This window comes from Sphaerodactylus townsendi, linkage group LG05, assembly GCF_021028975.2.
Source record: "Sphaerodactylus townsendi isolate TG3544 linkage group LG05, MPM_Stown_v2.3, whole genome shotgun sequence".
Classification (NCBI taxonomy): domain Eukaryota; kingdom Metazoa; phylum Chordata; class Lepidosauria; order Squamata; family Sphaerodactylidae; genus Sphaerodactylus; species Sphaerodactylus townsendi.
The window spans coordinates 70,954,471-71,098,649 of NC_059429.1; the positions used below are offsets into that span (position 1 = coordinate 70,954,471).

Genomic DNA, 144,179 nt, shown 5'->3' on the forward strand with positions numbered 1-144,179 from the left:
GCATTCCCAGGGATGGAGCCAACTTCAGTCAGATTCTACTGGGCTTCCAGTCCTGAAATGCTTCCCTCCTGGGTGCAGACTTACACCACTGGAAAATGTGGTACAAATCTGTTTGGTCTATGGGACTTTTTGGGCAGCAGAAGGGTTTTTGAATTTCCCCCCTTCCTACAGTGCCCAAAGCCCCTTTGAAGGTGGTGCAGTGCCACCTTCACCACACCATCTCGAGATGCCACAAATCCCCTCTGTTAAACCAAGAGTTTACAATCTTGTAAGAAAGTCAGATAAAACATTCTAATAGATGAGGCATTGATACAGGGCAAGTATTTGGATGGGAGACCTACAAGGAATAAAAGGTCATGAAGTAGAAACAGACAATGGCACACACACACACACACACCCATATGTCTCTTGCCTTGAAAACCCTACAGGGTTGTCATAAGCTAGCTGTGACTTGATGGTAAAAACAACAACAAAACTTTCATCCAGAACTTCAGAATGTTAATAACAAAAAAGGAACATTCTTCTATATGTTCTTCTATATTCTTCTATATTCTTTTTGGATGGATATGAGTTAATTTTTTTGGGGGGGGAGTGGGTTATTCAGTTGGCTTGGCTGTAACACTGTGCTTTTTATTTGGGGGGGTATGACTAAGTTAGTTAAAAATTATCATATGGTTTCAATTTTTAAAATCTGTTAATTGCTTCCTGGACTGTTAAATACTGGAAACAAGAGATAATTCCAGAAATAGCTGAATACTTGCAAAGGGTATGGAATACAATGTTAATGAATTCGTGGACCTTGTACAAACATATGTGGTATGGCAAAATATGTACAAGAGATTTATTCAGACAATATTGGCAATCATTTACCAATTTTAGAATAAGATAACCCCACTGGAAAATGACATCAAGTCTTAACATTGATTAGAATATAATTATACACATTTTCATTTTATATGCAACTTGAATATAATGGAACAAAATTTGAGTCCAGGAGCACGTTAAAATCCAACAAAAAATGTCTAGGCTTTCATGAGTCAAAGCTAATTTTAGTCAAATATTGCACATGATGAAGAGAGCTTTAACTCATGAAAGTTTATACCATGGAATTTTATTTTATTTTTTGGTCTTTAAGGTGCTCCTGGACTTGAATTTTGTGTTTTCACAGACATCAGGGTCTCTCATCTGGAGAATTAGGTGTAATTCTCCTCTCCTCAACATGATGAATACCGGGTGACCTTGGGCCTGTCATAGTTCTCTCAGAACTCTCAGTCCACACAGAGGCAGGCAATGGCGAACCACTTCTGAAAGTCCCTTGCCTTGAAATCCCTACGGGATCAGCACAAGTCAGCTGCTCCTTGACAGCACACAGGCACACGCAGACTAAAATGGTTGCCCATTTGAATAAAATAGAAATTGCATCCTCTTGCAATTATTATTGCTTTTAAAAAGGAATGTAATTTTCAAAACTTTCTCTCGCTTTCATTTCTTCTCCTAACTCAGTCTTCCTTTGAATGCAGAACTGTTCCCTTAGCAGCATTCCAGAAATTTCCCAGTGTATGTGTGTTAAATATTCCAGCTGAACATCTTTGTGTTATTTTTTGTTTTAAAATAAAATATGCCTCAAAATTGGTCCCAAAGAGCACTAGGACTATGGTTACTTGCTTAAGAGAGTACTGAGTTTCCAAATAATAAGAAGAGATAATATGCATTCAGCATCTTTCTCCAGAGAATTTGGCCATCTATTATGGTGGGGGTTTATAATAAATTAGCACCATCTATTGGATTTTAGAGGAAGACTGGACAGTCTCTTTTTGACAATTTAATCAAATTACTTATAGACTTTAATGAAGAAAAAAATGGATATCAGGGGGGAAAATCCATTTACCAGAATGGGTATTTGCCTTTTTTGGCCTTCTTGAAAAATTTATTGACCAATAAACCTGAATCTGAAACATCCCAAAAATAATAATAATGCAGACCCAGCCTATGTCATAGGGTTGTAGTGAGGATAAAATTAAGGAAAGGAGAATGATGTCAGCCACTTTGGGGCCCCAGGACAAAGGCAGGGTACAAATAAATGTAACCTACCAGGGTTTCCAAACTCTCAAAAACTCAAGTTGGAAGGCTGACTACTTTTACAAAACATGAGGACCTGGGTATTTGATACCCTAAACCTCCTTCATAAATCCAGTATGTCCTCAGGAGAAGCTATATTTTTAAACAATTGTTTCCAGCACATAGGCTGAAGGCTTTAAGATACTTCAGATATTCCTTCAGTGGTAATATTTATTCATTGTTTTGCTGTAAGGGTAGAGAAACTGGCATAAAGCACTGGAACATTGGCATGTTTTAGAACTGCATTTTGTGTCCTTCCAATAGCCATGGCTGCTTTCATCTAAATACTAGCAGCAAAGTCTATTGCAGGGGAGATGCAAGGGCCTTAGCAAAGGGAGGGGGCAAGCAAGCATTTTCCCCTGCAGCAGGCTTTACCTGCAGCAGGCACCAACTCCCCCCCAAACACACACACACTCCTGGTGTGATGCTTCCCACTTACCTGGTCCTGAGTCTGTGGCTTGGAGTGGTCGTAGTGTGCAAAAGAGTGTATTTGGGTGAGGGTAGGGTGGGAAGGTGTGGCTTGGGGTGAGGGATTGAAAGGTGGGTCTTGGGTGGGGGAGGGTTGAAAGGTAAGTTTTGGAGTGGGGGAGGAATGTGGAGGCTTGGAGTGGGAAGAATGCTGGCCAGGAAGGGCTGTTAGGGTGGGGGGGGGGGGCAGAGGGTTTGGGGAAGCAGTGGAGCAGCATGCATCAAGGGGAATGTAAGAGGAATTTCAGCCCATGAAGCATTATACGTGGGGTGCACATTTAACTCTCTGGATGTTGCCTAGTAAAGCACAATTAGAACAGTTGTTTCTCTGTCTTTGCTTCCCCAGTTCTCACAAATCAACATGCCATGTTAAAACAGTGTTCACCCCATGTACAACTTTTCACTTCTTCAATGAGTTACCTTTTATTTCTCAGGACTGGAACAAATCCCAGTGGCATACCTAGGCAAACTGGAGCCCTGGACAAAACCTGAGTTTGATGCTCCCCCCCCCCCCACGGGCAGCCACCCTCTCCCACCGTGATCAAACAATGATTTTTTCCACCAGGTCGTTTCAAAGTCACCATCACATTATAGAACATGCCCCAACTCACAAATCTGAACACAGCAATGGGCCATGCCACACAGCAGAAATATTGTTTTAAACATTTTCAAAATGTTTTATTACTGCTATGAAAACATTTTATGGTGTTGTATCCAGTCCCCCTAATTGGGGGAAACAGCAGTGCTTTCAATGTTATTTAAAATGGGGACCCCAGATTCTCCCTTTAAGGTGGATTTGAAAGGAGAATCTGGGTTCCCTAGTTTAAACAAATGATGCTGGAATCCACCCCCAAACAGCATTATTTTCAATGGTGTTTAAACTAGGGAGCCCAGATTCTCCTTTCAAATCCACCTTAAAGGGAGAATCTGGGGTCCACAGTTTAAACAACATTGAAAGTGATGCTGTTTTGGGGTGGATTATCCCCCACCATGAAACAGCATCACTTTCAATGTTTAAACTGGGGACCTCAGATTCTCCCTTTAAATCCATGCCGAATGGGGGTGGATTTTTAATAATAATAATAATAATAATAATAATAATAATAATAATAACAATAACAATAACAACAACAACAACAACAATAACAATAATAACAATAATAACAATAATAATAATAATAACAACAACAACAATAACAACAACAACAACAACAACAACAACAACAACCACCACCACAACCTTTATTAGGCATTGAGAGAATAAAAGAAAGAAAGAAAACAAGCATTGGCAGGAAGGGGGTGGATTTAAAAGGAAAATCTGGGGAAATTTAGGGGGTGCCTGCTGTCAGGGGTGCAATTATTAAGATAGCAGCACCAAAATTTCAGAGTATCTTCATGAGCCCCTACTGATGATTTCACCCAGGTTTGGTGAAGTTTGGGTCAGGGGGTCCAAAGTTATGGACCCTCAAAGGTGTAGCCCCCATCTCCTATTAGTTCCCATTGGAAACAATGGGGGATGGGGGCACTTTGGGGGATGGGGTCACAAAGTCCATAACTTTGGACTCCCTAAACCAAACCTCACCAAACCTGGGTGATATCATCAGGAGAGTCTCTCGAAAAATCCCTGAAATTTTGGTGCTGCTAGCCTAAAAACTGTGCCCTCTGCAGGCCAAAAATGGAAAAACACTGAAAATGCAAAAAAACCCACAAACGAACCTGCAGTTTTTGCGCCCCCCATTAGGGGGCGCCCTGCGCAACTGCCACTTTGCCCAATGGGAGGAACGCCAAATCCCACTGTGTACTGCACCAGCAGTATACTAGAGCAGACTCAATGCATTAATATAAATAAGTGGGGGGTACAAAGGTGTAATTTCCCAAATCCCTGATACAGTTTCATTGTAAACAATGGGACAATATTCAAAATAAGGGGAATAATGAGGGTGATGGTACTGAACATGTAACTGGCTCCCGTGACGTACACTGTAGAGTAGGAGCCAGTGTAGTACAGTGGTTAAGAGTGTCTGACTAGTATCTGGAAGACCCAGGTTCAAATCCCCATTTGTGACATGGAAGCTAATTGGGTGACTTTGGGAGAGTCACACTTACTCAGCCTAACTATCTCACAAGGTTGTAGTGAGGATAAAATTAAGGAAGGAGAATGATGAAAGCCACTTTGGGGCCCCAGGACAAAAGCAGGGGACAAATAATTTAAATTGAATTGGTGGTGGAAAGTACCATCAAGTTCACAGCTGACTTACTGCAGCCCCTTGGGGGTTTCAAGGCAAGAGGCATTCAGACGGGGTTTCCCACTACCTGCCTCCACTTTGCAACTCTGGACTTCCTTGGTGGTCTCTCTTCCAAACACTAACCAAATCTGACCCTGCGTAATCTAATGAGATCAGTTAGCTTGAGCCATCCAGATCAGGGCAAAATAAATTCAATAAACAAATATTTGGCAATCCTTTGCACCTTAATCATTATGTGGGAGGGGCAAAATAGCAGGCTGTGAATACCTTCAGCTTTGCATGCAGACCTTAAACACAGAAACAAACATTGATGATTTTTTAAAGCAACTCTTTTCTTCTCATGTGTGCAAAGGATCATCAGTTTACGTTTTAGATACCTACATTAAACAGCTCTGTTGAATTGTCTTGACACAACCACATCATTAGGGAGCAGGATTTGGCACCAACTTTGAATCATCAGATGTTCTACCTTTTAAGAGACATAACCAGGTGAAGACATTCCACTGACAAGACAAAACTCTCACATGGAGTAGTTGCAAGTCTCTAGTTTCAATGCTTCTTAGCTCTCTGCATTTGAATGTGTTCAGCCACTGGTCAGATATTAATTTACATATACAAGTGTCATCATGTCACAGCTGATTTAGGGCGATGCCAACAAAGGATTTGCAAGGCAAGCAAGAAGCAGAGGTGGCTGGCCACTGGTTTCCCCTGCAAAGACTTCATTGGAGGTCTCCCTTTCAAACAACAACCCTGAGTGGTTTCTGAAATCTGGTGAGATTGGGCTGTACCATGTCATCTTCCCTCACAGAAATAAATTTAACAAATTACACATCAGTTAAAATAATTCACAGAGGTGCTTTTTAGGAGCAGAGACTAAGCTAATTAAAGCTGCAGTTTTAAGTTTAATTAAGAAGTCTTATAAATATGTTTCAATTGCAATGCAAATGTGCAAAAAGAAGCACAATCCACAACATAGTTTTGTATATATCAAAAAGGATGTGAACAGAATGCAGTGGATACTATAGGGAGCAATGAAGATGATCAAGCTCTGTGAGGAAAAACTGTGGGACTTGGGAAAGTTCACTCTTGAAAAGGGGAGGTTGAGAGAGGACATGATTGCTCTCTTTAAGTATTTGAAAGGTTGTTACTTAGAGGAGGGCAGGGAGCTGTTCCCAGTGGAAGCAGAGGATATTAATTATGGAGATAAAGGTACCAGCTGGGTATTAGGATTTTAAAAAAACTGTAAGAGTTGTGCAACTGTGGAATCCGCTGCCTAGGGAGCTCCCCCTCACTGGCAGCCTTCAAGCACTGGCTGGACAGGCACTTGTCAGGGATGTAAACTAATCCTGCACTGAGCAGGGGATGGGACTAAATGGCCTGTATGGCCCTTCCAACTCTATGATTCTAGTGGAACTTACTCCCAAGTAAGCATCCATAGAATTACATCCTTACAACCACCAAGTAAGAACTAGGACTAATGGATATAAACTCAAGTTTTTCATCTTCAATCATATGTGACTCAAAGTGAGAATAATGTTCAAGGGAGAAATTCCCAAAACAGATTTCTATTTACCCCACCTTGAGTGGGAACAGTGTTCAAATATTAAAAATTAAATTACAGTAAAGTTATTTAGGCACAGCATTTTGAAATCATAATGGCATCTATAGACTTTGCCCATACCCCAAATTCATTAAGTAATCTGGGGTTCCCTTTTAATTTTTGAAAATAGAAACACTATCAGCAGTTTCATAAAAGCTGCTATTCCTCTATGCAACACCAGAGGGTAATCTGGAGTTGAGCTATCTCAACAAACATAGAAGGTAGACTGTTAACATCACTTTTCATAGTATTACAGCATTTTGGCAAAGGAAAGGGCAGGACTGAATGAGAGGCAGAGAGTTAATACTACAATTAATTACTGATCTTGTGCGCTAGAAATGCCAAAGCAATTCTACCAAATCAATGCCAAGAAATAAATTTATGTTAATATGTACATTAGGAGTGCATGAGCAAAACCACACTAAGAAATCACTTTTCTGTACTTTATCATTGATATAACTGCAAATGAAGCTTAGCTTGTATTTATCAATGTGCCCCAAGAACAAATGCCCCCCTCCACTATACTTACAACCTCTCTCCACAACCAGTTCACTAGTTTGTTAGTACTCAACCAGATCCCCTAATGATTAGTTTCAGACAAACAGTCATCAATTGCCTTTCCCTCCAGCTTTCCTTTGTAATTTGCTATTGCAAACACCTTTTCTAATTTGCTGTTGCAAACACCTTTTCTAAGTCCAATTGGCAGCAGAAGGAGCCTTCATAGAAAGCCTAGTGCCATAAACTCATTGTACTAAAATGGGCAAATTAACAGTGAATATGAATTCCAGAGGGCTAGCCATGTTGGTCTGCTACAGTCAAAATAACAACACTTCATGCATCCAATGAAGTGGGCTCTGGCTCTCAAAATCTTATACCATAATAAATGTGTCAGTCTTTAAGGCAATACAAGACCTTTTTTGTTATTTTACTGCCAAGAAAACTGTCTGGAAAACTGATAAGATATAATCCCTAAGTGAAACCAATCAAAACACACATTCCCACTTAAACTGAACTGATTTCTGCTCTCAATCCTGGAAAGAAGGGGAAAAAAATCCCAGCATAAAATTAAAACAGCTGAAGATTGTACCTCTATGAAATCTGGACTATGCAGACTAACCCTCATTGTTTTCAAAGCACACTTTCCATGTATTCATTCCACAGAGGATCAGTTCTCTTCATTGTGTATTTGCTTTAAGAGGTCCCTACTCCCAAACAGGATCTCCCAAACAGGTGGCTCAAGTCATGAGGGCTTACAAGGGAGGGGAGGGGAGGGGGAGGGGAGGGGGAGGGGGAGGGGGAGGGGTGGCATGCAAGGGAAGGGAAATGAGGGAGGGGAGGGAGTGAGGGGTGGCATGCAAGGGAGGGGAGGGAGGGGGCCGCATCTGGACATGGCCTACCCACCCTAAGGGAGGGAGGGGGAGGGGTGGCATGCAAGGGAGGGGAGGGAGGGTTTTTCATTACTTTTGGTAAGGCAAATCCCCTTGCAGCATTTAGAGTTTAGAAATAAGGTTGGGATCTCCAAGATTCTCAGGAGGAATTCCATCCTCCCCTCCCCCTAGTCATCAGACCCAGTGTAGCTCCATGCCTCCTCAGCAGCTTTGGGCCTGACTGTGGCAGCAGTATCCAGTAGTCACTTTACGCCCAGAGTGCCAGTGGTTCTCCAAAGGTAAAGTACATCCCTTATTTGCATGGGGGGGGGGGGGTTGAAGCCTCCCAATGTATTTTTTACGGTTTCAGATTTTTCTGCAAACCTGGTGGAGTCCACAAACCTGGTGGATTCCCCAGGTTTGCAGAACTATGTGTTTACCGCCAGTGTGGCCCTGATGTGTGGATTTACATATTCACATATTGGACCACACTTTTAAAATATAAGATTGCAAAATGTCAGGGCCAGTGTCAATGTGAGGAAAAAACTTTGGTGTGCAATGTTGCACAGACTGTCTTTTAAACTAAGTTGCAACCAGTCCTTAGCTTGCATATTAGAGACCCATAGTCCTTGCAGATACTGTGCTGGCATTCTAACAAAGCATATGCAGGAACTTTGCATGGTAGCAACACAGTTTATACAAGACACTGAGCTTAAATTAGGCCTCAGTGATGGTCACAGCCCTCTTTACTCCTCCAAGCCACTTCTAATATTGATCACATAACAGGCACAAAATGCCTTTAGGAAATCTGCCATTGCCTGCAATGAAAACAAATTGAGTCAATGTACAATTGCTCAAAACAATCAGCACTGTGTAATAATAGCTAAACAGAGGACATACTATTAAGAATTTGCCTTTGCAATAATTACTTTTGCTCCTTGGAGTTTAACCTACCCAAAGCCACTCAGCCTTAGGGTGATATTGTGGCATTTTCCAGATACATGTAAACTTTGTTGCAATCCAAATCCACTCTGGTCCTGCCTGGTTTATGACCTTCATGACACCTTAATCCATCTCATTTGCTTGATTCACCCCAATTATAAACAAGCTTTAGACATGAAAGCTTAAAAGACTAGCTGTGATATGTTAAGTTAATCAAGAAGATGCTCCCTGTATGAGCTTTCTTGTCTTCTGGTTCACAGTTTAAAAATTATAGCTTTACCCACTTCAGATTTTACTCCAGGTCTTTTCTAAAGTTCATCTGAAATCAGCAATGTATTTCTCCATTTATTCCAACAAATATGGGCCACCTCAGTTCCTAGCCAGTATGACTGGATCTTTCTGAATATTGCCAGATTGTGAACAGAGCTAAGTATATATTAGGTACCATGTACATTAATTGCTTCACTGAGCCTGAAATCCTAAGAACACTTTCCTGTGACTGAACTCCACTGAATAAAATAGGTCTTACTTCAAAAGAGACCTGCTAATGCTCAGTTCCTAAATCTTGAATTATCTATAGCAGTTTCCAATTCTCAGTACTGCTGAGCAGAATGCCATAGATTGCAGTCTTCAAATGTATTTGCCCATAAACCAGATTAATTCCAATGAATTATATGACTAAATTAAGTAGAAATAACTATAATGATTTAATTACTTTATGACATACAATCAAAGCTATCTCCATATAAAGATATACATGACAAGTAAGAAAGCTGCTGGTTCAATATTTTAAAAAAGCATCCTGCCAAGAAAATGACATATATATGATATATACACAGATATAAATAGGACCCAAAAAACCACTGCAAAAAAACCCAACACAAAACACTGCAAAATTCCATATTGGGCTTAGCCACTACAGGCAAAGAGCTTTCAAAGACAACATCAAGTACACAAATGAGGAGCCAACTAGAAGACCAGAGAGCGATAAGGCAGCTCTTCAGACAACCTGAGCTCCTCTGGCTCCAGGCACACTTCAACTGAAACTAAAAACTGGGAAGATCTTCAAGAGCCATTTGAGAGGTTCTCTGACAGGCCCTGCATCCGAGCTTTTTTCCAACTAATAAAGAAGTGGAAAGGGATTAAGTAACCTAATCACCATTTTCCAAACAGAGAGGTATATGCCACTCAGGTTTGGGTATAAATAACTCACTGACAGAAACAGATACATCTATTAGTGTTTGGCACTAAAGAAGATATAATATATCATGACTGACATCTTTCATTTAAGCAACATCTATGGCAGGATCTTTCAGGTATTTCTCTTAGGGGGAAGTCCATCTCATCTACCATCAGCTAATGCCCTCCTCCCCAATGATTGCTAATTCTGCCATTTTCTCCTCTCATATCCTTTAACCAACACAGTACAAATGCATCTACTAGATCTAATGACTTTTTAAAAGAAAGGAATGACTGTTTACCACTTAAACCTTGATGAAAACATTTGCCAAAGAATGAGGGACAAGGGCTCTGCTAACCAAGGTTTACATCCAGTCTAGAGGAATGTCAAACAAAGCTTGCAGATTTGGTCCTTGTTTTCAAGAGAATGTCATGTTCCAAAACATCAGACCACCCCGCTCCCCCAGGACAGGGGCTACACTGTTTTTTCACAACATTGCAACTCCAAAGCAGTCCATAGGCCTGTTGCCAGATCTCCATATTTATGCTAGTTTCCTAACCATGTGTAATCTGTCTGAACATTTGACCATTTCCTTCAATATTATCCTTAAGACCGGGAAGGTGAAAGTGTCATGTCCTAATCCACCGTACCCACAACCTAGTGAAGAATGATGTACCAGGAACAAATTTTGTTCCACTGAAGAGCACTGGAAATGAAGAGAAAATGAATATTAGTCACAAAATTAGGTGAAGAACAAGCATGTGGTGTATTTTCTAAATTGGCCTGGTAAAGAAAAAAATTAAGTCTTGACCTGGGTGTTTATTCCCAGCTCCATTAAATTCTATGGAATTTAGGTGATAGAACTCACATTTGGTAGAACAGCCAATTTAAATATGGGGTCCAGTTTCTCTTGAATACATGAAAAACTCACCTCACATGAGAGACTAGAACACTGGAGAGAACAATAACAAAAAAGGCCATTCCTGGCTGTGATAGGTTTCTACTTAAAGAGAGATTTACAGACATGGGACTCCCTTGACCTATATTATTACAGCCTAACAATTACCTCAGAACTTTACCACTTAATTTCCACCTCATTCTGCTGTATGCATAGATCAACCAATATCTCAAATAAGTATACACAGGGTGAAGGCCAGAATGACCCATTTACTGAGGAAGGATCCAGGTCCTATCCACAGGTGTCAAACTCACGGGCCTCCAGATGTTCATGAACTACAATTCCCATCAGCCCTTGCCAGGATAGCCAATGCTCATGTTGGGAGGGCAGAAACCAAACCATTAAGATTTCTGAACTGTGAATACAGTGATATATTGCTTGACAGAGCTGCCTTTTTAGATTATATTTGGTTTAGTAAAAAAACAGAAAATTACAAGTTTTTTTCTCCCCAGTTACTTAAATGATCCTCTCTTTTGGAGTCAGAAAATACTGAACAGTACTACAAATCTAAGGCATGATCATAAAACACTTTTAAAGGTTTCTGATTTCCAAGGGAGGAAGTGAAGCACATCCTTAACCTTCCATTTATTTGATGCAAGTGCTTCATTTCATCTGGACTAGGCTGCACGATATTACAAACAACAATGGAATGAATTATGGACTTTTCTTCTAACTTTCCCCCCTTTTAATACTAAACCAGGAAGTAAAAATTGTATATTTGACATTTTAGAACAAAACAAGAAGAGTTAAGACTGTTCTAAGGCTATGACTGACAGAAAGAAAGGCTCTTTCTAGCCCCCACAATATGCTGTTTTTCTTTCTAGAGTGTGAGCGTGCATGCACACATGTGTGTGTCAAGGAGCTTGTGGTCTTGTGAAATCCATATCTGCAACCTGAAGGGATGCAGTCTGGACACAGCTTTACTGCTTCAGTGAGACCAGGTCTATAAGGCTACAATCCTAAGAATGTTTTCCTCTGAGTAAGCCCCACTGGTAAAAAAAAAAAGGGGGGGGGGAGACAGGCTTCTAAACAGACCATTTTAGGATTGTTCCCTTTGTGTATTAAGTTAACATCAAAATTCATATCACAATATATGTTGTCAATACCACAGCTCAATTCATAGTCCAATTAGAATTAAGACAGTGTGGGATATCATCCTAAAACTGTGGAACAACAACTACCATGAAAGCAATGGAATCAGTCAAATCCCAATAATTAATCTTCAAACCTACATCCAAGGACTTTGATGTAACTAAATATTTATTTGGTTACAGTTTATCAACTCAACAAAGAACCCCATATCCTTAATATCTCTTAAATCTATGAAATGTACTAGTCTGCATCATTTGAAAGGCACTATTGTGCATTATGCACTATAAATGGTATGAAAACTATATATGCAATATGCACTATATACAGTGTACAAGCCATATGCAACATATTGTGTTACATAGTAAGAATAAAACAGTGAGCAATGCTGCATAATACATGTATTGTGCATTACTTTTTACACATTATGAACATTTTCCTCAGTATAATGCAAATCACTATTATACATAAGGCAGGATACCAAAACGGAACACTGTGCTACATCTGAAGTGTGCTGTACATTTGCCTATTCAGTGAAGCATTTGCAGGACGGGAGATGCATTGCCAGTGAAAATGTGTGTCAGTCATTGCCCTTAACAATTTATTAAAAAGATGCCCATTTAAAAAACGTTGGAGTCTTTCTTTAATCATAAGTGTATCGTGCCAAAATAAGGCACCATGTAATTTTAAAGACTGTAATAAGGAAAAAACTAGAGGTATCACATAGCCAGGTGTTATCACTCACCATCCAGGGGTCTTCAAGGCAGCTGGAGCTCAGTAAAAGTCTACTTAACATACTACTTATCCCTTCGGGAACAAAAAGTATAATAAAAATGTAGGACCAGCATTTTTACCAGTTTTTTTTTCCAGGCTTTATTGGCCTCCTCCAACTCTTCCCACCCTGGCTGTGAGAGGCTTTAGTTAGGGATGGCAAGCCTGGTATTTCTAAATTGCACCTCAACTCTCCCGCCTATGGCTTGCTTCAGATCAATCTGCTTTGGCAAACAAATATGTACCCTGGAAAAAAAAAACCCTCATATGTTAATTCAATGCATTATTTTTAACTTGCTCTGCATCTCCCCTTCTTTTCGAGAATCCAAATGAAAACAACTGTAATCAAAGGCACTATGTCTGTGTTTATGTGGTAGCACACCAGTAGTACGTATAGGGCAAGCAAGTGTATCACACCTAAGAATTTATGCGCAGATGCTCGAAGCGTCATTAAAGGCACAAAGCCTCAGGTCACAAAAGGTGGCGCCCGTAGATCCCACATGTAGTTCTCCAGGATCAGAGATATTGGGGGTGGCGGGGTGGGGGTGGGGGTGGGGGTGCACAGTATCATCAAAAGCTGGCCATTCAAGTACTAGGTGCGAGCTTCCTATTTCAAAGTGTTCCAAGAGGGACATGTTTGGCTTCCTCCTCCGCTTCACAAGTACCTTTCCAGTCCGGAGGGAAAGTTGGGCTGCCTCATGTAAGAGTTATTGGCGGCTCCGAACTGCCCGAGCCCGTTGAGCTGGGACGCGGAGAGGCCCAGCAGCTGCTCGGCGTGGTCGGCGCAGGAGGAGGCCGGGCGGCCAGGCTGCAGGGCCAACCTGCCGGGCGCTGCGTAGAGCTGAGTGTTGGGCGAGGCGTAGGCGCCCTGGGGCACCCCGAGGTGGCCCGGGGGAGAGGCCGAGTACGGATAGGCCAGAGCAGGGGCCTGTCGGCCCAACAAGCCGGGGCTGACTTGCTGGCTCTGGAAGCAGCCCTCGGGGGCGCCCATCTCGCCGGCGCTGCTGAGGCCCAGGGCGTGATGCGCCATCTCTGCCCCGACCGGGGAGACCTGCAGGGCTGCGGCTTGTTGCTGCTGCTGCTGCTGCGAGCTGATCAGGCTGTCGATGCTGAACATGCGCGGCTGCAGCGCAGGGGGCGCCGCCGGGTACTGGGGCAGGCCGGCCAGTTGCGCTCCGTAGGCGCCGCCGGGCGAGTAGAGGGGGCCGCCGCCGCCGGCATAAGCGACCCCCGCCGCTGCGCCGTTGCAAGGGCCTGCGCGGGCGACCTGTCCCGGGCTGGGCGTGAAGGCGCTGGCGCTGTGCACGTAGCCGGGGTAGGTGGTGAGGTCGGTGCGCTTGAAGCGCTTCCTGCGCCGCAGGAAGGAGCCGTTGTCGAACATGTCCTCGGCGGCGGGGTCCAGGGTCCAGTAGTTGCCCTTGCCCGGGTGGCCCGGCTCGCGGGGGATCTTGACGAAGCAGTCGTTGAGCGTCAGGTTGTGGCGGATGGAGTTCTGCCACTTCTTGGGGTTCTCCCGATAGAAGGGGAAGCGCTCCGTGATGAACTTGTAGATGCCGCCCAGCGTCAGCCGCCGCTCCGGCGCGTTGGCGATGGCCATGGCGATCAGCGCGATGTACGAGTAAGGCGGCTTGCCGCGCTGCACGGGCCGCTTCCGCCGACGGCCGCCGCCTGCACCGGAGCAAGGTAGCTGCTCCTCGCCTGCCTCCGCCGGGCTGCCCCTGGGCTCGGATTTGATCGACGGCGGCTCCACCTTGCAGCCCGGCGGGGAAGCGCCGTGCAGGTGAGGGGAACCTGGGCTGGCCCCTTGGCTGGGCGAGTGGAGCGAATCGGCTGTCATCGTGCACATACCCGAGAAGAAGTAGAAGTCGGACAGATTCATATACAAGGCGAGCCCCGGGAGGGAAAAGCGGACGACACCAGACAGCTCCCCCGGGGACCAGGTCTCAAGCAGGCACTCGCCTTATATAGATCACGGCCTGGCCCACCCGGGCACGCACCCCTCCTAATTGGTGCAGCGCCTGCCCACCCACCTGTAATCGCCTCTCTCCTCTAGTCTCATGCGCTCGCCACACACACAAACACACACAAACACCACTGTCCCAAGGAGCACAACCCTCATACAGACGTTGCGTGCTGCTCATCTTAAGAAAAAGCCCGAACAGAGCCTTCTGGCTGGGGTTCAGGGGGACGGGAGGGATGCCTGGTTTTCGGGTTCTCTTTCAAACGAAGTCCAGACGGAGAAGCCTTTCTAAAAGTGTGCAGCCCGATCCCAAGTGTGTTTGCCAGGAAGATTCCCACTCACCTCTTGGGGATCTGCTAACACCAGTAGCTCAAAGAGGGACACGCCGCAACAGGTGACTTGTAGGGTACCCCTGCCTTACGGGTTCCTGGGTGATTCCCAGCCACGCCACGGGGAGAATAGTGCGGGTAGGGGTGGAATACTTCGGTTGGGAAAGTGGCACTGCGGCTACCACCCGAACCCGGAGGTCTCTGGATGCGCTCTGTGCACGCACATCCGTTGGCTCTCGTTTGGCTTCGGGCTTACACAGAGCTCTGCTGCAACTCCGGAAGCACACTGGCTTAGAAGCAGGATTTCTGAATTTCAAGAGACATTTCTTTCCGGGACAGATGATTTAGGAATGCGGGCCAGAGTGGTTTGGGGTTTGCTGTTTCTGTCTGGAAGTCCTTCTGCTCAGTCCTCAATGAAATTAATCGCGCTGTGAAGGAGCAACAGCATTTTGGCGCAGATCCCACGCATTTCAGCGGAGCTTGCGTATGACAGCACCTCAGCGTAGAGAGTCCAACATGTGTCAACAATACTTACTGTGTTTATGAAGAGGTCATCATGGAGCAAATTGGACCGGACTCCAAAGGTCTCTCAGCTCCGGTTCTAGAGGCATCACAGGAATCCTTTAACTAGTTGCTCTTCAGGTTTGCAAGATCAATCAGAAGCGACGGATTAAACGCTTTGTGGCAAGAAGGCTGGACAGAGGGCTGTTTACTACTTAGAATGCCTACAGCTCTCCGGGATGATCTGTCCATGCTTGTGTCTTTTCAAGCGTTTAAAACTAGTACTCGGTTTGTTGGACAGTAGAGACAACCACAGGTGTTCCAGTCGGAAAGGAGAATGGGAGGGAGGGGAGTTCTGCTTGTAAAGACGCGGGAAAGAAGAGAGGCCAGTTCCAGCGTTGTGTGGTGCTTAACAGCAGGTGGACTCTAATCTGGAGAACCAGATGTGTTTCCCCACTCCTGCACTCGAAGCCTGCCAAGTGACCTTGGGGCAGTCACAGTTCTCTCCGAACTCGCTCATCCCCACCTACCTCACACGGTGACTAGTTGTGGGGAGGGGAAAGGAAAGGGGGAAATCCAAACTCTTCTCTTTTCTGACTAACTCCATGGAGTGCAGTGGCCCTGCTTGGAGGGGCTCAGTCCTCGCCTTGTCGCCATTGAATCCCTCCATGCAGCATTCGACGAATCCCTGCCCAGCAGCCAAGCTGAGGTTTCATCTCTCCTGGCGACTGGGACATTTTCTTTCTCTCCTTTTCACGCACCTTGGAAGGCGTTCTGGTGCTTGTTCCCCGGCGCTCTCCCCTCCCTCCCTCCCCCATTCCCTTGGGCTGGGGCTGAGTTTCGTGGAATGGGGATTCCAAACGCTTGCAGAGGGATAACCCCCCTCCCCTTTTAGTTTGTCTAGCAAAAGAGAAGTCCACTTGAACCTTAAAGACTCTCATAATTTGTTTCAGTATAAACTATTCTGAGTCACAGTTCACTCACTGTGTCAGATGTGATCATAATGGGGTTTCTTTTTATGGGGAAGATTGTGGCGGAAGGAGAAACTCAGGCTCATTCCGCACACGCAAAATAATGCACTTTCAAGCTGCTTTCACAACTGTTTTTGCCATTCCGCACAGCTTCAAAGAGCCCTGAAAGCAGCTTGAAAGTGCATTATTCTGCGTGTGCGGAATGAGCCTCAGTAATGGGATTTCCCAGCGGGGTCTACGGTTTGCATTGCAGCTCCTTTTTTATTTGCAAGGGAGAGTTTCCAAGAAGACGCTTATATAGCTGATGCAAAATGAACAGGATTAATGGCCAAAATTATTCCCACGAAAATGAGGCCGGTTTAGAATTGCAGCACACGGCGATATGCCAAGTCAGAGTAAACAACGAAGGTCCACCAGCCGTCTGCAGTGCTTCACAGCGCGATCCTAAGCAGAATCGCAATTTTCCAAGGCCGCTGACTTTAATGGACTTAGAAGAACCTAAAAGTTTAGGACTGTTGTCTGATCTGCCACCCCACCCTAAACAACAATACCTTTAATTTAATGAAATTGCTTCCAAGGAACTGTCCTTTTCGGCATCACCAATACGAGATCGAGATCTATGTTGCTCCAAATGGACGAACTTGTGAGGGGGGGGGGGGGAGAACGGGTTTACTTTACCGATCTCGTCAGATCTCGGAAGCCAAACAGGGTCAAGGTCAGCCCTGGCGACTATTGGGGTGGGGAACCTGCAAAACAAATACCAGGGTCATGACGCAGAGGCAGGCAAGGGCAAACCACCTCTGAACGTCTCTTGTCATGAGTCAGCTTGACTTGAAGTTGGCGGGGGGGGGGGGCTGATTGCTTCATGTATGGGTTGGGATCATGGGGAGGGGGAGCAGAGTTACAAATTCGTCTCAAGCTGTTAGCATCTTCTACCTTCTCATGTGACTTGGCTCGCCTCCCAATTGGCCAGTGCGGTTGTGGAGCTGGCTGTTGGAAGTGAAGGACTTTGTTACGCTGTTTCCTGCCTCGACAGAGAATCCTAAATGGGGGGAGGGGGGGACAAGCTATAGTAGATTCGATTGTACATCCAAAGGTGCATGTTCCGGGTTTTGGTGCTGGTTTTTAAAGAAAACATTTCTGGAGGTGTTTGCAGAATTCGAAAATCTCTTAAACTACCCCCCTCTCCCCGGGATCGGAGGAAACTGGATTGGAATGAAAACAAGAGGGACTGGGCTTCAGGGGACAGTTTGTTCATTGCGTCAGGGAATTTGTATGCCGCGTTTCCAGATCTGCTCAAACTGGAGAATAATGTTTTCGCGCTCGAAATTCCCAGTCAAGTGATTTCTAGTTACTAGGAAAGGCGTCTTGCGCTGCAACCGGAAGGCGGAGTATTGAAGGGGACAGTTTCTTACCGTCTGGTGTGCAGGCTTGACTTTTTAACTGATTTTGTTTAGCTCATTTACAGCCTGCCTTTCCCCCACAATAGGGACAGAAAACGGCTTACATCATTTTCCTCTCCTCCACTTTATCCTCACAACAACCCTGTCAGGAAAATTAGACCAGCCCAAGGTTACCCAGCAAAGTGGGATTGCGAATTTGGGCCTCCCAGATCCCAGTCTGACGCTAGTCACTGCATTTGGGCGGGCTTCACCACTTCTACAAGTGTTGTTTGCCTCCATTTGTTCTGTGTAACACGGTCGGTAGTCTAATGGGAAACTTAAGCGTGCAGATTAAAGGGGCTCAGCGCGAGTCCCCCCATTCAGCTGAGGCAATAGAGGCCGAGGAATACTTCTCTCGTCAAGACGACCCCAATGTGTCCCCAGAGGTCTCACTCATCTCCCGGCCTCCCCTAAGACAGTCTGTGATAAGGGACCATTGAGGCCCGGATCACCATGCTGCGGAATGAATTGGCAGAGAGGGCTGAAACGTTGGACTGGATCGGCCCGTAGCTTGATTGCATTTGTAAAACTTCCTCGATAATTTTAATTCTTTGGAAACTGGAAAAACATGCAATGGGCTAAGTTACAAATCTTTCCACCTGTTGCGCTTTTATATATTTATTTTTAATTTGCTGGACGTTTTTGCATGGGTTAAGACTGCAAACGTGACTATCCCACCTGCTGGACGAATTTGTGCAGCCCATTCTGCTCCACTGAGATTCTGTTTTGGCAGCCAGTGAATATCTGCGGATTTGGGGGGTGGGGGGGGGTGGGTGATAGTTATTGTTATCCTTTCCCTTTCCTCAGAACACTTTTCAAAATGGTTTTCTGAATTAAGAACACATAGTGTAGTGCTTAGAGGGATATGGGAGACCCAGGTTTGAATTCCCACTTTGCCATAGAAGCTTGTTGAGTGACCTTGGGCCAGTCACAATGTCACTGAGAGGAGAAAGGAAATGGAGAAAGAAAGAGAGATGTTAGAAGCTGTTTTGAGTTCCACTAGATACATAAATACGTGCAGCATTAGGACACATCTGCTTCTTTCTTTCGACAGAGCTTTTGCCTTATTGTCTGATTTCCACAAATTTGAGATTGGATTCTACTAAAATTCGAAGTGAAAAACAAAATCCTGCCACGACCCCTAAAATCTCCCTCTCCAGATTCTCTAAAGCAGGGGTGTCCAATTCTGGTGCCCCAGATGTTCATGGACTACAATTCCCATCAATCCCTGCCAGCATGGCCAATTTGATCTGTAGCCAACATGGGTGTTGTGGTAGCCAAACACACACATACTTTGCACAGGTAGCAGACAAGTTCCAGGCAAGCTCTCAATGTATGCTGCTTCAGATGCAGAATGCAAAGGATTTGCCCAGAATATATGAGTTTTGGGATGGAGGGGGACAACCATGAGTGGAAACCTGTTTCTGTGCATGGACTGGGACCCATTTATGCCCATAGATGCATATTGCAACATTCTTTGCTGTATGACAGCTAATGAAAATGTCATCAACACAAACAATACAGATTATTTGTCATTAGAACAGCAACCTTGTGAAGTAGGTCACTCTCATTGATAGTTTACGGATGGGGAACTGAGGTCAAATGACATTTATTGTTGTCACCTAGTGAGCCTGTGGGAGAACTGGGCTCTCCCTAGTGGTGCCTTCTTCATACATTAGTAGAGCCTACAGATGCCAACACTGGAGGTTCTGAGCGGTTAGACTACTAATGAACATATACTCTATTGCAGTTTTGCTCCTGCTTGTTATCTTTGCATCTAATGTTTGTTGACAATAGCAATATAGTTCATTTGTAACAAGACAAGTTCTTCCTGCCCCCAAGGCTGTGAAAATCCATTTGTCACAGCACATTTCCTCCCCTGTCTCAAAACTTAAGTGTAGTAAGCCTGAAGCAAGTATTTGGAGTCTCTCATTGAGATTGCTCAATGATTTGAAAACCAGGATTCTAAGGCCCACCTATGTGGCTAGGTGTCTCTTTGGCTCTCATTCAAATTGTTCACAAACAAGATCTGCATGGGAAAGTTCAGCCGCACCAAGTCCCATAGGAAAGACTGAGGTTTGCTTCCCTTCGTGAAAGGTGGATGGAATTGTTAAAATAATGAAAAGAGAAGGAATGCCTTCAGATTTAGTCACTGCATCATAACACTGTGACAGGCAATTAGTATATCCTTCCAGACTTCCTTCCAGACTAGAAGCTCACAGTCTGGTGGCCAAATTTCAGATTTCAAATCTGTTTCTTTTGACTGGTTAAATAAAATAAATATTAAATTAATTTGTTTGCTACATTAATATGCTTTTTCTCATCATGGAACTCAAGGTGGAATATGTATAATTCCCAGGACATCTCCGATCTAAGCACTGATTAGACCCAGACTTGCTTAACATCTGCATGATGACTGTATTCATTAATATTTATTACCCATTCAAACTGAAAAATTAACAATAGTGATAACTTGGAAATCTTTGGACTTGTGTGTTATTATGGTGCCTGACTGTCTGGCCTGTAGTTCAAAAAACAGAATTATACAGCAGATTACTCTGACCTAGCCATGAACAAGGATTGCATGTCTTTGAATAGACTTTATATCGCTTACATGGCTAGATCACTGGCTTTGAAAGGGTTCTGATTCTGTAAACACTGCTGCTCCACTTTAGGTGTGATTCTTTCCTTTTTAAAATGCTGTACCTGCTAGGGACAGGGACAAATAATTTGTGTGCAAATTCTAAAAGAAAAAAAGTGGTGTAGTCTGTGGAAATGGAAATATACATGCTTTGCTCCCCACTCCCCAGCAATGTGGCACTTTTCCATCAGGACTGACAAGTAGTTGCAAACATTTTGCTTTCACCCCTGGGACCATAGGCAATGCTGCAGACTGAGGACAGGGGACTTGAGGGAAAATGTCCCTGTACTGGGCAGTATCTGCTATAGTCTTTTCAGAAATGTGCTCTCACTGCAACCAGTAGGAGAGAGGCTACAATAGAACATGCTGCACAGCTGTTTTACTGCAGACGTATTAATCTGCAAATGGATAGCTGGCAACTGTTCACTTCTATCATTTCTTTCTGTAAAGGATCTTTTTGTTCCCATACAAATTTTAGTCTACCATTCCCTTCACATACTAATTATTCTAGCATCCCACCTCCCCCTACTGGTCTTAACTTGAAAGATTGCATTTTCTTTTTAAGAGTCACTGATGCACGCTTGCCTCTGGAGCCGCAGGTCTCAGACTCCTAACACAGATATAAGGATGGTATCCATAATAATCTGGTTTCTCTACAAATCAAATAATCTTTCACCTTTTTACTTAACAGAGGTGGGGTGGGGGTTGCTATCAAGTTGCAACTGAGTTATGGTGACCCCTGGTGGGGTTTTCAAGGCAAGAGTCATTCAGAGGTGGTTTGCCATTGCCTGCCTCTGCATTGTGACTTTGGTACACCTTAGTGGTCTCCCATCCAAATACTGACCAGGGATGACACTGCTTAGTTTCTGAGATTGCATTTTCCTGGGTTATCCAGGTCAGAGATAAACCCACATCTTTACTACTTTATACCTCTCCAATGACATTTTTCACACTATATATTAATTATTTATCCCCATGCTGCCATGCTGCTTGTTATCTACTTGGTTTGCCAAAATGCAAACATCTGTTTTCCTCTGCCATGTTAGCTGCCAGTTGTCATATGTTATTTTCTGTGTCTGCTGTTCCACATGCCCTGATTTCTTGGGTTGCTTTTCTCCAAATCTTATGTGAAGCTCAACTGGCTTGCCCTCATCTTGCAAGTTGTTTTCAATAGGTCTCCCCAGTCCTCAGAATGGGGAGAACAGGATTGCACCTTATTCCTTCTCCTCTCTCAGGACCACAACGCTTGCTACATTGGCCTGCTGCATGGCTCCTACCCTCCAGCTGCCTTCCTTCCCCCCCCCTAATATCCAGTCAGAATGCAGGATCAGCCTAGAGCACCCTACACAAGTGTTTGTCCAACTGCTGCTGAAAGACTGCCACTGAGGGGGCAGCTCATCACCTCTCTAGGCAGCTGATTCCACTGTTCCACAACTCTTACTGTAAAATTCTCCCTAGTGTTCAGTTGGAACTTTCTGCCTGCAATATAAACCCATTATTGCGAGTCCTATCCCCTGCTGCCAACAAGAAGAGCTCCCTGCCCTCCTCTGAGTGACAGCTCTACGAATAATTAAAGAGAGCAACCATATCCCCCCATCTCCTCTTCTCCAGACTAAACATCCCCAAGCCCCTCCACCTTTCCTCATAGGGCTTGGTCTCCAGGCCCCTGTGAGGCCTCCGTAATTGTATATTCCAGGTGAGGTCTGACAAATGCAGTGTACAGTGGGACTGACATTTTGTGATTTGGATGTTATGCCTCTGTTGATACACCCCAAGATCACATTAGCCCTTTTTTTGCCACTGCATCCCACTGACTGCTCATATTTAACTTACTGCCACCAGTACCTCCAAGATCTTGTTCACATACATGCTACTCAGTAGTGTACCCCCCATTCAGTATGTGTGTTCCTCATTTTTGTGACCCAGATGTAGAACTCAGCACTTATCCTTGTTGAATTGCACCTTGTTCACCTCCACCCATTCTTCCAGTGTGCTTAGAGCTTGCTGAATTGTATCTCTATCTTCTGGTGTATTCACTGCTCCTCCCAATTGGGTATCATCTGTACGTTTAATGAGTAGTTCCTCCACACCCTCATCCAGATCATTTATAAAAATATTGAAAAGTACTGGCTTGGTTTTGGCCCTCCACTGGACACCTCCCTCCATTCAGTTGAATTGCCATTCACAACCATTCTTTGAGTGCGATTCTCCAGTCAGTTCCCTATCCATCTAATTATCCTGGAGTCCAGTCCACAGTTCTCTAGTTTATTCACCAGGAGTGGTGCTGGAGAGTCTGACTGAATCTCTGGGCATCTTCCTATTTGCTTGTAAAATGGAATACCTTCTTTGATTCACCTTATTATTTGGCAGAAAAGATCTCTTGGGTGACAGGTATAGTCCATGAAAATTTCACTCCAGTTGGAGAAGGGAAAGGAGCTACATACAGAAAGTTGTTTGCCTTTGAAACTGATGTCAAGTAAAATAATTTGCAAAATTAAGGGGACAATCATTAGGAAGATTACACCCTTCTAACCTCATTAAATTTAATGAACTCAGAAGGATTCATTCAGTTTAGGACTGCACTTTAATAGTGTCACCCAATGTAAAGTTACTAAAGTTGACGCACACTGATTTCCAGGGAGTAATTCTCCTTAGGACTACATTGTAAAACTAACAGTTTTAATAAAGTGTAGAGTGAAATATTTTTTTAAATATCCCAAATAAACCAATTACACACATTTCTAATTGATGGTTCCACTTTTGTCAAAATAATGGGGACTTATCCTACTGTATCAACATCAAGTGCTGCAATTGCTTATAAGGATGGAACACTGGCTTTATGTACAGAATACGAGGATTGATCTAAAATCTTATTGGTGTAGATTAGCACACTACTATTCCTGAGAGGACTAATCATCATCAATATGGCTAACTCTCAACATGGCCAAATCTGTGAATACTTAAATCTGGAATTTGGAGCCATGGACAGACAAGATGGATCTTTCTGCAAACCTGAGCAAAGCCCAGGTATGCAGAAAAATAGAGGTTTTCAGAAAAAAGGAAGTAGTAGGGGAGGAGGATATGAGATGTTCCCCTGTGTGTTTATGGGGGATTCCGCATGAGCCAAAAATAGTGGTGTGAAAACGGTGTAAAATGGTTTAAAAGGGTTTACACCATTTTCGCACACACTGTTTTTGGCCCATGCAGAATCCACCTAAATTTTATTCAGATATTTATATCATACTTTTCTCCATGGTTGAGGTTGCTTACAAACTCAAATTTAAAATGGGATAATACCCCCTCCCCCAATAACTAATCAGACTGCTATCTGCCTATCTTCCGCTCTACTAGTAGTAGATACTTTGATTTACAGTATGACAGTGACAGGAGTTAGACAAAGAGTAGTGAGCACCAGAGACACACAGGAATCCAGGAGACTTGTTCAGGAAGGCAGCAACAAGATGACAGACTTCAGCAAAGGATAGCTGAGATATGAATGTTTAAAAATTTGGGGAAGGACAAGGGAGGAGTTTTAAATATTTAGATGAGGATGCCAAATACATATGGCTAACCTGGCAACATCCATATTTTCAAGGTTGTCTGTATGCTCTTGAGGGCTAGAAACATAATCTTACTGTAAATGAAAAATCACATTCTTACGATGAGGTGTAAACATGTAGACTCATAGTTGTACAGTTCATCACGTTCATTTCTGTTCCTAGATTCTTAAATGAGGAAACTAAGAGAGAAAAATCAGGTAGCAGCAAGAAGAAACCTACAGATCAGCAGTAACAGAAGACCAGAAGAATATTGTCCACGTAGAGCAAGTCAGTCTCACCATCTTTTTCCTTGGACTTCATGCGTCACTGACTCAGTCATTCATTACACATGGATATTTCCATGTCTCTGGCAAAACAATGCTGTCTATGAAGCTGCCCCTGCCAGCTGGAAATTTATAAAGAGAGGGCACAGCATAAGACTGACTGACCTTCAAGTCAGATGTTAACAGTTTTGGACAAGTGTGGGATTTTTACACCCCTATCTGCTGGACAATCTGATGTTCGGTGCCCTAATCGTGAACAGGTCATCCTTAAACCCCTGAACATCCCAGGCAAAAAGAGGGGGGGGGGAGAGAGAGAGAAATGGGCCTGGGGGGAATTGTGCTGGTCATAATCCCTTCTGCCATTCTGCATATTCATGGAACATTGTCATAACACATCAGGCAGTTCAGTCGAACAAAAGACCTGTCGGCACCCCCCTCCTCATTCCTCTGATGAGCCATGAGACAAATGCTGAGTAAACACTTGGAAACCATTCATTGGGCCATTCTCATACTGATGAGAAAGGCATGGGCCTTTCTTGCAGACCCAGAGCTGCTCAACCTAATAAAGTACGGCCCATGGCCTGTGAAAAGAGCAGCCTGTGAATGTTGAAAACATGGATTATCTCGTTGCACTCTCCTTGGAGCCAACAGTGCTCGCGTTTAGAGTGCACTTGGTCTGACACGCAATTACAAAACATAAAAAGGAGGCGGGGAGAGACATTTGGGAAATGTAGCAATTGTGCCTGAGATTTCAAGTTTGTTTTTTGACATGAAGGCACCTCAAACTGTTCTAGCAAATATTTAGGAAGCATTGTTCTGACAGCTATTATTTGTGGTGAATACCTACTTAGTTATTCATTGAGCTATTTGTAGGCTGCTTTTCTCCCCAGTGGGGACCCAAAGCATCTTACAGCATTGTTCTTCCTTTATTTTGTTCTCAGACACCAACTGTGGGTGGTAGGTTAGGTTGAGAGAAAGTCATTGGTCCAAGGTTATTCAGCAAGCTTCCTTAGCAGAATTGGGTTTTGGACCTGGGTCTCCTGACCCTAGACTAACATCCTAGCCACTACACCCACTGAATAATGAGAAACACAACTAATACTAGGTTAAACTGACCATATGAAGGTGCAAATGAAAACTGCTTCATAACATATAAGCATATATTGTGATGTATTTTAACAGTGATGGCTTGAGACAGATATTATTTCCATTTGTTAAATAGGAAGCTGAAAGTAGCCATGGTCATACAATGAATACGTGAGTGTGGAATTGGAACTTGGGTCTCTCATTTCAAGTGTCTTTATACTTTTTCCTAGTATAAGAGCCCTACAACGCTGACTACCTGAAGCTTTGGTAATTTAATGTATTGCCATACTTTCCTACTAGCCATAGCAGTCCAACAGCACGTTCTACTGGAAAAAAGACTTTAGAAATTGCCTTTTTTGAAAGTTCAAGACAGGAGAATGTACAGCAGGGAAATGATGGGAAGTAAAAGGGTTAAGCAGCCGTCCTTTTCTGAATCCCCCCTCCCAAAGCTCCTTTAAAAAGGGGTGCCCAAGATATGTCATATATAATTGCACACTGCTTCTGAAAGCACAGACTTTACAGCTTCTGTTAGTGATTTAAGCTTATTTTGCATAGTTGTTCCTAATTCAGAGATTTTAGAAGTATTCAGATCTGTCTTACAGGCTGATTCCAAGCATATTTAATTGGAAATGAAATCTACTGAATGCAAAGAGATTTTCTTCCAAGTGAGTTGCACCTTAATTCCACACATCTGCAGGGAAAGCTGGGTTGACAGCTGGCTAATGTCAGCTCTACACCCAGTCATGCCTTCAGAACAACCAAACTACATCCCTGAGTAAGTGCCCCAGGTAGAGCAAATCCGCTGTCCAACTCTAGATGCCGCTTCCCCCCAGATCGGGCCATTAGTCCCCCCAGATGTCCCCAGACCCCTGATATGATTTTGTAACATTTTGTAGTCAAAATCATGTCACATTCTGAGATGTTACAAACATACTGTATCTTCAAATGCAGAGTTGCTGGTCCAGAGTCCTCTGGCTCATGCCACGCTGCTAGCATGGCTGAATGCCTGTATTTTACCACCTTGAAAACCAACTGTAGAGAAAAGAAGTGATTGCTGTAGTAGAACAATAAAATAGAATAGAAATTTGGCTTAAATCCTTTGTAATAAGAATATAAAATCTACACTGGCCTGGATGCTCATTCATATTTCTGCTGTCTATTGTTCATTAATAACAATAATTCATGAACACAATGGTTATTTAAACCTCATATTGTGTTGTAGTAAGTATCTTGGAAATAGTCCCTTTTTCAATTCAGCTTCAGTCCCACGGCTGGTAGCATGTAGAATTGAGTGCCTGTTCACAAAGATTCCCAATTCGCTCAGTTGTGAGACAAATGTAATTGTATATGGTCACATAGTCACCAAACCATCCCATCAACCTCTGTGCTACATTATTAAAGTTGCAGCTCCTAATGTAGAACCATCAGTAGCATTAGCAACCCTTATTGTTTGCTCAAGGGAACCAGAGTTTTCCTAAATTTAATTGCCTGGCTGAGAAGGAAAATAACAACCAAATGGAGGGTGGTGTATTAAACACACAGCTTACACAATGGTATATCCCCCAAGGCCATCAATGCCTGAAATAATATTTATTTTCCTAAATAAATAACCAAATGGTGGGCTTCTGCCTTCCTCAGAGCAGAGGTACTTTCAGCATCAGCAAGACAATATGGATGTTTAACCTGTTAAAGCCAGTGTGGTGTAATAGTTAAAAGCTGGTGGATTCTAATCAGGAGAACTGGGTTTGATTCCCCACCACTCCACATGAGCAATGGACTTTTATCCGGTGAGCTGGATTTGTTTTCCCACTCCTACACATCAAACATGCTGGGTGACCTTAGGCAAGTCACAGTTCTCTCAGAACTCTCTCAGCCCCATTTGCCTCACAAAAGGAGTTTGTAAGCAGCTTTGAGACTCCTTACAGGAGAAAAAGGCAGGGTATAAATCCACATTCTTCTTCTTTAACATCTTCCAACACGAAATATTTTATGCTTATAACCTAATACTTTTCAGTATTGCAAATAGTACTTTTGCACATTATGGAATCTATCAAATTGGAATCCAGTGGGACAATGTGTACAAACAGGGGAAGGGGAAGGTCTAAATGGTAGGAGATATCAATAGACCAAGACACATAAGTAAATGGGGTCATTTGTGAAACCATTGACAAGACAGCAAAGAGAGGCTGAGAGTGGGTTGAAGAAAAGGGCAGTGTGGAGTCTATTAAGGGAGGAGACTCTTTGTGACCACCAAAGGCTCCACTAAAAACATCTACATAAAATACCTTTTTTGATCTTTTGTCAAATGCAATGTAGTAGTATGGGACAATTTGTCTCAGAAGGGCTAACGTTTTGGAGGTATGCAAGGCCCACAGATGCATTGTCAGGCCTGTGCAAAAAAATGCCAAATGGGTAGACAACAAAATTACAAATAATCTAATGGAAGGAACAATATATATCAACAGGTTTCTATTACCATCAATATCAATAAATATACAGAAAAGCCAAGGACAGTATATGCTTATATATATATAAATTCATTCATTCATTCATTCATTCATTCATTCATTCATTCATTCATTTAGAGAGAGAGAGAGAGAGAGAGAGAGAGAGAGAGAGAGGTGGGATCCAACCAGTTCTCACCACTTCTCTAGAAGTGGTTACTAGTTTTTTCTGAGTGCTGAGAAGGGGTTACTAAAGCAACCTCCCTGCCCAATAGGGACTGGAGGTGCGTGTGTGCGGCGGCGCCACTGTTTGAATCCCACCACCATCAGAACCTGTTATTAAAATTTTTGGATCCCACCACTGACTGGATGGATGGATAAATGGATAGAAATCGGCCTTTTCCACTGCGACTCAAGGCAGATTACAGAGTGAGTCAATACAATCAACAGGATGGGATAGCCAATAAACAGTGAAATAGGATTTGGGTTGTAGAACCAACCACAAATCTTTTTTAAAAACCCTAATTGAAGCAAAGCACAAGTGTTAATGAAACCTGCAACGAGGGAAGATTATACAGTAGGAGCTAACTAACAGCAAACTTACACAGTAGTATAGACTACAGTCCCTAATAACGGATCAAAGTAACTTTGTGAATTATTTTGTAGTGCTATCCCACTGCTTGTGAAGAAAAGCCCTCTTCAATAATTCAGTTTTGTAGTTTGTAGAATGCCAGAAAGGCAGGTCAACCATTCCACCAGGTGAGGACCGCAACAGCGAATGGGCAGTTATGGGGGGTGGGGTGGGGGGTCTAAGACTATGCAGGGTTATGTATGTGACAGTCAATACCTTAAATTGAGCCTAGTAACTCATGGGCAGCCAGTGGACTAACAGTAGAATGGGAATAATCAGCGTGCTACCTTCCAAAAATAGCTGAGCTGCTGTATTCTGAACAAGCTGGAGTTTCCAAATTGGTTTTGAGGTGGAGACCAACGTACAGTGCATTATAGTAGTCTAGTCTCAATGTCACCACACCATGGATTCAGATTGCCAGATCAGATGTATTGAAGTAAGGGGCTATTTGTGATCTAGGCTGAATTGGAAGAAAACCTTTTTTGCAGCTAGTTTTACGAGCAATAATGTTGGGTCCAGTACAACCCTGAGTCTCTGAACTGACCCTAGGAAAACTATGTATTACATGTATCACAACGTTAGTATATTCTGTCCTTGTAATATATTAGAAAGAGTTGTTCTTCTACAGCTCTGCTGCACCTTTTCCATGAATATCACAACTATTATTAATATTTAAGGAACAGTTTCAAAGAGGCAACAAGTCTAGATCAGGGGTAGGGAACCTTTAACACTCAAAGAGCCATTTGGACCCGTTTTCCACGGGAAAAGAAAACACTTGGAGCCGCAAATAATTTTTGACATTTGAAATAAAGATAACACTGTATATATTGGGGGTTTTTACCTTTTACTCCACTCATTCTGAGAAGCGCATGGATGCGCCCGCCCTGCTGCCTGCAGGGCAGGCAAGGATGGGGCCAGTGGCTTGGCCTTGCCGGCCGCCGGTAAACCGCCCGCCCCGCTGGAACGGGGTGGGCGAGAGGGGAAGGCTGCGGCACTGCCCAGCCGGCCATGGGCTATTGGTGTGCCCGCCCTGCTGCCTGCAGGGCAGGCAAGGATGAAGCCGGCAGCTCAGCTCGTGGAGCCACAGTGCAAGGGCAGAAGAGCCACATGTGGCTCTTGAGCAGCAGGTTCCCTACCCCTGGTCTAGACTGTAGGTGGCATGGTTGAACATTCTTCCATATGAAAAAAAATCTCAGATACCTAGAAGACCCCTTCTTCTTGATATTTAGTTTCCTACGCAGAAGGAATTTTTGGTATACAGAAGCATTTGAGCCTGTGAACCTCCATCTGTAGTCTGTAATAGCAGATCCTAAATACAAGTGTAAACACTCAGTGAAAACTAGGTCAACAACATGTGACACTGCAGTTTCATGAATGGAACTCACAACATTTTTTTTTATATTTAACAAGCATCTGCAGAGGCCCCTTGAAGTGGATCAGAGCTGAATGCTGACAAGAATGGACCAAACTCCTCCCTCTATGCCAGTGATGTCAAAAAATGGCCTCCCAGGCTTAAACGCTGTTAGATAAAAAGAAAGGCACAATTTGGGGATCCCATCCCACTCACACTCTCTAGGGCTTAAAGTAGCCAGGGAGGGAAGTATTTTAATAGGTGGATTGTGTAGGGTGATGCTGTCCTTTTCACAACTGCTTATACAACCAAATTACACAGACTTCCAGAATCACAGTCTCACTAAGTTAGTAAATCTGACACAAATATGAATGTGCTTCAGAATCTTAGCTAATGTTTGAGGGCAAAAACATAATTGGAAATGTCTTTATGGTATCAATCGTATCATTAATTATTCCGTTGGCGCAAAACCAATGCTAGTTCACCTGAGTATTGTTCTTATGGATTGTGAGACCAAATGGATATTATTATCCTGCCACTTCAACTTGGTCCCTGTTATCTGAACAAACATCTACAGCATGAGACTTAATAGATGTGGGCATGTCTGCCGTCTCTCAGGTAGATCTTGGATAAACAAGGTCAGCTAATCTCTAATGCTGAAGTTAAAGGCTGTCAGTCAACCCAGGAGGTCTTGTTACAGGGTCAACTGTGTTCTAAAGGCTTTCAAGGCAGGGTTTGACATGCCAGTTTCTTGACATGTAACTAAACATTGTTTTCTCATGTCAGTGTCAGACAGCTAATATTGGGGGATTAGTTGTCTACACCATGATATTTTCATTAACATATTTTACATTTAACAATAAAGTAGGAAAGTAAACAAGGTTCCGGCTGTGAAAGCCTTCAACTAAACAAGGTTCATTATTTGTTTTAAGTAATATTCATTACACAATAAGCATGAGGATTCTTAAAAATGAGGAATGGTAGGTGATCATTTTGACTACCTCTTCACTTCCAATATTTTCAAAACAGAAACAAAGAATTCTTTCTGGATTCTTTTGTTCCAGAAAAAAACATTAGTGATTTTTATATCAATACTATTTTAAGTACGATGGGTTTCAAAATGTATAGGCCATCTACAGTTTTAGATAACTGAGCAATTTCCTTTAGTAACACGGTTTCTGTCTAATATTTTTAAAATGAAATTATTTAGAACTGTTCTATTCTACTGTGTGTGGCACAGTGTATCTAAGATGCCTCTGAGCAAAGTAGAAATGAAATAAACAAACCTTACTATGGAAGAACATTTCCAGTGCAATCCTGAACAGTTAGACTTTTCTAAGCCTATTGACTTCAATGGACTTGAAGTCAGCCACCCATTTTAGCTCCTGCCCAGTGGTCATATTTGTAAATTGATTCTATTCTTGAAAAGAATACAGTACATTACACAATTAGCTGTTGGTTTCACTAGCTCCTTTGGCTGTTAGTGAATTAATATAAACTAATATAGGTGCAAGGAGGGAACCTGCAACAATTTGCAAGGATCACTTCATTTTTCCCTGCATCCATTTCCTTACACATTTCCTCTTTCTTGCCTCCTGACAGGCCCCATCACCGCTTCCTTTTTTTTCTTCCCTCACACCTTCATACTCACCAACTAATCTTTTTATCTCTTCCCCTCACTTTTCATCTTTATTATTGACTCCCCAATGGAGATCCAAAGCAATTTACATCATTCTCCTCCTTTTTCCTTGCAACAACCCTGTGAGGTAGATTAGGTTAAGAGTGACTGGTCCAAGATCAAGCTTCCATGCCAGAGAGATTTGAACCAGACTGTAGTTTGACACTTTTACTTCTATACCACTCAGGCTGTCAGTTTCCCGCTCCACCAGCAGCCTCTTCCTGGGAAAAGTCTTACCTGGTTGCAAAAACCCATGCAAATGAGTCAGGCAAGTGCGGTGGCCACTACCATGCCAAGTTGTACAAGTGGTATAGAGCAGTGGTGGCGAACCTTTGGAACTCCAGATGTTATGGACTACAATTCCCATCAGCCCCGGCCAGCATGGCCAATTGGCCATGCTGGCAGGGGCTGATGGGAATTGTAGTCTATAACATCTGGAGTGCCAAAGGATTGCCACCACGGGTATAGAGGCTGCTGCTAGACCCAGGCAACTTGTGTAGCATTACATCAGCCAGTGCTGAGCTGCTACAGTCAGGTGCATAGTGGGAAATGATGTCATCTGGTAGCCAGTGTTGTGCCTAAAAAGCCATGCAAATTACATGGCAGCAAGTTCCATGTGGTAGTATTTTCCTTCCAGGACAAGAGGTAAGGGAGTCGGATAGATTAGGAAGCAAAAGCTGGGCGCCTTTGACTTTAAAATTTTGTATTAACTGCTGTTTTTAAAAGGGATTTAGTAATTTATTTGTATTGAAATTTAATTGTTTAGTTTGATTGTTGTTTAGTTGTTTTATGATTTAATTTTGTTGTACACCGCCCAGAGCCCTTCGGGGATAGGTCGGTATACAAAACCAAACAATAAATAAATAAATAAAAATAGCTCTGGAAAGAGTCCTCCCCAACTTTTACTGACAGAAAGCAAGATTTGAAGGCACGGCAATACTGTTGTGATTGGCTTGCAAAAAGAGTTCCCAAATTTTATACTCTTTCAATTGATTTTATATCCAGTATCATTTTTCTGAAAGCAAGAGAAGTCACTTTTAGACATCATAACATTATACTTATTATTAGAAACAGAAATATGCATCTATAACACACGTCAAGCATCACAGTCCATCCATACCAAATAAGGTAACACTTCAAACAGTATGATGAGACCAGGCGGCAAAGCTGTGGCTAATATCAGGTCTCCACTTGGAGTAATTTTCTGAGTCCTGACAACACACATTTTAAATAGTTTTCACAGCAAGAACCTGATATCATGTTTTGAACACAGGCTCTTAGACAAAACAGCATGAAAAAGGGATATATTTTTTATATTGCTTGGGATGGTTTTTTACAAATATAAAATATACAAATAAATGAGGATTTAGTTAAATGTATAATTTATCCTATCGGATAGAAATTGTTCTATCACATGTGTGTGTGTGTAAGACGGATCCCTGCTCCCAGTCAGCTTCCAAGTGAAAATTACATCTGACATTGAAATTCAGTAACTGGAACTCTTGGCATGGGGGAGTGGGGAGGGGAAGTAGCTGGGACATGGGAAGATGGGAATTATTGTGGAAGTGAATTATAGTTCTTTTTCATATGTGTGCCATGAACAAACATGGCTTCCTCAAATTACTTTTAGGGAAGAGAGACACCATACCTGGTGCCAATCTTCCCCCAGCCTTCCACCAGAAATAAAAGAAGCTCAAAAGAAGTTTTTAACTGAGGAATTATCACAGGAGGAGAGACTGACTACAATCCTAAACTGAGATATCTCACTCTCAGAGTCATGCAGATGTACATACCTTTCTCCTATAAAATTAAGAACTGTTCCCATTACAAGTAAAGCTGGCCTTAAATAAACAAATGCTCACTGCTTGTGTGCTGGCCTCAGTTATAAAAATGACATTTCATTTTATTTTATGATTTTACATTTTATGTTTTTATTACTATTGATTGTTTCCTGATTGCTTACTAGACCTATATGACAATCATTAAGTGCTGTACCTTATGATTCTTGACAAATGTATTTTCTTTTATGTACACTGAGAGCAGATGCACCGGAGACAAATTCCTTGTGTGTCCAATCACACTTGGCCAATAAAGATTCTATTCTATTCTAAAATAACCTTACATGGTCCAAATTTTAAGCATTAGTTTTTTTTCTTTAAGTTCCATTCCCAGACATTATAAGTAACAAGGGTATACAAATCCAGCTTTGCAGGAATGAATCCCTAATCAACGTATTTTTACATTTTAAATGTATATTTTGATTTTCCCCAAAGCTGATGTTCAAATTTTTTTAAAGTTCAGAATTCCTTGGACTAGGTCAGTGGTGGGATCCAAACATTTTAGTAACAGGTTCCCTCGCCAGTCCCCCCTCAGCAAAGGGGGCAGAGGCGTACCTAGGCAAACCTGAGCCCTGGGCAAAACCATGGGCAGCCACCCCACCACGACCCCCCAAAAATTTTTTTGGACCAGGTCATTTCTAAATCATCATCACATTATAGAAAATGCCCCAACTCACAAATCTGAACACAGCAATGGTGAAACACACAGGTTCTTTGATAGAGACTGGTGAGATAAAAGGTATGAAAGGCTGAGAATCAATGAATTGCAGTACCTGAAAGGGATTAACCCTGTTCAGGGAGTTACATTATTAGCTCCACTAGTGCTATAGAGAACTCCTTCACGTGCTCCAAAGGCGAGTATGCACTCTCGGGGAGGCTGGTGGAGATGGAAAAGCGGACCCAATTAGTAACCCCCTCTCGGCACACACAAATAATTAGTAACCCACTCTCGGGAACTGGTGAGAACCTGCTGGATCCCACCTCTGGACTAGGTATATACTAAAATTCAGTTTTCTAGGACATGTGGGAATGTCCTAATAATTTTTGTATCCCAGTTACTAAATTAAACTAATTTGCCTTTATCTGTTCAACATCTTTAACTTTATGTATCTATGTATTGTTGAAGGCTTTCACAGCCAGAATTAACTGGCTGTTGTCATTTTCCAGGCTGTGTGGCCATAATCTGGTAGTTTTAGTTCCTAATGTTTCACCCTCATCTATGGCGAGGATCTTCAGAAGCATGTGATGGTAAGATGTGTTTCTTTCCATGGCACAGTGTGAAGTGTTCTGTGGAGCTGGGTATCTATTTTGTTCATCTCCCAGGTGGGAGGGGAGAAGGCACATTTGCATGTATTCAGGTGGACTTCATTTGCAGTTGCATTTGTATGGCTCTGGTGGTCTGTGACTCATCTCAGAAACCAGAGTGAGGTGAGTTGAATCCCCTAGACTGGGCTCTGTAAGCAAATGGTTACTCCACAAATGGAAATCAAAAGAGCTGTAAAGCCAAGAGAAAAATGCATAACTGAGGAAAAATTATCCCCCGTGAGAAAGGAATTCCTGCTGTACATCAAGAAAATCACTGACCGAAAGGGAAAACTGATGGAAAAACATAACCTTCAAACAGTCTTCAGACTCAGCAGAAAAACACAACAAATGCTACAGTTAGCAAAGGACAAGAGAAAGCTGTGGACAGGTATACATAGGGACTACAAAATGCAACTTTCTGATAAGAATTAAAGAACATGAAAGGCACTGCAGACTAAACCAACTTGATAAATCAGCAGTAGTTGAACATTCTTTAACCCAAGCCAGACGTAGGATCTTATTTGATGACACAGGTACTTTGTCAGACTATTCAGGGAAGCTACTGAATTCCCCAAACGATGAGATACTGAAACACTGAGTCTGAAAATCAATAAAATCTGGCTACAGGGGACTTTTCAAACACCATTCACTAATCCATCAGATACTACAAACTCCTTCTCTTCCTTCCTGCAACACCTTGCCTCACTCTGATTTCTGGGATGAGCCACATCCATTCAAAGCACAATGGCATGTACAAATGCAAGTGTAAATAAATTCTATCCAACATGCAAATGCACCTTCTTCCCCTCCTACTTGGGAGGGGGACAAAACAGATACCCAGCTACATGGTACACTCCACATTGTACCACAAAGAGTAACACATCTTACCATGACATGCTTCTGGAAATGCCACCCATAGATGTCAGTGAAATGTTAGCAGCTAAAACTACCAGACCACAGCCACACAGTCCAGAAAACCCCAAAACAGTCAGTATTATGTATCTATTTATGTTACTATATTTAATATATGTGTAAATAAGTTCAGCCTTCTCCTTCACATATCCTTTCATATTATCCTTCCCATTGTCAAACAGCACATCATCTCCATTGATCTTTTACCTTCTTTGGTGAACCTGGTTCCAGTGAGTGAGGGGAGAAGTGTAAGCCATTTACAAATGAGTGCAGACAACAGAACTTTCATCTACTTCTCAGTTCTGTACCACACATTTATCAACATAAATAATTCTCACCATTGCCCTATCTGTGGGTAATTCAATCCACAAAGCTGGGCCCATGAACAGACAAAACACATCTTTCTTCAAAGCCTTTGCTTGCTTACTTACATTTAAAGACCCCTTTTAAATGTTTCTCATAGTGATTTATGTTATAAAACTATTAAAAACTCAAACTATTAACAATTCAAACTAAGCAACAATAAAATCAAATAAATAAGCAACTCGAACCACACACACAGGGGACTATTGAAGGCACTTACACTATTAGAAAGGAAGGCACCTATCAGATTTCTCAATTGCTGTATACATGAAACTGATTTTCTGTTTGTTCTACCAAGCTTTTCTTCAGAAATGTTGATTGACAAAATCTCAGTAAGAAAGAGGTGCAGGAAAACAGTGAAAAAAGGAGCCCACCAGAAAAGAAGAGTATGACCTCATGTAAAACGCCTGCTGCCTCATTTTTATTGAGCAAGAAAGACAAAAAGTATTGAGGCGAACTTAAAAGATTCAATAATGTGATGACAGCTCCTATTCTAGAGAAAAAAGAAGCGAGGTGATGGGATTTGGGCCCAGACTAAAGTCTTTACAGCAGGTAAGTCTTCATTATCTATTGAAAGGTCAGAAACACACAGGAGCTCATTTTAGAATAATAAAAAGCTTTTGACTTTATTAAGCTTTTATGGCATGTTTCTTTCCAGAGACACAACTGGAGAGCTTTGCTTGCTTGTTCAATGGAATTTGGCTTGCAGCAACATGTGGTTCCATATGCATTCTATATTGGTCAGTGAGGCACACTTGAGAATTCATATGGGTGGTTTTAAAAAAATCACACAAGACAGAAATGTGCGATTCTTAGAGATATGTGATATTCTTAGACAGACCCTCACAGCACATTAAACCTTGCTATTTTCCAACACGAACATCCACAGAGGAAAATACAAATTTATTTAAGATGTGAAGCATGATGAGGAGTTTCCCCCCTGTGCTACTATGTTCATCAGACAATAACAATATGCCAGGAAATAATAATGTACAACATGCTCCTCACAGACAGGAGACACAGAGCATCGGAGAAGTCTCTCACTCGTCTCAGGTTGGCCCAAATAACATGGAAGAAGCAGCTCAATGATCTCATCCTCAGTCCGATTCTAGGACTGGTAAGCTATGTCCCTATGTATTTCTATGGCCAGGCTGTATCTTTCCCTTCTGCCATTTTTATCTGCCTAAGAAATTGCCTGTTCAAGCCAAGTTTGACCTGCATCTCTTGGGTTGACTTGTTTAAAAGTCTGTGAAGGTTGTTTTATTTCAGCACAAGTTTTCATAAAGCCCACTTCTTCAGATGCAATCAATGGATCCTCACTTTGCAGACATTTTTGCAGGAGTTAGGAAAAACAAAAACAGGCAGCAGGATCAAGGGGCTGGAAACTGCAGGAAGTATAGGATGAAGTACATTAATGAAAAATTCTGTTCTAATCACAACAAATATAGAGACTATCCACTATTTATGCTAATTAGTATTCCTAGTGTGTGGGGAGGCTAACATTTGTTAAGATAACATATAACATTGTTGTAAAGATAAAATGCCCTGAGCTGGATAGGCCAGGCTTGCCTGATTTAATCAGATCTCAGAAGCTAAGCATGGTTGACCCTGGCAAGTATTTGGATAGGAGACCTCAGGAAATACGAAGGTCATGACACAGAGGCAGGCAATGGCAATGGCAAACCACCTCCGAACGTCTCTTGCTTTGAAAACCCTACAGGGTCGCTAGAAGTCAGCTGTGACTAGCTGGCAGAAAATGTAGAGTATAAATGAAGTACACGTGACATTGTATAGTGATTTGAAATAGGCATGTGAGTTAATTTTCAGGCTCTACCAATATAAAGTTGCATTAACATAGAAAGCCTGTCAAGACCATCTTCTATCCCTCCAGGCAAATCAGGCTCAATTCCAAGGCCAATGTACCTGTTTATGCAGATTTTGCAAAGTGTGTCATTAGCTTTTCTTGAAATTAAATTAGGATATTCATAGCTGAAAAATTACTGAACTTCTGGATTCAGTAGCAGTTGTATAATTACAAACAAGATAGCAAGCAACCATATTGTTCTTCAGAAAAAAATCTATAATAAAAGTTTTCTGATGCTTTTGATTAGGACTAAAACCCAACAAACAAGTAAGCGAATTTTCAAAAATTATCTGTCAGGCTTGATGTCCAATCCAGAAAAATAGGGGAGGCAGAGAAAAAAAAATAAGCTGATTCAGAACAAGCTTCCAAGCCTGTAGCTCGTATGGGATGTACTGTGTAGTGAATTGGATTCTATGTGTACAAACAGAGGTGTAAGCAACTTAGATTCAGAGGCGTACTGGGAGGAAATGGCACCCGGAGACATCCATTCTCCGGGCGGCCCCCCACTACACCTGGGGGGTCCACTCCTGGGCCCCGCCCACTCCCGGCTCCAAGCTGGCAGCCGGGAGGGGGAGCGAGGCCTGGGGGGTCCTCTGGCTTTCTTGGCCCTGCCCATGTCAATGACAACATGGGCGGGCCAAGGGCGCCAGAAGACAAGGTAGCAGGACTTCCTGCTGCGTTGCCGTCTTCCTGGTCACGTGAGAAGCCAATTTTGTGGCCCCCACGTCACCAGTTCAGTGGCACCTGGGGACAGAGGGTACCCCCTGTCCCGAGGCAAATACGCCACTGCTTAGATTTCTTACTGGTACTGTTTCTCTGAGAGCTTGAAGCAGAGGATAGGATGGCCCACTTTTCTCACTTTCTTACCAATACTTGGTATCAGTCCATGCTAGCTTACTTTCATCTTGGGAGCAGAACAGAGTTTCAAGTTGTACCAACAACTGCTGAGGCTTCATTCAACTTGGCCCAGGGTCAGGGGTGTTTCAGGGAAACAGTTCACCAGGAACCTTCTTTGTAAGTTAAAGGGCCAATGAGCCCCTGGAGGATGGGGCGGTATAAAAGTTTAATAAATAAATAAATAAATAAATAAATAAATAAATAAATAAATAAATAAATAAATAAATAAATAAATAAATAAATAAATAAATGACTGCTATTGTTTAGGAAGCCATAACCACCACAGACACTTCAGATATTAAATTCCTTTGCAGAAGAGTCTGAAACACATACCCATTCAAACTCTCTAAGAAGAATCTCAGATAGAAGGCCACATATATCCTTAAAAATGAATAATTTCACCGTAATATAGAAAGCACATTTGATGAAGGTCACTGGTACCTTACCACTTTAATTAAGGATGCCCTTTAATTTTTAACAAGTTTGTTGTCCAAATTGCAATAACTAAGCTATTCATTTTCATGCAAAGTTTAGAGAAGTACTATACAATGAAAGGTCTTTTATTGCGAGCCTCCTATCTATTATACCCAATAGGTTTTTCTAAGCAGACACAGAGAAACATGAGTTACTGTCCTTGGAATTACACAGTGGCACTTCAAATGAAAAGCATATCATTTCTGATGTACCCCCTACTAATAGTAAAGAATATTGGGCTTCTCACAATTTATGGAAATTAAAATGTTGAGCTTTTGTATTAGCTATTTTAATGCTCAAATAATTTTGGTACCCAAATCTAGGAGAAACAATTCCAATCTTTTACAATAGTTGCCATTGTCAATGTAAAACTATTTTAAGTCATTGCAACTAAAAATCGACAAATTAGAGGAAAAATAAACAAGCATTGTTGCTGTTGTTTTGCAAGCACCCCCCAAAAGATTACCTTGACAGAATAGCAGCATCCCAGGACCATCCTACTGTTTTCAGGCATGCCTACCTAGCTGGCATGTTGGAAGCCAGGGTCAGTCCTTTAGGGCCTATAAGAACTAACACTGTGGAGCAGTGGGTAGCATGTAGGCTTCAAGACCCCTGTTTTTTATCACCTAGCACATTTTCTGATCTCTGATCATCGTAATGAGAACACCCAACTTGAAACTGTAAGTTAAATGCTTTGAGTCCCACTAACCAAGGATGGCTTCATTCAATGGAGAAAGTCATTAATGGAGCAAGGCTTTTTCCTCTTGAGGAGTGCTCCTCACTTCGCATAAGAGTTCATACACACCAACCAACTATGACAAACTTCCCAGGCTGCGCTAAAAAGAATTTCAAAGCTACCCACCACTCTGAAGCACCAAATCCACTATTAAGGCCCAGCTGATCAATACGAATCTGATGCTAAATATATGTATTGAGTACAGCTTTTCAAGGAAAACCTGTTAAAATACTAGAACTGTGAAGAGGTTTCTTATTTTTCTGACTTTGAAAATCATGTGGGAATAGTGATTTCAAGAAACATTTTCATTACTGTAATGTACATAAATGAGCTTGTCAATTGCGAGCTCTTGCTTTAAAAAGCAAGCACTCCCCCTTGTGGCAAACACAGAATAAAAGTGGTCACCTTCAGAAATCTGCCACATGCCACTCTTCCGAAAAGTTCAGCGGAAAAAAAAATCAAGCATTAGTCACACATTTATACAGAAGAAAATTAACTAGAAGCTTGGAATGCAAGCACTTCACTTCTGAGGAAAACGTAATTAACCCTAGATTCAAGAACCTGTTTATATATAAATTGTTTACCTTGTTTCTGTCCCCCTGTCACCTATATAGTAGAAACTACTCTCTTCCTGTCCTGGATAGGGAGCAAAATGTGCTTCCCATACATGCGCCACCCCCACAGGAGAAGCAGGGGTGTTACTAATACCTGACGAAGCTCTGAGGCTTTATTCCAACCAATTCACCAAAGAAACTACAAGTGTAGCAGAAACAAACTAAAAAAACCCTGCAACGTAGTTTTGTAATTTCACAACTTTCACATCGATGTCATTTTTATCTCTCCTTTCCTCCTAGTTGCTCAAAATGGCATGCACACTTCCCCTTTACTCCAGTATCTTTCATCATATAATTTTATATGACACATCTTGATGGATAATGATTTACTAGTATGTTGTTTTCAAACAAAGGTTTATTTGTGAACATTTTGAAGCATTATACAATTGGCAGCTACACAGAATTATACATTGGTCTACTGACTGCTTAAAATGGGGGAGGAGACAAAGAACACAGGAGAAGACATAGCACTTAAGAAATCAATAAGTTATTAAAAATGAATCATTTCAAGTTGTTCAGAGCATGATTAACCCCCAGATTCAATACTGGCAACATTTTTATTAAGTTGTTTGCCTTGTTTCATTTTGCAGTACATAGTAAGAAAGTACAACAAAAAGGTAAAGGTAGTCCCTTATGCAAGCTCTGGATCTGACATATCACGTTTACTAGGCAGACTTTGTTTCACCAGACAGTTTGCCGTTGCCTTCCCCAGTCGTCTCCACTTTACCCCCAGCAAGCTGGGTACTCATTTTACTGACCTTGGAGGATGGAAGGTTGATTCACCCCTGAGCCAACTTCCATTGGGATTGAAGAAAGTAATATACATTTATTCCTACTAATAGCTTAAAAGCCAAACAATATTATGTTACTATCACTACAAGGAGAACTTTTTTCTAATGGCGAGTTTCATGAAAAAATATTCTAAGAAGTTTTACTGATAATGCCTCTGTTCCACTTGTTACAAGGTTAGACTATTTAGAACCATACAAGTGGGATCAGTGTCCATGATTCTGAGTTCCTCAGCACAGTGTAACCAATGCTTCCAACATCAGGAAGGTGGCTGCAGAATGGTGAAAGGTTGAAGCCAGGATCCAAACAAGTTCACACAAGGACTATAATGTTCACACAATGCGCTATAATGCTTTACAACCCTGCCACCCCACCCCACGCATGTATACAAGCCTCTTTAGATCCAGGCCTCAACATCATACCTTGGAATTCTTTTGCCTCTTGCTCGCATGGAAAAGATGCCCCTACAACTGGATTTCAAAAAGTTGGTCCCAGAAAAAATCCCAACTCAAAATCACGTAATACCTTTTAGAGAAGGTATATATATAAATATGCGATATAATAAAAGGCATTACATGGCTTTGAGTTTTACAGTTGGATTGTGTCTTCTGCATGGGAGAAGACACAGGATTTTATTTATGACCCCTAGGATCTAGTTAGTTATTTCACGCTGAGATGTGCAGGCTTTTACAAAAACAATTAAGAGCTGCTTCAGTAAGGGGTGAGTCAGAACAAAGAAATATCAGTGGGGAATGCTTAAGCTTTTTGCTGCAGCTGCTTCCCTTGTCCATCACTAACCCAGCAACATTTCTTCCAAACAAGAGTTTACTTTTACAAATAATGCATCTAGAATCCTGTTGGAATGGGTGGAGGCAACTTGAATGCAGATATAGAAGGTGACAAAAAAAATTTTTTTAATTTCTCCCACTGTACTCCAGCTCTGACTCACCCATGTTAAATTATTTTCCTGTTTAAAAGGAAAACACACCACTAGGGTTCCATGATATACATTGGCCCCTTCCGCACATGCAGAATAATGCACATTCAATTCACTTTTACAATTGTTTGCAAGTGGATTTTGCTGTTCCGCACAGTAAAATTCAGCTGCAAAGTGCATTGAAAGTGGATTGAAAGTGCATTATTCTGCATGTGCGAAAGGGGCCAGAGACATTCAACATTAGAATACCATCACTTTCTGTGCACGGGAGCAGATGAATAATAAAAAAATTCTAAGTTTCCCCACTGACTTTTTTTATCCAAGGCAAAAGGACTTTTTACCAATCAAAGTAAACATTGATTTTCTTGCCTTTCTTCCTCCGTGGTCTCCTAATACCTTTATTTCTCCTTTGTCTTATATCACTAGTTCTTCTCCCTCACCAGCAGCTTCTCTGTCAGCACTGTCGGAGAAACTAGCTCAGTTTCTCACTTGACTGAAGTTGATAGCCGCCTATCGGGAGGAAGAAAGAAGGTCTAGCCTCCTGAAACCTACTATGTCAACTCCCAATAGTCCTGAAATGCCCTACTTCTCAGTGCGTCTCTTGAGGCTGTAAGAAGAAATCTAAGGTATAACCAAATCATTCAGTCTGCCGGTCACACAGCAATAAGGGAGAAGGGTAGATTTCTCAAACTGTCAAATATAAATTGGCTGTACTAATAGCAAAGAGTGTTTTTTATTATTAATGTAGAACCAGAGGCGAATGTCAATTCATTGTCTAGAACAGCGGCTTTCAAACTGCACTCCTAGCTTAATAGGGGTTCCTCAACAAGAACGGCAACAGCGGATAACCATCCCCAAAAGACAGCTTGCCTGTCATCAGCAATCTGTCTTACAAGGCATGGACAAGGTTGTACCATGGTTACATGGAATTAGGTCCAGACAGACCTTCCTTATTGAAGGTGCCCTAGAATTCTGAACACTGGACAGAGATTCCATGGCAGACAAATGGATAGAAAACCAGAGATCTACTGCTCTAGAATCAAACTGTGTGATCATTTATTCACATCTTTAAAAATTTCTATGTTTTTATCAACTGTTAAAATTAAGCTGCAGCACCTTTCAACAATTTTCTGATATGTTTTGTACTAATTTTGTAATACTTTGCATTTTTAATCAAAGATTTTATTTCAGGAATTATGTTTTCATGTATACATTTCTGCTGCTGAGAAAACCACTAATCCAGTTATTCACCTGTGTAAAGTCAATCACAGAGCCTTGATTACATTTTAAAGACAAAAGAAATCACTAACAATGCAACTTTCATATGTGATATGCACATAAATAAGAAGAATCACTCATAACTGTAAACATAGTCAGTTCAAATGGCAGTTCACCCAACACCACTACCAAAAATATTAATGGGTAATAAGCACATATCAACTTTCCAGGTCCTCTCTGATAGATTTCTTAAGCATAAAAATAATGATCTTCAAACAAATCTATGTAGCAACCCCTTTTTCTGTAGAATGTTTTTTTTTGCTTCAAAAGTGTGATTAGAATGGTTGTGCAAACACACCTTAGAACATGTTCCACCCAATCATCTGTTTATTAAGTATTTATTGCTGCCACAGGCACCACAATGTATTTAAGCATCACAATATAGATCTAATACGGCTAATTAATTTTAACAAATGTGTTTTTACACTGATCAAACCATATCAAAAGTATAATTAAATTACTGTTATTCAAGTTACGCTATTTTCTTGGGGGAGGGGGCAAACATTAATAATTAATATATTCCTGTCCTTCCTATCCTTTAGATCACTGAATAAATAAGCAATTCGCTTAAAAACCATTACAAGAAAATCATGACAGATGATAAAAAGATGTCATAGTTGCTCTCAGACAAGCATAGCAGTATTTTGAAACTTAATTACCATTTGGTCTTTGAAAATATTGCAAGGGCCTTTATTACTTGAAAATATGGTGCCCTTGTAATCTGACACTTCAGTTCTGAACAAAATGGTCATAGCCCAAAATCCTCATGTGCAAGAGCTTCTCATCCCCTTTGAGAAAGGAGCCAGATTATACTGACACAGGTATTAACCATACTGAATGGCTCCATTTTCAGAGACCTCGTATATGTGAAAGACAATGTGTAAAATCAATGGGACACCTATTGTGTTTAATAGTCGAGAACGTCATAAGGTTTGTTGCTTAATTTAAGTAATTTTGTGTATATTTCAACCAATTTGCATTCTAATAACTAAAGAAGCAAAAAGTACTCAAGTAAAATGGCATACTTAAAGCTTTTTTTATTTTTCAAAAACTGCTGGTCATTCAAAATAATCTTTTTGTAAGTAAAAAAAAACCACACAATTTTCCTACATTTGGTCCAAAACTAGAGGAAACAAATAATAATGGGTCCTTTCTATTATATTTACAATTTCTGTGTTTGTGGGATTCTAAAAACAACATGGCTTCCAGCAATAGGAAAAGAACTGAAGTACTGCTACCAATGAAAGGATAACCAGATGCTTCTTGGAAATACCATTTGAGTATTAGCTTTGTTCTAGAATTTGGGTTCTTTGTTCGGTTCAGTTCAGATGTACATACCTTTAACAGCAGGCCATTTGCAAGTCAAAGTTTAAGCCATGTTTTCAAATAATTAACCATTTACACAAGTTATTTAAAAAGGCATATTTTATAGTCATTACAAAAATGGACTATAGTAGCAGCTCTTAAAGCAAGATTCAAGCATGCTTGAAAAAGGTTCAAGTAGAGAACTAGCCTTCTTTATCAAAGATGCTCACAACTTTAGCAAAAACCTGCAAGAGAAAGGACATTATAGAAAACCTTTGTACATTATACCAATAAGTATACATAATGTAAATTGTGCAGTGTTCACAAATGTAAATTTAAAGTAAACATGCAACTGCTGCTCCCATTCGGCCCATTCAGGGCACAAGTCTTTTACCAATTTGGAACCAATTTGGAAGTCCCCCCCCCCCCCCGCCACACTGCATTTAATTGGGAGTTCAAGTCATTTGTGGACAGCACTGACTGGTAAGATAGACCACTGAATTAGTGATCCACTTCGTTGAATGTACATCTGTCACTCAAGCCAGCTAGGCTCATATAACTAGTAAGGAATTTACTGAGAATTCTCTTCTTATATAACTATACTCAATCTACATAGTGTCTCTTCAGTATTATTGTACTGGCAATAGCGATATGAAAAAATGACTGCCACCTGCAACACAAAGCAATAATTGGAATCCAAGGACCCAAGAGAGATCTTAAGTCTTGCAATCAGATTCACAGCCAAATTCCTATCATGAGGTGAAGTTACTGGGGTATAAACAAAAGCTTCTGCCACATCAGCAGCAATGACATCCTTTGTTAGACAGTGCCCATCAGGGTTCCCAGTCCAACTCTCTTTCTATACACCCCTGGCCTGAAAATTTGTCCCTGTGTTTTACATCAGCATTAGCCAATGTTTTAACGCAGAAGGCAAGGTTGGCTCCCAGCTCCTCATCCCTAAAACTGTATTATGATTCTCAAGCATTACTCTTATGCAATGTACATTATGACTTAGTAGGTCGTACTATTCTGTAAACAGCTTTTTGATCAAGGCTCACAGCTGGGGTCCAGGAAGCAGCCAGCCCAGCAAATGAGAGCCTGCCAAGGATGTGGCTGATATGTTTGTTGTGTTATATGTTTGACTATATTACATGAATTTGGAAATTTCTGCGAGCCCTTTTGTAGAAAAAATCAGGACAGAAATGCCTAAATAAAATGTCAAATGGAAATGGAACAGCTTAACAAAGTGTTGATCTGCATAGCTGTAACCCCTACCTTCCCCCACGAGGCAAAATTGTATGAGTTTTAAGAAAATTCAAAACTACATCTTCAACCTTTGAAACTTACTTCATCAACAGATTTGGAGGCATCCACTTTCCTGACTTTGCCCATTTTCTCATATAAGTCTATTATGGGCTTTGTAGATTCTAGATATGTATGAATTCTGAGATGAAGAAAAAAACAGAAAATTACATAATTGAAAAGTATCAGAAAGCACAATTAAGGCAATTTGTTTGTACATAATACCTCTTCTCCAAACTTTCTCTGTTGTCATCACTTCTGCCACTGCTTTTCCCTCTTTCAAGGCAGCGATTAATACAGATCTACAAACAAAAAGAAAAGACTTACCAAAACATTTTGTTGTTTTTTACTCTGCAGTTAATCGTGTTACATACAAACGTTGTGCTTTCTACCTGGGGACAGATGAGCTCATTGGCTATTCAAGTACACAGCACATGAACTGTGGTAGCCAATTAGCCATCTGTCAAGGAAAAACTTTCACTGAAAGAAAAGCTGTTTACATTCTAAAAACTGCAAAATCAGAACAATACAAAAAACCAAGTTGAACCAGGAGACATTTTTAAAATGGATTTAACATAATGTCCCAGCATTCTAGTGACTCATTTAAAATATTTGTTATTTCATGGTATATTAAGTGATCAATGCGCGAGCACCTATATGCTAACAGTGACTTGTGGCCACCAGAGACACCAAACAGACTTTTCTGCAAATGTGCAGGTTTGTAGAAAAATCTAAAATGTTTAAATCTCCCCCACATTAAAATAAAAAATATAAAAAATTAAAAAGCGTTGTTTGTGCTTTGCTTCTGAGGTGACGACAGAAACTCTACCAGAAACTCTACCAGAATCCTGGAGTCCAGTCATGGCAGATGCCGGGAGCAACTTGAGGGTGAGTTATTGAGCCTGGGTCCATGCTGGTTTAGCAACAGGGGAGGAGAATGGGATTTTGCACCCTCTGTTTCATCTATTTTCTATATTAAGATCATATTTTTAAAATAGAACATTAACAAGATCTATAATCTCTCTGAGCAATTGCCAATCCAGTATGTTTATTTTTAATGAAATGATGAAAGACTCTCAGATGAGAGACGTGGAAAGAAAAGAAAAATTACATTAAAATTGCATGTCTTTTTCTGCTATGGGCAATCATTTTGCCTGAATATCTTTGTAGTACTTATGTTTACTGTGACTCCCTTAAAGAGCTAGCTCATTCATGAACAGATATCAAGATTCTACACTTCTACTACTGTTCTGGCTACCAGGACATTTCTTCCCTACTGAATAATTTCTGTAATTTCGTATCTGGACAAATGTCTCTTAATTCCAGGGTTTAGCTGCTCATGATGCAATAGAGCAGCAATCAAAACTTCACTTCTTATAAACTGAGAACCAGTGGGGAGGGGGGAAAAACACATGGCTCTAACTAGGGCCATGGCATGAAGGGGGGAGGTCTGCAATTGCTTCCTTCCCCATGGTCATCTCTCTTCAATTTAAATTGATTTTTCCAGGTGCTACTATTTGCCTCCCAGGAAAAAGCAGGCATAACTTAGGATAGGAAAGAGTTAAACCACACTTCCTTCCATAGCCCCAACTGCCTTCCCCATGTTGTTACCTTATTAAAAACAGCAAACCGCATGCAGTACCCAATTAAACTGATTATTACATAATCACAGCACATAGTGAGAGATAGAAGTCAATGTGTCCATTTACATACTACATGGGGAAGTTGAAAGTGCACTGATAATTAATTTACCTCATTATTGCAGTCAAAAAAAAGAACAAAAGATACATCTGCTTTTCCATTCATTGTTTTGTTCCAGCCCTGAAGGTTATCTTCATTCCTGGGAAATCCATCAATTAAGAATTTATTCTTCTGTGCATTTCCCGCCATAGTTTCATCCATAACCTGAACGGTTACAAAGTTCAAACAAAAACATTATTCCATACTGACAATATGGGGAATCATAGCAGTAATCTCTGAAATGTTGCCATGAATTAGAATTTTTTCATTTGATCTGTCACATTTGTATAGAACACACACAGGGTCAGATTAAGTTCAATTTATGCCCTAAGTACAGTCCAGCCTTGGTTCCCTGGCCCTTCCATTTGCAAGATTCATAATTTAGTTTACTTGCAGGCCAGTCTGATCAGATTTCACAATATATTCACAATATAGTGTGTTTTTTATTTTAATTTATTTTGTGGGACTATATGAATTATATTGCAATATGAAAAGGCCCTTACATAGCCTGGTGCCCTAGACTGTGACAATCCTACAGAGGAATCCTAAAGAGGAATATTATTATGATCATCATCAAGATTTACAACAGCGATTCACTTATATGACATCACCTTATTAGTTACTAACAAAAGGAATGCAAAATCTCATAAAATTTATTTCAGTTTATCATGAAAAACTGGAACGTCAACCTTAATTTTAACCTTACCCTCTTTAGCAAACTGATTGTTATTTCAACAGGTACAATTTTCCCCTCTTTAATATAGCTATCAATGAGCTCTCCATACTGAGAGCCTGGTCTCTTCCTCTCATCTCGAAGGAGGTCGCCTGCAGAAAGGTGGGTATAACCATATTTCTGAGGGAAAGAAACAAACAATAACACAACTATTTAACTGTTTATACAATGAAATTTATGTTCACCTTTTAGTTCACCATCAATAAAATCCAATTCAAACAAAGTGATGGTAAGTCACCAATAAAACCCAAAATATAAACTTCATATAACTCAGCATTTTCTTTTTAGACTCACATCTGGCTTGACAATCATGATTTTACAGCTTTCCTTGGAAGTTAGCAAAATCCCTTCAACTAGGATCTACTCTAAGTGAGTACAAATCAAATTACTGAGCCATTCATGTCCAGGTTCAATTGAAGGTGTTGATTTTCTCTTTAAAAGCCCTAAATAACCTGAAGTATCACAGTAAGCATCTTTGCATATACAGAGCCATGAACCCTTCCTCTGTGTTTCAAAATCTGCTAATGAGGCCTTCTTCAGCACACACACTTTAGTTGATACAAGACTGGAAAGACTCATAGCAGGGTTTCTTCAGTTATCACCTGTCTACCAGGAAATAAATTTCTGCCCTCAGATCACTGAGAAGTTTTTCTTATTAGTTATTTAAAATTTTATATTCCATTTTTCTGACCAATACTCAAAACAGATGAAATAATAATCATTAAAACATTATATCAGTGTACTAACTCTGTGACTCATGAACAGCCAATTCACCATTATCCAAAAGAGCTAAATTTATGTTCATCCCTGCTCTGGATACCCCAGGCTAGCATGATCTCAACAGATCTCAGAAGCTAAGCAGGGTCAAGGAATACTAGGGTTGTGCCATGGAAGTAAACAACCTTTGAATGTCTCTTACCTTGAAAACCCCACCAGAGGTTGCCATAAGCCAAATGTGACTTGACAACAAAAAATGGCACGAGGCCTGTATTTCAAGGCGGATGGCAGCTTAACTGTTCCTCTGACAGTGGCTGTATCAAAGTAAAAACCACTTGCCAACCACAAGCTCCACCAGGGGCAACGGTTTTGCCCACTTCCCTGAAAATTAAGAACTTGAATTGTGGAACAGTGTTTTAAAGAGCCACATATGGCATTTCAGAGCCTCATGTGACTCCAAAGCCACTGAATGAGTATCACTGCATTAAGCCAACAGTAGATTCAAACAATCAGCTCAGCTGGTAGATAACTTTCCATAACAGGTAAATAAAGTCCCCTGTGCAAGCACCAGGTCATTACTGACCCATGGGGTTATGTCACATCACAATGTTTACCAGGCAGACTATTTTTATTGCATGGTTTGCCATTGCCTTCCCCAGTCGTCTAAACTTTACCCAAGGCCCTTTTAAATAACACAGCCTTGCACTTTCCCCTGAAGAGAACTGGAGAATACACTCAGTGAAATTCTCCCATCCACCCATTCCAAAGCAATGGTAATAGGGCTATACGATAATGGAATGGTTCAGAAAAATGCTTTAAAAGGGATTATGGACTAGTCTACTATGTGGAGTGCCTACTATCTGTTGCTGTATGTATTATCCTACCATTTGATCTCTATCGTCTTAACACATCATGCTTTGTCTTGGGAGTTCCACTTGGGTTTCAGATTTCTGCAATCCTAATCTTACTACATGGATCATTGGATGTCCCATCCTGCTGACTGGATTGATTTACACTGCGTAGTCCACCTCAGTAAGAAACGTGGCCCATAAATAACTTAAATAAATTCTGAGTACAAGCTGAAACTGTGTCAACGAGGCAGCAGCATTTTGTACTAAGAGGTTTCCAAATTGAAAAGCAGACCCATGCAGAGTGAACAGTAATCTAGTCACATGTTTACTGTAATGTAGATCACTATAGGAAGATCGGCCATAATAATGTTGCCCTTGATCACTTAATACTTGTCAGTCCAGTTTCATTACATGAATACTCAACCACAACCCTCTCAATGTATATTTGTACGTTTTGGTTCTTTGAAAGATTACTAGAGAGAGAGAGAGAAGAGTTTTAGATTTATATCCCCCCTTTCTCTCCTGGAGGAGACTCAAAGGGGCTTACAATCTCCTTGCCCTTCCCCCCTCACAACAAACACCCTGTGAGGTGGGTGGGGCTGAGAGAGCTCCGAAAAGCTGTCACTAGCCCAAGGTCACCCAGCTGGCGTGTGTGGGAGTGCACAGGCTAATCTGAATTCCCCAGATAAGCCTCCACAGCTCAGGCGGCAGATCTGGAAATCTAATCCGGTTCCTCCAGATTAGATACACAAACTCTTAATCTCCTATGTCACTGCTGCTCCTAGAGCATCTTTATTTGAAAAGATAGACTGGGAGCACATTTGCACTACATGTTGAAATCAGTGTAAGTTAACATCAACAGTTTTGCCCCCACCCTTAAATGCGTAGCTCTGTGCAATTCCTAGCCATTTCACAATAACAGAATTGATGAGATTTTTTGATTGGGAGCCAGGATAGTTGCCTAAGTCTGTAACTGCCACACATAGTAAAGACAGCACTACACAGTGTACAACACTCCTGGCAATTTTTCTTTAATGCTTACTAACATCACAGTGCAATCCTAATAACACTTTCCTAAGAATTAGCACCAGGTTTTAGGATTCTGATTATACCAGCACAGAATGGCACTGTAGATCATCAATGGAAACAGACACATTAGAGGTTCAGAATAATATCTCACTTCCTTCTTTTTCTAACCTACACTATATGGCCACCCAAAATGCAATGATCCACATTCAACACAATATTGCCAGCCTAAATCATATGGCTTTCTTCAGGGTTATGATGCCCTTTTCTCAGTATGCATTCTAATGCCCTTGTAAAACAATGCAATTGACGGGATCAACTCGCAAACACGAAGCATGAGATTCCAGCAGGCCAGCACGATGTGCTCAGCCACATGCAGAGTGCCACATGCAAGCACCGTGCCCATCCAATTCAAACGCAGTTTTGCTCTTTCTGTGTTTTATTTTTATTTGAATCCTTAGAAAGGACCACCTACTAAAGGAACATCTGGGCTTCGAATGATACATAACTTGAAGCGTCTGACAGCCAGACTCCCTCTACCAGCATCCAGTCAATTTAACCGGTTTTCCAACGGCCTAGATTAGAAAACTACAACTCCCATCGCTCCTTGAGCGCCAGCTGTGGAACTTTCAAATATTCTTACAGGCTTCCTACGTTGTAGTCCCGTCGTTCCGGGGGTGGGGGGGAGAGAAGGAAAGCGGGGGTGCCTTTTTCGGCTCTTACCGCCACAATGCGAGAACACTGAGTCCCTTTGCCGGCGCCAGGCCCGCCAAGAACGAACACAACGACCGGCTTCATGAGGCGCGACAGGCGTCGAAGAGAAGAGGAAGAAGGGACGGCAAGAGGCCCAAGGCGAGCAGCCGGTGATCGAAGCCCAATCGCGGTAGCCGAGGAGAGACAACGACAGAACATGCGCCGCCGAGACAGAAACAAAACAGGGGGTCTCCGAGACCGCCTAGATTCTCCGGCTGAGGTGGCGCGTGAGGCGTCAGCAGGAAGAGAAAGCGCTTCCGGGTTCCTGCCAGCCCGCCGGTCACTTTCCTGACTGGTAGAGGCAGATGGCGGACTTTGAGAGGAGGCGAGGCCAAGGAGGAGTGGGCGGAGTTCAGCCCCGCGGGGCTCGGAGACCCGCCAGGAATCGTGGAGGGGGAAGCTGGAAAAGATGGAATGGCCGAGAGTGGGTGGCTGCAGAAGTGTCAGAAATAATGTATTGGCGAAGGCTTTCACGGCCGGATTCAACTGGTTGTTGTGGGCTTGCCGGGCTGCGTGGCCGTGATCTGGTAGATCTTGTTCCTACCAGACCACGGCCACCCAGCCCGGAAAGCCCACAACAACCTGTCAGAAATAGCTTCGCATCTCCTTGCAGTTAAATTGGTTTTGATTCATGCACACTGATGATCTGATGGAAAAATTTTCTGTGTCACTTTGAGTGGTCCTAATACGCAAGATTGTTTTGATTTTTTTTTTACTAGCGAATCTATCTGCAACCTCAGTATACGAGTGATGACTATTTTTGCTTAAAGTCAGAAATCGTGTAATATCTGCACTAAAACCTGGAAAGACAGAAATAATGCTGGTTGGGAAGTTCTTAAAGGACATTGTTTTTCCTACTTTCCATGGGGTTCAGCTGGTTCTTGCTGCATATTAATGTCAAGGATTTCAGTTGTTGGCATAACAAGCTATCTATTGAACTTATATAATACAAAAGAAAAGAGCAAACAGTTCCTCCTCAGTATCTGCTTCCAGCTTCCTTCTAAACCCCCCGCCCCTGTCTTTCTACTTTCCTGTTTTATTTTGTTACTCCTCTCCTGTTCCAGCACTTAAATCAAGACTATATTGCTCCTTTTGAAGTTTACACTTTTCTTCTTAGTAGTATTAGCAACAACATTAAACTATAAACTGTTAACATTCTCTATGAACTTGCTGTCTTGATGTGGTGAGTAGACTGTCAGTTACCCATAATAGCAGGGATGATTCTGCCCTAAGGAAAAAGTCGTCTTTATAACAGTGCTGATTTCGAAATCACTCTGCCTCTTGAAGTACCGGTAATTCTCTCTGTGTTTGAAGGCAGAGGGCAGGATTTGCTGGGTGTAGGCTACACTTGGGTCTGATTCAGACATTGGTGTGTCAGTTCTGGTCTGGTGATTCATGGACGAGCTTTGCACTGTCTTGAGTGCTCCATTTCTGGAGCTTTTGTTGGTGGCGTATCTGAACATTCTTCTAATCCTAATGCAAGCTATAAAAGGCTTCTATTTCTCCTGCGTGTTACAGTACTGGTTTGCACAAGGTATGTTTGACTCTGTTTCAAAACTGCTGCATGATCAGACAGTTCCTTTTGTCATCAAGTTTTATTCTCATTTGTGACCCAGTACTGAGCTCTAGCAATGCCTGAACTCCATTATGTTATCATAATGTCGCTTATATGCAGCTTTTACCTTCTCAGCTGTGGCACACACTTTTCCAAATTAGGCCATTGAGGGTACAAAGTTGTCTCCAAGGAGTGGAGTTCATAGTTGTTGACCCAAACTGTGCTGGACTATATCACAATAGATTAATAAAGTCAAAAAGGGATCCTCTTGTTTTAAAAACTGTTTTTGTACAGCTCTGTCTGCCTTTCCATTGGACTGTGGGGAAGTGGGGGCTAGCTGTAACATGTTTGAAATAGTTGGGATTGATATGGTCCTAGCTGTGCTGCTGACAGCATAAGGTACAACATTTTTCTTTAACTTTATTTTTATTGGAGTGATCTGCAAAGTTCCCACCTCATGGTGGGGTCCTACAGGGAGTTAATCTAGACAATGTATCAAGCCCATTGCAACAGCAGTGTCCAAGCTCAATAGATTTCTAGATGGAGCTCAAAGCACATAGATCTAAAAACTGTAACCCTCCCCTTTGTGTTGAGTTTGAGTCTGGAAATATCCTACCTATACCATTCAGACTGTCTTTCCATGGACTGGAAAATACTCAGGATGTTTGATGGAGATGAGGAGGGCTTATAGACCAGGGGTCGGCAACCTTCACCACCCAAAGAGCCATTTGGACCTGTTTTCCACCTCCCCGAAGATCTACTGAGCCAGAGAGGCGGCTTCACATGAAGCTGCCTCCAGTTCAGCCCCTCCACTCACCTTTCCTTCCAGCGCTGGGAGGTGAAGGCGCCAGGCAGGGAAACCCCCTCTGCCCGACGGAGCAGGCAGCCACCTGCTCCGTGGGGCAGAGGGGCAATGGCGGCTGTGGCCTGCCCAGTGCCGCCACCTCTCTCGCTGTGGGGGGCAGTGGCACCGGGCAGGGAAACCCCTTCTGCCCGATGGAGCAGGCAGCTACTTGCTCCGTGGGGCAGAGGGAGGATGGTGGCGGCAGGGATGGCAGAGGGGGGAATAGCGGCTGCTCTGGAGGGACACGCCCACATGCCCTCCAACCTCCAGGGGTCGGAGGGCAGCATGGGCATGTCCCTCCAGCCCTCCAGAGCAGGGCTGGAAGGAGAGGTGATTGGAGGGGATGCGAAAAGCTGCGCCTTCACGCATGGAGCTGGCTCCAGTTCGGTCCCTCCACTCACCTTTCCTTCCAGCACTGCTCTGGAGGGCTGGAGAGACATGCCCATGCTACTCTCCAACCTCCAGGCCATGTGGAGCCGCAGTATAAGGCTGAAAGAGCCACATGTGGCTCCGGAGCCATGGGTTGCCAACCCGTTATAGACTGAATCTGGAATTACATCCACATCCACCCAGTATCTCTTTTGAATTCTAGAGGAAGGTCATAAATGTGTAATGATACTACCCTTGGGTCAGTAATGGTTTTGGAGCAGCTGACTATCTGAGAGCCTTGACCATCTGTTGCTCTGTTAATCATAGTGCAGGTGTAGAAGAAAAGGGTCCAAACAATGCAGCAAAGTGGTGACTGAAGATTCAGATCTCTGATACCATACCTTATTAATATCAAGGGATGGAGTTGTTGGGATAACAAACTATTTATTGGACTAATATAATACAAAAGAAGAGATCAAACAGTTCTCTGTTTGCAGACTCCTTCTAGCTCCCCCAGACTCTCTCTAGCTTCCTGTTTCCTTCTGTTGCTGCTCCCCTGTTCCCTCCTTAATTAATATTGCATTTCACTATACCTGTAACTCAGTTAAAAGACTTGTGGTTATACTGAACCCAACATTACTGCTGGAGATACAATTTAATGCAGTTGCAAAAAAAAAAGCTTTCTTCCAACTATTTTGAAAAATGGCCCCTCAGATGGCTGATCTGGCCACTTAGATCAGTGGCATGAAGACATTGAGACTAGACTATTGAGAAGACACGAGGCTTCCCCTCAAAGTCAGTTTTTAAACTCCATTTTGTGCAGAATGGTATGGGCAGACTATTGTTGAGAGCTAGACAAAGCATGCATATTACTTCCATTTGTCAGTCACTCCACTGCTGCTCATAAGTTACTGGGCACAATTTAAAGTATTGGCTATTACATACAAAGCCATGCATGCTTTGATTCACCGGGCAGCCTCATATCTGCGAGGCTGTCTCTCCCGCTGTGCTCCACCATGACAGCTTTACTTATCGGAGCAGGGTGTTTTGCTTCTTCATTACAGCCCCCACCTTGTGGAATGGCCTGCCTGAGGAGGTCAGGAACACTCCCCCTCTTTGGGCTTTCAGCAAACTATACAAAGCTGAATGATTCAAGAGGGCTCTTCTACACAGGCAACAAGGCCATGCTGTACAAAAGGCTTCACAAAGTGATTTGGATTAATTGTTAGGGACTGTGGACTGTTCTACTGTGAATAGTTTGCTGTGGATTGGATCCTGTTGTGTAATTTTATATTGTTTAATTTGTCATGTAAACACTTACATTTTGTATTGTTGAAGGCTTATGGTTTGCTTCAGTTCTATATTTTAGACTTCTGATTGGTTCTAAAATCCAAAATCTAATTTAATTGTTTATTGAATGTCCCATCTTATTGATTGTATTGATTAACTCTGTGGAATCTGCCTTGAGTTCTAGTGGGAAAAGGCAGATTATAAATAACATAAATAAATCTAAATGTGAAAGAGACAGATGTCACAATCTCCTTTCTATGAGTTCCCAAAAGTTGGATAGTGAACTACTCCAATAAAAACAAAAATGAAACTGTGGCTTTCTTGACTGTTTGTGGACTTAATTGTATGCATGAATTGTATTCCCAGATGGTTGATCTCATCTTTCTCTGTTGCTTTTTCTCTTCATATAATCAGAAATGATAAGTGGTACATTTGAACTTCACACAGGAACATCTTAAGCAATACTTTTGGCCCATCTTACATTTCCCCTGTTCTATACCTATGTTAGGATCTAGAACAGTCAGGACCCAGCTGGAGTGTTGCCAGCCTCCCTCTGTACTTTGCTAGCCATCTCCCCAAGAACACAAAGAGGCTGCCTTACACTGAGTCAGACCATTGATATACTAAGATCAGTATTGTCTACTTTGACTGGAAGTGATTCTTCAGGGGCTCAAGGTGAGGTCTTTCACATCACCTGCTATGTAATTTCATCAGCTGGAGGTGCCAGGACCTGAACTTGGAACTTTCTGCATGCAAGACTGGTGCTCTACTGCTAGGGATGCCAACCTCCAGGTGGGACCTGGGAATTCATTGTAATTACAGCTCATCTCCAGGCTACAGAGATCAGTTCCTTTGGAGAAAATGGGTGCTTTAGAGGGTGGACTCTATGGCATTGTACCCTACTGAAGCCTCTATCCTTTCCAGGCTCCTCCCCCAAAGCTCTAAGAGTTACCTAGATCTGGCAACCGTACACTCAAGTCCTGCTGGTTGCCAGGGTGGACTTGGTAACGCTATCTATTCCTGAGCTACAGCACTCCATGGTCTTTCTCTCATACCCATAGGTATGGCAGTTTCAAGAGGCAAATGTATTTTATGCCATAAACAAACAATACACAGTGATTGTTTCTTTAAACACTTTAAGATGCAGCTCTGTTGGAATGTGGTGCATAGCTAGTAGAGTTAGCAAAACCTTTTTGCAGAATTCGGGTCATGGGACATAGACAGTGGCTCAAAACATTTAGTGGTACTCTATTTCGAATATGCCTGGGACTGTTCTGCAAACATTAATCGGTCTTTAGCAGTACAACACGATTTAGTTAGTTACGATTTAGTTAGATCCTCCCATGCAAAGTAGCATATTGGGCAACAAGAGCTCTCCAGCATTCTCGGTTTCAGGCGAGCGTTTCAGCCTCTTCCCATGTAATATTCAGTGGCACAGTGCCTTCAGGTCTTGTTCTCCTCCAGGAGCTTCCTCGCTGTCATTTGGCAACGATACTATATAACCAAGTTAACTCTAGCTAGCTTATTCAGGGTCGCAGCCACTATATAAACTACCGTTTTTGCAATAACTTAAATTCTCCGGTTCTCACTCCACCCCCATGGCGCTTGCGCAATAGCTCCTTGACTGCAACCGTTTAAAATAAGCTTTTCTTTTTAAATATCCCTCCCACAACAGCTTGTCGCGCGCAGGGACGCGCATTGTTGCACAGGAAATGTTGTGATTGGCTACGAAAAAACCGGAGGCGGGTATAGGTTTAGTGATTGGCTCGACGGAAGGCACAGAGTGCGGACGCTGGGCGGAGGGCGGTATTGTAGTGCTTGTGGTTGGCTGGCCGGCCTATGGTCGGGTGGAATCCTGATTGGTTGATAGTACCGCCATTGGAGCCGCCAGTTCAGGGCGCGGCAGGAGTTCAGTTATGAGTCTGGAGCCTCTGCTGGGGCTCGATTGATTCGTGGGAACGGGCCGTTGATGAGAAGCGGCGAGGTAAGTTGCGGGAGCCGCTGCTTTCCCCCAGGCGAATTTTTCCTGGCGGATTTCTGACCAAATGGCTAAACTTGGCCCTTTTTGCATCACATTGTCACGGCGCCCTCTTCCGTTGCTCCTTACTAGGTTCTTAAATCAATATTAGCGGTTTCTTATTGTAGGAAAGGAGGAGGATTTATCCTTCGCTCGCCTAAAAAGTACAAAGAGGCACGCATTTGCCGAGATTTACCAGTTGGTAACCTTTCTGTTAGGGCTTGTTTGCCATTGACAGCTGCATTTTAGAGTGATATCTCTCTCTACAGCAAACGTAGTATAATAGTAACTACAACGCTGGTTTGGGGTACAGGAAAGCCAGGTTGAGAACTGCACTCTGCTGTCATTTAAGTTCAGATTTGTCACGGTGTATAATAAATGCTACCATCTGATTTCTTAGCTCACTTTCTCTCTGGCATGAGTTTACTTTATGGGGATTTACTGATTAGAATGATGTGTTGGTGAAGTGTTGGATGTGGTTAGTAGGAAAGACAGATCACTTCTGTCCTGATAATGAAATTAGAATGTGTTTGAACTGTCTTCAAAAAATGCATACATTTGTAGTAGTTCGTTTATTCAGCTATAAGGAAATAGGAATTATGGGAAGAATGAAATTGGACTTGGAGAACAGTAATTAGTGGTAACCTGAACAAACGCTGTTATACTTTTTCAGTAGTTTCGAAACATTCATTTTCTGGGTTCGTAGAGATATGGGAAGGAATTTTTTAATTTTTTTTCTCACGCAGAAAACTTGCCTTTGTGAAATGTTCAGTGTTTCATAAAATTAATAGAAATGATTAATGTTGTTGCCAGTACAAATTTAGACAAGCTTACACGCTTTTCCACAAACAGTTGACACTAAATTTGTATATTAATCAGTCATTTTTTGGACCTTCGGTATAATGGAATGCTCTACGGGGGTCTTAGTACCTACCTAGAAGAACTAGTTAGATACGAAGACCCCTGCAGAGCATTCTACAAAGAAGATTCGAGAAATGGCAGATTAATATACACATTTACTGTAATCTTTTTGTGGAAAAGAGTATAGTAGTTTCAGAGTTGTGATTTTTTTGGAGGTGACTATTTCTACAGGAGTGAGTGTGAGAAAGTTCATACATGTTTTGTTAAGTTTGTAATGGCAGGGGGGACAAATAACTAAAATACAGAAATAATGGTCTGTCTTTTCTATCATAAATGGGAAAATTCTGCCCTCCTGCTTTGACAAAACAGGGTATAGTTAAACTGTTAGCTTTTGTCTCTCACAAATAAAAAGGACTCAACTTGTGATTGTTTTTCTTTCAGAGTTGTTTTGAGGAAAATGGTACCTTTCAGCTTTCCTCCATCAAAATGTGCACTCTGGAATCCAACACCTACTGGAGAAAGCATTGAAGCCCACCTAAGTTGTCATAGGTATGACACTATAAAATTTAAGAACACACTATTGGTGAAAGTTTTATTCTGACTCCTCTCCCTATTCACTTTACATGGGTTCTGTGATCACAGGAATAAACTTTCCCAGGGTCAGAAATGACTGCTGAAGTGAGGGGAACATGGGGAAGATCTGCTATCCCTGTAGACACTTTCTGAGTAGTGAAGTCAAGCAAGTTTAGCCTTTGAACTAAGAAAGATGTACACGGAGGTGATCCAAGGAGAACCGTTCCCTTGTTTTTTGCTAACTTGATTTCTTATTTTTTCTTTCCTTGTTTCCCTCTTTCTTCCATCAGGAACCCTAAGTTACTTGTGACTGAAAAAACTGTGAGACTTGCCCATCGTCATGCAAGGCAAAGCAGAAAGAACCCCTTCACTTGTTTTCTAATTGGAACACTTGAAATAGATGAAGGTATGTGTCTTGTCAGAATGGCCAGCTGTTTCAATTTTGATTAAATGGGAGATTCCCAATCTTATCTTTTGTAACATTACCTTGTGATACCAAAAGATAGTGAGTATATAAAAGTGCTATTTATTGGCAGACCATTGACTGATACAGCCCATGTCACCAACCTTTTCTTTCATTAGAGCTACTTCCGAGTAATGAAAAATATCATAAGCTACTCCCACTCCCCCGCAGCATGTTTCCAAATTTTGTTCTGTCCTTGACGATGGTGTAGTGCCCACAGGGCAGGGGTGGGGGATGCGATGCCCCAGGTGGAGTGGAAGCGTGGCCCGGGTGTGCCAGGGCGGGCAACGCCGTGGCAGGGGTGCACCTGCACCCCAGGCACAGTTTCCCCTTGCTCTGCCTCTCGTCCTTGAAACACATCATGGACGAGGAACAGCGCAGTTATTGGCTAAGAAGAACAAAGAAAAACATACAAAATAAAAGGCTTTTAAAAAATCATTGAGTAAATCTTTTTGCAGTAGTTTCTTGTGTATTTTAAGCAGCTGCTCATTTTGAATTCGTCCAAGATTTTTTCTGTCTAATATTAACTGCCAGTAGCTTTTCAGAGTCTTTTGAGATCCTTTCAGGTCGAGAAAGTAGTTTAATCTGGAATTTAGTAGGCGCGCTGTAGTATTGAACTATGTTTTTTTCTAATTCTCTTTATACATCTGGAAGCTATCCTAGAGCATATGCTGATCGTACAATGGAGCATATTGTAGAGCTTCTGTAAAGTCTGGCATTCTTAGGGGTACAGCATATCAGCATAAACATTGGGAACTAGCTTTGTACTTTATGTAATCATGTTCTGAAATGGAGCTGTTTCTGCAAGGCTTAGAGCAGCTAAAGGCAAAGGTTTAACTGTTTTAGTATGTATACTACAACACAAGCCTCTTTTGCTTTCTCCATCACTCAGTTGCATGGTCGTCTAGCTTTCCAGGATCCTTTGCCAGCTCACTCCTGCTTGTCAGAAGCATACAAATGTCTCCTATCTGCTATTATTGTTAAGTTTCTAGCATGATGAGCAGCATGCAGAGATTAAAGTTTTCCCCCATTTCAAATATTGTTTTTTAATAGCTACTCAATCTTTATAACAGTCTTCCTTTAAGGAGCTCAACATATATTCATTTCCAGGTGGATAGCTGTGTTGTTTTGCAATAGAGGAGCAAGAGTTGCATTCAGTAGCACCTTAAAGACAAACAATTCCCAGGCTGTAAGCTTTTGAGAGTCAAATCTCCTTTAGTCAGACCCAAGTATGTGACAAAGAGAGCTCTGACTTTTAGAAGCTTATTTATATCCTGAAAATCTTGTTGGTCTTTAATGTGCTACTGGATGATTCAGGATATTATGTGTGATTCTCGCTTCTTTCACTTTATCTCACTTTATCTCCTTGTGAGGTAGGCTGTGCCAAGTAGGTAACTAGCCAAAGGTTATCTACCAAGCTTCTTGGTGGAGTGGTAGTCTGAGTGTGTCAATCTAATCACAGTTCTGCTCTGAAGTATGTTCATGCTTCCTACATGCTGAGATATAACACAGCTACATGTCTGGGCAGTAGCTGTTCTTTCTGCTTGTATTTGTTCATTTTCATCCTTAATGCTTTGTTTGGCAAGCATGCAAACATGAACAGGTCTTTTTCCCAGAGATGGAGGGAATCTCTGAGTTCTTCTTTTAAGTATTCTTTAAAGAAATAATTGCTTTCTATTATAATTTGGAACAGATTCGATTGACATTAAGTCAGGGTGATCTTAAAACGCAATACAAGTTGGGTTTTAAACTCAGTAGTGTTCATTCTATAGATCATAGAGAATTGCATTCACATTTACCCTCAACCAAAAGAGCCATATCCACTCTCATCCCTGGCATGAGACTTACATCTCAAGGAGGCTTGTGGCTTACCTGTTGTTCTAGCAGTGGCTGTTTCAAAGTGAAAACCACTTGCCTACCACAAAGCCCTTGCCCTCACGTTGAGGAACAGAAGAGCCACAAATGGCTCCTGAGCCACTGAGTGAATATCACTCTTAACTCTTAACTAAATAGTCATGCTTTTGAGATGGACATGAACACTTGTTTCAATTATTTTCTAATTTATTTTGAATTGTTTATCAAGCAATGGTGCATGTATATATTATATAGATAAGATTTTAATAGCATCATTTTTTCCACCATGATATAGGTTTGGTGCTATGTTCACACTGTTCCTTTTTAGATCAGTGCAGCATAGGTAGTCAGTTCTTTGATTGCTGGAGGCGAGTCATTTCACATGTAGGTGAAATCAGATAAGGTTCATGAGATGAGGTTCATATCCCTTCTAAGTATCCACTGAAGTCAGCAAATCCTTTAAGGCAGGGGTCTTCAAACTATGGCCCTCCAGATGTTCATGGACTGCAATTCCCATCAGCCCCTGCCAGCATGGCCAAGTGGTAGGGCTCATGGGAATTGTAGTCTATGAACATCTGGAGGGCCATAGTTTGAAGACCCCTGCTTTAAGGCCTTGAGATGCAATGATTAAACCCAAGGGACTGCAGATTGTCCCAGGAACCTGTTTCGTAGAAGCAAGTTCATCATCTATTGAGCTTGCACCTGCTTCAAAAATACACCCATCTGATCCTTCTGGGCATTGTCTGAATACAGAGTATGCAAAAAGCATACCCTTGGACCAGAAGCCTGACAAATCTTTGAATTCTTGTTTTTAATCTATCGTCATGAAATCAGAAGTTAATGATCATAAGATGCATTCCATGTTGACTTGGATAGTCCTTGTTTTTTTCTGCTGCAGATTGCAAAGGTGTTTCTATAACAATAGACCGTTTTGATCCAGGTCGTGAAACAACTGGTGGCTTGGAGAAAATACCCACTGCACCTCTTCCTGGAGATTTTTTGATTCCATGTACTGTAAGTGCTTGGGGATCTTCCTCAAGCGACATTATAGTACATAATTCTGAAGATTTCAGCTTATCTTTTAAGGTAAGAATTGTTGATATTGAAGATTAGATTTCTTCCATTGTTAATGTTCAGCTGCTATTTACAGTCAATCTCAGAGCAATATAGCAAAGCAATATGTCATGGTTGTATTTATGTTCTTTATGAAGAATAATTTCCTCTGACCAGTCAATCTCCTTTTCTATTTTTCTCCATTCAGCTGCTGCAGCTCTTTATCTTGGGATAGTAAGATCATCTCTGGACTATCATATCCCCTTTCTTTGGTGCTGTTTTCAGCTGAGGCTCCTTCACTTCCCAAGTGAAAAAGCCTGACCTAGAAAGGGTCCTCCTTAAGCCTTGTACAAATACTAGTAATGTTATGTCTGTGACTGATCTTGATTATATTTATATCTGTTTGTAGATACTTCAACAGAATTTGAATGGCCGTGACTTTCTGGATCCTTCCAAATTGCTTACCTTAAGAGTTTATATCTCTTCTGCAGAGAATATGGACAATCTAAATTTTGTCTTTCACTGGGCCGCTGTTACATTGGCTAATATTTTAAAATACACTCCTGTGAATTCTGTTCCAATCATTCCTACAGCACTTGCCAGAAACCTAAATAGCCATATGAGCATTGCACAAGTTCAGGGGACCTGCAAATGTGGGTAAGTTAAGGTATCACATTCAAACATTTCAGTTGCTTACATGTAGCTTCTGCTTATTTGAGCTATCAAAAGTGGAAGAAATCACATTACAGTGAGTACCTTCTTCCATTCTGGCAGCATCCATCTGTCTCTAAGTCAATTACCGATATATAAGAAGTTAATCCTTCCTGTTTTTCTGCATAAATAACTAGTGAATGGCACTTCTTAACTGCAAATGGAATGGCCTGCTATATAATAACCTATGTCTTGTAGATATCTTCACTGATTTTGACTTGAATAATTTTATATTTTAATATTTATGTTTTATGATATTGCATGTGTTCTAGGATTGTTTTTACTATGACAGCTGTGTATAGAATATTTAAGAGTAATGCTGCAGGACACTTTAAAAATGTTTACTGGCTAGAAAATGTTTAATGATCTCCCACATGGTAACTTCTCTAGGCAATACATTCAAACTTTTCTTGCCATGTAGATTGACAGCTGTTCTGTGAATAATTTCCATAATGATGCTACATGGTGGTGGTTATAAAAGCTCTCTTTATGGTACTGTCTGTTGTGGGGTTGTTGTTGTTTTTTGCACTGTGTGGCCTGGTCTGGATGTTTATGCTCCTAGCATCATCCCTACATTTTTTAAATTAAATTTTTATTTTATTCAATGTATGGGGTCCCTTCCTCCATACAGGCTCGGGGTGGCTTATACAGCACTGGTTTATAACAATAACATTTATAAAACATAATCATCTATATTCTGATATTATCAATCGCCTCGGAGAGATGGACAGTCCAATTAAGTTATACCCCCAATAAAACCCACATTCACACTATGCGCTGAAGAAGGGAAGGAAACAATGAGGGAAGGAAGAGAAAGGGAGGCCAACTAGATACCTTTGCTACCTCAGCCATAAGTCTGAAAGAACAGCTCTATCTTACAGGCCCTGCAAAACTAAAACTTGCAGGGCCTGGTTCTCACTTGATAGAACGTTCTACCATGCCAGAGTCAAAAAAGCTCTGGTCCTGGCTGAGCTAAGCAGATTTTGTGCCAAGGACCACCAGCCCCGACTGTACCACCAAAAGAAAACACATTTTACAGTGACATGCCTCTGAAGATGCCAGTCATATATGTGGGTAAAATGTTAGGAACTAAAACTACCAGACCACAGCCATACAATTTGAAAAACCCACAACAGTCCGTTGATTCCAGCTGTGAAAACCTGGACAATACCTTTGTGATAGCTATGACTCCTGTCTTTCCCGGGTATAGTTTCAGTTTACTCATTCTTACCCTTTAACCCAGCAACACATCCAACAGTGATTTGCAATCCTTGCATGTTTTGGAAGTTACTTCTGTTTTTTCATGATGTTGATAAAAGAAGACATTGGAGGCATTAATTAATGGCTTTGGAATTATTGTAATGCTCCCTTAAGTATTTTTGTTATAACTCTCTCTGAGATTTTGTTATTTGGGATGGCAGTATAAGGTATAAATGTTATTAATTTTTACAGTTTTTGCCTAAATGACTTAAGAATTAACTATTGTAAGTCAGCAATATGTACATTCTTGCTTACAGATACCTTACAATGGACCAGACCAGGAAACTGCTTCTAGTTCTGGAGTCTGACCCTAAAGTTTACACGATGCCATTAATTGGCATGTAAGTATTTTTCCTAAATTCTTTCTTCGATGGTTTTAGTTGTTAAGATGCAATATATGTTCATGTTTCGATAATCTATTCTGTTTGAGGAAACATCTGATAAAGCATTCATTCCATCAATGTTATTTTAATCTCTTTAGTTGGTTGAGTGGAATCACTCATATCTTCAGTCCACAAGTCTGGACCTACAGCCTGCGATACTTATACAATTCCTCAATTCAAGAAAGGTAATTAAAAATAGTTATTTTTAAAAGTTTCTGAGTAATCAACAGGGATCACTCTAGAGCTTGTATACCATCAAAATTCCTATGAATGAATTGTGGTAAATAAATGGTCTTGATCTAATGCTCAGGGAACATTGAGCTATGTCAGCAGGAGTTTTATCATTCACTTTGGTATTGGGAACAACTTGTAATACCCTGGCGTTATGCATATGAAACTATCCATTTGCTGTTGAAGTGAATACACTTGATCTGCAACCATTTTGTGTATGCATTCACTTAGTACTTAGAGGTCAATTATGCATAAGGTATCTACTGCACGATGGGGACAAATGTCTGTCTTTATGCAGCAGGGTATTTCCTCAAACTCTGTTCTCACTTTCTAGTCTCCCTGCCAGTTCACATGTTGCACAAATGTAATTTTTCTTTGCCACCAGAACACGGAGATTTTCCACTAAAAAGCTTTGCCCCGGATCTCTTCTCTTCACCCTTGGCCAGCCTACCTGGCTCCATCCTTTCCACTCATTGCATTGTCATCCATGTCTTTACCCTTGCCCCATTGTTGCTGGCTCCTTCCTGCTTCACTAGTGCTCATTTCAATATGTCAGTGCATTGATAAACAAAGTTGACTTTTGCAAGGAATAGCACAAGCAGGGTTTGTTTCTGACTCCGGTACCCCTCTCCCGCTCTGCTTCTGTCCTCCCTAATGATCAGGAGGACTTTTAAAAACTTTTTTCCAGACAAGCCTCTTTTTAGAAACAAGCCCTCTCTCCCACTGCAGCAGCGAGAGAGAGTCTGTGGAAGGGAAGGGGAGTATTGGAACTACTGAGGGTTATGTGATCTGTGCCTTTAAGAAGGGCAGAGTTCAGAGAACCCAGAAACAGAGGCCTGTTGAGACTAGCTGCAGGAGAGGCCTGGGCTGCTTCCTCATGTGTAAACAGAAACATGAGGAGACCACACTTCAGCCCCACCATGTAGCTAAAAGGCCCAAGGTAAGTGTTCCATGAGTAATGGGACAATGGATGTGTGTTTCCACCTTGACTTGTCCCTCCACAGAAGTTATAACTACCAGTAGTTATAGTACTCTTATTCTGCATGAATCTATATTCTGATGTTGCTGTTAACTGAAAATTGTGCTTGTACTGTTTTGGAGCAGGCACAAGTGGGGATTTATTTATAAGTATTTTTATCCTGCCTTATACCAATATCTCTAGGAGGCATACATATGTTAAAAACAATTTAACCCCTCCCTAAATATAACAATTAAAACAACCATTAAAATAGCCTTAAAATAACCCCAATCCCCACGTTCACCCCATAGACAAACAGCTGTAGAGATGGGGTTTCAGAGTGGCTTACCAAATGCCTGGGCAAAAAATGCCTGCCATGAAGATTTTCAAAAAGTAAGGTTTTCTATTATTAAGGTTAATCGCATGGTGAATCGCTTGAGGGAGACTATTTTAGAGGCTTTTTGCAATTCCCAGTTCCCAAGCCTGTTGTGAAGAATGATTCTCATCTAGAGTTCCACTCTGAAAGCCATTTGATTAACATTGGAGGACTAGTAACATGAAAGCTATTACCAGCAATGCCAGCAGCAACAATCAAGCAATCATTTTTTACTTGCTGAGGTCAAATGACTAAGAATAAACTGAACTTCCAACAAAACAGTGTGTTGCCAGTCTTATGGACCAGCATTTGCTTTGGAGGGTTTTACCTTCCACATGAATTTCAGCTTTCTTTGATGGACACTATGAAGAGCTGTGAAGTCTTCTAGATCAAGAACTGTTTGAGAAACATGCCTTTTATCTTTTCAGTGTGTAAGTTCTTCCCTTTTTTGGTGGCTGCTCTGGTCACTCTGATGCATGGAACATGAACTTCAATGCCTGATTTTTATAACATGTTGTACATGGTGCTGTCTTTGAAAAGTATCGAGAAGTATAATTGGTGTACTATGTAGCAGTCTATGTTATTTGAGGAGGGCTACATAGATAATATTACACCTGTTTTGTAATTTTTGTGCTGGTTGCCTATTGGTTTCTGATACAAGATGCTGATGGTTGCCTTAAAGTCCTTCACAACCTATGGCCCATGCACTTGAAGGGCTTTTTTTCCTGGTGTGATCTGGTGCAGCAGGTTTGTTTAGCACATCAATTTTTAAAATTAATCTTTCAACCCTCAAGTATATATTCTGCAGCTGCCCATTAGTGGGCTTTTTTCTGGTTGCTCGTGTAATGAAATAGCCTTTTGAAGCAAGTTTGAAGGTCTATATCTCTCTTACAGTTTCAGATGGCTTGAGGTGCCAAAGGGAGGGTCCAAATCTGCTCTTGGGAGAGGTGCGCTGCCACACTGTCAGATTCACTTTCCCCAGGGAACTTACCCAGGGCAATCCCACTGACATGTGGGCACCACCACTCGCCCCACTGTGCATGGTGCTGGATGCCACACCAGCATCCAGGGGCCCTTCCACCACTAGCGTAGCAGGGGTGGGCCGGGGGCATGGACTTAAGTTTGGACTTAAGTCACCCTTTTGGATTGTGTAAATCCATTGCAGCTCATTGAGACTTCTCAGCAGTGGGAAGACTTTTACACTTTGCGAGCCTTGTCATGCAACTAGGAAGTCTCTGTAGGACTAGCGGGTCAGTACTGCATGCAGCCTGCCATTTTGATGGGGCTGCCTGACTCTTTTAAAATCCCATTTTACAAGACAGTTGCTCTCCAAACAGTGCCCTGTCGATTAATTATAACAAATCCAAAGTGCTGATCTTTTCGAATTCAAAAAAACTCAGCACGTGGAAAATAAACGGTACATTGATTGAACAGGTCCATTCATACAGATATTTAGGAATCACCTTCCATCATTCCTTAACCTGGACCTCTCATATCCACCAGACTCTCAATACAAGTAAAATCAAAGTGTTGGCAATATCCAGATTTTTTCACACCAGAGGCGGTCAATTTTTTCCTGCCGCAATGGAAGTTTTTCAGTTAAAACTACTGCCACAATTACTTTACGGAGCTCCAATCTGGGGAGCAAAAACCGCTGAGAAATTAGAGAGTGTTCAATCTTTGTTTCTTCGTTGTTTATTGGGTCTTCCAAACTCAGTCACGTATCAAGTTCTTTGTTTAGAAACCGGAGCCAAGACAATTTTTTCCCGGGTTTGGCTCTCTTTGTTTAAATACTGGCTTCGCCTTCATTATAGAGCCCTCCCGGGCAGTCTCACATATTTTCTGTTAGCGACCACTTCCACTCCACCTGGCACACCAAAATTATCAAGCAAATAAACAACATAGGTGTATCTTTTGACCAACTCCTACTGATGGACGAAAGACAGGCTTTCGGAGTTTTGAAACAACGTACTCTTGACATTGAAGGGCAGCTTCTCACAGCTGGAGCCTGCAGAACTTGTTCTCCCACATTTTATGGCATTTCACCACCATTGCCGGGTTTTATGGCTAAATATATGAGTAATTTAATCAATCCACATCTCCGCAGATATTTTATGCTTGCTCGGCTAAATGTGTTACCGACTGCCCAAACAAGAGGCAGATATCATGGCATCCCACAGGAGAACAGGACTTGTTCCTGTGCAGCGGGCCTACCCGAAACAACTGAACACGTGCTCCTTCATTGCAAAGATTTGGCAGTCTATCGGTTGCTTTTTCTCGAGGCCATCTTGAAGAAATTTTCAGTGAGATCAGACAAGGAAATAGTTTCACACCTGCTTAGTGACCATCATCCCCACACTACTGAATCAGTTGCCAGGTTTTTAACAAAGGCACTTGGATCAAGAGTGAAACCTTTGTGTAAATTTTAGTCAATTGGTTTTAACATAATCTGTATTTTACCACTCTTTATATGCCATTAAAGGTTTTGTATTTGTATTTGTTGTTGACTTCTCAGCAGTGGGAAGACTTTTACACTTTGCGAGCCTTGTCATGCAACTAGGAAGTCTCTGTAGGACTAGCGGGTCAGTACTGCATGCAGCCTGCCATTTTGATGGGGCTGCCTGACTCTTTTAAAATCCCATTTTACAAGACAGTTGCTCTCCAAGTTTCTTTAAAGGCAGTGATCTCTTTTTGTCAGGTGTTTAATTTTGTTGTTTTTGGAATTATGCTAATTTTATTGGGGTTCCAGTTATCTGGTAGAAGGATGAGTTTATGAATGTTTTAAATAGACCAAAAATTAATTTTTATTTACCTTGAAACAGGACTATACTTCTTTGAATTTATGTCTAGAATGTATGCTTCATTTCCTATATTTTTTTCCCAAAAAATAATTTAATTGATTATCTTTCTTCTTTAGGGTACTTTCGGAATCAGGAAGTTTTCTTATAGTTCTTTATTCTATGATACATAGAGATCCAGAGTTTTATGAATGCCTTCCTTGTGGACTTACTGAATTTGGTTTCCAACTACTTACAAGCAAGGAAACATTACATCTATTCAAAGTAAGTGATTGATTGTTTTTCCCCTAGTTTATATTAGAGAGATTACTGGAATGTGGTTGTCGGGTTGATTAAAATGTCATTCTTTCAGAAGAAGACATCAATATAATTGAAACTTGCAGATCTAAGATCATGGCCAATCATTGGGACCCAAATATGAGGGGGCATTACTTTAAACAATCACATGGAGATTAAAACCTGATTGAATTAAAACAGCACATTAACTACTAAGTCAGAGCTTTTTTTGACTACTGTGATCTCAACAAACTAAAACTAAACAGTGAGAAGTCAAAAATAATCGTATTTTCCAAAAACTGGCGTCCTCTTTCCTGGAAAATCAGCAATATTGAGATCAAGCAGGTACAATCTTTTAAATATTTAGGGATCACTTTTCAATACAATTTAAAATGGTCCCTTCATAGATCCTGCTTAATCTCATCAACCAGACGTACCATGTCTGGCATAATCCAATTTTACTACGGAAAAGGAAACCAATCAGTAAAAGCCGTATTAAAAATTTTCCAAGCAAAGTTGTTGCCTAAAATCCTCTACGGCATCCCAATTTGGATAAGCGATTTCCAACGTGATGTTGAACAAATCCAAGCATATTTTCTGAGAAGGATTTTGGGAGTCCCGAATAGTGTTACCTATCCAACTTTATGTCTCGAAGTTGGCCTCTCATATGTGGAAACAGAAGCTTGGATTGCCACCATAAAGTATTGGCTCAAAATACATTTTAGATCACTTTCAGGTGATATAAACTCAAACCTTTTTAAAGACAATTTTCAATTCTATTGGTTCAAAGTCATTGAGAACAAAATCAGAACCATAGGATTTGATTTGGACAATGTCGGGACTGATAGTGAACTGCATATTTTCAATCAGGATCCGTGAAAGACTGAGGGATCTGGAACATCATTGTTTCTATCCAACAAAGGCGGCTGTATGCTCTCCCCGCTCCCTCGGAATACAACCAAGTTACAGAGCAAGAGCTAAATATCTCTCATCTCTGTTATCCATCAACCAACGTCGTGCATTCATGCTAGCACGCCTCAATATTTTCCCATCAGCAGAAACCTCAGGGAGATACCTCCAGATCCCTAAACATCAGAGACTATGCCGTTGCGGATGTGGATCTATAGAAACCATAACCCATATTCTTCTGGAATGCTGTCTTCACAGTAACCTGCGCGTGATTTTAATTCACCCTCTGCTGCTTCCAAGACTTGAGCACTCCAAGTTCCAGGCCACTCGCTTTCTGCTAAGTGACTGTAATCCATCGATCACCTTGGCAGTGGCTAAATTCTTGGAAAGCATTTTAAATACCCATATTTAAATGTTTTAAAAGTTTTCTCCTTTAAATGTTTTAAAAGTTTTCTCTTTTCTCTTTTAAATGGAAATAATTTGTATGCCATTAAAGGTTAAAATGAAATGAAATGAACTACTAAGTCACAGTGCTACTTGACAACTGAATGTGTTCGCAAGGCACATCCCTCATTCTCTAAGGAAGACGTTGAGGTTTATTTGTTTATTCCAGGTTCAAAGTGAAACATAGTTAATATATTCACTTCTATTTAAAATAATCTGATCATTCCAGATCTGATTAAGCAAAACATTAAATAAACAACATAGAACACTGGCAAACCCTATAGAAACTCATCCTGTATAAGCATACATATTATTCCTATTCTGCCTAAATTGACTTTTAGAAAAAGGTTGCATTTCAAAGTTTCGTTCAGCACTTTGCTAAAAAGGGGGAAAGCAGATTTCAGGGAATTCCAGATCTGAGCGATTCAGAGATTCTAGGTACAGCTTGTATCTATATAAACGTGAAATACCACTGACTGACTCACTGACTCATCAAAAGAACTAAAAAACCACAGAACCTACAAAGTTGAAATTTGGCCCACTGGCTCATTATGTGGTTTAGGTGCTCACTATGAAAGGATTTTTCAAAATATTCAGTTTTACTCGAGTTATTACACATTTACTGTTTTCACTGCTCATCTCTGCCCATCTGCATGAACATTCTAAGGGCAAACCCACCACTCAGTCCACAGACATGCTGCATGAACATTCTAAGGGTGACAGTTCAACACCACCAGCTTCATGTCCTTCACCAACTGCACTCTACCACCACCCTCCACAACACATGTGAACCTATTTGAAAACAAACCCATCAGTCCACAGACAGACTGTGAGGAAATATGCTGCATGTCACCCCAAAGTTAAAAGACAGGCTGCAAAAAAGTACTCCTCCACCTGCCCTCACATTAACAACACTGCTACAGCCAAATACTATTAAAATACATTACAAACCACACTATCACCTTGGACTACTAAACATTTGTCGGGTTTTGCATATGGACATCAGATTGCTTACTGTGGAGACAAGTTTATTGCTCTCGGCCTCTGATCGTCCTGTGCTGTGTCGTGCTCTGAAGTCTCCAGGAATGTGCTGCAGTGGCAGTACAGTCCAGCTCCCTGCCCTTCAACCCTACCCTGAACCTCTTCACAGCCTTCTCACTCATCAGCATCCAATGGCAGAACACTTCCGAAAATAAAACGGCTGCTTCCAAATGACGTCTTTTGGAGCCCACCAGGTGAAAGAGAGCAATTTCCTGCCAACATACAAAGTGCACAGACAGGTGTACTGAATGCTGAATGTCACCCTGAAATTCATAGAGAGGCTGTGATGAAGTATGCTGAATGTCATCCCGAGGCTAACAGACAGGCTGTGAAAAAGTATTCCTTGACCAACCCTCACGTTAACCAGACCACTACAGCCAATTACAATCAAAACAGATTACAAACATACTACAAACTACGTAGCGAAGCACAGGCATCCTGCTAGTACTTTATATACTCGCATATAAGTCTACTTTTTCAGCACATTTTTTGTGCTGAAAAAAGCCCCCCTTGACTTATACACGAGTGAACGGCTGAGCTTGCAGACCTGCAAAAAAAAACCCCTTGCTTTGGGGCAGCGGCTGCCATTACCACGCAAGAATCTTCACTGTGTAATGATAAGCTATCCGTGTTGAAGGAGAACCTGTAGGGACTTGTTAAAAGGGGGATCTTGTTGAGCATCTTCCCTATGAAACTCTGAAGAGATACTGTCTGTGAGAGTTATATATTCCACTTCAGAACTTTTGAAGTTATTGTTGATACCATACTGTTTTTCTTTGAAATACATATTCAAAAACATTTTTTTGGTATCTATTTTTATTTTTGAAATTTACCAGTAGCTGCTGCATTTCCCACCCTTGTCTTATACTCGAGTCAACAAGTTTTCCCAGTTTTCTGTGATAAAATTAGGTGCCTCGACTTATACTCAGGTCGACTTATAGGCCAGTATATACAGTAATAACTACTACATAGGCCTATATATGACTTTATTAAACTTTCTGATGCTTGCAAATTCTGTTTCACTTGTTGGAGTTATTCTGAGTATAAAGCTATTAATTCATAATTTTTTCTTCAAGGCTGAAAAGTATAAATTAAAACAGTGAAAAAAACTTTGCAGGTGTACACAAGAACCTAAAGGCCTGTGTCAGAACCTTACAAACAGTGATTTAGAGTTAAAATCCATAACAATATTTTTAAATCGTCTTGCTTTTAGTCCTGTACTTCAGCACAAGCTTTAGGAATTTTGCATTGGGACTTTTTCCAAAGGTAACAATTCTAATTTAATAACAAATGCTACTTCATGAGAAAGTTACCGGTAGCTTGTTTGACACCCTAGTCATAGATCTCAGGGTAAATAGAGTTTGTGTGTGTGGTTTAAATGGCTTGATTTGTTGTTATGCCTTCTGTGCTAAACATTTTCATTAGCTGAATGCTTACTGTTGCTGGGAAAAATAAATCAGGAAGCTTTGAAGAGCTACTTATCCAGTTTATGGAAATATTTTAGAAATATTTCATGGGATTGGGAACTATTCAGGCAGGGCATAACTTTCTACTTCATGCAGGGTTGTTTATGTGGTGAATCCCTGTTGGCAGGCATCTGTTGAGCTTCTAACGCCCGAGTACTTCTGCATTATACTTGATACTACTGCTGGCAGTTTGCAGCATGTAATAGACTCTTAAGCCTTCAGGTGCTGAGCAGTTACTTGTTTGCAATAACTTCATAGCCCCCCTAAGGAGGCGGCATCTTCAGTTTAGCATTTAGAGGTAGGAATGAAGGTTAGGTAAGAATCAAGGTTAGGTTTACATGATAATTATTGCCCTTCAGTGAAAGCATGAATTTCATTTCAGAATGTTGACCCTTCTGATAAGAATCCTATTCAATTTAATTTGACTTCTGAAAATAAAAATGCAGAAATTGAATTCTTTAGCAAAATCTCCAAGGAGGATTCCATTAGGTGGTAAGTATTTTTCATGTGTTTATGCATGCAGCATACCCCTTGTGTCTATTATTATGTTGTATCTTCCAGGAAATCTTTTATCTTCTGCAATAGGTACACGCCTTCAACAGGAAATGCTAGTATTTACAATACTGGGTGAAAGTATATGTACCCACTTCGAGCTATTTCTAGTGCATGATATTTTTGCAATAGAATCCTGAGCACAGTCACAACCTACATTGCTGAGGATGATACTACTATCGTGTTAAATATAGGTGTAAAATAGGAAGTAAGCAAATAAAGAGAACTTTTTTAGGTTCTTCAGAATTTCAAGGTGGGAACTTCCAGGTGATGTCATTAAATGTATGGTATAATAACATGTATATGTACTCGTTTCCAAAGAAACAAACAATAAAATCATGTTTACCATATTGGTTGACAAATCTATACCCTAGATAGCATAAGGGAACAAGTTTTCCTTCTGATATGTACAATGAAAGGCCATAATTAAAACATACTTTCTCAAAGTCGTATCAGCTGATAAGGTGGAAGGTTTCAAGTGCAGCTAGATGAAACTTATTTAGAAATAATACATCTTACCAGGAACAATCAGCTGTTTTTTGATTAAATTCAAAAATGTTTAGGACAATACAATATTGTTTATTAAATTGAATATTTGATGTAGTTTCTATGATTTGTATCCTATTGAACTTTCCCCCTGAAATTTTGTTTCTCAAGGCCTCTTATGAACAACTTAAGGGAAAGAGTATAGGTGAGGATTTGGGAAACTGCTCCTCCAATGGCAGAAATCATTGTTAGTTGCAGTATGATTCTAGTGTATAACTTTTGCATAATTTAATGTGTCATATTAATGCCTATACCTCCAGCTCTGTTTTCAGATTTCTGCAATCCAAACCTTATTTCTTTATTTTGGGGTACCCCATCCTGTTAACTGTATTTGATCTACACTATGTAATCTGCCTCAGTGAGAAAAGTGGGTTATAAACAACTTAAATAAACAAAAAAATCTCATTTGTAGTCAAAAGCAGATGGTGGTACAAACCAATATGCCTACCTCTGAATGTGGTGGGACATATCAAAATAGATATGGCAAATTTGATAAAGGTTTCATGTTAAATGCATTGGTGAAATTATAGATTTTACGTGTAATAAAATTGTACTCTTAGCCCCAATCAGGGATCCTCACCAAGCAAACTGTCTGTTTGTGATCATGACTCTGGCGTAGAAGATGATGCATCTCCTAGGCCACTCCCCCGTCCTCACCCAAAGTTTCAACAGGTAACTACTGTGCTTCTTATTTCGTTTTTTCAGAGAAAATGCATTCTGCGCTTCTATATTTTTGTCGGGTAGAAATATTAAATGCCAATATTCTTCATTGGTACCAGGCTGGTGTTATTTCACACTGTACCACTAGGCTGTACCACAGTCATATTAACCCTTTATCACCACAACCATATTTTTCAGTTCAGTTTTTTAAAAAAACAAATCTTTTAGAAGGTTGCAACATCCACCATGCAGACACAAGCAGAACTAAACCAGTTCCCAATTATTAATTTTGACATAAGAGGATTATTAATTTTAAACATAAAAGGAGGTAGCAGAAATAGCAGGTGAGCTTTTTAACAGATGCCTATTTTCAAGTGTTTTTTTTATTTTTGCTCAGCAACACTATGCTGAGATTAATTCTGATTTTTCCCATTTCTCATAAACCTAAGCTAAATATAAAATACATTACTTCTAATTGTAATTAATACCTATGTTATCATGTTTTTATTCATAAGGGCCATTGCACAATAGGGCAAATTTAGTGCAGTATTTCCTGGATTAGATTTTTCCATGCCATTGTCCTTATTCTAAGGCAAAGCTCTGTATTCCAGTTCTGAACTGTTGCACTAGTGTGTGATTCTACAGCAGTTTTCTGTAGTGGTTAAGTTGTCAGATTAGGGCCTTAAAGACTTGGGTGCACCTTCACACTTCACCGTCTATCTTACTGGAGGACCTTGGTCAAGTACTCTCAGTCTTACCTACATCCCAAAATGGTTGTTAAGATATAGTGGTGAAAATAATTGTGTACTACACTAATTTTCTTGGAGGATGAGTGGGATAAAAATAGATACACCATCAAAATTTAACAAAGCGCTTTGATTGTAATATGTCTTTATTTCTAGATTACAGAGATCCAGCCTTCAGTCCCTGAACTATCTGTTGTATTTGATGGCAACTTCATAGAATCTGTACCAGTATCCAAACATGTCTTGACTGTGGATAAAACAAATCTACATGTATATCAGCCACCTAAGAAAGTATGTCCTGTAGGTCAACCATCCTGCCAAATGCAAAGCTCTGATCGCAAGAAGCAAAGCTGTGCCAGAGAGTCTTCTCCAAGGCAATTATCTAGCCAGTTAAATCAAAGAATGCCAGTTCTTATACCTTGCAGCAGAGTACAGATACCATTTCAACAGCAGCCCAGCAGTGGTGCAGCTGGATATCAAGCAAGAAAGAGCTTTGGGTCTTCCTCACCCTCCTCTTCACCTTCAACACCTTGTAGTGGATCCTCTCCAAATACATCTGCACATCAACTTGGAACACCTGCTGAAAAACTGTTTGCAAAAAATGATGCCGTGCAAAGGAAAGAGGAACTTTCTTTAAGTGGACCTTTGGTACCTAATTCAATTCAGTCCCCTATACCTTCTCAGCCTCCTTGGCACAATTGTGCTTGGTCACCTCCAAACCTAAGGCCAGTAGAGTTTCGGATACCAGTTCAAGGTCCAACTTGCTGTTCTTCCTGCGCCTGCAGCTGTCAGTTACATGGTCATATGCAATACAATCCATCTAATATATTGCAAGGGATATGTAACATGGGCCCCAGTCAGACATCTGAAATCCAGACAAATGTTGCTCAGGAGAGGACACAATTGATATTTCATCAGAATGTAGAATCTATAAATGGGGGATGCAATCCAACATGTCCCTCAAGTAGTCCTATAAACCTTGGCAACTATGAAATAATCGGAAACTGCTCTCCCCTTGCTGGGGATGTGTCCTCTACAGCAACCATTTCCCCTCCTGCAGACCATGCAGTGTGTTCTACTTGTATGCACACTCCTTCACCCAGAATAGGATTAGATAACGGAATTATGGGATTATCTCCCGATGTTTACAGAATTCTTACAGAACAAGATCGGCAGCTCAAGCTTCTGCAAGCTCAGGTTTGTTTGGTACTTGATCTCTGTCTTACCCATAATGTTAGAGTTTATTGAGTGTGGTTGACTGGACTATAACCTTTTATTGAATGTATGATGCTTTTAAACTAGAACTTCATGATTCTGTGTACTTTCGCCAATGTTCACTTTCTATTAAGACAAGTAGGAAGGGGAGGAATATATAGTGATTAATGCTATCTTTCCAAATACATTCGCATGGTAAATAGCTATTCCTTCTGAATTGCTAATGCTGGCATGTTTATTGGTCAATTTAATGAGCCATTAACTTGCTTGGAATGGACATCAGCACTGAGTGAAAGCCTGCTAGATTTTAATTAATTAGCCTTACGACTGTAATAGCAGTATCTGTGTACTGTTCTATGTACTACAATTCCCTGTATTAAATTCTTTCTTAAAGAGAGCTTAAAAGAAGATTTTTTCTCATTTCAAGGAAAGAATAGTCATGCATACGAAAGGCAATTTGTTGACAGTTTATATTTATTGCGTTAATTGCTTCTTCCACTTTTATTATCTCTGCAATATAATTAACACTGATCTTGCATGGTTACAGATTCAGCGGCTTTTAGAAGCACAGACTCTTCAGCACTGTTCAACTAAGACTACAGCCAGCAATAGCATACAGTCTGAGAAGCAACTAGAATTTGTTACCATGGAAACTCGATCTTCCCTAGGGTTACAAGTGAAAAAAAGTGTCAGTATTGCAGTGAGCACAGGTAATGGTTTATTGTACACCTTCTGTAATTGACAGACATTGATAGTGTAGAAACACCAGACAGTGGAGCCAGGCATTTTGATTTAACTGTTTTTGTAGTCTGCTGTGCTATTTCCTATTTGAGCTGTGGCCCAGCAGAAAGCTTTGCTGTCAATCATAGCTCCTGTGCCTGGTCTAGTTCAGTGGCAACATCCTCAGACCCTTTGACAGTTTCTGTCTCAAGGTAAATTTTCTTGTTTCAAATTCTGCTGAAAAGGACAGAATTTCAATTATTTGAATGCTGCAAGTCTGCAGAAAAATTAGCATGTTGAGTTGGTTTTGTTAATTGGTGAGCAAAACATATTTTCAAAAACAAAATGTCTTCTTAAAACTGCAGTATCTCACCTATGCAACACATCTTACCTTGCCAATGAGAAACTTATAACAGGATCATAGCATGCAAAAATTGCATTTGAACGTAAAGCATTTGTTCCAGTGTCTTGAATTAAGATTCAGAGTTGATATTGTAAGGTGACCTATGCACAGTGCATTGCCCAATCATGCTGTTCAACTGCCCAAAATAATGCTAGTATTGTCAGTTCCACTTGTTTAAAACTAACAATAATCTGGTGGCTAAGTACCTAGTATAAATCAAATTAAAGTTGCTTCTGTTTGATTTCTTTGTTTAGGTGCTAGTTTGTTCTTGAATACCCCCTTAGAAGGAAGCGAAAGGCCTACAAAACAGGAGGATGGTGAAATTTCTAATGAAGACATTCATATTTCTATGAACACAGAGAAAGATAGGAGTCAAGCAAGTATTGCTTCATCATTAGAAGCTGTTGACATACCCAGCTTTGTAGACAGTATTCATGTTGCTGAAGAAGGATCTGGTGAATCCACTGGGGGCCTCTGGTAAATTTTTAGATTGGAGCATACTCTTGATGTTCTTAATTTTGATTATCTCTTGTTCTATCATGTGAAAACTGAATTGTGCAGTATTTAGGGTGGCATTATAACTCCATCTTTTTTTGTCTCTTCCTTCCCACCTCCCCCATACTTTCAACAATATATTTGTAAAGAGGGTAACTGCTGAGTAGATTGGTCCAAAGTGGGTTTGGGGAACGATCAGTGAACAGCCACTTCTGGGAGGTGCATAGATATACTACAATAGTGGGGAAACAAGAGAGGAGAAACAAGCGTGCTTCCCAACAACACTGAACCCAGGACAAATATCTTAGAAGTGGCCTAGGTCTTTAGAGTTTACGGAGGGAATAATAAAATTCCCTCACCTGTACCATATGTGCTAACCAACTCTGCATGCCATTGTAGTCTTTCCAGTGGGGTGAAACAGCACAAGCATCAATCAGTAGCCACTATCATTGCCCTTATGTGTAATTTGCTTGCTCATCCTATGGGACTGAAAATTGTAAGAATAAGCATACATTATTACATCAGCCTGATGTTGCAATCAAGGGCAGTTTTGAGATCTCAGATTATATAGAAAGCAAGATTCATGGACATGTGATAACTGCAATTTTAAATAAGTGGTCTTTGGATAATACTTGAGTCCCAGTTGCCCAAGTGACTTTAGGAAAGCTTAGCTTACATATTTTTGCTGAGAATGATGAAAAATCACCTTTCCAGCAGCAATTGATAACCTGTATTGACTAACTGGCACAGTACATGATTTAAATCTTATCTCTTTCAACATACGCAATTGATTGCCTTGAGCACCAGAATTTCGTAGCCTACATTTTTTAGGGGTCATTCTGTGACTTGTCTGACACTTCACCATTTATTACCCAATTCTCTAGCTTTACATTGTGTGTGTGTTTCAGATATACTTTAAGCTTTATTTCTGAGAGGCTGGGCATAGTTTAGTGCAGAATAATTGCACAGTTGTTGTCCACTTGATTGCATAGTTCCAGACTTCTTCCCTCAAGAAAGCGTTTGGGGGATGATACTTTCTTCCACAGCAATATATTATTGCTCTTTTTCCCAACTAGTTGTGTGAAATCATGAGCATCTATTACACAGTGCCAGTTGCACTGTTGTTCTCCTGATGCCCTTGCCATTATTTATGTTTGAACAACAGCCCTTAATCTACAGAGAGAGAGAGAGCTGCTGGGAGCTGAAACTTAATCATTCAGGAAATACACTGTTTAGAAATGTATTCTTTGACCCAAAGGCCAGAACACTCAGGTGTGATGTGAAGCCCCATTTGTTGAACTGCCAACACCTAGAGAGTTACCCTTTTCAGCTACTTTTTGGAAGGACCTGCTATTAGTGTGCATGCATAGAGAGGAATGGCACCATCTGTTTGCTTATTTTATGACTTATGCTTAGAGGAACAGCAGAACAGCAAGGTGGTAAAGGTGGTGGAAAATAGTAAGGGTTATATCCTACAAACACCCAACAGAACCCAGATTTGTGGCTCTAGGTCTGCCAATACCAGCCTGCCGCTTTAACAGTGGCATATATATGTGTGTCAAGTGTCATCAAGTCGCTTCTGACTCATGGTGACCCTATGAATCAACGTCCTCCAAAATGTCCTACCGTTAACAGCCTTGCTCAGGTCTTACAAACTGAGGGCTATGGCTTCCTTTATAAGATCAAGTTAATTCATGCCATAGTGTTCCCTATTACTATAGATGGGTCTAAAAGCTGGACAGTGAAGGAATCTGACAGGAAGAAAGTTGATTCCTTTGAAATGTGGTGATGAAGGAGAGTGTTATGGATGCCGTGGACAAATAAGTGGGTTCTAGATCAAATCAAGTCTGAACGTCTCTAGAAGCTAAAATAACTAAACTGAGGCTGTCATACTTGTGTCGCATTGCGAGAAGAGCTGAGTCACTGGAAAAGTCAACAATGCTAAGAAAAGTGGAAGACAGCAGGAAATGTGAGATGGACTGACGTTAAAGGAAGTCACAACCCTCAGTTTGCAAAATCTGAGTTAGGCTGTTAATGATAGGATGTTTTTGAGGACATTGATTCAAAAGTGACTTGGCGGCACTTAACACACATACGTGCAATGCATACACAGTGCAGAGGCTGTTGTCCTGTTTGATTTTAAGAATTCTTCATGTCAGTTAAAATTATTAAAGCTGTATTTTTAACAGTTGCTTTACAGCACATTCCTAGACAATTAATTGTTTAGCAAAAATGAACTCAGAAAAGTAATGATATATGTTGAATAACTAAAAAACAAACACACAACTTAAAATTGTAGCATTCTTTTTCTATCTGTGAAGGGAAGGGCATCTTCAGATTATGGGTTACTCCCGCCCATTCCTCAAGGAGGCAGGATTAAATTTACACTAATTGGTCCTCTGTTGGCCCTTAGAGCTCAGTTTAGTTCCTGCCTTGGGAGGGAGAGTAGCTCATAGAGAGACTCTGGCTTCTCGTCAGTGTTTTTGATCTTTTCAAACCCTTTCTCCTCTTTTCCTAGCCTTTTCTGTTCTCTGTCTGTCTAGGACTACTCATCCCTGCTGTCTTCCTTTCTCTCCTTCCTCAACCTGCCCAGGAACAACACAGATCAGCAAAGACCTTTGGCCCCATCTAGGGGATCCTTCCAGTGAGGATCTTGATTCAACAGGCCCAACCAGTTCCTGTTCTTCCGGCCCAAGAAGATAGATTGGACCATGAAAAAAAGCAGTGATGCCATACCAGGTCAGATTGGGAGCAGCTTCTGGGGTATACGCTTTTTTTTAATGATCCCCAAGCGAAATGGGGACTGGCGTACCATTTTGGACGTTAAGTTTGAACAGACATGTGGTCCAAAAGAGATTATGGATGAAGTTGTTGAGGTTCCTCACAGAAGCCCTGACAATCAGTGCTTTCATGACCATTACAGATCTACAGAGTCCTACCTCCACATTCTAATCCTCTGTGTCCATTGAAGATACCTCAGATTCTGCTATCATGGCCAACATTTGCTGTTTTGTGCCCCCCCCCTTTGGGCTGGCCTCTGCTCCCAGGGTCTTCTCTAAGATGCTTTTCCACCTGATGGCCCTGGCTCACTAGCAGGGCTTCTAACGTTCACCTAATGTAGCGCTTCCTGCATCTGTTCCAGCTGGACATTGCCAACAGAAAATACAAGTCACTAACCCTGAACACAGAAGTCAGAGCCTAGACTGGTGGACCAATCCTGGCCACCTACTGATGAGTCTCCCCTACGTAAAAAGGGATATTCTCTAAAACAGGATCTTCCAACCTGTTGGACTGGAGAGCAGGGCTGTTCCAAGTCATCGCAACTGCATTGGGAAACCATCAGCATCCTGGCTTTGGTAGAAAACCATCTTCTGTCTGTCTCAGCAGAGCACATTCAGGGATCCTGCAACGTCTTCGCGGACTGACTGAGCCAGAAGTCCGTAGACAAGAATGAGTGGTCCTTGCATCCCACGTTTTTTCTGCAAGCCATGAAGAGGTTCAGTCAGCCCTGGTGGAACTGTCAACCCAAAAACCATGGAGGTTACCTCTGTATCCAGACCTCCGACTGACTCGTGTGGCAACCAGACCCTGACTGGTTCCATCTGACCACCTGGTTATTGAGAGGGGCATGTTAACAATTCTCAGTTACGACCCTGTAGTGATAAAGCACATAATTGCCTGCAGGAAACTTCTACACAACACATATACAACACCTCCTGGAAGGCCGTCTTCCAATGGTACCATTGTAAGAAGGCTGACAACCGGAATCCAGACCTTGGTGTCTTTTTCAGGATAGAATCAGGCAGAGCCTTAAAGTGTCCACCCTACATCGCCAGGTTACGGCCATTTTCATTTTTGAACCCATCATAGTTGGAATATTTACCTCTAAGCGCCTGCCCATCCTTGCTTTTCGCGAAGGGGTCAGTAGCACCTCCCAGCAGTCCATAGATTCCTTGCTTGGAGGCTTAATGTGGTCCTGTCTGCTTTCACTAAGTACTGTTCAAGCCACTAAGGCGGGTAACACTCAAGTGGCTGAGGATGAAGGTGTTATTTCTTATTGCCATAGCATTGGCCATAAGAGTTTCTGAACTGGGGGCACTTTCATAAAGATAAGGTGATCCAGATGCCAGACCCAACCTTCATCCCCAAAGTTAACTTACATTTTCATTGAAAACAAGAAATGCAGCTCCAAATCCTGAGCATCCTGATCCACCTTAGATGTTAGAGTTCTGCATATCTACTTGAAATGTACGGAACTATCAGGAAGACAGACTTACTTTTCATCTTTTTAATGGCACTGAATAAGGGCAAGAAGATGTTCTGGGTGGCCATCAATTATACCATTGAACAGTGCATCATTTGCACATACCTGGCCAGCAAGCTCATGCATCTGGAGGGCATCACCACTCATTCCACCTGGAATGCAGCCAGGAACTACCAAGCCTCAGTGGAAGCAATCTGCAAATCAGCCACATGGGCATTCTCTCCACATTTGTAAGGCACTATATATTAAACTCCTGGGTATCATCAATTCTGCCTTTGGTTGCAGAGTTCTGCAACAGGTGGTATAAAAACGATAGATCCTCCAGAAGTACTACAGAGGTACTGCTTGTGGATGTCCCATACTCTGAAGATGCCCTCGTCCTCAGAGAGAGAACAGAACTTTGGATACTCACCATGAAGGTTCCTTCTTCTCTGAGGTAAGGAGGGCATCTTGGCCCACCCAGAGCAACTAAGTCTAAGAGAGGAAGACAGTGAGCTATACCGGATTCAGATCAACTACTGGACAGTCAACAACTATCCCCCCTCCCCCACAAAAAAGAGAAAAACAAAGAAGGGAACATACTTTGCTGTCTTTCAGCACAGTCCTCCTGTCCTTTCTTGGGGGTAGCTCTCCATCTGACTGTTCATTTTTTCTTGCAGTTACTTTGTTGTTTCTGCCTTCTATTCATTGTCAAGTTTTGTTGTTGTTGTTGTTTAATCAGCTATTCTTGCTTTGAAAGTTTTTAAATTGAGTTCTAAGGGCTAACAGAGGGCCAATAAGTGGAAATTTAGTCCTACCTCCCTGAGGAATGGGCAGGAATAACCCATACTCTGAAGATGTCCTTACCTCAGAGAAGAAGGAACCTTCACGGTGAGTATCCAAAGTTCTGTTTTGCCACAAAGATGATAAAAATGTAATTGATGCAAATAAATAGATAAAGCGTCAGTCCTGTGGTTACTTATTCCCTGTTCTTTTCCCAGTTCTAGCAGTGTAGCAGTTGCCAAAGGAATGACCCCAAGTTCTGTACTTAGTGAAAATGTTGGCGTGTGCTTACAAATAAGGCCATTGGAGGGAAATGATGACCATTTGGTAACCATTAATGAACAAAATGTTGAACATGCCATCTCATCCCAACCATGTGCACTTCCAGATGATCAGAAGTTTCACCAGGACATTTTGGTAAGCTTTCATAGCATAATCTTATTTCACACTTCTTACAGCATCTTTCTGGAAAATTAATTTTTCTGTCAAAAGATAATGCCTTTTTCATTCAATAAACTGTGTCCCATTGTCCAGTAGATTAAGTCTTATGTTTTCTTTAAAGGTCCTGCTTGTGTTTATAATTCCATAATTTTTCACATCTTACATGATTCATCCTTTCTAGTACTGTATGCCATAGCAGTAATCTAGGATTTCATTGATCTCTAAATTTTTAAATGATCAGATTATTTCAAAATTCAGAATAATTTTTTTAAATAATTAATTTTGTCAATTTGTGCAAAAAGAATTGTGCTAATGAGCACAGGTTCATTTCAAACTTGTTGAGGCATAAGTGGTACTTTGACTTTCCTCAGTCTGATTTGTAGAGTAGATAACCCAGTAGCTCGTTTTAAGCAGATGCCGCAGAGTTACTGTGATGCTGATAGAGGCTTGCATTACAGTAACTACAGTGGCATTGTGTCTTAGGCATTTGATTCTGATTCTTCTGCTACAGTTAGATACTTGCACAAACTTGTGCTTCTAAGAAGGCAAAGGCATATTTCAGATACAGCACTTGATTACAAAAATTGCTTTCTGACATCCTAGAGTCCTTTGGGGATTGAGCAGTATACCAAATTCAAATAATAATAATACTAATAATAATAATAATTAATAATAATTAATAATAATTAATAATAATTAATAATAATTAATAATAATAATAGACTTACCAAATAATAATAGACTTACCAAAGTTGTAACATGAAGTACATTCAAATATGTTTTCTGGTTTTGTTTTGTTTTTGGTAATTTCTTAGGGTCAAGTAAAACACTTCTGGAAGGAATCTTCTGAAGAAATTAGTTTTTGTGTTACAAAGAAAGATCAGATTTGCAATGGAAGTACTGCATCCTCAAGAACAAGCAAGACAAAGAGTAGAAGTACAGCACCAAACCCAGACCTGAATGATAAAGATAGTGTACTCAATTCCACACTGAAGCAATTAAAGAACCTTGGAGTTAATTTTGACTTTCCTGACAAGATGATGAAAAATGTACACAAAGTAGAGAATGCCAGGTAACTGAAAGAAGAGTGATAAAATTACTATGCTGCCTCTCCAGATAAACTCCTAAAAGTGACTTGCAAAGTAAAACATAATGAAATAATATAATTTAAAATTATGAATAGTGTGGGCTTTGGTAGTTGGACTAAAAGAACAAAATGTAAAGGATGATAGGTTGCTTTATTTGTGTTGAAAAGACCAAGCTGCGTTTGTTAGCCTCATTCAGAACTGTTTATGGGTCTGGTTCTCTGCACTCCACTGCTTAAGAATGTCATAATACTAGAGAAAATTTCTGAAAAGAACAATTAGAAGAGATTATTGAATTGGCATATATTCCTTGTGGAGAAAGGCTTAAATTAAGATAAATAAGAGAGAACAGAAGACAGACTAAATTATGTGTAGTATTTTGCAGAACTTTTCAGCTAACTAGTACATTTGTAAACAAGATCTGTATATGTTTCCAGTTCAGTAATGTATCCTTAAACCCAGGGCTAGCAACTTGCTTGAACCTTAGATGACAACAGTTTACTTATTTAAGATATTTGTATGTCTGCCTTTCTTCTGGAAAAAAATGCAAGTCAACACAAGGGATATTTTTTGGATTTGGGTTTATTAGACCTGAAATTTTTTTAAAAAGGCAAAAAAGCCAAATACTCGTATTGATAAATAGCTTTTTTAATATCTGAAAATATTCAACTCCATTAAAGTCTATTTGGAATTTTGGAGGGGCTCTATGGTAACTGTTTTTCAAGGTAGAGACATCAAATTTGCAGCATAGCAGCTGTAGGTGACTCTCCTAAGAAGAACCCTTACATTGGTAAATTTTGGGTCAGGGAAGCCAATTTTATGGGCCCACAAAGGAGATGTCCCCATCTACCCAATGGAGTTTTCAACTGCAACTATACTGGAGATGGAATGTTAAAACTTTTCAAAACATAAGTGCGCTAAAATATGTCCTGTCTACTGCAAGTTCTTGCCATTCCCAACAAAGTAACCCTGGAACCTGTTGCCTTGTCTGTAGTTGCTATAGGATGCTCTTTCTGCTGTTCAAAATGCGGGAAAGGGAAAGTCATTGTGGCAGCGCTTTTGGTTCTGCCACAATGACTTTCCTTTTGCCTTTTCTGGGTTTTGCACAGCAGAAAGAGCATCCTGTAGCAGTATTTTTAAATTTATTTATTGTAATAAATTAAACCTTGCACATCCTTGGCCACAGCCAGGCTCGGGGTGGCTTACAATTAAAAGCACTACACAGGACATAGCCTTAATATAAAATTAGAATATCAAAATCTAAAATCAAAAATAAATTTCAATGGTGATGAAAATAACAGTCCATTCAATCTATAACTCCAATCTCAGATTCCTCAATTGTTGTAGTCACCATAAAGATGAAGGTGGGAAACAAGATCAATTTCCAAATAAATATAAACAGAAGATGGAAGGTGCACAACTTGAATATAAAACAGCATGTGTTCTTTGGTGTTAAAGACTTGATGGTCAGTGGTGTAATTGGTGGTAGTGGTCGGGAGGCCAGTATTATGGTACAAGACAATGCGTGACCTCAACCAAAAGCCCAGCGGAACATCTCTGCTTACAGTACATCATACTCTATATTTCTTCTGGTGATCCTATACCAGGAAAGACTAGGAGATAGTGCATGAAGATCAGAGTAGCCAGGAGCAGCTTGTACTGAGTGGTGCATTCAGTTTTTTTTGTCCTAATGATTTGTTAGGTAGAATAATTGCATTTGTGATTGAGTATACAAAAAGCTAAATAACGTTTTGTTCTCTTCTAGTACATTGGCCTGCATTAACCCGGAAGCAGTCATCCCTGGCCTAAACTACATCTCTTTTGCTAATGTTGGTATGAGTGGCTTAACTCCCAGTGGAGTAGATCTGAGTATGGAGGCAAACGCCATTGCCCTCAAGTACTTGAATGAAAGTCAACTGTCCCAGCTTTCTTTGAGTCGTTCAAGCCAAAGAAATCCCATGGATTTATCAGTGCAGAATCCTCTACATAATAATGCAGACAAGAGTTTAGTTGGCTTTAACTTAATATCACCAAGTAACATGTCTTTTGCAACCAAGAAGTATATGAAAAGGTATGGACTCCTACAAAGTACCGACAGTAGTGATGATGAAGAGGAGCAGCAAGCTGACTGCCTTAGAAGAGGAGAGAGCTTAGAACCTGTTCTGCAGTTAGATATCAGTCCTGTCTTGGAAAACTTTTCCCACTGGAAGCATCCATCTGAAAGAGCTAGTGAAAGACAACTTTCTAATCCAGGGCAGTGTGAAACTGAGTTGCCTAACAGTCATTTATCAAATTCAGAGGGCCTTGTATTAAAAAATGTTGCAAATGCAGTCTTTCCACTCAGAATCCTGCAGCAATCCAATGAAAATTCAGTTCCATTTTTGAAGGAATTAAAGCCAAAAACCAAACTTCTGCCTGGCAAAGCAGAGTTTACACAACATCCTGACAAAGAGAATTTAGATGTCCCAGTTGTACCTGAAACTCTGCAAACTCCTATTCTTGGTCATTTAAGTCAAGGTGATAACATGCATTCAGTGGGTACATTTCTTGATGTCCAGCAACTCAGACAGCTACCAAAGTTATTCTGACCTTTGTGGTTTTACAAGACAACCAGTCCTTAGTACAACTTTACATTTTCTTAGCGTTCAGTGAAATCAAGAGAAGACAGTGACTGTTCTTCAAAAAGCTGTTTGGCAGTAAGATAAATATGGAAAGAGTCCAGTTTCAGCCCAGCCAATCCAGTTGCTTAGTACGATGGCTTGGTTATCACATTGAATATAGCTTTATTGTACTGTCGTGTCACATTTCATGTGTCCATACACTCTAAGTGGCCAATCAATTTAATGTAGGCATAAAATGTGAAACCAGTCTGTGCTTTTTAATTAATGTCTACTTTTGCATTAATGAAAGCAAGAGAGATTAAATGTCCATGCTTGCCCTGTCTGAGGTAAAACTCACTTTTTAAACCTGTTTATTTACCATTTGCATATAACCAAGCATTAGAATAATCACTTCTGTTTACATCTCTGCTCCTTATATACATTTCAGATAAAATTCCTTGTTACAAATCCGATCATGAAGCACAGTTGAGGAATTCTGTCTTTTGTGTTTCTGATTATGACAAAAGGAAAACATTCCATAAACTGCTGGAGTATATCGTTTTTGTGGGTTTTAAACTCTTTAACACTTCATGTGTATAAATTAATAAACTATGCTAGGCTGTTTTTGTAACAAATCTGTAAAATACAAGGTTTTTCTTAAAGCTAAGTTTTTGTTTTATCTGTCCAAACTGATCTGTTCTTAGATCACAGTGCTACTAAATATTGATACTTATACCCTGTACTTCAGCTCTTAGTTGCTCAAAAAGAGTTACCATAAAGCAACTTTAAATGCCTGAAAGGAAAGGGAAATGCCTTCCTTAAAGCATTTTGTTTGACTTTGAGATATCAGGCCAGTTTGAATCTTTTTACCATTTATAAATGAAAATAAAATGATGAGAGGAGTATTATATAAGCTGATTTGGGGACCCTTTGGAAATAAGGGCAGGGGATAAACTAAGTTAAATAAAATTTGAGTGCACGTAATGGACTGCGGCTAACATAACAAAAATCTGAAATTCACTGTGGGTTGTGACATGTCAGTGTATAAATTCTTGATTAGAAGTAGCAACTTTACAGGAGTGCAGGTGGTGTGTTGAAAAGATAAGGCTTTATCCAATTTGGTAAGATCCTGTATCTTTCTATTTGCATACCTTTTTGACCTGTGTAAAGCTACTTTTCTGCTGTGAAGTGCATTCTTCTAGGTATATTTGGACTTAATGAAAGACATTGATGTTCCTTGATCAGAAGTACCTACTACTGAGAGTGGGGGTGTTCAGCAAAGCCAAACTGGGGTGGGGGGCAAAAATACCTTATCTGTATTTTTTGGGTGGGGTTGTTCCCTCCCCCCCCCCCCAATGGCAGCAATTTAAGGGAGCCAAAAAGTGGATCGCAGATTTATTTGGGCCACTTTGGCCCTGCTGTCCTTTAAAAAATCAGGAATCCTCTCTCTACCCTACCTCTCTGTGGCTGGCTGGGTGTCATATTGAGCTCTGTAGTACCTTCGAAGTCCACATAGGCTCAGAGTTGCAAGTGGTTCAGAACTGAACACTGGGTTCAGCTTTGCCAAGCCCAGCATTCAGCTCTGCCCCACCTGCAGCCTCAGAGATCCATGGTGAACTTTAGAGGCAACTTGAATTTGGAGGTTTGGGTTTAATAGAAAAAAACTGACTATCCAGAAAAGCTGACCCTTCCCCATATTCACATAGGCATGCAGATATGTTTTAATTTCCACATCTGTTAAACCTGATCGTTAAAAATACTGGGGAAATGGTGCATGGCCCTACCTACCACCAGAGAGGCATGTGCTCAGTGGCAAAGGTGACTTTCACAGCTAAGAAGAGTGGATTGGAAGGAGGAAGGTATGAAATACACTCCCTAATATTTTAATGAATAATTGAAATAGACTATTAACCTTAATTTTTACCATGGCAAAAAAGTAAGATCTGTTCCAAAGGGGGTTTCCATTGCCTGCCTCTGTGTAGTAACCCTGAATTCCCTTTGAGGTTTTCCATTCAAATACTACCCAGGGCTGGCCCAGCTAAGCTTCCAAGATCTGATGAGATTGGACTGGCCTGGACTATCCAAGAAAGGTCATATACATGCAGCCAATGGGGATTCTGTAAAATGTTAACTATATTTCAAGTAAGTCTGTGTATATTTAAGCATGTTAATATTGAATTATGGGCTAAAGGTGAAATAATCTTAATGAAACAGGATAGTGATTTGCACCAACAATGTTACTGAAAATCTGCTTTGAAGAAATACCAAAGAAGTGGCAAAATCCAAATTGTACAAAAAAAGAATCGAGGCCTCTGCTCTGAAAGTGGGCTGTTGTATGAAAATGGCACTTTCATACAGAAATTTGTCCTCAAACACTATAACCCTTTGGGGTCATAGAAGTTACCAATTATGAGATTCATCAATAAAGATGGAGAATTAGTACTGAGTCATGCACTATTGGTATCGCAGGTTGCATGTGTAATTTAGACACCAGTGTGACATAGACACTGGAAATTCCTTCCAAAAGTTGATAATGGCATTGTGTGTGTTTGCTGTATGTTTACTGTAAACGTTCAAAGGCTTCTGCAAGCAAGCCATTGTTATGACAGTGTGGAGCAAAGTAGCTTTGTTTCAGGGTTCCTGTAAAGACAGTAGGAGCAGAGTCTGGAGGCCACAGCTGCTACCCACCCAGTTCCCGTATGGGTGGGATTGCTCTTTTAGAGGGGGGTTAAAGTGTTGGACTCACTAGGATCTGGGAAAGTCAGATTCAAATTCCACAATACCTTGAAATTGTTGTGTGACCTCCCTGAATCTTATACCTTTAGCGCATGGTGGTTGTGATGATAAAATGGAAGGAGGAAGGACCTTATCTGCTGCTCTGAGCTCTACTGAGGAGGGTGGGATAAAGATTTTACTAGAGAGTTTCTGCCTGTCAGCAGTGCTGCTGGTCCCATGATTCACAGAAAACCAAAACAGTGTGTGTGGGTTGGGGGAGTGCCTTTTCTCAGGGCTTCTGTAGCTGCCTGGAATTGCAGTATGATCCCTCCCTAACCAACACCCACAGCTTAATTCTGTCTTTCCCATTTCCTGGCTCTGGCTAGAGGAAGTTGTCCTCCTGTTTCCTGGCTGTAACTTGGATGTGGAGCCTGGTGAGCAGTCGTGACTGCTGCTTCCAGTTTCCTGCCAGTGTCGTGAGACTCTCTTTTCCCCTCTGGGGAAAGATCAAGGCTGACCCATCCCTGGCACCCCTCTCCCCTGCTCTTCCTCATATTTTGATACCTGGGGGAGACGGGTGGGCTTGGAAACATTAAGCAACCCCGCACCGATGTCTAACTCCTTATAAAGAAATCCTGAACTCTGCCTTTACTAAAGAAAGGGTTTGGGCCCGATCTAGGCAAAGCTTCGGAACTGCTCCGGAGTTACATCCCATCCACCCAAACCTGTACTTCGACTTGGAAACAATTCCCATTCATTTCAATTTACTGCTACAGCAATTCTGTATAGATGCAATTGGGATCTTAATCGTATACTCGCGTTGCTTTCATTTGTTTCACAGTAAGAGCTTTTCATGCGCGCGCAACAAAGCATTACAATTCAGAGAGATTCCCCCCCCCCCACACACACACACACTACTTAGGGGCTGAGGTTGTAAATTTAAAAGAAGCAATATCGGGACCTTTCCAAGTTCTTCTGGACGTCCTGCGTCGGGGGCCGTTGCTTGAGCTTAGAACAAAGCGGATCGTGGCTGGGGAGAGTGAACCCCAAAGTTGTGGGAGTGGGCGCTGTATGGGATATCGCGCAAAAGGGACTGGGGGTTCCTGACTCCCGTGCTGTAGTTAACATAGAAAGAGGGCATCAGGCCTACACAGCTGGTGTCAGTGGCCAAATCCCCACTTATCCGAAATAGTAATAGTCACAAGAGGGCAGTTCTCTAAGTACCTCCACGTAGAACAGTTCATTACATAGTCCGGCGACCTCTACAGAACGGGCATTTGTTGCAGGGGGTAGATGCTGCCCAGGTATGTCCAAATCAGGAGTCAAAAGTAAGCAGTCCTGAGGAAATCCGCTTGGAAGTCAGGTGTTCCTAGGATTGCACCCCCTAAAAGCGTCGGGGGCTGCAAATGTCATCAATACCGTTGATTAAGACTAACTGCAAACTGCCGCGCTTGTCCTAAAAAGCCTTGTCTGCCTTTCTTCAGCGAACGACTCGAATGCAGGACTGTTGTTTTAGCTAGAAAGCGTTCTGGAGCAGGACGCTGCAGGCACGGAAATAAACAGAAGGCGGCGGCGGGCGGGGGGTAGAAAGATTTTCAGTGATTGATGGTTTTAAATCTGATGAGCTGCACTACACCGATGTGTTTGCTTTGCATTTTGTCGCAGCCTTCCTTGAGAATCTGTGTGTTTACAGGCAGATTTATACATCTTAGAAGTCGTCGGAAACGGTGAGCTGTCAAGCCGCAACAGGTCTGCCGAGGGGAACAGACTGGAGTCATTTGTCTGTATTTGCGAGACCTGCAGGCTCAGTGCGGCGGTCCCTTACTGACTGTGTAGGCAGCAGCACCCTTCAATGCCGCCCAGTTGTTCCCTGATTTAGTTAAGCCAATACCGCAAGCAGCCCGCTAAGGACGAGTGCAAGAACAGAAGATGCGGAAGGGAGGCTGGAAATTAACTGTACCGAACAATAAGAGAGAAGACGGATGATCAAGAGACAAAGGGAAAGCATATCTTGATCCGCTGCGGGACTGATAACAGGGACGGTGATCTTATCTTCCACAGCGTTTATGACAGTTTCATGAGATCTGTCCTTCTTCCGTTCAGTTTTTACAGAAGTACCCCCCACCCCACCCCCAGCATCCGCACGGCTGATGCAAATCTAGTTCAATTCGTGCGAAAATGCCAGTCTTGGAAGAGACGGGTAGATCATTCGTGGAGAAAGTTTGGGTGTATAGCTCTCCTTTCACTACAAAGGGGCTAAAATTTAAACCGGCTATTTTAGCTCTGCAATCCTAAAACGCATTTCCAAAATAAATTCTATTAATGGGCAGTTGGCCCGCTGTGAAGAACACCCAGGAAGAGGGCGCCCCCCGCCCGCCCGCCCGCCCGCCCGCCACCCCACCCCGCTCCCTCTAGAGAGGCCAGTGGTTCTCTCTCGGCGGTGGGGAGCAGGGTCGGAGGCCCTCGACGTGATCCATGCAGACTCTTCCACGGGATGTGCTGGAGACTCTGCAGTATGTGAATCGTTCAGTTGGAGATGGCACGTTGCGGATCAAGTGCTACAGCTCCAACTGAACGATTCACATACTGCAGCACATCCCGTGGAAGAGTCTGCATGGGTCACGTCGAGGGCCTCCGACCCTGCTTCCCACCGCCGAGAGAGAACCACTGGCCTCTCTAGAGGGAGCGGGGTGGGGTGGCGGGCGGGCGGGCGGGGGGCGCCCTCTTCCTGGGTGTTCTTCACAGCGGGCCAACTGCCCATTAACAGAATTTATTTTGGAAATGCGTTTTAGGATTGCAGAGCTAAAATAGTCGGTTTGAAGCATCCCTATAATAATAACGTCCACCTCGATTTTTATGTGACACTATTTCAATACAAATATGCCGTCCGGATTATTAGGACTCGTCGCCTGTTCTTTTTCACACGTTCGCATCAAACTCCACCCACATGTTAATTCAGAGCACAGTAATGGGACTTTAGGCCAGGAGTCCGAGGGAAAGCGCAAAAATACAAGCAGATTCAACACAAAGGCGGTTTAAAACCACCTTTCCTTAGAGTGGGATGGGCTACGATCCATTCGATACGCTTAAGGAAACAGAAGAAAACTGGCTCGAGGAAGAAGTCCATTGGCAGCGCTGGATTTATGCGCACGACAACCAAGCTACAATTCAGGGCTTCACATCATGAGGGGTCTCTAAATACACATTTTTTTAAAAAAGAAAAATATGTGATGGAACTACTAAAGCCTCAGCGTGTCTTAATCCGGCCCCACGCCCCGTTCGTGGAAAAAAGGCTCTAAGATGATGGGCACATCCTCCATCTTGACGCGATAGAGCTCAGGTGGAAGGGGCTACCTGAGCAAACGACCCGCCTTTGTCTGCTCCTGCCCCTCTTCCATTTATGAGCATCCCCTTGATTTCAGGAGAATATTAATCGGAAATCAATCTTAGGTCGGGGAGCCAAATTTCCCATTCCTCCAGCGGGCCTAGATCTGACCTGCCTCAAACTAGGGGAAAGGTAGCGAGGTATCTCGCAGGACGTGCTCTGGAGCATATTGGCGAGGTTTTGGACGGGAACCTCCAGCTCCTTTCTGACTAGCCCCCTCTTGGATTTGCCGGATCCAGCTCGGCTTGTAAATCTTGTGCTCAACCTTCGTGTCTCCAGTGAAGAACGGTGTTTTTTTCGGGGGGGGGGGGGAGTAATAAATAATCAATATCAACGTTTGTGGTTTACTGCACTGACTGACCCAGGCAGGCCTCTCCTTTCCCCCGGTTGCTCTCCAGCGGCGGACTTTCCTTTCCTTTTGCAATTATTGTGGCTCATTAAATTTAATTAAAGAGCCGAGTTGGTCTTCCATATTTAATTGTGAGTGTGTGTGAGTGGGGGTGGGTGGGACACACACAGGAGAGGATAAAAACCTCCAAGAGAGCTAAAAGAAGCGCTCGTTATTTAAATGTGGGCCGTCCTGGCGAATATTTCATTCCTCCCTTCGCTCTCCCCAGTCAGCCTTCTCTTGAAAGCACACACACAAACACACAAAGCCAGGAGGCCCGCATCCCAAATCCCCCCTCCCCGCATATCCCAGCCATAATTTTCCGCTTTCCCTCGATAAAATTGGCCAATAATAATGAATCATTTTATAAATAATGGGTTTAGGGGCTTATCAGGGCAGGCGGGCCATCGCTGGCGCCTTATCTCTCTTGGCCACATTGCTCCAGTCTTCCGCTCTCCATACTAAATAGGAAACTGGACGTGATGTGGGAATGAGATCCCGGCGCTGTGAAGCCACCCGACACACCACGCCACGCAGCGCCGCGCTCTTGCTCTCTTCTTCTTCGACTTCTTCTTCTTTACAGCAAAGGGAGGCGGGAAGTGGAGCTATATAAATAAATATATCCAGGCCCAAAATGGCTCCAGTCATTGTCACCAAAGGAAAGCAAATTGGGGGGGGGGGGAGCGAGGTTTTCTCGGCTGCGCCGGTTCTTGCAGCCTCCGGCTGGGAAATATTGGGTAGAACATAATAACGGGTGGCGGTGGGAAGCCGCGTTCAAAGGAGGGTGCCCTTACAGACAATGAGGACCCCCCCCCCGCGCGCGCGCACAGTTCCTGACGGGAAAGCTCCCCTTCTGCACTGTATTGAGCTGCTGCCTGTCAGGAAGCTTCAGGTGTCATTTGGACTCTAGGCCTGGTCCTGGGGAGAGAGCAAAATGGGAGGCAATGTATGTTGATTATGTTTTGCAGGCGGCCAGTTTTTCCGCCGCAAAACCCCTCGGGGAGCCCCGTAGCCCCAGCGATTGGAGAAGCCCCGCGGGGCCCGGCAAGCTCTTGCTCCCCCCACCCCACAACCCCGTTTTTTCGCTGCGGCCCGATGGCCACTTGCCAGGCCAGAAGCCACGGCCGAAGAAGGCGGAGGGCGTCTCTGCTCCGTCCGGTCTGGCTCGGCTCGGCCGAGGGCTTCGCGGAGCAAAGAGTCCACCCAACGAGAGACCAAACCAGGAGCCAGCCAGACCCTCCTCGCCTTTGGGGAGCCGCGACTCTCTTCTCCCGCCGCCTCCCTCCCTCCCCCTCCCTCCCTCCCGCACCATCGAGTCCGTGCGGGACCCGGACAGGCAAGAGGATTTCCTCCGGCCGGCCTAAAGGACGAGCCTCGGCCAGGACTGGGGCGCCGCCTCCTCCGCACCACAACCAGCCTCCGTCCGGAGGCCCCGTTTTCTGCTGTTTAAAAGCCGACCCGTCTGTCTCTGGGGCGCGCCGGGGGTGGGGGCGATTCTTCGGGGAGGCGGGCGGCACTCTTGGCGGCCGGGTCATCCGCCGCTGCAGTTCGTTTCTACTAAATTCTATGGGTCCCGCTGGCGATAGCGAGAGACGCGTCGTCCAGCCGCCTTCGTGCCCGAGAAGAGGGCGGGGGGGAGCTGTCGGTGGTGCAATCTGTACCCAGCCACCCACCCCCCGGTCATGTGGAAGGAACAAGGGCAGCACTCCGCGCCTGCACGCAGGCTTTGTGGGGCGCGGGGAGTGGCACAGCGCGCAAGTCTGCGGGCCCGTTCAGAAAGAAGGGCCCCGCCGCTGTGACCTTCATGACCACTTTGCACGGAAATGCCTGCGAATTTGGCACTCGGCGTCCACCAGTCGAACAGTTGTCATCCAGAGCATTGGTCTCGCCCTCCTCAGCAATGGGCAGCCAGGTGCCCTCTGGGCAGCTCTGGGGTGTGTGTGTGGGGGGAGGAGCTCAGAGGTAGGTCCAGAGAGATAGATGTTCCTGTTCTTGGGTTTTTCCCCAAATTTTTATTTTTAACTTATGAATATAGCGAAATTAAATGGTTGAATGGTGCTTTGCCGATATTATTTTTTGGTTAGATACCTTTTGTGAGCCAGTTTGAAGGCCTGGGGAGGAGGGGGACGGGCCATCGATGTAAATATAAACCAATATGAAATAAATAAGAGATTCAGCAAAGCTTCCACCTGGTCCTGCCGAGTATTTCAAGCATCTATAATTCAAAGGCATATTGCCTTCAAACACGGAAGTTCGATGCCTAATAGCCATTGATAGACTATATGGCACGTATCTATTCTAGTGCTCTTCTGAAACCGCCATCACAGCTGAATAAATTAATTCCACAACAGTTAATTCGGCACTGGGATGCTCTGCAGACACCCACACACCAACACTTATTTGAAAGTGCGGGAGACATGAGCGGGGGTGGGGGGAGGGGGCAGCCCCTGGAAACCGTCTGCTTGCGACAAAATCCCCGAACGCAATTTAGCCCGCCAGATCCTCACTAAGGAGATGTCTGACTCGCACGCCAAAGCTTATCTGCCACTTGCAGACAGTTTACTTGGTTGATTGACTCGGGCTTCCTCAAGAGCCAGTGGTGCGTTTGGCGAGAACAATCCAAGTGCCTTGAGGATCGCGGTTTCCTCACTAAAGATCCGCATTGTTTTGTCCTAATTACGACAGGAAGGAAGCATCGAGCTGGCAAAACGATTACAGTCGGACCAGGCCGGGTTTCAACAACAGACTGCAGAAACAGGACTTTGGAGTTACAAAGGAATCTCCCTGAAATTGCAAATATAAGGGCGTCAATAGGAAGAGGAGAAATAATAACTAGAAGGCGGTCTGTACAGTGAGCAACAGCAATATCTGCCTATGCTCCCATTCCCAGAAGAGTGTTTGAGGGGGAATAATTTTTTAAGCATATCAAAAGAAACCGAAAGGCTCCTTACGACCCAACTGATTGGTGAGATTGATGCGGGGTCTGTCATTTCCTGTGTAACCCCGACCCCGGGCAAATTCGGCCTGGCAGCTCCTTTCTGCTGCTCCAAGGTTTAGCAGAGACCAGCTCAAGCCGTTTTTGCCCCAAATTGAAGTTTGCATTGCTGCAGTCGGAGTCTACTTTAGGATCGTAGAGACCGGAGGAGAGCGAAGGACCGCGTTTGTTGCACGTTTTTCTCACTAAATCTGGCAGATGTGAGCTGCATCCTCCACCAAACAATATAAGAAAGTCCAATGCTGATCTGAGAATGACAATTTGTTATTCTCCGGGTCTGCCTCAATTGCGCACTGGCGAAGGCGACGAGCCCCGTCCAAAGCGATTTACCAGAAGGCAAATCGCGTTGGAATAAAGAGTGTGTATTCGCATACTGGTCGGCTGTTTGGAGTGGAAGATAAAGGTTATCGGGAACAATGGGACACTTCCATTGTATGAGTTAGGCCCCTTTGCACAGGCAGAATAATGCACTTCCAATGCACTTTGCAGCTGGATTTTACTGCGCGGAGCAGCAAAATCCACTTGCAAACAATTGTGAAACTGGATTGAAAGTGCATTATGCTGCATGTGCGGAAGGGGCCAAAAAAGGCAAATCTGTCAATTGAACCGGATTAAAATCGATTTAAATCCTAACGGATCACCCGGGTTATAGGGCGCTTGCTGTTGACTTCGGAACCTCTGGGCACAAAATATCCCACAAAATTATCAGGGATAATACTGCGGACTCAGAGTCTTTCTTTGTCTCGTTTATAAACCACTCCGCATACAGTATGGACTTAAACGTGTTCAGCACATCTCTGTTCCCTTGAAATCCAGGTGTTCAGGGCTATCGCTTGATGATTAGATTTCCGCTGGAAAACAAGTGCCGCGGCCGCCGTAGAGAGCGGAGACCTGAGCTCGGCTTTCCCGGTTCCAAACTGTGGCCTTCAGGGCTCTCGTTGCGGCCCGGGGGGGTTTAGGGCGCGGCCTTCAGGTCCCTCACTGGAGAGTCGCCCCTTCGGGCCTTGGGCAACCGGTTGTTTCTCAGCACAGCAGAGCCGGGCGGCGGGACGGCGTTGATACCAGAGGCGTGAAATTAACCACCCGCCATTCAGGAGAGAAAAATCACTGGAAAGAATTATGCCGCATTAAGCGGTTTTTAAAAAGCAAATCTAACACACATTTCTTTATAACCCCTCGTCATTCGTTCCCCATATAAATTTATTTCAGATGCCCGTGGTTGTTCTAAAATTAAAAACAACGAGAAACCCAATCTACTAGATTGAAATTTTTTTTGGGGGGGGGGAAGAGGGTTAAGGTTGCAGTCCTAAAGAGAATTGTGTGAGGGGTAAATGCGGTCGAGTTACTATAAACCCTGTTGTCTTTTACGGCACTTCCTCTCGAGTAAACGGGTTCACGATTTGGCGGTGAACCCAGTCCTATGGATATTTACTGGAAAGGAAACCATCGAATTAATTACTCTTGAGTAAGCGCGCATAAGATTGCCGCCTTCAGTAGGTCAACCCAACCAACCCAGTGAATTCTGGACACGGAAAACGCCAGGGACGCTAGTCCGGGCCCAAATCCCTGCATTTCGCGGCACACTGCAGCCCATTTGGAACCGGCGCCATTCGTGCCGCGGGAGGACTCCGTCGAACGGGGCAGCTCGCAGCTTGAAACCCGAGGAACCGAAGTTAGGAACAGAATGAAGGGAGTGAAGGACTTTCGAAGAGCAATTTAGCTCGACCCAATAATCTAATTCCCCAACTGTGGAAAAAACCGGTCAGCTCCCCCGGTGCGGGGGGGGGGTGTGTGACCCTGCTGGCCGGGAGGCAGAGGCGGCCTTGTGACCGTGCAGATCCTGCAGAAGGAATCCCCACCCCCCGCGACCCACACATTACATTTTGGCACGCCGATTTTTCCACGGCGGCACAATGGCAGAGTCGGTCACATTATTGCAGGCTTTGCCAGGATCAAGACAGCACGGACACCATTCTTTTCTGTGTGGGTAGAAGCCGTTCAAGAGAAAAGCGAAGCCTATTGCAAAAATGTTTCAAACTGTGACCCCCCCCCTCCACACCTACAATGTGCTTTCTTTTTTGCATCGCCCTCCCCCCCCCCGCCCCATAATCACTGCTGGCACCGAGGGGCTCCCCTTCGGGGGCTGCCGGGCGAACTGAGTGAAAGGAGACGATCCGTTCGAGCAACTAAGCCGCATTTGCCAGGATCCCTTCCAAGGCCACCTCGCCAGGCACGCGCGCCCACAGCCCCTCGGTGGCGGAGCTGGGGCTTCCAGTTCGCCGCCAGCAGCAGCATCAAGCAAATGCTTTCGCCCGGCTACCCCCTGCCCCTTTTCTCTGGCCGCGGTTCCAGCCGAGCACCTCCGTCCAGTCCAGCGACGCGGCGTCCTGCGTCTCACCTTTGCAAGGAGCCTGCCGAAGCAGAAGGCCCAGGTGAGCCCCGTCCCCGGGCGGCCCAAATCCAGCCCCGATGCCCCACCCGCTCCGCCTCCGGAGTGGCTCCCCAGGGCCCCCCTAAGACCAGTAGCAGGAGGCGCACGGAAAGGCGCCCTTCTGGTCCAGCGCTGCTGCTCAGACCGGGCCGGGCCGCGTGTCTCCACCGCGTCTCCTCCCCCCCACCTACGCCGCCGCCCCCGCCCGGCTTTCCCTCCCTCCCTCCCTCTCGCCGCGCCTCCTCCCCTTCCCCTTTCGGCCCCCTCCTCTGCCCGTCCCTCCCTCCCTCCGCCCGCCAGCCCGCGCGCCCGTCCCTGGCTGGGTCTGGCTGGGTGTGCGCCCCCTCCTTCAGCCGTCTGCTCTCCGCTTTCTCCCCAGGATGCTGACGGAGAGGTCCCCCAGTGACCCGCCGCGGGATCATGCAGCGCGCGGCCCCGGAGCCGGAGCGGAGGGCGCCGGCGAGCCGGACTTGGGCTTGGGCTCCGGTAGCAGCAGCAGCGGCGGCGGCGGCGGCGGCGGCGAGGCTGGGCGGCGCGGGGGGGTGGCGCTCCCGGGCCAGACGGCCTTGCTCAACGGGGTTGCCAAGGAGACCGGCCGGCCGCCCCCCTCCCCCGGCCCGCCGCCCCCTGCCGCGCCGGTGCCCGTGATCGAGCTGGTGCGCGGCGGCCACCCTATAAAAGCCAGGGAGGCGCCGGCCGGGGCCATGCAGAGCCAGCCGGGAGACGGCGGCAACAGAGCGCCTGCGGCAGCCCTCGCCACGGGCCCCGGCACGCCCCCCGGCGGCGGCGGCAGCAACAGCAGCGGCGGCGGCGGCGGCCACAGCCACGGCCACAGCCACGACGCCCGCATGGTGCAGCTGAGCCCCGCCGCAGCGCCCGGCCTCCCGCTCCAGCCGCCCGCCAGGGCCATGCTCTACGGCCTCGGGCCCCCCGCGCTCAGCGCCGCCAGCAGGTCCGTCGCTCGCCGCCGCCGCCGCCCGCACCGCTCGGGCTCTCCTCTTGCGCTCTTCCTTTCTCCTCGCCGCCGCTCCCGCTCGGAGCTTTGCCGTGCCTCTTTCCTGATGTTTCCTTTTTCACATTTTAAAAACACTTTCTTTCTTTCTTTCTTTCTTTCTTTCTTTCTTTCTTTCTTTCTTTCTTTCTTTCTTTCTTTCTTTCTTTCTTTCTTTCTTTCTTTCTTTCTAGCAGTTTCCCTGTCTCATTTCATTTCCTTCCTCCAAACAGCCTGTTGTTCCCTTTCTTTCTACATCCTCGATCTTTTTAAATTTTTGTTTCAATTATCTTATTGAATGGATAGAAGTGAATTTTGCTTAGTTTACTCTGAGCTAGTTTTCTAAATGGGCCAGACTTCCAAAAAACAGAGGAAAAGACTCTTCTCTTGTTTGTACCTATCCTTTGCCTAGACTACTTTTCAAAGCTGCAGCAGCTAGCTACCATTAAGTGACAAATTACTGAGGGTTGGGTGGCATTGACCATATACTCCATTTCTTAAAATTTAAAGTGAATTAAATTGTGAATTCCTTTCAGCTGAATCCTTTAAACTACAGCCATATCAAACAGGAGGGCTAGAAAAATAGTAATGTTCCCTGGACACTAAAAATAACCCGGAGTGGTTAGGGTTTACTGCTAATAATAGTAAGAAACAGCATAAAAGATAGCAAAAGCAATTATTGTGCTTTGATGATCATCCCAATGGAAAGATACTGGTTTTACAGATGGATTCCCATGTGTTACCACAGTTTAGTGAGGCAATTTTTGAAGGTCTTTCTCATTTCATGCAAAAATTTAATGCAGTATAATCCTGAGTAAAATGTCAGCTGCAAGCTGAAACCATGCCCATTCCTGGTGCCTTAGAGATTGGTATCTGTTTGGACAATTACTTATTTGAACCTAATATTTTAATCAAGTTGGCTTTAAAAAGGTGCTGCTGCAAATTGTATCTTGCTGCTTTTATTAGAAGCACAGCAAAAGTGCTTGAAGCAGGCATGTCATTCATTTAAGTTCCCACAACACTGTAATGGTATTAGAATAGTATAACCGTGTTTAGGAAGTGACTGCTAGATGCCAAATGGATTTCATAGTAACTACACTCAAATAAATGTCCTTCAAATTGTAGTCCAAGAAGCTCTGTGTGGAGGTATGTGCTTGCTGAACATTTACAGCGCTTACGCACAGTATAAATGCTCATCATACAGTTCACACACAGACATATACATACACACTCCTCTGAATTATATCAAATTCTTTCTCCTTGGCTTATATAGAGCTCTGGTGATTTACACTGGCTGCTTTTCCTGTCTCACTGTGTTCTCTGCCTCTTGATTTGCAGTGGATTTTTTGGGGAGCCAGACACCTTCCCGATGTACAACAAAAACCAAGTGAAAAGAAGACCATCCCCTTATGAAGTGGAGATCTCTGATGGTAAGGAGACCCTTGGTTAGCCTCCCTAGATAGGGTAATTGGAGCCCCAAGGACTGTTGCTGTTGCTTATTTGGGGTGGGGTAGGAAACTTGCTTAGAGCACATTATGGCCTCTAGCCTGAAGATGACCATGAGTCTATAATTAAAAAACAGTGCCCATGTTTCACTTAGTGACTGATTGTTATTGGTCCTGAATGTCTGTTCAGCCAACTTGCTGTGCTCATTTTGTAAAAGTGGTACTTTTGAGATCAAACTAACATACTAATTAATGGCTATAGGTGTGTGTGTGTATGGGGGTGTGGGGAGGGATTCAGACCTCCAACTGGGCTAGAAAGGATCAGCCCGGAGATTTCTGCTTTCCTTTTCAGTCTATGGTTGAACTGCTGGACAAAGTGATTGCTTCCTCTCTAGCTCTGTTTTACTTAGTCCTGCCATCTGTCCATTTTCTCCTGCCTGCTGTAAAGAGCAGGGCTCTAGATGAGCTGCACAGCAGAAGAGAGTGTGTGTGGAAAGGAGGGGAAGGGCAATAGCCAAGAAAAGTTGTGACCTATCATCTCTCTATTCAGCATCAGGTTTAAAGGCAAAGAGGTGGGAGAGAGAATAAATGGGGCAAGTGGACATGCAGTAAAATCCTCTGGGTGGCTGCTCCTCATACTGCAGATTTGCCTGAGCCCAAGCCTCAGTATCTTTCAGAAATGTGGTAAGGACTTTTTGTATGGGGTTAAGCTGCAGTCAGAAAAAGGTGGAAGGATATATATTTATTTGAAGAAATCTTATTCTGTTATGCAGGGCTCCCCCCACCCCACCTCTGTTCCTTCAGGGTAAGACTGGATCTTAGTCTGAAGTAAAGAAATACACACCTATTCATTCCATGTAGACAAACAGGCATTGAAGTCCATGGGATTAATGGGGGGTTGCTTGGTGGTTTACACAAAATCATTTGCTAAATGAACTTCAATTCCCCCTTGGGCTCATATAATTCAGCAATATTTGAATAAGGCCAGTTAGAGTAGGAGAGCCTTAAAGTAAGCAGTTTATCAAAAGTTATGCAAAAATCTTATTCAACTCTTAGGTGCCTCAAGATTCCTGTTTATCTGATCGCGTTGGGTTAGCTGATTGTGGTAACACTATCATACAAATATGCACTGATGTACGTGAAAAGGACCCAGGCAGTAATCCTTTGGAATTTGAACTTGACGTCTTCAGAAACCAAACATGCACAGCGAGGTTCACAATACAGAGAACCCAACCCATCTTGACAACCCTTCCATGTTTTCAGTGTCAGGCAAACAGCAAAACAAGAGCTGCAGAATATAACTGCAGCAATACCTATTAGCAACTTTGTCAAAGAACCTAGATCAGATGATTAACAGTGTAACATTGACTGTGCCATCTATGCCTCATTAGCTCAAGTGTAGAGCAATTCAGTTAGTAACTGTCATGGAGAAATCAGGTTATTGTGACTGTGATAACATAATTACCCAGGGATAATTAAATGGCTAAATGCCATACAAAGGTCACTGCCATTTCCCAGCATGAGATCACCAGTTAAAGAGGATGGTCAGGATTTGCAATGTATCTCAAAGCAAGAGAGTATACTGATTAAAGCTTAATTAGGGATTATGCTAAAAAAATGAAAAGGTATTTGAAAAATCTCCTCCCTTTATTTTATGTTTTCAAAACCAAGTTTCAAATTTGCTTCATCTGCTTTTTTACATAATGGCAGATTTCTTTATATTCATTTATGAAATCTTGATTTGTATATTCTAATTAACTAGGCTTATGTGTATGCCATCGCATCTATTGATAAACAAGACTTGTTAACATTTGATCAAATATTTGATTTTGGAAGGGAGCGAGAAAGCTAATTAAATGGGTCCCTATTTCTACATTTCATAAACAGATCAGACATTTCAGTCGAACAAAGTATCTATTCCATTTTACAGGAACAGTCTAAATTGTTCATCAGGCCAGCCATAAATTCATCAGGCCAGCAAGCCACAAATTGAGACAATCATCAATTTAAGATTAGTCCTGCCTCATTATATCATAAAACTTAGCTATAGACCTGTGTGTGATAGTGAGATCGAATTACAAATTTAAGAACACTGGCAGCGTTATACTTTTTATTAAGATTTTTCACCTTGTGCTAATGTACCAAAAAAACTGATTTTTTAAAAAAATTATACAGTATCAAGCAGATTCACATTTTATGTAGCAGTGCAATGACTTTTAACCAGCATTTGCTGGATAAATACATTTAAGTGCACAAAGTGTGAAAGAGAGATGCATACCATCTCAAGATATTTGAGGACAGACAGTTAAGAACAGTAATTGGCTGTGACTCCTCAGAGCATATCCTATCTTCCATGTGTTTGTGGATGCATGCATCTTTCTCATATTTTGTATGTTGAAAGCAGCCAAACCTTAATGTACTTAAAGCATCACATTTAAAAATTTTTTATTCTGCCTTTACATAAGTCACTGAGAACATTAGACATGAAACCATAATTTAAAAGCAGGGATAAGATTCTAATTAAAAGGCCCTCCAAAAGAAACAGAGTGAAGAAGCTCAAAGGTATCATACTAATAATTTAACCTTAAATGTTTTGCCTTCATTCCAGAGCACCATTTGTACTTTAATGGGGCAATAGAACTCCTGTTCAAATAGCTTTCCCCATTCACTACAGTGGGCAACATGCAGTGTGAACCTCTGTGTACACAGACAGTATGTGTCACCCTCCCCAATCAATTTGAAAGGGGAGGAGAACTCTATAAGTACATTGTAGCTCCTACAAGGAAACCACAAGACTAGGCAATTACATGCCATTGAAATTCTGGGGGATTGTTCATGCAGTCCTAAATAATGTTTGTTGTTTGCCTCCTGAATGTTCACTTCATGGCATACACCAAACTGAGATCACAAGGAGCTGTCATCTAGAATGGTTTACAGTCAGTATTCTAAATGTATAATTACCCAGGGAGTCTTTGCTCCTGGTGTCCATGGGACTGTCAGGGCTTTACTGGGACTATTCTTAAGTATGATGCTTTAAGACTAGAATCTTTATGGAAGCCTTTGTAGAACTGGTCAGTAATACTTTGCAGAATTCTGTTCTATGGATTCAGTACATTGTCCCATACAACTAACAGCACAGTTTATTATACCAATGCAGGTAGTTAGTTACAGCATATAGATAGCAGCAGCAGCAGCAGGTCATCTTTATGGTGCTTGAATCTGGGCAAACAGGAAAAGTGGGAAATGTTGGGAAATCTGCTAAATCAAACAGAGTTTGCATAAAAATTAAGGAACAGTCTTACATACACATGTATTGATTTGTCATGCACTTTATAGAACAAATGGGCACACCTCCCCCCAACCCACTAGAAATTAATCTTGTAATTATGTTTTTGTCTCTCTGAATCAATTTCATAGCAAGAATTTGGAATGGATTACAAAATATGAGAATAAAGTTCTTTGGGACATTGAATGGAAATATAATGTACTCCCTGTCTGAAAAAGAGGCAGGCCTTCAGATCTCATGGCCCAGCAATAGCAGAAGAGCTTGTATCGCATTCTGGCAATAAACATGAATTAGATAGTCCCCTTTCAAGTTCTGTAATTTCTAGGTCAGGGATCTTCAACCTATGGACCTCCAGATGGACTATGATTCCCATCAGTTCTGCTAATTGGCCATGGTGGCAAGGGCTGGGGGGAATTGTAGTCAACAAACATCAGTTAGAGACCCCTGCCCTAGGTGGTTTGGGGCAATTCTCAGTCTCTCAACACTTCAAGTATAGGCAGAACAATATGGATCCTACAGAAGCCTTTTAAGGGCTGTTGGTAGAAAACATTCAAAACACTTTTATTACCTAAAATACTACATAACTGATAAATGTAGTTATGAAGGCATATTGGGTTTGTGAGGCATTACAATTCATACACACAGGTGGCAAAATAAATTCTCATTCCACATGGATGCTGAACATGGGGACTGGCAGATCCTGCCAGTAATGGTCTTTTTGATGTAATTGATTAGATATTATCACAATTGTTTTGATAAGGACTCCAGTAGTAGATTTGGAATTATGAGATTTGGGTTCCCATCTTGATTGTGAACTAATTCCTGAGGGAGTGAGACATTCTTCTATTCCCAGTGCGTCTGAGCTGCTAAGGGAAAAAAAGTGATGAATCTTTCCATGGGGTACACCAAATGACTCTTGTAGAGAAAACTTCAGTCAGTTCTCATGTACCACAAGGGTTTCCAGCTCAAATGGCAAGATATCCAGTAAGCTTTTTCATTTTGCAGCCAGAGAATCAAGACCAACGCATACCCAGTTTTGAGAATTAGGAGGTTCAACATTACTTTTTTGTAGTGGTTTCTCCCAGATTCCTCATTGCATCCCAGTATTCCCAGGTCCATGAGACACACCTTTATCCCATCACTCCTACTCTCCCTTCAATGCCCTGGTACTGAAAAAAGAATGCCAATTTCACAGCAAGGTAGTTGTGGATTATACTAGTTAAGTCAATTGTATAGATTTCTTAACTCACACAATATGCGGTTCACAGAGAATATGGGTCAACATTAGTTGCACAAGGGAAAAGGACATGAAGCTTGCTATTGCCTTCTGCTTTAACATGTGGTGGTTCTTGCTCTTATGCACAGGGTTGAGCTGGTCATCTGGGTTGGCGTTGGGAAGGAATTTTCCTCCACGGCACATTGGCAGACACCGAAGCTTTTTCGCTTACCTCAATGGAGCATTGAGCAGGGATCATCTGTTAGGAAGAGGTGGGCATATCCCACATGATCACCTTCCTGCTTTGAATTAGGGTGGGTTAATTGGTTGGACACTGGTGGATCTCAGGCTTTTGAATACTCTTGTATGGGACTGCAGCCATAAAATGATCAAAACTTATATATATCTTAAAAAGTTGAGTATGTGCAAATACCTGGAAAACATTTGTGGATTATAGTCATGAACTACAAATAGATGCATTCCTTCTCCTTTTTCAATCCTGGACTCAACTGTCAAGAATACTTTTATATTAAGGACTAAGATATGGATCTTATGAAGATAGAATGATTTACATTACACATAGTAGGCCATAGAATTTTGTAATCTCTGCTTTAATGTAACTCAGGAGGCCTTTTAAAATTTATAAAACTGATGCTATTTAGTTTTTATTTTCCCTAATGTTATGATTTCATAAACATAATAACAATCCTTATAATATTCCTTTAAGGTAGGCTGGCATGATTATTCCCATATTACTGATGCCAGCTGAATCTGAAAGTTAGTGTGTACCACCTTGTGAGTTCCAAGGCAGAGTCACATTTTGAACTGGAGAATCTAGATCATGATGAAGAAATATCAAGATTGCCTGTGGGTACAATAATTTGTTGACTCAGTAAACTGGGTTGGATCTTACAAACCATGGACAGAAAGAATTCGCAACACAGATCTGGCTCCATTTCCCTTGCAATTCCCTGCATAATCTTCCTTTTCCTGAAAAGCTGCTCTTGAAGGCTGGTAACCTTTGGAGAGTGGGTTGCGGGCAAGGGGCTTCAGCCAGGAGAGGGAATCTGAAGAAATTAATTGCCACCATTGCATGAACAGTTGCTCTGACTGGCCGCAGAAGATCTTACAAGATAGGGGAGGGCAGATAATGGCTGTGATTTCCCCTCATACTGCAGCCCACCATATTGTATTCTCTTTCTGAAGATTTCTCACCCTATTTGTAATCAGGGAGCAGCTTTTTTTGCAGGGCACAGTAGCAAGACAGAAAGGAAGAAATCTTTTCTGGGAACTCCTTCAATTTGTGGTTTGCAGGCACCAATCTATGGTCTGTGTTATGGCATTCTTTTCCTTTCCTTGAAAACAATTCTATTGCATGTGAGTTACAATACTTCATAAATTAGGCCAAATTATGCTTCTGCAATATATTCAATAATGCACAAAATGCAAATGAACAAATATATCATTAAAGAAGAGTCAGTGAGATAAACAGACTATATAAATGCATAATAAATCTTCAATAAAACTATATATCTACCTGAATTACTGCTACTGCATAATTCATTCATATGTAACTAATTTGCTTCATTTACCAGAACCTCATTGTCGGTTAAATGAATTTATTTATTACTCAAATACTTGTTCTCAATAACCATTTGAATTTAAACACACACACACACACACACACACACACACACACACACACACACACACACACACACACACAATTATACATATATGCACAATTTAAAAAATCCATAGAAAGATATAATTCTTAATGTCAGCACAAATAAAATGGTTGCAAGTTGTCTGCAGAGTAAGGTTTCCCAACACAACCATCTGTCTGAATTCCATTAATTTTAGTCATCCATCCTTTAGCTATCTTTGTACTCTTCCAGTTATTGCTTTATTCTTATTGTTGCCCTCTTTTTATTGTTGCCCCAGCTTTTTAGTTGAGCACAGTATTTGGTCTAAATGTGCTTTATGATTTACCTAATTACCAGGCAAACACTATACAGAAATAAATATGACAAATTAATTCAGTTATGATGTAATGTTAAGTAGTGACTACAAAAATGCATTTACATCTTGGGAGTGGGACATAGTCAAACCTAGTCCTGCATCTTCTGAATGGTAGTACTTTGAATGAATCTGGGAACATTTACAAGGATGATTTCTGGTATATTTGAGTTGCTTTTGTTTCTTTTTTCATTTCATATCATTTCCATTTTATAAAACAATGTAATTGAAAATTAAGAATTCAATAAGTACAGCCTGCTGGATTAAGCTAGTGGTCCATCTGTTCCAGAAATCTGTTTCACACAGCAGCCAACCAGTTGCCCTGGAGAACAAATAAACAGGACCAGAGGCAGAGGCCTTCCCCTGATGCTGCCTCCCAGCACTGATATTCAGAGGTTTACTACCTCTGTATATGGAGGTTCCTTCCTTTCCTTCCTATTATGTAGCTTATTCACATTAAAACAGATTGAAATAATATATTTGGTATGGTGATATAAATATAGGCATATAGGTTTATATTTTTATTAGGCTTTTCTCAATGCTTCTCTTTCAGAAAAGTAATTACTGGCCACCATTCCTTCCATCAATTCTTTGTCACCCTAGCTGGCTTCTATTCTGTTAGCTTGCTGATAACAACCTGCATATCTATATAGTTCCTGAGTATAAACAACCATAGCAGTCTCATTCAATGAACTCAACTATAGGTCAAGATTGCTCGTCTTACGGAGACCTGGAAAATAACTGAGTTTCCAGGATCATTTGATCTTTGACCTGAGTTGAGAATTTCACAGCAATGATTTTACTATGGACCACAATCAACTTAATGATTTTCCTCTGAAAGATGCATTTAGTGCAATACATCAACTTTCCAAGAGTCCATGATGTTTTAAGGACTAATTTAATTTCCTCTTTATATCTCCACTAGTACTCCCCCCTTATTTTCCCACAATGAAAAGGGAGAGAGAGAGCGAGAGAGCGACAGAGCGAGAGAGCTGGGAGTTAAGAAAAACTACCAACTCATGGCAATAAATTGTAACATTATAATGCTATAATGATACAGCAATTATCATTTTTTTAAAAGTTTGAGAAACCCTCTGGTGGCAGAAAGTGTAATGGCATCTGAAGTGACCGAATCAACAAAAATGGAGCTGATGTAAGCAGGACCTTCAAAAATGTGCACCTTTGGATGCCAAACCAGAGCAAAACAGCTGTGCGGATGCAACCATGTGGTATAGATGTTTTAATTGACTTTGGATGTGGAACTAGCTTTATTAAGATGCCTGTAGCTTGAAAAACATTTTTGGTCTTTAAAATGAAGAGATTCAATGTAAATTTTCATGTTGCTGCTCACTTTATTTCTTGCCATTTTTAGGTCCTCATACAAAAGTGGTCCGTCGAATATTTACCAATAGTCGGGAGAGATGGAGGCAGCAGAATGTCAATGGGGCCTTTGCTGAGCTTCGTAAGCTCATCCCAACTCACCCACCAGACAAAAAACTCAGCAAAAATGAAATCTTACGCCTGGCTATGAAATACATCAACTTCTTGGCTAAGCTGCTCAACGACCAGGAAGAAGAAGGAAATCAAAGGGGGAAAGCTAACAAAGACACTGGCATAGTGCAAGAAGATCTCCTTCAGGACATGTTGTCCCCAAACTCAAGCTGTGGAAGTTCATTAGATGGAGCAGGAAGCCCAGACAGTTTCACAGAGGAGCATGACATGTTAGATTCTAAACATGCAAGAGGCATCCACCACTCTATTCTTCCAATCGAAAATAATGCACAGCGATGATGAAGCACAGGCAAGCCTCTGACACCATGGCATTTGGAAGTTATGCAGCCCTTCCCCCATTGTTAGCTCAGTCATTAAATGGGGACTTCCTGAGATTTCTTTCAACTGGAACAGGACAACAGGATTATAAGGAATTGATTCAAAGCAAGTGCATCTTTCTTGTCTGTGCTGTGAATGAAGCACAGGCCTGAGAAGTCATTTTGCTATCTGTGTTGTTTTTGAAAGAATGTGTGAAATGTGTGAGCAGCACATTTTGTATTCGAGAAAGGTTGATAAATGAACTGTTTTATGCAGAATATCTACATTTCTGCACTATATCGCTCCTCCCCGTTTCTCAGCTGCTCAGACCCAAGTATCTTCCATAATATGTGTATGTGGCATTATGTTTTTTTTCCTCCAGGCCACTTTGGGAAAATTGATGCTTGTCTGCGCAGATAATTTTTATCCAATAATTTTTCATTCTTTTAAGGAAGAAAAGAAATCCTCTCATGATGGAACAGTTGAGACTTTGTGTTGTTTGGTTCCTCTCATCTTTTTTAAAAAAATAAATCTAGCCCAGTTTTGGATTGTATTAATGATGTGGAATTCTTTCTGTTTAATTCTAACATGCAGTATCTTCTGAACTGAAAAAATACAGCAGTGGGAATTGGATTCCCAGCTTCTGACACCCCATCACAATGATGATTTCTTCTGACATGGGTGAGCAATGGCATTTCCCTGGAGTTGTCACTTTGGGGCTCTCTTTTTCATTTTTACTGAGGGATGTGTGTGTGTGTGTGTGTGTGTGTGTGTGTGTGTGTGTGTGTGTGTGTGTGTGTGTGAGAGAGAGAGAGAGAGAGAGAGAAAACTGGTATAAACAAATTTTCAGCAATGTACTTTGATTATTTTGGAGTTACTTGCATAAAAGTCAAGAGGTACAATCTGCCACCACATCCTCACACAAGTAGCATGAAAATGAACAGGAGTTGTGCAGGAGCATCTCCTCTTCGTGGATGATGCTACTAGTCAGCCAAGTAGGTATTTGCTGACCCCCAGAGGGCAAATGGCCCATGGTACTGAGTCTTGTTTAGGAGAATCTTCCAAGGACACTGCTCATGAGGTGCTCTTCTCAGGACTTGCATTAATTCAGAGTTGATTTGTATTATGTTGCAAAATATCCCAGTGATTATAGATCTTCTGCCCAGTGCACTCTATAGAAATCTTTTCCTTACCCCATTTATTGTGTTCATTCGGTCCAACCTATTTGACTTTACAAGGCTGCAGTTCACAAACCACGTGATTTCACATGATCTTATTGAAGAATCACTGAAAATTTTGAGATTATTTCAGAGTTACTTCCAAGTACAATTTTTTAGGATTATAGTCTGTTTACACAGGGACTGCAGAATCAAAAAATATTTTCCATTCTCACGACCACTTTATTCATTACATTTTTTAAAAGTTGCAATTAAGATGTTTCAATGTAAACCTAAAAATGTAAAATGTGACTGCAATTCATGTATTGTTGATATGCTTGTTGGGGATCCATCATGGGCTAATGTGCACATTTTGTGGCAAACCCTGCAGTGCCTCTATGTAGTGTTTAAAGTGGTTCTAAAGAATAGCTGCAGCTTATTTACAGGACTGAAACATCATTCACTGCTCTGTCCACACACCTATTACTGTCTATGGAGGATGCAGTTCTGGAAACTTAATTGAACCTTTTCTTTAACTGTTATTTGATAAGCTTTACTTGTACTTGTACAGCTGCTCTTTAAAATATATTTTAAAAAGAAAAATGATATTTTGAACATAGAGATTTTAATTTGGGGTCTTGGGGTGCACATGCTAAAAAAATAAAATATTTCAGTTAAGTGTTTGGTGCCTTGTAGCCTTGTAGTCCATAAACAACCTAAGGCATTTGAAGGCACTGTAGTAAATGGCTTGTGCATTGCAAATATTATATGAACTGGAAGCAATGAAAAAAAATATGCAGATTAGAAATGGCATTGAAAAGACTGAATCTTGATGCTTAGTGCATGTCACCCGTTCAGTGGTCTTGTAGTTCTGCAAAAGCACCATGTCCTTACTAGACTGTGCCCTCCTTGGCCTCTTATTTCAGTTGTTACAGTCTCTTTTCTTAGAGGATACCTAAGAGTGAAGTAAGAATAAAAATTAGGGTATGTATGATTTTTTCAAGTGTTTAAATTGTTTCATACACATTCATGTCTTGTAATCTTCTACCAACTCTGTGTGGTAGGTCAGTGTCATTACCCTTATGTTCATATAAGGGTGTGTGGGCTGAGCTAGTGTTGCTGAGTAAGGCCATCCAGTGCGTTCATGGCAAAGGCAAGAGTCCAAGTAGGGACTCCCTCCTCTTCTCTGCCATGCTATTTGGGTATAGTTTTTCCTCAGCTTTCTGCCAATCAAAGCTACCCCTTCTCACAGTTGTCCATTCCTAGCTACAGTTGCCCTTTACATCATTGTTATAGAAAGAACAAAGCATTTTTGTGATTCTTTCATAACAATACTATTTGAATCTAAAATAGTTGAAAACTATCAATGGGACTGAGATGACAAAACTCCTATAGAGAAAACAATGCTCTATGTGATTTCCTCTGATGCTTTAACTTAGTAGGGATAATGAGGTAATTTTAATAAATTACCTTGGGCAGGGATCCCCAACATAATCCTCGTGGACACCATGATGCCGGCCAACACCTTCTGTGGTACCTGCCAAGTGTTTTTAAGAAGTGAGTGGGGTTAGGTAGAGCTTTTGCCCAGCAAGGCTTCTGATTGACTATTGGACATTTGATTGGCTGTGCAAAAACAACATTGCTTTGGCAGCAGCTGCCAACACAGCACGAGGAGCTTCACTGTGTTCCTGAAGTTGCTGCAGCCGTCATTTTGTGGTTGGCTCCACCTCTTGCAACAGCCATTTTGTGGCAGTTATTTTGTTGCTGCACCCACTATATCATGCCAGAATTCCAAATGTGCCTGCAGGCTCAAAGAGATTGGAGACTTCTGGCCTGGGTCATTTGCTTGGCAAACCTGACTGATATTAGTGGTAAAATTATAAGAGTGCTATTTCACATAGTTGCTATGGGTGGTAAGGATCACACATAGGTGCTCTGAGACAGAGATAATCATAGAGAACATTAATGCCCTATCAAGATGTGAGACATTATTTCCCATTTCTCCACAGAGATTAATTCTAATAATATAATATTATAATAGCAGTGAGAACCTTTCTGAATTGCCCACTTTTCAATCAACTGCTTTTCCTAGAACATTTTTTAAATTGTAATCCTGAGGATAAAATGTGACATTTTAAAATTACCAATAAGACATCTTGGGTGTCATTGATTTTCTTCAGAGTGAAGCAGTGTTTGGTCTAGCAGCATATGATAGACACGAAATAAATTCTGGTTTTATAATACTTGACATAATTACTTAAGTATAAACCCAGTTAAATTCAGCATATCTTGCAATTGAATAAATATGCTTAGGAACTGCCTGTAAAACCATTTCTCAATTCTCCTTTGAGAATCCCTAAAAGAATTATAGAATTACACGAGAAATCATAAGTTTTTTGTGGTACAGAGACAAATAACCTGTATTTAATCCAAGTCCATGTCCAGGCTTAAGAGGGGCAGCTCAATTGCTGGGAGAGGAGTGGGTCCTCAGGAGCAGGAAGAAGAACTGGATGCCAGCACTAGCCTAGTCCGGACTAAAATAATCGTAAAGAGCAGTGTGAGAGTCTGGAAGTGACAAGGCAGGGAAAAAAATGGTTAAAAGCAGAGGCATGAGCAAGGACAGATTTACTGGCTTTAGTGGAAGGCAGCCAACAAATTCAGAGTCTCCAGAGCCTAAGGTGACAGACAAGACTCTCCTGGAGGCAAGGATGAAGGCATTCATGGCCAGGTGGAAGACAGAAATGGAAGCTATAGGGTTGCCAACCTCCAGCTGGGACTTGGAGATCTCCGCAGAATTAAAGTTGTGTCCAGATATAAATATAGGTCCCCCTGGAGAAACATGACTGCTTTGGAGGTTGGACTTTGTGGCATTATAGTCCTCCACAATCCTGCCCTCACCAGACTCCACTCCCAAATTTCCAACGCATTCCCAGCTTGGAGTTGTTAACCCTACTGTTTCAACAGGAATAGTGGGGTCATAATGATGTGGTACTGTGACTGTAGCTAAAGGGTCTGGGGAGCAGATATAGAGATAGGGCCTGAGGAAAGCAATGAAGAAGAGAATGTTGCTTGGCAAGGAGATCTCCTTGCCTATGTTGCCATTAAGCCTGGAAATCTTTGTTGAAAGCAGTATATCCCGTTAAAAGAGACTCAGCTCTTTCCCAGTTTGGTTCTTGTGGAGGCTGAAGAAAGATGGGATAGCACTGTAACCCCTGAATTTTCTCACATGATGTATGTAGACATGAGGATTTTGAGATATGATTTTTTTTATTTTTTTATTTCTTAAATTTATATACCGCCCGATCCCAGAAGGGCTCCGTCCCTTGTATGTCCCTTTATGTCTTGGTGATAACAACAACATATAGCTACTTCTGTTTGTACTTATTTAATATTCATGTTATATCCAAAATTAATCAGCTGGGAACCTGTTCCATCTATTTTCATGTGCACTAATGCAGTTTAATAATAATATATCTCATTATTTCATACATCAAAATGTTTTTCCTAACACCAGCATAACAGCACTTGGTTGATTAATATATAAGTTGAGCAGTTTGCTTTATAAACCATACCTTGGAAGTGTGGAAATATGGTGTTTTTTTTAAAAAAAAACACTATTACCATGGTACTGAAAAGGTCTTGAGGCGTTTGTTTTGTCAGATCAGTAGTTTTGAAGAGGGAAGCTTGCTTGGTACTGAGACATCTAATGTGGTAGCCATGATAAGAAGGAAACTGCAGGGAAGGCACAGCCTTCCCTTTTAAGAGGAAAGCTATGTGAATTATTTTGTGTCAACTATCATTATTTTGTGTCAGTAATTCACTATGTGAATTATTTTGTGTATGTAAGCATTAAACTTTGTATGTATAAAAGTATTTTCAGGTGAAAATATTACCTTTAAAATGTTTTGTTTCTTGATGTAAGTGTTGTAAGCCCAATTGGTTTGTTTTATTTGAAAATTATCTTCACCCCATATAAACCCATATGCTTTAGGTGATATTAACCTAGGGTTTATGAAATGCAGAAGCTTCCTCCCAGCCTTAAAATTATCTTCATCAACTGAAATTAATCAAGGACCTAATAGCAAGATTCTAGATAAATGCTAATCTGAGATCAGGGAACAACATGTAGTGCTCCATAAACAACATCCTCTAGAGCAGGGGTAGGGAACCTGCGGCTCTCCAGATGTTCAGGAACTACAATTCCCATCAGCCCCTACCAGCATGGCCAATTGGCCATGCTGACAGAGGCTGATGGGAATTGTAGTTCCTGAACATCTGGAGAGCCGCAGGTTCCCTACCCCTGCTCTAGAGCCATCTCACAACTTGGTTTTTTAGAACTTCAGAACCATTTCCACAGTGCTGAAGAGAAGTCCTTCCTTACCCTGCATGGTTCTGTGGTCCCTTTCATTGATGGAAGGCATTTTCTTCAAGAAAATGTGATTTAATTTCTCAAACTGTTGAAAGATCCCAGTATCGTGAACTTGCTTTCAGACTCTACACATTGTTACCAGATGAGCACTGCATGTTACATTGATAAAGTTTAAACCTGTATTGTCTGCTATCACATGCATACTCTTCTGGATATGAATGTAGCTCTTTAGCAACACCTGAACTTGTGGTGGCTTACAAGAATGTTCTACCGGTAGAGCACTTATGACTGCAAGAGAGTGCCAGTTGGCCATACATGTTCCCATGAAGTGCAGATGTAGCAGTTTAAAATCTCTTTGGTGGATAATTGGTAACTGGTTCACCATTGATGTACATTGGTTTCGTACATTTTGCTAGATGTGCAAAAATGCAACTATAAATTGAGGCATGTGTAAGCTGTGTCCCACAAAGCCAAATGTAGTCCCATTTATATGGATGGTGGCACAAGCAACAATAATATTCAACTTGCTGGTCACAAGTTATGCAGGTCTTGATGTTTTGTACATGAAAGCTGAGGTAAAAATAGCATGAACACTATTTTGATATTCAGGCAACTGCATAAGTTCTCTAAAAATGCATGCCATCTATAATATCTGAAACTACTCTGTATTCAATTGAGCTATCATTTAACTTTGGCTGATTTGTGATGTCTGATAGCCCCCAAAATAACCAAAGAAAGCGAACATGTGTGATAAAAATATTATAGAGTAGGGATGGTATGTATGTGTACGTGTGTGTGTGTGGGTGTGGGTGTGTCAACAGTAAAGAAGCACCTGCATGGGTAGTCTGAGTCACTGGTGTAAACAAGGAAACGGTGAAGAGGAGAGCTGTGGAAATGTTCAGAGAAAGGCTCATTCTGCACATGCAGAATAATGCACTTTCAAACTGCTTTCAGTGCTCTTTGAAGCTGTGTGGAATAGCAAAACCCACTTGCAAACAGTTGTGAAAGTGGTTTGAAAACGCATTATTTTGCATGTGCGGAAGGGGCCAAAGACGCTGTGATGATCGAGCTGGATATTGCTCAACAAAGAATTGCTACAGTTTAAAGCTGTAGTATTAACCATTTGGCTATGCATATTTTAGGCTGCAGTTAGGTCAGAGAATCAAGCCTAGAACTTTCCCTTTGCCCTGCTCTCATTCTTACATCCCGCTATGTACTGGGTGTATTTGTGTGCATGTGCCTTTATGGATCAGTAAAGAAACCTTTTTATTAGTTTTGCACTCATCTGTAGATGGTCTCACTCACACACACACATAAGCCCAGTGTTTTCCTACTGTTTCAATTCCTTTGAGAGAATGAATGGTACATATTTTATCCTTTTCAGAAATCCAGTCTATTTGTCCCAGCACAGTACAGTTTAAGTGTATCTAGGGTTTGTTTGATGTGTACTTTAGATTGTGATTTTAATGGTACATCTGTAATGTCACAAATCTACTATCCTGCCTTCTCTGTTTCCTGGTGTATATAACACCCTCACAACTTTAGGTTCTGAAGAAGTCACACTTTTGGTCAGTGTGCTATTGTGTGATGGATTCCTTTCTGGCCCCTGTGGGTTTTCTGCATTTTGCAGCAGAATTTAAGTAACCAGACTTGGTACCTTTATTCTTATTACCTTTGTACAGCCCATGAGGTGATCCACTGTGGATGTGCTAATTAGAAAACACATTTGTTGTAATGTGTATGTATATATAAATAAAATATATATAATGATATATTGAGGATATTTCAAAATAAAGATTTACAAATCAACACACCTCCATCTCATCTTCTTTTGTTGAAGGTAGCTGTACTTCCCCATCATCTAGACCAACAAGTCAATTCTGGGTCTGCTAGGAAGATCTGAGAGTTTGGGATTTAAAGCATTTGGTCTAATATGCTTATACATAGTTATAGATTCCATTAGTAGCCCTCATGTGGAAGCAGCAAAGACAGAGGGCATTCGGGTTAAGCATTGCCCAGTGTGCCTAACTGTAGTCTGTACCCATGCTTGGGAGACCTGGCCAACCAACATCTGTGTACCTGAACCATGCACGTAGGTAAGGGGGGGGGGTTCTCGGGTTTGAACCCCCCCATTCATGTCCGAAGCTCCGCCCACCCGTTTGTGGGTTTTTAAAACATTTTTTAGTGTTTTTCGGTTTTTGGCCTGCAGGGGGCGCATCGTTTGGGCTAGCAGCACCAAACTTTCAGGGATTGTTTGGGGGACTCTCCTGATGATACTACCTGGGTTTGGTGAGGTTTGGTTCAGGGGGGTCCAAAGTTATGGACTCCCAAAGGGGGTGCCCCCCATCCTCCATTGTTTCCAATGGGAACTAATAGAAGATGGGGACTACACTTTTGAGGGTCCATAACTTTGGACCCCCTGAACAAAACTTCACCCAAACCTGGGATGCATGATATCAGGAGAGTCTCTTATTGGATACCACCCAGTGCATTTTGGTGAAGTTTGGTCCAGGGGGTCCAAAAGCTATGGACTTCCAGTGCAAGGAGTGCCCCATCCTCCATTGTTTTCAATGGGGAGCTTAGGAGATGGGAGCTTACACTTTTGAGGGTCCATAACTTAGGACCCCTTGAACCAAAGTTCACTAAACCTGGTGGTGTACTCATTAGGAAGAGACTCCTAAAGATACCCTGGAAAGTTTGGTGCTTCTAGCTTAACCATTGCACCCCTGAGCAGCAGGCACTTCACAAATTTCCCCAGATTCTCCTTTTAAATCCACCCCCCTTTGGCATGGATTTAAAGGGAGAATCTGAGGTCCTCAGTTTAGAAGAAGAAGAGTTTGGATTTATATCCCTCTTTCTCTCTCCCTGTGTAGGAGACTCAAAGGGGCTTACAATCTCCTTGCCCTTGCTCCCTCACAACAAACACCCCTGTGAGGTGGGTGGGGCTGAGAGAGCTCCGAAAAGCTGTGACTAGCCCAAGGTCACCCAGCTGGCATGTGTGGGAGTGCACAGGCTAATCTGAATTCCCCAGATAAGCCTGCACAGCTCAAGTGGCAGAGCAGGGAATCAAACCGGGTTCCTCCAGATTAGAATGCACCTGCTCTTAACCACTACACATAAGCATAAGCATAAGCATAAGCATTTTATTGTCATTGTGCACGCACAACGAAATTTACAGCAGCATTCCTCGATGCACACAATTTCAGACTCATACAATTTCAGACTCATGCAATTTCAGACTCATACATCACATCATCCTCCACCTATCCCTACACTAGCCCCAAATACATATCAATATGAAGCTTGGCCGAGGAGTTTAGCATAGCCACACAGCTCTAGAGTAGAAGCTGTCTCCTAAGCCTCTTTGTCCTAGTTCCTGAGGGTTCTGTATCGCTCTGCCAGATGGTGGCAGTTTAAAAGAGAGTGTGCTGGATGAGACGGGTCCCTTAGAATATTTTGGGCTTTTATTTAGACTTCGGGCATTATAGATTTCTTCCAAGGAGGGAGAGGGCAGCCGCATAATCCTTTGTGCAGTATTGATCACCCTTTGGGCCGCCTTCCTATTCGCCACTGTGCAACTGGGAGAACCATACACAGATGGCAGTAGGTTAGGACGCTCTCTATAGCACAGCCGCAAAAGGACACCAGAAGTTTTTTCCATCTAGTTGTTGCTTCCTTAAAAGTCTCAGAAAGTACAGTCTTTGCTGGGCACTTTCTTAACCACCGCTGTAGTCTGTACTCCCCCCAGGTCAAATCCTCTTTAATCATGTAACTTGTGAATTTAAAACTAGCCACCCGCTTCCACTTGATCTCCATTTTATAGTCAAGGGCTGAATTTCTGAGCTATTCCTTCTATAGTCCAATATGAGCTCCTTTGTCTTGTTAGTGTTAAGAACCAGGTTATTTTCCCTGCACCATGAGAGCAGTCGGTCCACTTCTTTATCTCCGATAGGGCAGACCTTTATCCCTCCAGAGATGAGCCCCACCACCGCTTGTGTCATCGAAGTAAATTTGATAATGGTGTTACTATGATAGACAGAGTACAATCATATGTATAAAGGGTGAACAGTAAAGGGCTCAACACAGCAGCCTGTGGCGTCTCCCATATTTAGAGTAAGAACACAGAAACCCCATTTCCCAGCTCCAACCCTTCTGGGAACGCCCAGACAAAGAAGTCCCTAATCCACAAACAGATTGAATGTGAGAGTCCAAGCATCCACAAGTTTTGTCACCAGTCTTTGTGGCTAGATTATGATAAATGCTTGAGGAACTAAAAGAGTCCGCTAAAGCAGCATTCGCGACATAATTCCCCTGCTGTTCCAGATGCATCAAAGCTGTGTGGGAGGCTATAATGGCAATGTATGCGTCCTCCATCAGATCTATATTAGTCCCATATGCGAATCCGATGTTTATCAGAAATGTATCTGGAAGGCAAGAACTAATATGCCTATGGACCAGTTTTTCAAAACACTTCATGATGATGGGGGGGTGGAGTGCCACTGGTCTATAATCCTGAAGATTGTCAGCTTAGGAAATCTCTTTGGTAGTGGAACAATGGTGGAAGCTTTCAAACAAGATGGAATGGTGGACTGGGATAAAGACTCCATTAAAGATCCCAGTAAAACACCACAGCCAGTTGGTTAAGCTTATCTTTAACACCCTAATCGGGAGATACCATCCGTCCAGCAGCCTTCCTTGGATTCATGTTCTCAAAACTTGCCTCACCTTCATGTTCCTCCCACAGTGAGGTGTGAGCTGCAATCACCTGGTGGCTGTGTGTCATCTCCTTCTGATAGTCCTTGTTTCAAAGGCAAAAAAGGGATTTAGCTCCTCCGCCAGAGAAGAAATCCCCCCATCCACAGAAATGTCACTGTTTGGTTTTATGGTTGGTAATTTGTTGAATTCCCTGCCACACCTGCCTCATGTTGTTATTATTAAAATAATCTTCAATTTTTTCTCTTATAACTCATCTTGGCTTGTCGAGATGCCTCTTCTTGAGACTGGCTCTCGGCCAAGAGACCATACTTTGGCCTCATCACCACAGATTCGAGCGCTAATATTCTTGTCATGCAAAAGTCGCTGAACTCCTCCCTTGTCATCCAGGGTTTATGGTTCGAGTAACCGGGATCGCTTTATACACAGTAAGAGTGCCCGTGCAGTGGGCGATATAACTCAGAACAGCAGTGGTATAACTCCTCCAGATCTGGGTGGTAGAAATATCCCAATTTGTTGTCTCAAAACAAGCTTGAATTAGTTTAGAGGCATCATCAGCCCATGATTTTACAGTCTTTATTCCAGGCAACACCGCGGCCCCAAGTGGGAATATATGTTGGTGCTGCCAGAAACAGTGATAAAATGGTCTGACTGACTCCAAGTGTGGTAACTGTATCACCTTTGTAGGCATCCTTGATGTTGGTATACACTTTATCCAATGTATTGGCTCCTCTAGTGGGGACACCTGACATGCTGGTAGAGTTTAGGGGAGCACTGAAGTTTCATAAATTGAGTATGAATTAAAAGTCTCCTCCTATAATGAGCACAGCATCAGGATGCTTTTTTCTCTGCTGGTTTTCAACAATGTTATACAGAGAGCTCAAAAGCTGCATGGCAGCACATTATTAGCATCAGGTGGAATGTATACTGCAATGATGATAACCACACTAAACTCCCCGGCAGATATATGGGTCTGCATCTAATAGTCATACTTTCCAAATCCCTTGAGCAGTGACCCCCTGTGATGCTTTTCTAGCCATGCACCAGCTTTTGTTCACATAGAGATTTAAACCCCCCTCCTTTATGCTTCCCAGAATCTTTACTACTTCTGTCCTGCCGGAAAGAAGTGAAACCAGGCATCAGTTCAACTGCTGAATCCGGGAATGTGTGAGTGAAGCCCAGGCTTCTCTGTAATTAATAAAACACAGCTGTTCTTGCCAAATCTGCTCTTCACAATTTGTAGCCTTTTAATTCAACTGTTTTGTTGCTAAGAGATCGTGCATTAGTAAGAAAAATGCTTGGAAGTGCAGACTTGAAACTACACCTTCCCAGCTTAGTAAAAAACACCAGCCCGTAGCTCTCTCTTCCCTCCTTCTATCCATATGCCGCCTCAACCTCCTACCAGGAATTGTAATCCAGGGTTCCCCCGGGTCCTAGCTACCCCTGTCGCATATTGTGAAGACATATGAAATCTTCTCGTGAATAGCCATTTCACATTTCAGTCCAATTTGTATTAAGATTCTGCCGACTATAAAAAACTCCTTTGCTCCACGAGCATGTTTATGAAGGCAATAAAACACAGCACAAAAAACACAAACACAAAACATCCACACTACATTGAGGGAAAGCAACCAGCGCAAAGAGAAGTTTTCCTCACAAGCCAGTCCTTCTTGGGGACCGGAAGCTAAAAAAAAACCCTAATGGCTTGAGTTGAAGAGTTACCTAAGACGCTATGCGAGAGGAGGGGTTGAGACGCTAAGCCGGTGTTTCTGAGGGAACCCTCCGATGAAACTGGACTCGCTTTTGCCGCCTCCTCAGCTCTGAAAAAACTCCCGGCTGCCATGACTCACGGCTCTGAGCTCGCCCTCCCAAGTTTTGGAAAAAAATGGAGAAGGCCTTGCGTCTCTCCCACGCGCACACTCCTCTCCGTCTCTCTCCAAGCAGCCTGCCGCCTCGGGTCACAACCCTCACTCCACAGATGAGCCTTGGCTTCCTTTTTTTTTACTTGAGCTTGTGAAGCCCTCCAGCTTAGGAAGCTCCCTAGCTCGAGCCCCAAAAGGAGGAGAACGGCAAACTCCAACTCTCCACGCTATGAGCGCCTTTCCCAATCGGAAACCCCAGCACTCTGAAGAAGCCCAGGTCATCCCACTACACCACATTGAAAGTGATGCTGTTTTAGGGTGGGGGATAATCCACCCCCAAACAGCATCACTTTCAATGTTGTTTAACTAGGGACCCCAGATTCTCCCTTTAAGGTGGATCTAGTTTAAACACCATTGAAAGTGATGCTGTTTGGGGGTGGATTCCTGCATCACAGCAGCTGCCCGGGGTGTGTGTGTGTGTGTGTGCGTGCAAAACTCAGATTTTGCACCAGGCTCCATTTTCCCTCTATGCCTCAGCCCAGAGGGGAGGGCAGGGCAGGGGAGTCTGCCATCCCCGACCTCGGAGAGCTGCTTTTATAAGAGCCAGGCCAGGGGCGGGGCTTGGGGAGGTGTGGCCATGCCCTGGGGTGGGTGGGGGTGTGGCCCCACCCTGAACCCCCCCCCCATAAAAAATCTATACCTACGTCCCTGACCTGAGCAGTGCTAATTAGATGCTGTTTGCATCTTGGGCCATAAGAACATAAGAACATAAGAAAGAGCCTGCTGGATCAGACCAGAGTCCATCTAGTCCAGCACTCTGCTACTTGCAGGGGCCCACCAGGTGCCTTTGGGAACTCACATGCAAGAGGTGAAAGCAATGGCCTGCTGCTGCTGCTGTTCCTGAGCAATGCCATCTTGTAATGCCTTTTATCCTTGCTTTCTCTCATTATGACTTCAATTGAAAGCAATATGAATACTTAGGAAGAGTGTGACTGATTATTATTTTAGCTAACCCTCAAATGTCCTCCCAACAGTGATGAGTTCACTCTACTCAGAGGTTCACTCTACTCTGAACCAAGCTCCAATTTTGATCAATAGGCCATCACTTCCTTCCAGACCTTCTTCGCTCCCCCTCCCACAGGGAGAGGACAGGGTGGGTGGGGAAGAGAGAGGGAGGACACCTTAGCCTCGGGGGAGCCCTTTCCCCCAGGGAGATGCTGGCCATGGGAAGCATCTCCGGCACAATGCTCATCAATGGCCGAAGCGCTCAGTCGGGTTGCACTTCTGATCTGGGCCCCATGGGTTTGGTTCCCCGCCTGAGCGCTGCCCTCTGCTGCAGCAGCAGTGCAGGAACCTACCCACCAATGCCCGCCTTGCAAGCTCCCTGGGCTCTCTTCCTCACCTCATAGCAGCATTGGACTGATGTTTACTGCGGAAGCGTGCTACTAGGGACCAAACTTGTATCTTTTTGTTGGAAACAGTAAAACCTTGTGGAGTCTAATGATGGCATATTAAGATTATATATTATTGCTTTCCCTTTGTGGGATTGTTTTACATCTTTGCCACTTTCTGAAAGACAGTGCCTGAAAGTAGCTTTGAAACCCCAACATGAGCAACTCGTTGGAGCCCTCTGGTCCCTATCCCGCAACCACTACAACAGCAAACAAGAAGTCTGAAAAAGAACCCCAAAGATAGTAGCTACATTTATGCCATTTATTGCAACTGCCTTGAGACATGCTCTGTCAGCTGAGGACATAATCAGCTGAAGCCAAAGGATGCGTCATTCACACTTCCAATATGGGGATTTGAAATGTAAACACTCTGAAGTATAGATTGTTACGTGTGATGATTTGTAAGTGTGGATTTTTCACTTTGTGCACATGTGATATTCATTTGCTGATAAGGCATTGCCAATTGCATCGAGCTTTGCTGACATACTATACCAAAAGCTTTTGATAGGGCCTTTTGCCAGAGTAGCCTACATAAACTTTAAAGTCATGAGATAAAAGGATGTGCCCTCTCAAGAATTAAAAACTGCTTAAATACCAGGAAGTTGAGCATAGCAGAGTTCCACAGGTATTTGGACTAGGAATAACTGGAATAGGGGGTGAGCAGCTAAGTAGCCAAGTTACATATGGCAGCAAACTATTCAGGATGGTAAAAATAAGGAAAATTGTGAAGAATTCCAAAAAGATGTCTCCCAACTGAAAAGCAGGTGACAATGTGGCAAATGAGGTTCAATGTAAGTATAAAGCCATACACATAAGGATGAAAAAATACTAACTTGAAATGTACACTGATTCTGAACTGGAGGTCACTGATGAAGAAAGTGATGTTGGGGTTGCTTCATGAAAAAGTTGATTCAGTGTATGGCATCTGTAATAAAAGAGTGAATTCCATAATAGAGATTATTTGGAAAGGTGAGAATAAGACAGCTAGTACTGTCATGCCTTTGTATACTTATCTATCTACAAGTGAAGACCTATGAGAATTGCAGAGGTGGGATTCTGCTTATCCTGCCCAATCTTAGCTTTATCATATCAGCAGTGGCTTTCCACCAGCCCACCCCAACCTAGCCTCACTGCCTCACTGGCCTGGCCACAGTGGTGGAGTAGGAGCTTTGTCTGCACTTGCACGGACAACACTCTTATATTTGGGGGGATTTATGACAACGCTCTTGCTGACTGAGTGGGAGAGAGAGACGGTGAGGGCCCATGATAATGCACTTGACAACTGATTTGTGGATGAAAACTGGCCACAGCTTATTTATTGACTTAGCTGGTTGATGGAAGCAGAGGCGCAGCATAGGGGATGGATCCAGAACCCTCCCTCCACTTTTCCCCCAGTTTTCATATTTTTCTGTTAGACAGGCCGGGGTCTGCAACCTGCAGCTCTCCAGATGTTCATGGATTACAAATCCCATCAGCCAATTGGCCATGCTGGCAGGGGCTGATGGGAATTGTAGTCCATGAACATCTGGAGAGCCGCAGGCTGCAGACCCTGTGACTCTGATGCACAAATTTAAGTATTTGCAAGTGGGGGCACACTTTGCTATTAGAATATGTGCAATGATGATGGTATGACCACGTTTGGAATCCTGTATGTAGTTTGGGTTGGGATTGGAAAGGGTGCAGAAAAGGTGGGTGTTGACCAGATACAGGGTTAATTAACAGTCACAATTTGCCTGTAGAATGCCTTCCCCTTGAGGCCCACCTGGTCCCTAACTTACTACCTTTAGGTGTAAGACCAATTTTTTTTTAAAAAAACTAGCTTTAAGGGGTTGATCATTCTTTGTCTGCTTTTAGTCCAAAAACTTTTAAAGAAACTGCTAAATATTTTGTGTTGTTTTATGCTCTAGCTGGGTTTTTAATAGTTAATTTTTAAATTGTATTTTATATTTTATTTGGTAAGCTGCCTTGAGTATGTTTTCTGGAGCAATGGTGTAAAAAGCTTCTCGGTAAATAAATGAATGGACAAATAAACAACAGCCAAACTGATTGTGAGGCTGGCACAACTTCCTTATGAGGAAATGCTACAGAGGGGACTTTTAGTTCAACAAAAAGTATCTGGGTACATAACAGAAGTTTATAAAATTATGCATTGGGTAGAGAAAGTGAATACAACTTTTTCTCTCTTTCTTTTAAAACTGGAGCTTGAGGGTTCCCAAGGAATCTGGTGGTTATAGATTAAGGATAGACAAAAATAGTATTTTTTTCACTCAAGGAGTGATTGATTTGTAGAATTCTGAGCTATGGGACATGGTAATAGCCACAAATTTAGTTCATTTTAAAAGGAAAGTGTACACATTCCTGTTCAGAGTCCCGCTGAATACTTGTGCTTTGAGGCCACAAAGGCAGGGGGGGGGGGGAGGTTTTGGTCTTCATACTGTACATACAGGTCTTCTGTGGGCAACTGCTTGGCCACTGGGTAATATTGGACTTATGGATGGCAGCCTCCAGGAGGGGCTTGATGAATTACAGTTCATTTCCAGTCTATTGAGATCAGTTCCCCTGGAGAAAATGAATGATTTGATGAGTAGACTGTATGGTATTGTACCCACTGAGGTTCTCACTGAGAGTGTAGAGGTTAAGAGCAGGTGGATTCTAATCTGGAGAATTGAGTTTGATTTCCCACTCCTCTGCTTGAGTGGCAGAGGCTTATCTGGGGAACCAGATGTGTTTCCACACTCCTACATTCCTGCTGGGTGACCTGGGCTAATCACAGTTCTTCAGAACTCTCTTAGCCCCACCTACCTCACAAGGTGTCTGTTGTGGGGAGAGGAAGGGAAATGAGCTTGTAAGCCACATTGAGTCTGCTTACAGGAGAGAAAGGGGGGATATAAATCCAACTCTCCTCCTCCTCCGTTTGTCCCTGGATGTCCACATTTCAGCTACACCAATGGTGCACACCCATACCAGATGTCTCAGGGTGCTTGCTGATTCCTGCCACTTTGTTTTGGCCTAATTTTACTTACTGGGGAGGGGGAATGACCCTGCCCACAGAGACAGCACAGAGCAATTGAAAAAAAGGACTTCGCTCTTAGCCAATTTGGCAAAAAACAAACAAACCCCAACCAACCTCTCATAAAACTTCTGCTCTGCCCTAAATATAACAACCAGATAATCATTTGTTACCCATGGGGGCAATCAGCAGCAGCAAAAATGCTGCAATTGAGAGGGTGCAACTGAATAAAGCAGCCTACAAACCTCCCGATCGGCTGACCAGATTTGTGGCTAGCCAGTTGTGCTTTGACCTCCATCTGATATTAATGGCAGCTGATGCAAATTAATCTACAGCATGATTGAGATCAAATGCGATGACTTTACCAGATATCCAAAATGTCTTGAATAAAAGCCATGAGAATTCTAATTCCTGCATATTCTGGATCCAGCCAGGAAATCTGAATTCACCAGCCTCTTCTCCCCTGGGACTGGTCAGATCACAGCAGTTTTGCTGCAATGAGAAAGCGAAGCAAGGCAGATAACTGGCAGGTTTCTGCCTAGCATATGGGGAAAGGACTGTGCTGAGCCGATTTGGAAAGTAACAAATAGTCTGTTCCCACTGCAGCTTCTGTATAATGATGAGGAGCTGAAGCATTTCTCATCATTAGGATTGGAACTGGAATTTGTACAGATAACTGCAGCAGCTCCATTAATGCCACAGATATGGAACACTGCATGCAAATTCAGACCATACTGTGAAATTATCCCTAACCTATCTGTTTGTTTCAATACAAACAAATATATTTTCAAAAGGAAAGTGTGTGTGTGGAGGGGGGGGGGCATTTTATTTTTTTGCCTTAAAAATGACTTTTTCTGCCTAACCTTCTGTGTACATTTTTTTTAAAAAATTCAGTATCCCCTTTTAAAGAGGCAACGTCATCGGTGAAATCCAGTATTTTCTTCTAGGTATAATCTGCCGAGCTTTATTATCATTCCTTCCTTCCAGTGGAATGTGCAAGAACATAAACACATCTATTTATTTTAACCATGTAATGACCACTTATTCAACAAGAACTTTTCAAAACAGGATATAATAAAGGCATTATAAGAACAATGAGCATATTGGGGGACAAATATATCCAGTATATGCCACATAAGATATATAAATCAGAGTCTCTTTCAGAAAAAAAGTTAAGTCCAAAAGATTCTATCTGCCATTTGGAATGAATGAAGTTTCTGAACCTGGCAGATGAGAAAGGTCCTTTCTACACAAGGAACTTACAATGTTTTCAGGCTGGACATAAAACATTTCCTCCATGGAATTCTGCATTCTCTCCCCCCCCCCCTTTTTGTTTTGAAAATATTTCCAAGCAGCTTTTTTTCAATTTTTAAAACTTCTTTTACAATTATTCTTTTGACTGAAATGTTTCCAAGCTGTCTTCCCCTTGACATGGGGTCATATTTATAGTGTTTTATCTTTCCTGCTGCTGTTTTCCATGTCTCTGTGCTGTTGCCCCACTTTCCCCTTGGCACCATTTTTTCACATTTCTTCAAGTTCTTGACTTCACTCCTTTCCCTCTTGCCTCTTTATTTTCATCATTTTGGGGGACGGGGGTGGAGTTGTTATTGTTATTTGGTTAAATCTGCAAAGCATCAATTAAACAGAACTACTGAGAATTGGAGCAAAGAATCAGTGAAGCATCATTTCTAAAACTAATCCCATAAAATAAAAATAAATAAAAACTCCCTCACAGTGGCCATGAAATATTTGGGGAGATGAATGCAGATAAACATCATGGTAAAGGGTGTGTGTGTGTGTGTCTGTCAAAAACATTCTGAAAATGTTGTAGGTGACTTGTGCCAAAAAGGCCAGAGTTCCACAAGCACTTAATTATTCCCAAGAAAGGCCAATTAATAGCTGTGAGGAAGAGTGGCAGTGAACCAGCAGCAACCTTTCATTGTACAAAACTTGAAGCCCCAGCACCCTAAATCTGGAACAGAAACCAATTAACAACCAGTGGAGTAAGCCCCAACAACAGCACATTAATATAACTTAAATATTAGGCATTCACAACCATGGTGAAGTTTCCCTTTTCTAAGAAGGGTCATGGATAAGAGGAGCCCTGCTGGATTAGATCACAATGATCCATTTAGTCCAGCTAGTGTAGCCAGGTCCTCCCTGGCCACCAGTGGGAGATGGGGGATAAGGTTCCAGGTTGGGAAACTCCAGGAGAATTAGTGGGAAAAAGGAGGAAGAGGAGGGGAGTTTGGATTTATATCCCACCTTTCTCTCCTGTAAGGAGACTCAAGGTGGCTTACAAGCTCCTCTCCCTTCCTCTCCCCACAGCAGACACCTAAGACCCAAATGGAGCATTCTAAAACAAAGATGGTCAGGCATGTGACGAATGAAGTTACAATTTTGTTTTTTTCTTTTGGTGAGATGGAGCATAGTTGGCCCCCTTAATTGCAGCTCCTCCTCTTCCCCATTGTGGTAATAATTCCTTACAATGCAAACTCGTTTTCCTTACAATCATGACTCTTTTCAATCCTGCCCAATCCATTTTCGCTACCATAGAGTAAAGCTTTCTCATGCTGTTTTTGTGCCAGTAGGTTTGTAAGGAGTAAGAAGATACATTGTGGCAAGGGGTGCTTGAATGCCTTTTATTCAGCAGTGAAAAATCAATCAATCAATCAATCAATCAATCAATCAATCAATCAATCAATCAATCAATCAATCAATTTTATTTATATCTAATAAGGGTCCAAAGTGGCTTATAACCTTCTTCCCTTCTCTACTTTATTTCCACAAGGACTAGGTGTAACTTTTAGGTTGAGAGTTTGTGTCTGGGCCAAGGTCATCCAGAGAGCTTTCAAGTCTGATCCTCTAACTACTAGCTTACCATCAAACTTCTCATCTTTCTCTCACCCAAAATCTGGAATTAGGGCTAAAGGACTGAAAAAGCATAAATGCTCAGACAGGTTTAAACTGTGGAACTTCTGCATATGAATAATACTTTTTAATACATGAATTACTCTAGACTGAGGCAACTCATTTCAGTAGGCTGAAGTTGGAGCCACTCCACAAAACTGCATTTAAAGTCTCCTGCAAAAGAACCAAGAACTAAACCAAGACATCCAGTTTAACTGCCAGTTCTCCAGTCCCCCTTTCAACATTTCTTCATCACATTTAAATTTTTTAAAAAATATCTTATTTTACTGATTGATTTTTTTAGCAACAAAATCAAATGTGTAGCCAACAAAAGTCTGTGAAATTAAACACCGTTGTCTTGATCCTACCCCAAATGACCTCTTGATGCCTTTGAAGAGTCTCACAGGTTGCACAGTGTTGCTTTCCCACCATGTCTTTGTGTTGTGAGCGGCTGGTGGGATCGGGGAAGAGCTGACATTTCCAGAGATCCCAGGGGGCAGCCCTGCCATTTGTCAAAGATGCTCCAATTATCAGCATGGCTTGTGAATCTCTGTATAGGGACTTGCCGGTTCTCAGCTGGCATGGGGGTGGCTTATGATTTTCCAATTAGTATGTCCCTTCAGTTCCTGGAAACCTGCCTTTCTCTTTACTCCCAGGCCATGGGAGACTCATAACAACATGCCTGTTCTCAGGCTCTACATGAGAAAAAAAATCTAAATATCTGATTATCATTGCACTTCTTTTCTCTCTCACTCTTGGAACAGATATTGAATCTGCCTCCCCAACTCCCCTTAAAAAACCATAGGCCTTGAAACCAGCGCAGCATCCATCCTGCCACTCTGTTGCCTTGTTTTCCTCTTGCCCGTCACTGCAGAGCTTCTTGTTAGGACCTGCATCTGCTCCTTTGGTCTCTGGCCAGCAGCACAGGGACTCAAGGCAGTTCTTGTGCTGGTGAGTCTGGTTTCTTTCTTTCTTCTTTTTAAAAACAAACTGAGCCAATCAGTCCAGTTGTTGTGGTGCTTTTTTCCTGAGCAGCCAGGCCAAATCCACACCACTGTGATGGTAATGCAAGGGAACTGTTGCCATAGCTGAGCATATGCAGGCTGGTAAATAAAGAGCTTGTTCAACAGACAGCAAAGAGGAGAGGGACTCTTTTGTTAGGCACTTGCTGGGGCTTTGAGTGCACTTGTAAGGAAACAACACTGTGTAACTGGAGCTCATTGAATATAAGTAGAGGTGATTAGATGCATTTCACTTGCTTCGGATGGGTTCCCTTCCGCCCTTTCAGTTTAATTATGGAAGTGACTTGGATGCAGCATTTTGAAAGTCATTTCTATGGTATGAAAAAGATGACTGCCTTGCTGGCATCAGCTTTTTTTGTGGGGGGGGGGAGTTGCTGGGGAAACTAATGAATGCAAATGCATTAATACTACCAACTAGTCTGGGGGTTTATAGAATCAAATACCTCTAGAAAGGGGCAGTCTCATAGGGCTGCTTGCTCCATGTTTTGCTGGTTTCAAATGTAAACATCTTAAACATTTTGTTGTTCTGAAAGCAAGCTCCTTGCATAAGAAAAAAATCAGGAAATATCTTCTTATTGGTCAATGTCCTTTTGCAGATGAACCCCTGAAAGCCCTGGTCACTGGAAGTATGAAAACATGATTAGCTCTAATTGAGCATCACTAGCACTTAATAGAATGAGAGAAAAACCAAGACAAAAACCCTAACTCAAAATTTGGTGTATTTTAACAAGACATGTGTAGCGAGAGTGGGTGGGGGAGACTTAGGTGCTTACTGCAGTGATACTGCTATTGAATTGGAGCTAATGACAACAAGCCTAAGACTGTCTCTCACAAGGCTAGGAATGCTCTCATCCTTGCCTCTAGAAATCACACTACTTCGATAGCTACTTGTGAGTTTCACAATGGAACCAATAGCAGATCCATGGGGACGTGAAAGCAGGTGCAAGGATTGCAGGTGGTGTGGGTGAAGGTAGGCTGAAGCAGCTTTCCCCAGGTTGCTGTGGTTGCCAAGAGAAAAGAACTGGCATACTCAGGAAGGCACATTTCCTTTGCACATGGGATACAGAGTCCTCAAGTTGATCCCCAACACACATGAAGATTTTGTGATTTGTAGATGGAATATCATGTTGTGCATCCACCTGCCTTCTCACCTTTCTCTAACCTTCCCCCCTGTACTTTTCCTTTCTTTAAAGCAGAAATTTTCAGCTGTTCCCACTTTCTATCGATGTTGCCTTACTCTTAAGAAAGCCTTTAGTCACTCATGTCCCAGTTAATACTTGTGAGTGGTCTCCCCATCAGCTGACCTGTTTTGATCACCTGCCCCCATTTGGACTCTTCTCTTACCCTATTCTATCTGCCTCCTGTGCAGTCTGGGGCATGGTATTCTATGAACAAGTACTGGAGATTTCTTCTATTTGCCCTATCCCCTGTCTTTAAACTTCCGCTGATTTCCTCATCACCTGTCAGTTCCCTACCATTTTCTATATAATCATTTCCCTTTGCCATTGTAGACCTTGCCCAAAGATGCCAACCTCTGGATATACAAATGTTTATTATTATTATTATTATTATTATTATTATTATTATTATTATTATTATTATTATTATTATTATTATTATTATTATTATTATTATTATTATTAGTAGTAGTAGTAGTAGTAGTAGCAGCAGCAGCAGCAGCAGCAGCAGCAGCAGTAGTAGTAGTAGTAGTAGTAGTAGTAGTATTTAATTTTGTTTGATATCACAGCTACCAACAACTGGTTGTTGGCCTTTTGTTACAATTTGAGCCACATCCAAAGGCCTAGGACAGTGGTGGCGAACCTTTGGCACTCCAGATGGTATGGACTACAATTCCCATCAGCCCCTGCCAGCATGGCCAATTGGCCATGCTGACAGGGGCTGATGGGAACTGTAGTCCATAACATCTGGAGTGCCAAAGGTTCGCCACCACGGGCCTAGGATATTGTAATGCATCAGTGTAGTATTTGTGTGGATCCCAGCAGGGTTGCCTTCTGAATCAGACAGATGTTGACTTTGTCTATTTGAAGATGTTTCAAGCGCCACCCTAGTGTTTTCAGAATGGTGCCCAGGGTGCCAATACTCCTGGGACGACCTCAACTGGTTTGTGCCATAGTAGCTGAATCTAGATTTGTAAATCGTGGTATTCAGTGACCTTCTCATGTTCTTTTTCAATGACCCTGCTGTCACCATGTACCACTATGTTGATGATCGCCACTTTCTTGTCCTCAATCACTGTGATTCATCTGCAGAATAAACACACAAAAGCACACCAGACACCAGGAATTTCTTACCTATGTACTTATCAGGCACAGTGCTGTTTCTCCCAGAAGTTATGGCTTTGAGTTACAATTTTCCCCACACAAGTAACTCCTCTTCTTGACCACAAAGTGGCACCATTGAGCAATATAAAACAAGCTCCCTTCTTTCCTACTACCTACTACTGCAATGAAAGGTCACCACAGGTACCTGGGGTTGCCAACTGCCTAGAGCAAAAATGTCTTAACTCTGTCATAGAGACTTAAAAGGGCGTTATTTGCCAGGTGATGTTATTTGCCTTCATGTCATGAAAAGGATTACACATCAAACCTTTATTCAAGATTGGACATTTTTTCCCAGGCCTGTTGGCAATCCTACAGGTGCATATGTTAGCTCTTTAAAGTATAATACAGAAGAGTTTATGTCTAGTCCTTCTAGGCTATCTTAGGAAGAATTTTTAAAATTTTTAATTGTTGGGGGAATTTTTTTTGTTTAAAAAGTTGTGTAAAGAATTTAAAGGGCAGTGACCACAGCGAGCCTCTCATAGAACCACTGGAACCAGAGTTATGCCCATATGATCACAACCTATTATATCAGTTGTTCCTGGTTGGACTATTCCCAGTGCAGCAGTAGCTTGAGTCCCCCTCCCTCTGTTAAATCTGGTCTGTTTCTGCCATCTAGAAAGATCTGAGGAAAATACTGCAGACAAGGAAGGGATATGCATTTCAGCAGTATGCATTCAGAATGTAAATAATCAAAACTTAGTTACAGATGGTCCAACTTTTACACACCTTGGAAGGGTAACACATCTTCAGGAAGCCAGCTCCAAGGAACTCAATAGATCACTCTGTCATTTTGGTGCTTTGCTGCCTGGCTTCATTTCCTTGGTGATGGGGGTGTGGGGGAGTGGGATGTGCCGTGAAAGGAGGCAGTAGATATGTGTCTTAAAAATGTCCACATTTGTGCCAAATGGAAAAAGCTCCAGGGGCAAGGAAGGGAATGAGGCCCTCAAGGGGAATAACGAAGCCACATGCACATAACTGGAGGAAAGGAAATCACAGATTTTACTGGCAAAACAATCACAGGATCCTTGATGCAGCATAGGATACAGATGCAGCATCAGGTGATGCTCCTTTTGGCCAATGACAAACCATCCATCTAGCCTGTCTGCTGGGAGTGCCACCATGGCCCAACTGTATCTGGCAACCAGCTACTGAGAGGTCCAAGTGGCAGCTCCAAAAATAACAGGGGGTCAATCTATCTGCCTCCTGCCCAGTCTGGGGTGTGGTATTCTATGACTAGAGACCTTAGCCTTCAGATCTGGCTAAAAGCTCTGCTCTCTGCTGCCAGCCAAGGGACATGGTTTGGCGTGTGCCAATCAGCAGGTTCCCTCTCTGTCTACTGCAGAGAGAAGAAGCGGAAAGGTCTCCTGTTTCAGAATATGCAGGCTGAAGGTTACCCAAGATACAGTATTTAGCAAGGTAGCCATGTTTATAATACTTGTGTCTCATTTATACTGACTGCTGTAAAGTTGTCGTATTTGAAGCTTGTAATAAATTGTTACCTTGAAAAATGTACTATGTTGAATTTTTTTGTGACACAATTACTAAACTACCTGACAAGCAACAAGGCTGCTGTCATTTCTTGACTTAAACTATTCCTGATTCTCAATTTGGAAGAGTTTAGGAAGGGAATCTCTGAGTCAGGATTCTGATGGGTTATGTAAGGGGGAAGGGAAGCACCAAGCAGAGAGGAAGCCATCCTGTGGCATATTGATGTTTGTAATATTAACTTTAATGCAATTCCTTCAACTTTTTAGCATTAAACATAATTGTATACATAAATTTTTGATAGCAATGGATCAGTTTGAGTCACATAGTTTAATTAGGCTTCATCCTGAAGTTACCAATAAAGAGTGCATAAATGCTTATTATTGTGTGATGATTCACACAAAGATTTCTAAACCAAACAATCCCTCTACAAAGGGTTCATAGCAACACATTAATATAAACAATATGCACATGGGCTATCATTCTCTGGTTGTTGAATGACTTTGTGAAACCTTCACAGTGGCCTGCTATCTTGCAATTTTCCAAAAAATCTTTTTCCAAAAAGGCTACAAAAAATCCTTAAGGTAGAAGGTCACATCCGCATTGTCTTGCAGTAACTCTGGGACCATGGCCTCCATACCAAGGCTGAAAAGGGCATTTTCCACCAGACCAAGGTTGAGTTCCTGGGTCATATCCTGACTTTCCAGCACATTCGCATAGACCTGAGCAAGGTTGAGGCTGTTTTTTTCCTGGCAGGTACTCCACAACTGGAAAAACCTACAGCGTCTTCTCAGGTTACAGTCCTATTACAGCCCTTTTACCTCAGACTACATTGCCCTCACAGTTCCCATGACCCCACTGCTGCAGTTCAAGACCACATTGCATGGGTCCCAGAGGCCCAAACTGCCTTCACTGCCTTGAAGGAGTACTTTACCATTGACCTTCCAAGGTCACCTACCCAAACCTGAACCTGCCCTTTGTGGCGGAAGCAGATGCTTCCATTTATGAACTCAGTGCTCTCCTATCTCAGCAAGAATCTCCTGATGCCCCACTGCACCCTTGCGCATTCTACTCCCGGCAGCTGACACCCAAAGAGCACAATTACATGACCTGGAAGCAGAAGTTTTTAGCCATTAAAGCTGCATTTGAAGCATAGCACCCCCACCTGGACGGTACCTGCCAAATGGTCCAGGTCTGCACTAACCACCAAAATCAAGAACACTTGTAGTCCATGCACCACCTGAGCCAGTAACAGATCAGATGGGTACTGTTTTTTCCCCAGTTCAACTTCACCCTTTCCTACATCCCCACCTCACACAGCAAACAAGCTGATGCTTTCTCCTGGAAACTGGAGTATCACAAATCTTGACCAGATCCTGCCTCCCACAGCCTTTGCCACCACACATTACACCTCCACACTCTGTGCTCAAATCCAGACGAAGCAACACACTGACTTCTGGGCCCAACAGAAGATGAAGCAACTCCAGGCTAGGCAACTTTGTAATGACCCTCCCTACCACCTGCAGGGTGTGTGTGTGTGTGTCTCCTGAATTACTGCAAGTGCCTCTACATGTCCCCCCAATTCACTTCAGCTTAAGGCCTTAAATTTATTATTTTATTTTGGGTATTGCACATGCACAGCTATGCAGGTACAGCTGATTGTATTGTGGACAGTTGGCATGGCTATGGAGGCTCATTTCTGCATGCCTGCATAGCTATGCATGTGTTGCAGGAATTTAAAAAAACCCAGAAGTGCATCTGTGCAAATGTGCAAAAGCAACCTGGATTGTTTCCATGGGCTCCAATCTCTGCCAGCACAGCATGCACATGAACAGGAAAAGGAAAAACAAATTCCTTTATAATGACTGCAACCTGTGATACATTTGCTGTGCAGAATCAACTCCAGCCTGTCCCCTACTCTTGCTTATTGCCTGGCAGAGGTAACTAATAGATGTATTTATCTTTCTTCCCATCCTCTGTGCCAGAGGCCAGCTACTACAGTGAGAAAGCAAATGACTCTACCACCTCATTTCTGCCAAAATCATGTGAAAATAAGTTTTCCAAGAGGACAGTGATCCTACTAGTTTCCTGTCTTGCCACTGTGGACCACAGCAGGATTACGTACAGCAGCGTAATCTACAAGCACATTAGAAGGTGCGAAAACAATAATCCCAAGAAGGAAACACATTATCTGGCCTTGTTACTTCACAAAGTAATTTGAATTAATTTTTCCCCAGAGTGGTTAGAGACCACTGCTGCCTGCCCTTCTCTTTTCTCTTTGGCTAATGAAGCTTTACCAGTGACTGTTAGTGAATTTCTATTAAGACCTCATTTTAAAGGTTATTATGGGGCAAAACAATTCTTGCTCCTGGGAAAGATGCCTATGAATTCGTAATTGTAAATCCATGTCTGCTAGGGATTAGCATTTGAAAGGAATAGAATTTGTGTGTGAACCCATTTGAGGTAAGAGAAGATAATTTCTGCAAGCAGACGAAAAGTAATGTAGCATTTGACAACAGTTTATACATTTAATTTTCCTCTGCTCAAGTATCTTAGATTATTATTTTCATAAAAAATTGCTTTCCTCCTTTGCTGCACCTCTGGTGTTGTGCACATAAAAATGTGTGATGAAATATTTGCTGACCTCTGTGTTATTCTTCTAGATTACACATACATTCTCAATGCAAAGGGAAGATGTGTGTGTGCCAAAAGGAACAGAGGAAAGGCCTCCTCAGCATTACAGAAAGGAGAAACTTCTAAGGTGACATTGTTATAAGGGCCTAAGTTAAAAAGAAGGCAAGATCTGTGTTAGAAAGAAAGAGTGTAATAACTTAGGAGTTAAATTAGGAGGGACAGCTTTCAAAATGATCTGGGCAGATTAGAGAGCTGGGACAAAACTAACAAAATGAATTTCAACAGAGATAAACTAGCGGGGCCCAGCCACGCGTTGCTGTGGCTTATTGTGGTGAAATGGGAAAGGAACAGTAGCAGCAAATCAATTGCAGAGGCCAGCAGTACGTGCTCATGGAAACGCACAGGGTTATACTGTGCGATGTCATTGATGTGTATGACCGCATTCCTGGGGGGGGGGAATGGAAAGGCACCCCTCCCACACATCTAGGCTGGCTGGTCATGATCCTTTTCCTGGGAGTAAGTTAGGGTGGTGGCAATGGGTGTCACTTCTGAGTAAACCCCCTGAGGGGCACGACTCAGCCATTCAAAGTATGTCACGGTTGCTTTACCGAGCTTACTCCTGAGTAACGCGTGCCTCGGAGGCAACCTGGTTCTCTGAACTGTAACCTCAGTATTCAGGGAATCTAGGCTGGCTGGGCCCTCCCTCCCCTCCCTTGCATGCCACTGCTCACTCTCTCCCCTCCCTCACTTCTGTTCCCTTGCATGGCACCCCTCCCCCTACCTACCTCCCCTTTCCCTTTGCTAGAGTGGGTGGGTCATATCCAGATGCTGGGCCCCCTCCCTCCCCTCCCTTGCATGCCACCCCTCACTCTCTTCCCTCCCTAACTTCCCTTGCATGCCACCCCTGCCCCTCCCTCCCTTCCGTCTCCCTCTGCTAGGGTGGTGGGTCATATCCAGATGCTGGGCTCGCTCCCTCCCCTCCCTTGCATGCCTCCCCCTCCGTCCCTTCCGTCTCCCTCCGCTGAATGTGTATGAGAGTAGGTGTGTTGTGTGGTAGTAGTGGGTGAGGCACACAGAGAGAAAGGTACCTGCATGTGAGGGGGGGGGACCCCACCTGACGTCTCACATGGCAATGTGTGTATGTGTTTCACGTCCACTCGAGTTATTGCCTATGTACTGTTTTCACTGCTCATATCTGGCCATCTGAGCAAACATTCTAAGGGCACGAACGTTCTAAGGGTGACAGTTACACATAGGCAGCTTCATGGCCTGGTGCGTCAGGAAAAAGGTGTTTTACCTGGCTCAGGTGTGTTGTCTGACAGTGGGAGGTACGTAAGAACACAGTTGGGGGAATGAGTAAGGGTCTGTGAAATTTTCAGAGCGTTTGGGCCAGCAGGTGCAGGGTTATTCTCGAAGCAACAAACGCATGGTTCCATTTTTATATATATAGATGTAAGATATTACACTTAGGCAGAAGCAATGAAATGCACAGATATAGAATGGCTTGACAATAGTACATGTGAAAGGGCTCTGGGGGTTTTCCTAGACTACAAACTGAACATGAATCAGCAGTGTGATGCAACACCTAAGGAAACCAATGCAGTTCTGGGCTGCATCTAGGGGACTATAGTATCTAGCTTGAGGGATGTTAGAGTACCACTCTATTCTGCATTGGACAGATGTCACCTGGAGTACTGTTTTGGATTCTGCGCAGGGCAAATATAACGAGTATAGGGCACAATACAAACCATTTTTTTTTGGGGGGGGGAGAAAGTTCACACAGGTCCCAACCCCAAAACAAGTTTGCCCCATTTGATTTCCCTCAACATGGGTTTTTTGGAAACTGTTAAACCAGTGATTCTTTTCCAAAATTCCAGGTTGGAGACGCTTCCACACAAACACAACAGGCAGGAGACACTTTATTTCCCTCCCTTCTACCTTTCAGTGTAAGTCCCATGTCATTCACCATCAGGGAGAATCCACCCACCTGCCATTCTGTGCAGGTCACCCAGCAGGTTGTGGGCAGATTCTCTGAGCACCTCACAGGGTACATAGTCCCCCAAACATGATGTCTCCCCGTGGGTGTGAGTATGACCAACCTACAACAACATGTTTATTATTGTTCTGCCATTGCAGGGAAATCCCTTTAAATATTTTTTTGTGCGTTGCACATACACAGCTATGCAGGTGCAACTGGTCGTATAGTGGGATGATGGGCATGGCTGCAGGAGTTCATTTCTGGCCTGTGCAGCTATGACTGTGTTGCAGGACATTAAAAAAGAGAGAAGCGTCTCCGTGCAAAAGTACGAAAGCAATCCGGATTGTTTTCATGGGCTCCAATCGTTGCCTGAATGGCACACATGTGAACAGGAAAAAGGAACACGGGTTCCTTTGTACTGACTGCAAACCGTTATACATTTGTTGTGCTTAATCCACCTGTGTCTAGTTCTGGGCACCACAATTCAAGTAGGACATTGGCAAGCTGGAACGGGTCCAGAGGAGGGCAACCAAAATGGTAAAAGGTCTGGGAACCATGCCCTATAAGAAAAAATTTAGGGAGCTAGGTATGTTTAGTCTGGAGAAGAGAAGGTTAAGAGGTGACATGATAGCTATGTTTAAATATTGGAAGGGGTGTCATGTTGAAGAGAACATAAGAACATAAGAACATAAGAACTAGCCTGCTGGATCAGACCAGAGTCCATCTAGTCCAGCATTCTGCTACACGCAGTGGCCCACCAGGTGCCTTTGGGAGCTCACATGCAGGATGTGAAAGCAAGGGCCTTCTGCTGCTGCTGCTGCTCCTGAGCACCTGGTCTGCTAAGGCATTTGCAATCTGAGATCAAGGAGGATCAAGATTGGTAGCCATAGATTGACTTCTCCTCCATAAATCTGTCCAAGCCCTTTTTAAAGCTATCCAGGTTAATGGCCATCACCACCTCCTGTGGCAGCATATTCCAAACACCAATCACACGTTGCGTGAAGAAGTGTTTCCTTTTATTAGTCCTAATTCTTCCTCCCAGCATTTTCAATGGATGCCCCCTGGTTCTAGTATTGTGAGAAAGAGAGAAAAATTTCTCTCTGTCAACATTTTCTACCCCATGCATAATTTTATAGACTTCAATCATATCCCCCCTCAGACGTCTCCTCTCCAAACTAAAGAGTCCCAAACGGTGCAGCCTCTCCTCATAAGGAAGGTGCTCCAAGAGGCTGCATGCTGGTTTTCTGCTGCTTCAGAGACTAAGACAAGGAATAATGGATTCAAGGTACAGGAAAAGGGATTCTACCTAAACATTAGGAAGGACTTCCTGAGAGTAAGAGCTGTTCATCAGTGGAATACACTGACTTGGTGTGTGATGGAATCTCCTTCTTTGGAGGTCTTTAGACAGAAGCTGGATGGTCAAATGTCAGGAGTGCTTTGATTGTGTATTCCTGCACAGCAAGTGATTAGACTTGATGGCCCTTGTGGTCTCTTCCACTTCTTCACATACCTGCCATTACTTATTTAACCTGCATTCCCAGTCTTTACTACAGTACAAATCATACTCTTAACCATCTAGTTGCCATATAGCCAATATTTATTGCTTTTACACAACCATATCAGTTTCAGCATTCATGCATCTACAATAATTTCATCATGATTTGCAGATTAATGGATTGAAACTTGTAAGCTGTCCACATGACAGTTATTTTCCCTTCCTCAGTCCCCACGGCAGTCACGTCTGCTTTCCCATTGAAACAGGAGGCTTTTTGAGTTTTTTTTAAAAAAGTAATTGGCATAACAACCTACTGATGTAATTGTATCATGCTGTGCCAATCATGGGTTTAAAACAAATTCCGGGGGGGGGGGGGGGTGGCCTTCCAAGTGGGAAATGGCCACCATGGATTTTGGAGCAGGAAAAGCCCACCATCTGTAAGGCCCAGTGCCACACCAATAACACAATTATTTTTACAGTTCTGCAAAAGCCTTCTGATGTTGTGAGAAAAAATGGCAGTCATGAGGGGCTGATGGCAGGAAAATGGCAATGGTATGGGTAGACTCTTTGAAAATGTGCTCCTTCACATTCTGATGGCATGATAACATGCTTAGACTTCACTTTTCCACAAAAGATTTGGAAAAAACAGCTGTGGGAAAGGGCACACCAAAGTCAGAGAAAGGATGACTGGAGCATGGTTAAGCACTACACTCAGAAAAAAAGGGGGGGGAGGAAGAGGGTATATGTATGTTCAGAAGAAAAAGCAGAAAACAATTTTCATGTAGAACTATCCTATCCATCTGTTGTCTGTATTATTCTGTCATTTGACAAGAAGAATTTCATCATATAGTCTGAGAAGTGAGGGATGGCATAAAATAACTAAATAAGTGTACTTCTGATCAAGTATTGGAAAAGCAGCAAAAATTTCTTAATCACTTGATAGGACAATACATACAACCAGGTTACTGAGTGGTTAATCATGCTCACTGTGATGAATTACCATGCAATTTTGGCCTGTTTTTAACAGCTGCACCACTAGGGCACACTGCAAGGAAGGAGCTGCTTCACATTCATCATGTTTTGAGGGAAATAACACATGCACAGTTTATGTAAAATGTGGGTATATATCCTTCATATATATTGGGGGGAAGGTAGCTAAAGAAGTTGTCAATACTATTCCATTTAAATGGCTTAGATTTAAGGGGGCAGGGTGGGGAGGGAAGGAAACCGGTCATTACCACTCAGTGTGGGGAAAAACAAAGAAGCTTCCAAAAAATTAATAATTTATTTTTCTTAGTGTTAGTGCTAGTTCTGATCCAGTACCTGCACAACAATTCCCTGTTTGTCATGTCACAGAAAAACAACTTTTGATGTTCTGTATGCAGTACTGGTTTTCTCATGGCTGCTGTCATACATGGCATCTGCGTCTGGACAGTGGTGTGTGCACAGTGGACACCATGCTGAAAAACCCTCAGGATTTTAGACGAAGACATTTCATATTGCAGGTTTTTAAAAAAAATAAAAGGCCATTCAGTATATTTTAAGGCATCTTTTCCCCTCTGCATTGTCTTAAAGCCATCACAACATGCTGTTTTTTAAAAGGTGAAATGGCTAATTGCAGGTGGCCACCTTTGCTGGCCAGTGGACACCAAACAGAATGAATTATTGGCCATCTTTTTTCTAATCTGTACCCTCCATCGAATCAGCAGTGAGATGGGAGCTTGTTTCCAACTGCAAGCTGCATTTGCTGATAAGTGGCAAGGCTGATAGCCCTGGAAGTCACATGAAAATGATAATCTGTCACAGAAGCCTACTCATGGGAGGATTTTCTGCCCTTCTTCTACCTTCTGCGGTGACCCGAGATGGAATAGGAGATCTCCCTTTAATTGTTAAGAGGATGCTTGAGAAGTTTATTTTCCTTTCCTGTAGCATTTCTAGTTGTGAAAAATGTTTATGGATTTGTCACCGAAGGCTAAACACAAACACAGAGAAAACAGTTCAACCACAGGTCACCTTCTGGAGTGATTATAATTTAATTTCTTTGGGTCTGCAAGATTTTGAAGGCAAAAGTATGATTTGAATACTCAAAAGTCTGTTCAGCTTGTGCATATGCAACACAAATGTTTAATAGTATGTTGGTGACGTGTCTGTGTGGAATTATATATATCTCTGTACAATGCTTTGCTTTACAATGTGGTTTACTTCACATTTGTGAGCTTGCACATTGAGTGACACACTGAGTTCATTTGATTCTAGTACTTCAGCACAATTCTACACAGCAGTTACACTCTCTTAACTGTCAACAGAGCATGCCACAGAGTGGCACTGAACCTTTCTCCTTCCTTTTCCTCATATTGCATCACACCAGTGATCCCACCATTTTTTACTTCTGGAATTGGAGCTAAGAAGGGAATAAAATATGCTGGTGCAACTGTTGCAGCGAAATAAAGGACTGGAATGGGATATGTATTCTTGCCACATTTTATACAAAAATTAAGAACATAAGAAACAGCCTGCTGGATCAGACCAGAGTCCATCTAGTCCAGCTCTCTGCTACTCACAGTGGCCCATCAGATGCCTTTGGGAGCTCACATGCAGGATATGAAAGCAATGGCCTTCTGCTGCTGCTGCTGCTCCTGAGCACCTGGTCTGCTAAGGCATTTGCAATCTGAGATCAAGGAAGATCAAGATTGGTAGCCATAGATTGACTTCTCCATAAATCTGTCCAGTCCCTTTAAAAGTTATCCAGGTTAGTGGCCATCACCACCTCCTGTGGCAGCATATTCCAAACACCAATCACGCGTTGCGTGAAAAAATGTT

The 144,179-nt window shown here is 42.3% G+C and overlaps 4 protein-coding genes across 4 annotated transcripts; 2 read left to right on the forward strand and 2 right to left on the reverse strand.

The window, feature by feature from the left end:
- Positions 1 to 11,861: 11,861 nt before the first annotated feature.
- On the reverse strand, positions 11,862 to 14,658 carry FOXE3 (forkhead box E3). Its single transcript, XM_048495794.1, has one exon. It carries the CDS (start codon positions 14,616 to 14,618, stop codon positions 13,395 to 13,397), a length of 1,224 nt encoding a protein of 407 aa, XP_048351751.1. The 5' UTR covers positions 14,619 to 14,658; the 3' UTR covers positions 11,862 to 13,394.
- A 26,278-nt stretch (positions 14,659 to 40,936) lies between these two features.
- CMPK1 (cytidine/uridine monophosphate kinase 1) lies at positions 40,937 to 52,328 on the reverse strand. Its single transcript, XM_048497569.1, has 6 exons — positions 52,001 to 52,328; positions 48,657 to 48,803; positions 47,963 to 48,115; positions 46,436 to 46,512; positions 46,256 to 46,352; positions 40,937 to 45,153 (listed from the first exon to the last, which is right to left on the reverse strand). The coding sequence occupies exons 1-6, from the start codon at positions 52,187 to 52,189 to the stop codon at positions 45,112 to 45,114; spliced, it is 705 nt and encodes a 234-aa protein (XP_048353526.1). The 5' UTR covers positions 52,190 to 52,328; the 3' UTR covers positions 40,937 to 45,111.
- A 5,608-nt stretch (positions 52,329 to 57,936) lies between these two features.
- STIL (STIL centriolar assembly protein) lies at positions 57,937 to 88,918 on the forward strand. The gene is made up of 16 exons (XM_048498134.1): positions 57,937 to 58,072; positions 59,408 to 59,515; positions 59,830 to 59,945; positions 62,755 to 62,942; positions 63,319 to 63,566; positions 65,138 to 65,221; positions 65,362 to 65,448; positions 69,746 to 69,890; positions 74,145 to 74,254; positions 75,421 to 75,532; positions 76,423 to 77,463; positions 78,029 to 78,191; positions 78,859 to 79,081; positions 84,344 to 84,542; positions 85,382 to 85,638; positions 87,417 to 88,918. Exons 2-16 carry the CDS (start codon positions 59,424 to 59,426, stop codon positions 88,237 to 88,239), a joined length of 3,888 nt encoding a protein of 1,295 aa, XP_048354091.1. The 5' UTR covers positions 57,937 to 58,072; positions 59,408 to 59,423; the 3' UTR covers positions 88,240 to 88,918.
- An 11,556-nt stretch (positions 88,919 to 100,474) lies between these two features.
- On the forward strand, positions 100,475 to 116,235 carry TAL1 (TAL bHLH transcription factor 1, erythroid differentiation factor). Its single transcript, XM_048498199.1, has 3 exons — positions 100,475 to 101,117; positions 102,495 to 102,586; positions 110,495 to 116,235. The coding sequence occupies exons 1-3, from the start codon at positions 100,546 to 100,548 to the stop codon at positions 110,911 to 110,913; spliced, it is 1,083 nt and encodes a 360-aa protein (XP_048354156.1). The 5' UTR covers positions 100,475 to 100,545; the 3' UTR covers positions 110,914 to 116,235.
- Positions 116,236 to 144,179: the final 27,944 nt, after the last annotated feature.

Bases quoted from the DNA above. Each gene is read 5' to 3' on its own strand.
- TAL1 (XM_048498199.1), top strand. From the start codon at position 100,546: ATGCTGACGGAGAGGTCCCCCAGTGACCCGCCGCGGGATCATGCAGCG. The intron at 101,118-102,494 runs GTCCGTCGCTCG...CTTGATTTGCAG, and splicing joins GCGCTCAGCGCCGCCAGCAG to TGGATTTTTTGGGGAGCCAG. The intron at 102,587-110,494 runs GTAAGGAGACCC...TGCCATTTTTAG, and splicing joins TGAAGTGGAGATCTCTGATG to GTCCTCATACAAAAGTGGTC.
- STIL (XM_048498134.1), top strand. From the start codon at position 59,424: ATGGTACCTTTCAGCTTTCCTCCATCAAAATGTGCACTCTGGAATCCA. The intron at 63,567-65,137 runs GTAAGTTAAGGT...TCTTGCTTACAG, and splicing joins CAGGGGACCTGCAAATGTGG to ATACCTTACAATGGACCAGA. The intron at 77,464-78,028 runs GTTTGTTTGGTA...GCATGGTTACAG, and splicing joins TCAAGCTTCTGCAAGCTCAG to ATTCAGCGGCTTTTAGAAGC.
- CMPK1 (XM_048497569.1), bottom strand. From the start codon at position 52,189: ATGTTCTGTCGTTGTCTCTCCTCGGCTACCGCGATTGGGCTTCGATCA. The intron at 48,804-52,000 runs GTAAGAGCCGAA...TCTTTCCCTCAG, and splicing joins AGTGTTCTCGCATTGTGGCG to AAATATGGTTATACCCACCT. The intron at 46,513-47,962 runs GTAAATTAATTA...TTTTGTTTGTAG, and splicing joins TTTTTGACTGCAATAATGAG to ATCTGTATTAATCGCTGCCT.
- FOXE3 (XM_048495794.1), bottom strand. From the start codon at position 14,618: ATGAATCTGTCCGACTTCTACTTCTTCTCGGGTATGTGCACGATGACA.